This window comes from Erigeron canadensis, chromosome 5 (assembly GCF_010389155.1).
Source record: "Erigeron canadensis isolate Cc75 chromosome 5, C_canadensis_v1, whole genome shotgun sequence".
Taxonomy (NCBI): Eukaryota; Viridiplantae; Streptophyta; class Magnoliopsida; order Asterales; family Asteraceae; genus Erigeron; species Erigeron canadensis.
The window spans coordinates 37,804,401-37,946,649 of record NC_057765.1 but is presented as its reverse complement, the minus strand read 5'-3'; the positions used below and the strand labels follow the sequence as shown (position 1 = coordinate 37,946,649).

The following is a 142,249-nucleotide window of genomic DNA, read 5'->3' as shown; positions in this document are numbered from 1 at the left end:
AACAAATATCTCAATCCAGTCAATTGTTCCATTCACTTACTCAGATGCAAAAAATCTATCCCAAGCACATGTACAGCCAAACCAGAGTCTAAAAATACAGACATATAGAACTCTTGCCCCAAGGAGAATAGAGGCTTAGTTATCTACAGATTAGAAAACCAACTCATTATTGTATATACCCAACAAATCCTCCTCAACATACTGCTAAAGAAAAGTTTATCTACAAACCAAATCCTCGTGCTAGGGTACTTGTACTTCGATTGCCTGCAGCTGGTGCTCTACTGCTGATAAATTCCCCAGTGTGTTTAGTTCAATGTTCTGCTGCTCTACTGCTGATAAATTCTCCACTCTCTCTCTCTCTCTCTCTCTCTCTCTCTCTCTCTCTCTCTCTCTCTCTCTCTCCAGCTGCTGCTCTGCTAATGCTCTGCTTCTGGTTTTGATGCTGTGGTACTTCCAGTATACAAGTGGACCAGAGAAGAGTATACTTCCAATTAGGACTATCCATGGCATAAACCATGCACTCCAAAAGATATGGAAAAGTGTTAGCTCCCATATATGTCTGCATAGAGCATGCTACAGAAACCAGGATAACATACCATTCTTCTTCATTCTAGATGCCATATTAAAACATATACAACCTATCACAACATATGCAACTAAGTGAACACAGATTTGTGTTGCATCTTTGAATATCTTGGCCTTGCTGCCTACCCCAAAGATCCCTAAAGCCATAAACATACAACCGTTTTTGACAACTTCCTCCAAATTCTTATAATAGAAGTCTAGGGTTTCATCATTTAACTCTGTATCAATTTCATCATTTAATGTTGTTTGAGAACCATTGTCAGATGCAACAGGTTGAGAGTCGGCGTTTGTCTCCAAGCTGCTTGAGCTATTCTGCCTTTCAATATCGTCCAACAAAGCTTCCTCGACATTCACTAAAAAAAGGTATAAACATAGTCAATTTTCAGAATATGCTTGTTCCCAAATTATGCTTTCTATCTTCAAAAATATGCTTGCTACTTCAAGTATAAATTAAAAAATATATAATAATTCTATTGTTGGGCACGAATCTAGTGCACTGGATCTGCCAATGATGGCATTCAAACAAATAATGCAATTTTCATTTAGTTGAATATACATCATAAAAGCCAGTTAGCCTCCCTATATATTTATGTTTAAGCATAAAGATATGCTTAGGTACGGGAGAGTAGGTGCCTGCTCATGTTGCAAAAAAAGTCCTTTAATAACTTATTTCCTAAATCAATTAAGCTTTTGATTCAATTGACTAAGGAAGTCCAAACTCCCTCTAGGCTCTAGGAGTCCAGGTTCATATATCTTATACATCCTCAAAAACAAATTAAATTTCAGTAGATTCAGGACATAATATACCACTGCAGTTAAATATTTTAATACCCAAAAATTTTGCAAACATATTATACCACCTTCTAACATTTGTATGAATACAGCACGAGAAAACAAGAATACAGCAGCCAAATTGTATGAATGCACGTGAAAATTTAGGCTAGTAAGCAATCAATCAATCACATAGTACTCTAAACACAAGAAATAGTAGGTATGTAGGTGATGAGCTGCATACTACTATCACTGATACCGAAGGTTCTCGCCGGTTCTGAGAATTTGAATGCTCGGGGCTAGATGGTCGAAAATATGCCCGTTGTCAAAAAATTTAATTAAACTAATGCATCTCATGCTTACAACAATCTTATAGTATTTAGACCGATGTATATAGAAGAAATATGTAAAGATGTTACAAACAAGAACATTAGTGCACTAAGTAATAGATATACAACGGACCACGGTTAAAAAAACATGTTCCTCTAACCACGTCTCCTTAAATCAATAATGGCAATTTTTTAGACCTTACGTGATAACATATAGGCAGAATGAAACTTAGTCATATAACATAAACATTTAAAAAAAAAAAGTCACTGCCATAGATATTAGCATAAAAATTACCATCTTCACTATCAAATTTGTTAAAAGATTCTATTTACTCAATCCAATATAAAAGTGACACTTATCTTTTCAATCCAATAAGAAAGTTACACAAATGTTCTCAACTCAATACATCACTCCATTTTCTCAACTCAATATTATATATAGACAATAACAATGCTTAAAGTAGAACAACTACAAAACCTTTCAAACAATATAAAGAGCAGCACCTTGACCACCAACATAGATAATAAGTAGATCATAGTCAAATCGACTAGCAAACTACGTACTCCTATTTACACTAACGCATTATCCGCTGAAAACAACCATTTTACATGTCACAGAATTGTCACAAATGTTTCTTTCAATGTTAACTTCTGGTCTTTCTTACTGATAAAAGAAATGGCACTCATTATTAAACATAATTATCTAAAAAAGAATGCAGTGATGTACCTTTGCTAATGAGGCTATCCACCAAACGGCTTTAAGTTCTTAATGAAATTCTTGATCCAGGTTGGATCTGTGCCCTCTTCTTGAACGCGACCTAGTCGCTCCCACAATAAAACAGAAACAGCTATGAAGAAAGAAACCAGGATCGGTGCATAGAACCCCAATTTGAAGGTTACACGATTGCTCGCCTCACAAATCAAACCCCATCGGGTCATCGTTGAAACAAACAATAGTAAAGTTTGGATCCAGCCGTTCTGAAGTATCTTGGACCACAATGTGGCCAGAAATCCAGCACACGAAAAGATCACCAACATTGTCATTCGTTCGGCCTGTTCTTCTTTAGTTTCGCTGTTATCTCCACCCAATACCCATGCGGCTATGATCATTGGAGTCTTTAGAACATGAAAATCGAAATCAGAACGACAGAGACTGTAAACTGATGATCGAACTTTTGATATCTCCAACGCCATTGTTCTTTTATTTAAGCAGTTAAAGAAATTAGGGTTTCAGTAAACGTTTCGGAGAAATTGAGAAGAATTTGTGGTTAGGGTCGAGAAATAAGATGTGCGGAAGGTAGAGAAAGGTGTTTACAACAGATTTTGTGAAGAAATCTCCGGTGGAGATGGCGGATTCCGGTGGCCGGACGGATTACCATGTGTTTATTTTGGGGAGAATTTTCTCTACTTTCTAATTACATTCAAAATGTATTACATATAGAATATACATACAAGTAACCGCCGTTAACTAATTGCTTTCATTTTTACATAACCGACCCTCTAAGTATATAATTTTACGCTATCATACTACGACAATTTATGTAAAACCATCTTCGTAGCATTTACTTTAAAGACTGCATAGTAACCAGATTCGCTATTACGTTTGCCAAATCTAATTCGCAATTCGAAGACAATAAGTACCAAACTTGTAGACGATGCTGAAATGGGTTCGATAAATTGTGTTTAGGTTCAAAAATTTTTATTTTAAGTAGTAATTAAACATTGCAATTATCAAAATAAATACATGAAATTCATGTATTAAAAATTTTAAGACACGGGGTTGAATAAGGTTAGACTATTTGTTTTATTTTATGTAACTGGTTTTAAATTTCTGAGTTTAAAGTTTGTTTTTTTGAGTATTTAATGTTCAAATCTATTAGATACATTACTAGGTTTGAACACCTGTGCGATGCACGGGAAGAATGCAAGTTATTCGATGCGTGGAAGTTGTGTGTGGATGTTTTTAGGTTTTGACTCATTGTGCATACTAGCTAGCCATTACAAAGAAATAATTTCGATAGTTATCAAAAAAAAAAAGAAGTGTAGTTTGTGTTTTTTTAAAAAAATATTATTCATTGCAGAACAAGAATAAGTGACAATTGATTTTATGGAATATTTGTTCCTTTTTTTCTCTCAAACTTTACAAAAACTAAACTTATACTCTATATGTATATGTGTTTATATTATAATTAGGATGTAAAAACATCGTAAGCATGTAGTTATTGCATGGAGAATTGGAGACGTGCCAAAACCAAATGGCCATGTTTATTGTATTGTAATTAAATGAAGAAAGTTTCTGGATTTATATAGCGGAACAATATTTGAAAAGCATCAAAGTGAAGAAACAATACAATTATTATTTGATCAATTTACTACTAATTGTTTTTGTTGGAGGTCTGCCTATCCCACACCTGTGAGGATATGGGTGCGAGGCGGATATAAGATTTTGTATAAAGGGGGGCACGATGACAAAGGTGATAACATGAATGCGATAAGTTATGGGCAAGTTCGGTCATCAGATTTTTGATGCCAGAACGAAATGTTTTAAAAATGCCCCTCTATTATTGAATTTAGAGAATTGAATATATGCATTAAAAAGGTAAAGGGCAAAACTTATAACTCTAGTTTTAATGGAATAAATAAGGTGGTCAAAGATATTTTCCAAAAGGAAATCACTTTTTAGTCTTACCAAGACAAAATCCCATGTCTACACAAGCAGAAACCTTTGAATCCGAGGGCATTAAAAAAATTAAGTTGGGCCAACCTTAATAACTAGTGGCCTTTGGAGATAAACACACTAGTTTACAAAAGAAAGTTCCAGCCAATAAGGGACTTACCCCCCCCCCCCCCCCCCCCCCCCATTCTACACTACATCCGCCCCTGTATGGGTAGTCACTTTACAGTTCCGTTTCCTCTTAGCTCCTCCAACCCTTCCACCTTATAATGGCGTATGTGTAATCCATTTGGTGATTTCCATGGAAGATATGTCTACAAAAAATAATGGATACTCGAACATCATATGTTTTTCAATATAAAAACAAAAACTCTACAACACCATGAAAAGAAACGACACCGTAGAAATATCAAGGATGGGTTTAGTTACGACAAACTTTTCCTAATTTCCATTTCCATTTCCATTTCTCAAGAAAATAAAGAAGATTCCATTTCAGATTAGTTAGACTGCTGGCAGGAATTAGAAAAGAAAACACAATACTTGTCATAAAGCTTGTCTGGGTAGACTCAAGAAATGCATCAGAAATGAACCCGACCATAATGCGGAACATGTTCTAATGTGAGGCTAATAAGGTATAACTCATTGTTGTACCTGTTGGTCAGGAATGCCCCTGGAATCCAAAATTCATCATCCGCATCAAACTCTAATTCGACAGTCAAATCACCTTTGGTTGAAGGAGTGACCACTATACTCGCCCAGTTCTTCAAGTGTGTCTCTTTTCCCCTCATTCCCTTGGCTTTACATCCTGCTGAAATCAGAACCTGGTGGGACAAACAATGGAAGGGGGAGAAACGAAAGTCATTCCTTTACATACATTATAATACAACTTGAAAATACTACACTACTCTAAGGCAGGACTTTTCCCTAATGCTTTCATTGGGGGACAATAAAACTTACCATAATACTATTAATTACTACTTGGTATCATATTAGCAACGCAGGTGAAAAATATGAGGTGCACAAATATGGCACCCATGATATGTCGAATATGTGCAACTACTGTTCTTAAATGCTAATTCCTATCTGCAGGGGACAGTCTTTTTTAATGTATACAATATTTATGCATGTCTGAATACATTTACCATATAGCAAATTCCTAAAATAAAGTAGCATGATTAAATATTATCATCGAAGGTAGACTATGTACACATAACCAGCTCCAAGGTGGCCAAGTGGACGACATCCTGAAGGTCTCAGAAAGCCGCCAGGTTCAAGTATTTTCTACTTGTTTGACCTCCTATATATAAAAGTTAATGTGAATTGGCCCATTTGAAGTCATGGGTTGATATTGCCACCTTTATCTTACCTGACTATTGAAGAGTTGATAAACTTTTTCTTCAATATACTGTGGTCTGAAATTTTATTCTACTTTTGTGTCGGTATAAACACCTGTGCTTGAAAAGGCATCTAAATCAGTTTGGGAGTTGATTTTAGATAGTAATGGATTGGGGAGAAAAATAAACGAAACAGTTGAGAGAGAGGAGTTTTATAGGCTAAGTGGTAAAGAACCTTCATTGTTTTCTTCCAATGGTGAAATGCAATCAGAAAATGGAGTATAATGCAGAACACCTGTGCTTGAAAAGGCATCTAAATCAGTTTGGGAGTTGATTTTAGACAGTAATGGATTGGGGAGAGAAATAAACAAAACAGTTATGAGAAATTGTTTTGTAGGCCAAGTGGTAGAGAACCTCCATTGTTTTCTTCCAATGGTGAATTGCAAAAAGGAAAAGAGAAAGTGGTTGAAGAAATTATAAGGAAAAAAAAAAGGATAAAGTGGATTTGGGATCAAAGAAAAGGAAGTTGGAGGGGGTATTGAACATTAAAGATTCTGCAGAAGAAATTGCAAACTGATCAACATATGTTCTACAGTTTTACTCACCAAATTATCTGTTAACAAAGAACTTAAGGGGAAGCTTAAACGGTTATTAAAAAGGGTAGGCTTTATCATCCTAAAGTTACGTGATTTGTACTCCTTACACAATTGTCTAACACATAATCTTCGGAAGTCAAAAATATAAGTTTAAGTTCATTCATACCTTCTGTATCCTCCAACATTGCAACATCTTGCCAGGAGTCTCCGTCATTTGCTGAGACAGCAACTTTCAGCATTACTTTGGATATTGTTTTATACACAAACACAACCCGGCCATCACTTATCTTTAAACCATCAATACCTGTTGAGTTGCCATGAATGAAAACCATTACAAAATGAGTGATTTGGAAAAAATACGATTATTTTTTTCAGATGTTGGTCATCTTGATACTTTATATAGTATTTTTATTGGCATTTTTAGAAGAAAAATAGTTTACCTGCAACGAAAAAGGTATTATGGTAATATGGTTTGAAAACCTGAATTTGGGTTGGGTAAATCAGTTGGGACTACAAAATTTTAGGTTTCGCCACCATCAACGGATTGTGACATACAAACTCAACCAATACCTTCAAATGATCATAATAGAACACATGGATATCCTTTTTCATTTTTGTAAGGAACTGGTTGGATAATACTAAGGGATGGTCTTTAAGATAAACTGACCAGTATTTTTCCCACGAACTGCCTGAATCTGCAGTAATCTGTTTTGGGAATTAGAAAGCTATACTAAGTCAACATCTATGTGATTACTATGTGATTATCAAGTTTAACTGTTTAACACACAACCTACACCCAAGCTCCCCATGAGTTCCAACTCTTGACAGATGAATCACATAGTAATTTTCCATTTTCAAAAAAGATGGGCTGCAATGAAAATAAAAAATTTAAAAAAATAAACTACACACCAACATTTCATGGTCTGTGTAATTATGAACCCTTAAATGACACAAAGAGTAAATCAGAAGTGCAACCTTATTCTTGATTGATCCTAAGATGCCAGGAGGAAGTTGTTCCCCTGCTCCAAGTTATAACACCATCATTTGACCTTTTTCACGCAGCCACTCCACCTGGTCAAAAAGAATTCCATCAAGTTAATCTATTTTATTTGAAAGCACGCGGGCTAAACAGCAAAAACATACTTTTGTACTTCCTGGCCGACCTTGTAGAACAGGAGTAGCTCATTGGAGGGAAGCTTAAATAGTACAGGATTCCACATAAGAACATCTTCTCGCTCGTAGGTAATTTTGCCAATGATCCTCCTGTGAAAGTCATGTAGTGTAAAATAACTTTTACAGCTCACGGTCATATTAATAAACTAATTATTAGCTTAATATGCCTAAAACAAACATATCTAGTCGTTTGTAACCAAACTTTGACATCCGGTGCCCCATCATAGGACCCCCCAAAGAATGCAACCAAAAAATAGTCTTCATCAACCTAGATAAACCAAGATCAGTAAATCATGACCAACATTTTGGAATTGCTAACTATTGCCTGAGAACCATCTTAACCATTGTATGTAGGAAGTACTAAATTAACATTTTGGTCTTATACCTCGACTATAGTAGAAGCATGACAACAATTAAATGGGGCTGAGTTTTCTTTAAATGTGGATTCTTCTAAAAATAGCTTCCATGAGGATTAGTCCATATCTGTTTCCAAACTCTTCAGGGATATAAACCCTAGATTTGAAAATCATAAGTATTTGGGGTAAATTACTATATCAGCAAGAAAGGGGGCAGAAAGAAGTAAATAAAACCAGGTGCATTCCATGGCTTCACAATAGCAGCCTCACACTCATGGACACCCACGTCCTTTTCAATGCATTAAGTGCGGCAAAAAACAAAGTGTCCTTCAACTCGATTCCTTTTGGTCGTATGACAGGTGTCATCTACTACAATAGTCAGGGAGCCATCCTTCCAGCCTTGAAAATGCGAATATAAAGAACGTTTTATTTGTATTCTTGATACGGGGAATTACGGTCATCCTGTTAGGAACCAAAGAAACATGAAGCCGCAATTGAAAACTGCAATTATATAAGTATAGTGAGATTCAAATTCCATTCATCTATATAATTATCCTCCAATCTATGTGTCCCTGCATCAATGCCCATAAGACGCATGAAACATAAACATTAAACTTAAATGATTACATTGGTGTCGGTCAAAACTATAATGACAATTAACAAAAAAAATGTTTCGGTTCTATTTTAGTTGGGGGTTTTACACATATATATATACTTATAAAAAGTTTATGCCATGGCAACATTAAATAAACAGAGGCAAATAAGGCGCGACCATCTTTAAATTAAAAGTCATATGAATAACTAACCAAGTTTGATTTTCAGAGTGCTAAACAACAGAAATCATAGATTGAGACCCGCTCATTATACGATGAAGCACCTCTATGCTAATGCGGTTTAACTGTTCGATTATACACAACTCCATATAATGAAGCACCTCTATGATAATGTGGTTTATAACTTACCATTTTGGTTGTTTGGAACTCTGACCAATTTAAATTAAAGCTCAAATGAGTAATTAACCAAGTTTGGTTTTGAGAGTTCCAAACAACAAAAATCGTAAATTTCAACCTACTCATTATATGACAAAGCATCGCAATGCTCATATGGTTTAACAGTTCGATTATACACTACTCATCATATAATGAAGCACCTCTATATTGGGGAAATTCGTGAATAACGAACAGATAACCGGATATAATCAAACTCTGAAAGGCGTGTAATCACTTTCAGATTGAATCAATTTGGCGGTTCACCCAAACTATTCAATCGGATACAATTCAGAGAATTAAGAACGTTCTGTGTGTTTATTATTTGAGAGAAAAGAACCAGAAAGAAGAAAAGAGAATGATCAGAATTCTTATTACGGGTTGTATAAATCCACCAGAAGGCAGTTATTTGCAAGGTTTCGAAATTGCCATTTTTAGTCCCTCAAGTTCCGAAAATTTAATTTTCGGAGGGATTTTTACCATAGCAATTTAATTTTCAACCCCAGCCAGGGGCTCTGCCCCTTGGACCCCGCCAGGGGCTGCCGCCCCTTGGACCCCGCTCCCAGGGGCGCTGCCCCCGGACCCCTGTACCTTAGGGGCGAACCCCTAAGATCATAATAAATTCAAATAGGCGTGCACTCCGCACCACCAATCCTATATGATGTATTATTATGACAATACTGATCAAACAAGTTAACCCAATTACACTAGAATATCCAACACTCTATGCTAAATGTGGTTTATAATCTATCATTTAGGTTGTATGGACATCAACGAAAAAGACCGAATGACAAAGAACCTGATGGAAAGTTGTCTCCAATTATCATTATCATTATCACATTGATTATCATGATTGACAATCACAATTACAACATACAGAAAATCCCAATCTTTCCCGATCTCATTATAAGCCAACAATTTTATCAATATAAATTCAAAAACTAAACCCTTAATATACTAGTATAAAATTCATATATATAGATAGAGATAGAGATACAGATATACAATATGTATGTATATATACCTGAAAGACAGTGAGAGCTACGAATTGTTCGAGCTTCAAAGTGAGCTGATTCCTTAATTTGGTACAAATCAGCAAGGGCCGTATACCACTCAGACAACTCAGGGTAAGTTGTCCTGAATCTAAATATTCAAGTGTTGCCATCAGGAGACTGAATTGATTGAGGGTTCTTGGAAAAAAACAAAAACAAAAAAAAACAGGCGGATGGGCGGATTTGATAATAATAAAGAAGATTATTACATTGATTATCATTATTTACATTTCACAAGGAAATCAATACCCACACTAATCCATATCCACCATGGCCGTTTAACGCCCTTGTAGCATCATAGAACCTACTTTATTACGAGTACAATTTTTATAAGTAACGAGTTAAAATCGATTTATACCAAAATAAATCGATTCGCAGGTGACTCATTTTGTCCGGATTTTAACAAATCTCTGAATGAACTTAAGCCGAGTTACGAGTCTCAACTTATAATTATTGTATATATTATATTTATTTTACTACATTATCTTATGTATTATATATGTAGTTTTGATTTTTTTATTATGAATTTGAAGATAAATTTTAAGTTAATGACTCAAAACTGTTAGATATATAATAATTTGATAAAAATATTAAGGTAATGTACTTACATTTTTCTTTTAACCGAATCACACATATATAATTATACTATTTAATGTAATATTTTAAAAATATCCTGATTCTTACGAGTCGAGTTGTTTTCCGAGTCACGAGTCAAAAAATCATGTTTTTTAGCCGACTCGAAACTATGAGTCGACAATTATGACTGGGAGACATAACACAAACACTCATCAATAATTAACTAATGAATACATAAACTTAATATATGATTAATGTCATAATAACCTATTCTCGTAACATAATTACGGGAGAGGTACCCATACGATGCGTTTGATAATGACCAGTGGTTTTGAAATGTGGTGAAAGTATGTAAGTTAAGAATATGTTGAAAGTTAAGAAGATTTTGGATTTTTCTAAATATAGGAGGTTGAAAAGGAAAGATGTGTGTAGTTTGTTTTAGAGTTAAATGCAAAAATGGTCTAAGTGGTTTGTCAAGTTTTGCAACGACAGTCTCTCCCTTATTTTTTTAGCAATGATGGTCTCTAAAGACATGTTCCAGTTGCATCGGCGGTTCACTTTAATGGACTCATAACCGTTATATGACCCATGTGTGCCTAACATGAGGTTAACATTGATTTTTTTCTCACAACTCCATTCACTCTAGTATTTTTTTTCTTTCTCTTTTATCGTTTCTGTTTTGGTTTTCTTTCATCACCAACATATAAAATTTGTATCATCAAAACTCATCAACATCAAAATACAAAAGGACCAAAATTCATTCATGTCATAGAATTCTAAAAAAAAACGTTTTACACACCTGCAAATCATTATATTTTTCTTCTTTAACCCATATCATATATGACTTTGAAGCTTTAACACTTTGATCTTGAATGTAGATTTTAGCACAATTTTGCCTGAACGATTTTTGGCATCTTGATAATGTATATTTTAACATGAAATTATTTGGAGAATTCCTTTTAAGTGCAAAAGCTTGATTTTATTTAAAACTTCATTTATTGATTTAACTTTTCTTCTAGTTTACGATAATCTTGGAGGGTTTTATCCTTTGATCAGTTTTTCTCTCGCCCCCTTAATCAATCAATCTTTTCAAAACATATCATTAATCCTAAAAGTAATTTGTCATTTTAAGCTCCACCTAAAACTAATAATTATCTCGAAAGCAACTTATCATTTGAGCGAATAATATTTAATTCTTGTTCCACCTAATACAAACAGTTATTTCAGAGCATTTTAGCAATTAAACAATTCATGTTTGTAATTTTCTCCTCACAATTATTTTATGTAGCATTTTCCTTCTTTGGTAACACAATTTATGCATAAGAATGATATGTCTTTCTAACTTCTCCTCGAATTAACAATTTCTTTAAACTTTGGGTGAAATAAGTTCAGCACAATTTATATCTATAAATATATACTCTTTATATAAACAAACTACCTTTCCAAAAATTAAACACTCTACCTTTAAATTATCTTTTTTACCCTTTCAATTAACACTAACACCTAACACTTTATTCTTAAGCCTATGTTCTCAAGTTTATATGTAAAGGAATGGGAAAGAAGAGAAGAGTCAATGGAAGAGAAGGAGTGGATTTTTCTTCTTTCCAAATCATCCCAGATATGGAATGAAAATATCTTAAACAAACTCTATAGAATTATCCTTACAAATCTTTTCTCTTCTTCTCTTAAATAAAACTCAAAAACCCGACTATTTTTAAAATCTTTCACGATCTTTTTCTTTCCCTTTAAAACAAAACTAAAGAACATACGCTAAAATTCCTAAAATACACTTAAATATTTTACCCTTTCAATTAACCTTACTACGAGTGTTATTCTCTGAAATAACTCGAATTTTAAATCATTTACTTGCTTTAACTACTCATGCTATGGATGTGGGAGCATTAACTCCGTTCCTGTGGGCTTTTGAGGAGCGGGAAAAATACGCCCCTTTCCATTGCCTGAATCTGCTCAAATATTCTACCACAAAACACACACATACATCCCCCTTCCATTCCCTGAACCACCGCTTATCCACCGCACCGCAAAACCGCCGCCGTCAAAAACACACATAGCCATGGGTTCGGTGATCCGGTAATCTCTTCTCTTCTTTATTTGTCATTCAAGGTTTCAAATATCGCCACCACAGATCGTACCCCTATCTTCTCCATGTCTTCGATTCCCATACATCTACACCACCAATCATTACTACCATGGCACTCAAAAAATCTATCTTTTTCGTTTTCTTCTGCCACCGCCATCCATCTATTTTATATATTTACTTCTTAATTATTTCATCTGATAGTTTTTTTTTTTACATCGACATACTTCATAATCAACTAATGATATATATTTATGTGATCATTGGATATCCACCAGGTCGTGGCCGGATAAAGAGGTGATCATCCGGATTGAAATCTACAATCCATCAGGGATTGGATTTCTTTTGGGGGGTTTCATCACATGCGAAGTTCATAGCCATTTGTTGACTTAAGAAGGTAACATTGAAAAGTTTTCATTCATATGACTGCATTGGTTTTTTTCAATTTAATAAGGTGTTACAAGGTTCAATTATGTAACTTTTAATTGTGGGTGGCTGCAATTACTTTTTATCGCTTTTTTTTGTGTGTGTGTGTGTGAAAGACGTATTTATTAGAGTGTATAAGATGAGTTGTATGTATACATAATTTCTTTAAGATAGTTAAAATATTGTTCACACTTTTGAAACTTTTGGATCAAGATCCCATTCATGTATTCTTTGCTCAACTTCATTTTTCATGGGTTTGATTTCAATATATGTCTCATGTTTTTTTTTATCTTGTGGTTTCGGTTGTTCCCAGGCGGTGATAGGTAGTTTCCCGCACTGGTAATGATGTTTTTTAGAAGAACGATTTTCTATTGTTAATGGATTGTTTAAACTGTTGAAGTTTATCTTGGTTTTTGTTATTTACTCATTTGGACCTTTTGATTGATTTAAAGTTGCTCTAACAAATCAAAACTTTAATTGTAATGTGTCTAAATTGACCCTATATGCTAGGGCCAAAATCCCATATTGTGTTTATTTACCGGGATCCATTATTGTCTATCATCTCATCCAATGTTTGATGCCTTCATTTTCAATTTCGGTGCAGAAAACACAAAGACCTTTACCTGTAGATGTCCAAGTGTCTTAAAGATCCATTTTTCAAGTTTTAGTGAATGCAGTAAGTCATTTAATATCCCACTTATTTGAACAACAGTCGCTTAGCAGTCATTGATATTAGTGAATGCAGTAAGTCGTTTAACATCTGCATATATTCGTTGTTTTTAGTTAGCGTTTGGACTTCTTTTTTATGTATAGCATTTAGTATGCTATAGGTGAATTTAAAGCTGTTTGATCCATTTCTTTACCATCAATATATAGTTATATAAACACGGTTATACAAGTTATCTCCCTTCCACAACAATGGGTTGGAACTGCTACTTCTCGAACTGAAATGCTATAACTGACTTAGTTCGTTTTGCGCCTTACAGGTTCTGTTGCTAAAGTTCCCTTCGTTGGTTGCCTACTTTTGGGTAAGATTGTTTATCATTCATTCTTTCTATGCAAAATAGTTTTCAACCATTGATTGTTCAATTTGTTAGGATAAGAACATTATATGCAGTTGTAATAACTCATTTTCATGCTCATGTATTTCGTGGTCACAATGTTAAATTTTTGGAATTACTTTACACTTCCTACTAATCGTGTTTATAGGGCTCTGGTAATTGCTTGGCCTCCAGTTAGATATTTCTATAATAAAAAAGTTGTCTAGAAATTTGAAGAATATCGAAGAAGTGGATTGAAAACCTGGTCCTGGTGCTCTATTTGTTAAAGTTAGCATGGGTGGTGCTCCTGGGGAAGGTCGACTTAAGGTGTTACACTAATTATTAAGAACTTTCAATGGCTCTAGAGAAAATGTTTAGATGTTTCATTATTGGTTAGATGTTTTAATTGTAATCTGTTTTTGGCTAGAATAAGAAGTTTCCAAGCTTTTGGCCGGAGTAGAGGTAGCGTGTATTATTGAATTGATCAAATAATCTTACATTTTATACGGGTTTATATAAATCACGCTGTAAATGATCACTAGCAGAAAAATGAGTATTACGACTAGTGGCGGCTTAAGATTTTTAGAGGCCTTAAACGAGATCAATTTTGGAGGCCTAGTTCATTATCATATAAATTAAAGTAGCTTGACTTTTGTTATTTAATTACTAGTAATAAAAAAGATGTAGATGTTTGATTCAAAAACCAAAAAGATGTTACTGTAATGCAAATTATATAATAATACTTAGTCCAAAATCCAAAAATTAAGTCTAATATACAGAATATGGAGGCCATGAAATTTTAAGGGCCTAAAGCGACCGCCTAGTCTCATAGTACTGTTGAGTCACCTCTGATTACGACATAGGGTTTGCTGAAAACCGTGTATTTTTACCATTTAATTACGACAACAAAATTTCCGGAGAAAATGAATACACGTTATATATACTGTCTTTCATGGTATCTCACACGCTGTTAATTATCCCGCAATGTGCGGGCATCCATCTAGTTATAAGTACATAATAACCTAAACAACCATGACACATGTAGCAACTCAACACCAACTCACACTATTTGCGGTATCCAAATTATAAAAGTAAGTCGCAGATGAATGTGTCACGAGCAGTCGAGCACCCATTCAGGTAAACGAAAAAAGAAAAAGTTTCCTACCGTATGTTAGTAAAAAACAAAGACAAAGTAACATCAGCTATTCAAATACAGAGTGTCAGAGTGTATTAAAAGCATAATCTGAAAACTTTTGGGGGCGTGAGGGATTAATCTTAAAGCATTCTGAGGGCGTTTGGGATTGATGTTTTATAAAGATTTTCTAGATTATTACGATTCGTAACCGTAAATAATCAAAAGGGGTGTTTGTGATTGAGTTTTGAGCCGATTATCTAATTATTGCACTTGTATAACGCAAATAATCGAAAAATGTGTTTGGCCACATAAGTGATTATCTGCGTTTAATTAAAGAGAAAACACAGTTTTGAAAAAGTAAGTAGTAACATGCTTTTTCAAAACGCAGTTTTTAAATGCATAATCTATTTTGAAAACATAAACACAAACACCCGTGATTTTGATTATTCAACTCGTATAAATCATTTTCAAAAAGCAATCCCAAACGCCAAATGAATCAATTTAATGCTTGCTTCACTTTACAGTTTACATACTTGATTTAGGATTCTCCCTTTGGTAACAATTTCTTATTGAAATTTTATAAAGGTATAATTTTTCACCCAAAAATATTCGCTTATTAGCTAACTAATGTTGTACCTGCGCTATGCGGCAGCGGTATATTTTACCTCACTTTGTTATATTGTATAGACAAGCCTGACTTTATAATTTCAAGAAAAGAATTATAACTTGCCTAACTTACCTAACGTTTATTAATATCAACTTTTTTTTAATTAAAACTTATAATTTAATAAATTTTAATTATGAAAAATAATAATAATAAATAATAATAAATCCTTCAAGTTTATTGAAACACTAGTGTTCAGGCCCGTCCATTGGACGGGTAGTCTCAAGCTATATAAATCTTATACTAATTATAAAACAAAAAGTGTATGACCAATATCACAACTTAATGAATACGTAAGCTAAAGAATAACTATATGAAAATTAACTCCATATAAATATTGATTCCAGTTTATCTTTTATTTCAACTTTAGTTAAATAAAATGAGAAACAAAAAGTGTATGACCAATATCACAACTTAATCAATACGAAAGCTAAAGAAGAAACATATGAAAATTAACTCCATATATACATTGATTTCAGTTTACTTTTTTTTTCAACTTTAGTTAAATAAAAAGAGAAACAAAAAACCTTTTTGGTAGTCGATCGTAGATTCTTATTTTTGCAGTAGGTTTTTTTAATAATAAAGATTTTTTTTATAAGATTTTTTTTATTAGAGATCTGTCATGTTTTATTAAATATATATTAAAAAAATAGAGGATTAATAAAGATTGAGTATTAGGCTAAAGGAGGGGGATTAGGGGTGCCAAGTGTACCCCAACCCCCTCTTTTAGTTATATTATAGATAGATTATCTTAAACTTTACGCGAATAGGGTGATATCATTTTCGTACACAAGTATTTGGGTTTGAAATTAATGTTGTTATACGACACTTTACACAATTACACGGTGGGTTGTGTCGCCTACAAATCTTGTCTTTCTAACAAATAGTCATCTACGCAATGCATGTGAACACGTTTCACCAAATCCAATTAGCAAAATAAGCTGTTAATCAAATACATTAAGCACATTCTTGGTTTGTTGTTGGTCATTCTAACAATCACAAAAACAATAAATCACACATACCCATATCAAAATCTTTTTCCATCTTTAACAAAATTGGTATTTTTCGATTACCTGATGATTTTGGATGCATCATATTGTATTTTTCTGATTTTTGATATGGGTATGTGTGATTTATTGTTTTTGTGATTGTTCTGATGACCAACAAGAAACAAGAATGTGATACTTTAGCATATTTGATGAATAGTTTGTTTTGCTACTTGGATTTGGTAAACTTGTTGACATGCATTGTGTAGATAGAAATGATACTTGTGTGTTAATATGATGACTTAAATGGTATTTGTGTGTGTAAAATGGTAGGTTAAATGGTATTTATGTGTAAAAATGGTAGGTTACATAGTACATGTGTGTTTAAAAATGAATGTTGTTATAATGAGAAATATGGGATCTTATTTCTAACATTTTACAAACATAATGATTGTTACCGTTTATTTATTTATGTTTTAAGAGAGTAATTAGGAGGATGCAATATTATCATTAATCTCATTTGAGCCAAAACCAACGACCCATATGATACGTCAACCCATATATATTGATCATGTCAACCTGGTCGACCCGGGTCGGATTCAATTTCGGATTTCTAGCCTAAAACTTTTAGTGAGTCGGGTTAAGGTCAGAAATTTTCAACCTGTCAACGAAATTGACAATCCCTATTTAGAACCAAAGTTATGGTGTTTAATTGTAATGATTCATAGTGAAGGGGATGAAATTAAAGTAGAAATGTAAGGTAAATAATGCGAGTATAAATATCAACTCCACTTTTTTATAATTGTAGACCTTTGTAGTTTACTATACATATATACACTTAAGAAAACAATTATAAATATCCTCTTTTCATTGGGCACATTACATTTCAAGGTATGGCCGCCGAATTACCAAAAATACTATGGTCGGTCTATACCATTTCATGTTCTGATTATGGTTGTATGGTTGATTAATGATGAAAGTGAAACAACCAAACAACGATTGAAACCTTTGGCTCTTTGGGGTTCTTAACTACTTTCTGGTCAAAGAGTCTTCATTTGGAGACACAAGAGTATTTTGTTTGTTTTCATTCACGATGATGAAATGGCCTTTTCTTCTAGATGTGAGCGTTCGACTTACTTTAAAATTAGGGATATATTTCCATAATATGTGCCTTTGTTGTTACTATAGCAGTTTTGACGTGAGAGTATATTGGAAGAATCACGGGAATCCCACACAACTATTGACTACATTCCCATGTTTCTATTCATTCCATCTATTTATCAAACTCCCAAAGCAATAAGTTTCTATTCATATTTCATCTAATCTATTCTTAAAATAAAATGCTTATGGCCTAAAAGTTGGGTTCAATATACATGGCTGTCATCTCACTTAAACATTCTCTAAAATAGAAAAGTTACGAATGTAAATATTGCTTTTTGGTTTTCAAAACACAATAGACTAAATGGTCTTCCAATTCTTTTATTATGGTCCAAAAGGCACCTAAAATCCAACCTAAACGGTTCAAAGTGCATATTGTTTAAACAATAACTATAATCGATAATATGATTTTCTAAAAGATCAGATAAATACTGACCTTGGCTTAGAATCCTGCTGGTAAATGACTTGATATTCATGACCAAACTTCTTATTACCTCAAAGGGGTCTTCCTTTATTACAGGGGTGGAGATTAGGCTAGTCAATATGTAAATACTTTTAGATATACATATAGTAGAGTATGTATATGTATGCAGCTATATATATATACAAAAAAGTGTGTATATGCAGCTGTGTATATGGTGTATTGCAGTAGTTTTTTTCTTCCAGTTGGATAGAAAGAGACGAAAGAGGGATCAAATAATAACTTTTTCAGTTCCCAAATCAATTTATTTTATGATTTACATTTTAGACCTAGACTAATTTTATTTTATAAAAAGGGTAAATAAGGTTTTAAAAATTATTAAATGTACTCTCAAACCAATTGTCATTAGAATGTTAGGACAACATCTTTTTTTTTTTAACAACCTATCATTATATTCATATTTTTACATTTCACGAATTTCTAAAATGAAACATAGAATTTTCAAAAAACTCTTTATAAATCCATTCCACCATAATTGTGAGAAGTGAGTCCCAAACCCAGATAGATCCTCATAAAGTCAACAACCTTTCTAATAGACAACCAATCCCAGTGGCAAACAATATTTTTCTTCATCCGGCCCCCATCATCAGGAAATCCTGGCTCTTGCCAGACTGCCCCTGCTTTATTATACCAATATGCTTCCACATTCAAGAAATAACAAATGAAGATACTATAGGGACATAGATACCTACTTTAAAAGCAAGTCTAATGTTAGCCTCTAACAGTATGCTCCACTTTGTCATTGTAACAAAATAAATACTCTTTTTGGAGTAGTTTTGACAAGAAAGTCAGCCAACGCCAAAGATGAACAAATAGCTAAAAGTTTCAAGTCTAGTGGCCTGGGTGATTCAGATTTGTAGGTCACCAACCTCACAACCATTCGCCGTTTACCAACCACATCTGATTTTGATTCCACGTTATAAGCATACCCATTATATTGGCTGTGCGGTTGGTGAACACAAAACCGTAGTCACATAAAACGCGGTACGTTTCGGTACGGGTACGCAATTCGTCCTTTGTGACGAATTTGGTACGTAGGGGTATACTCATTTCGGTACGAAGCGGTACGAATGGTACGGTGTATTATGAATTCGGTGAGTGTACCAAAATTTAAAACCACAAGTAAACAAAAGTTCATAATAAAAAGATAGAACATAACATTAGGAAATACAATAGAAATCAAACACCAACCAAAAACATCAACTAAAATCTAATAGTAGAAGATTGGAATGCTACAATTTCAGTGCAAAGGTTAGTAAGTTAGTATGATATATATAGCCGTTTAGTGCCTAATTTTTTTGTGATTTTGTAATAAATATGAAGATCTTTGTTTGTTAAAAAGATTCTTATTAAGTAAATTGGTTTTGTTTTTAAAGCTAAAGTAAGTTGTTATAGTTAAAATCTTGGAAAATGGAACGTCTTTTGGAGATTTGGAGCTTTGGAAGTCACGGGACATGTTTTTCCTGCTCAAAACGAACTGTAATCAAAGAATACGAATTGAATTCGGCGATATCAAGACGAAATTCGACGATTGGAACTAGACTCAGTTCGTCGTACCCTGCCAACTCGGTTTACAGTACCCTATCGACTCGGTTCGACGTACCCGCATCGTTCGGAACGTTTTCGTATTGCGTTCGGTACGTTTTGTACCAATACGAAATTCGAAGGTTTCTGAGCGAATTCTGCTATTGGAATTCGAAGGTTTTTGTACGAATTCAAAAGTTAATCGGTTTTTGTACGAATTTCATATAAACCATACGAAATTCGAAGGTTTTTGTAACAACTTTATACGAAATTAAGCAAGACGGAATTGAAGCTTTTGACGATGTATTCATCTTTGGGGTTCTTGGCGACTTGCTGGGCAAAAATATTCCAAATAGGGCACTATATATAGTATCTCTTTTGTTCGTGTCTACAGTGACGAGGTGGACTTTGCTACTGGATGCTAGCATACGACTTACTTTCAAAGTAGGTATCCATATGCTATAGTGTCTTCCTTGTGTTATTGCTCATCGAGTTTTGATGTCGGCGCATATTGGTACCCCTCTGATCCTGCTTAAGTTAGAGGTTTGGTCACAGATATAAAGTTGTTGATTGACAAGATTCTTGGCCAAGGTAATATTTTTCGATTTTTTAGGAAATCATAGTATCGATCACTACATTGCTTAATTTAAACAGCGTGCACTTTGAAGTGTTTAGGTTGGATATATATTCAGTTGCTGTTTGGTGGCTTTCAAAAGACACAATAGACTAAATGATCTTCCAATTCCTTTAAAATTGGCCAAAGACACACCTAATATCCAACCTAAACACTAGTACCTTGACGTATTATTTTTAAAAAAAAAATATTTTCTAGTCTCTTAAAAGTCCCCGGTTCGAACATCCCGGGAAGGGCACATAAAAATAACTAATAAGTTAAGAACATGGATACCCGAAAGGCCAGCTCGACTCGGCATAGTCTTAATAGGTGTCCATCATAAAATTGAAAATGTTGATCTTCATTATTAAGAACAAGTTTTGTCCAACATAAACAATTCGATTGGTCTTGCAAAGCCCATGTCAGGGCCATAGTCTAAAATTGGTTTTTATTATTTTTAGGTTTTTATGTATCTTTAAATAATTATCATATATTTAGAGTTTAACTCATACTATACAGATTTTTTATTTATTTGTTTCCTTATTTTTTTCAACACGGGACTATGTAATTTTATGACTCTTATCGTCGCTTTTGTATTTTTAACATTTAATTTGATTATATTCTTCTGTTTTGTTATATGTAATTTCATCATTGTTACATCTTTCATTCGTGAAACAACTTAACCACATTAACTATACCCTGATGATTTTTCTTTCGTTTGTTTGCTTTTCATTTTCATCTTGAAACATGTATAACTTTATGATTTTCCCCATCGCTTTTTTTTTAACATTTGGTTTTAATTATTTTTAACTATTTTCATCATTGTTACGTCTTAAGTTCTTATGACAACTTTCACACATTTAAGGTATACCTTGAGGCTCTTCCTTTCGTTTGTTTACTTTTCATCTTATCCTTGAACTTTGTAACTTTATGACACCTAACCAAGGTTGAAGAACTCGTGACTCGAACTCAACTCGGCGAGGGGAGAGTCGGGAGTTTTTGGAGACTCGGACTCGACTCGGGGAGAACTCGGATTGAAATTTTACATACAAACATAAGTATTTTTGAAATTATATGTAATAGAACTTTAAAAGTATCTTACAAACTTTAAATTTTAACATAATTGTTTAAAAACGGTAAGATAATATATCAAAACTTGAAAATTAAACGTATGATTAGTTGATAGAATCACGTTTCATCATCATTTTGTGGGTATCGAGATAAGAGAACTTGTGACTCGGACTCGTCTCGACAAGGTGGGGAGAAAAGAGTCTATTTTGAGTTCTCGGCCGACTCGGTGGAGTTTTACAACCATGCACCTAACTAACTAACCAATTGTCATAGTAAAAGTTACTTTATAATAATGTTTAAGCTTTAAATATGACTTAAAATTAAGTTCAATCAAATAATACAAAGAATTTACAGAAATTAAAAGTTGGATACAAGAAAAGAAAGGGCAAATTAGGTACAAAAATTTAATACATATAAAACCTTTTTTTATATGAAAATCACATAATACACCTGCAAATATAGTACTACACACTAATAAATTTTCTTTGAGCTATCATACCTAACGTCTCAACCTTAACGCAAAATCCACCATTTTTCTACCATTTTTAAACCTTGAAGTACAAATTAAATCTTAACAGTTGCACATGTACACAAAATATTGTAAACACCATTTTATGTTGCATTTCAAGGATGGTCGATATACGAATACCAAAAGTAAGAATATCGTTATATACTGTTTTTATTAAGATTTTGAATTTCACACAATAACCGCACCAATCATTATTGATGCATGGCTCTTGAGTGGTAATTCTGAAACTCCAACAAAAAAGATCATTTTTGCCTTTTTGGGATTCTTGGCCACTTTCTGGGCCAAGATTTCGCAAATAGGGCTTGTAACTTACATATATTTGTTTGGATCAAAACCGATGAAATGATGTTTGTTATTAGACGTAACCGTTAAAATTACTTTTAAATTTGGAAATATATCCCTATATTGTGTGCCTTTGTTGTTGCTTTTGTAATTTGGTTATCGAAGTATCTTGGAAGAATCACAGAAGACCTTTCTGATCTTTCCTGGATAGAGGGTTTGTGAAGATTATTAAGCCATTCATCAAAAGAAAAATCAAGAATGTAGTGCTAACACCGAAACACATTCAAAGTATTGTCCCAAAAGTATATGTTTTCAAAGATACGATTTTCGAAAACGCACAAACCCTCTGATCATGGCATGATCAGAATGGTCTTCCATGATTCTTCCAAGATACTCCCATAGAAAAACTAGTATCGCAACAACAATGGCACACAATATAGGCATATATTTCCCCAATTTAGAAATAAGTCTGATGGTTGCGACTAATAACAACACCATTTCATGAGTGTTGACCCAAACAAACACATGTAATGTACAAGCTCTCTTGCGAAATCTTAGCCCAGATTGCAGCTAAGAACCCTAAAGAGGCAAAAATGGCTAATAATTTTAACCTTTTTGTTGGGGTTTACAAAATCATCGTTCAATAGCCATGCGACAATAATGATTGGTGCGCTTATTTTGTGGAATTCAAAATCTGAAGTAGAAATGTTATATAATGACACTGTCACTTTCGATGTACGTATGTCGGTTATTCTTGAAATTCAACATAAAAGGGTGTTTATAATTAATTTTAGGGCAAAATACATAAAAGGGGAACCTATTTATCTAAAATTCCTAAAAAGGGAAACCTATTTTGTTTTCGTTTATTTAAAGGATACAATTTTCATAGATTTCCTAAAAAGGGGAATATCATTAGTTTTAGACGACGGATTGCTGTTAACTTCGTTAGTTTGCTTACGTGACATTTAAAAAACAGATTATATATATATATATATATATATATAATTACATTTTCACACTTTCTTTTCACTTTCTCTCTCCCCATTTTTTCCATTTCTTCTTTCCCCCCAAAATTTCCCTCAAATTAAAAACCCTAAAATCAAAATGTTATTAGGGTTGTAAACACATATACCCCAAATTAAAAACCCTAAAAAATCCATTTGGTTACACGTTAAAGTCCCAGTTTTATCAGATAAGATTGTGTCCACCATTCCTAATTCCTCATTCAGATTAGAAGTCCGAGCTTGAGCAGCAGTACCCGTTTCTTCATCATACATGTGAATATCTTGATTTATGAACAATGCCTGTAAAACCTTCACTAGCTCAATAGAAACATAAAGTGAAATTGGTATCAAATACCCCTACAGAATTAGAGCAGTAACCAAATGATAGAACCCAGATTCTGCAGGGTTTCCAGGATCATATAGTCTCCCATCATCTGGAGCCTGCAAGTACCACCAACTTGGCATTTGGTATTTCGTCTTAATAGCAAAACCAGTTGAACTGATTAATGAGATCAAAACCAAAAGAGTAAACAGGACATATATAATTTTGTCCATTTGCTACTCGATTGTGCTTCTTTTGGACGGTGATTTAGTAGCATTTTGCATCACTTTACTATCATGCCCCGAGAATATCACCACCCCGTAGACATGGCCTGTATTTCGAAGTTTCGAGTCTCGAAGCAAAATCTAAGTTGGGTCAAGAGGAAACACCTGGCGTTTATATTCAAGATTCCTAACAAACGTATGAAGATTCGGGTTCGGGTCCTCGCATTTAATCGTTCCTCTAAAATCTTTATAAGTGGAATCATCATCTAAAGTTAGAGTTGTTTCTAAGGATCTTTTAACTTTTAAATTTGTCTCTCCATCAAAATTCATTGTTTCAACATAAGAAATCCCGTCTTCATAACTAGATGATAGTAATAGTAAATCTGCAGGGAAAACTGGTCCTTTGTCACTTTCACAACATCTCCAACCCGTATATTTTGGGGGCAAGAAGAAAGGGGGAAAATGGGGAGAGAAAAAGTGAATAGAAAGTGTGAAAGTGTAATTATATATGTTTTATATATATAATCTGTTTTTTAAATGCCAGGTAAGCAAACTAACGAAGTTAACAGCAGTCTGTTGTCTAAATCTAACGATATTCCCTTTTTTAGCAAATTTATGAAAACTATATCCTCTAAATAAACGAAAACAAAATAGGTTCCTCATTTTAGGAATTTTAGGTAAATAGGTTCCCTTTTTATGTATTTTTCCCTTAATTTTATTGTATATGTGCAATTGTAAGGATTAAATTTGTACTTTAAGGTTTAAAAATGGTGAAAAAATGGTGGATTTTTATGTTAAGGTTGAGACATTGAGAGATGATTGATAAAAGAAATTATAATAGTATGTAATTGCATGTATATTATGTAATTTCTATATAGAAAAAGGATTTATATATACGTATTAATTTGTTGTACAAATTTCTCCTTTCTTTACGCACTTTTTAATTTATGTAAATTCTTTGTATTATTAGATTCAATTTAAACTTAATTAAGTCATATTTAAAGAGCTTAAAATTTATAATAAAGTAACTTTTATAATGACAATTAGTTAGTTAGTTGGGTGATTCAACATTTAAATTAATTTTTTTTAAAAAAATACTTTGTTGTGATTATTTAATATTTAGAAGCGGTTTGCGTAAACATAAATGATTGATGTTTGATTTGTTTATTTGGAAAAATAAACGTATATAATATTAAATGAAAATGACAACATTATATAAAAGGTTAGAATTTTGAAGTTTAAATGAGGAGTATAAAACAAAGGAAAAAAAGGTGTAAAATATAAATTTAAAGTACTTTTATATAATTGATATAGAATTATGTTGACGTGAATAGTCTAACCAAGTTTAGTTAAAAAAGAGGATGAAAATCATAAAGTTGGAGACATGAAAAAAAGTAAATAAAAGGAAGAGCCTTAGGGGTAATACCATATATGTGTGATAGTTGTTATACGAGCTTAAGACGTAACAATGATGAAAATTACGTATAACAAAATGGTTGAAAATAATCAAAACAAAATATTAAAAGAAAGCGATGGGGAAAATCATAAAGTTATATATTTTTCCGGATGAAAATGAAAAGCAAACAAACGAAGGGAAATCCTCAAGGGTAAAAACATAAATGTGTTTAAGTTGTTTCATGAATGTAAGAAATAACAACGATGAAAGTTACATACAACAAAATGGAGGGATATAATCAAAATAAAATGTAAAAAAGAAAAAAACGACAGTGAGAATTGTAAAGTTATGCAGTCCTAGGGTAAAAAAACAAGAAACAAACAAAGGAAAATTTTAAGGGTTAAACGGTAAATGTAGATAGTTATTTAATAGAAATATAAAACCTAAAACTTTGGTTTTAAGAAAATGAAAATAAAAAGATTTGATGTGAAAAAGTAGAAACTGAAAGGGTGAAATTAAAGAAATAAAGTGTAACAATCGTGATTTTTGACTCTTTGACCATACGTACAATTTAACTAATGATTAAGTTAGCCTATATATTTCAAGTGTCAGTTGGAGTTCAAATAAGTGCAATGCGTTCATATAGATCAATTTACCGTTTAATTTGAGACTTAAGTGTTAGTCGAGGTCATTTGATTGTGTTATTCGATCATACGATACAAGATGACATTTGACTTAACTAGAAATAGGAAATGGACTATCCATGGGTTATGCCCAAACCATGACCGAAACCCTTACCCAACCTTATCTACCCTCCCCTTTCTTCCACTCCAATCACCACTCATTCTCTCATCCTCCCCCCTCTCTCTATCTTAAATGCAAGAACAAAAATACTCTTACACTCACTCTCCTTCTAAATTCATATGTCATTTATTGTAAATTAGCCAAGTTTGGTGGTAAATTAAGCATTTATATCATCATTTACTTATCATATCAAGAAATTGGGTCTTCAAGTGCAAAGAATCCTCTCATCTAGCTCAAATTCGGATTTTATCATCTAGTGGAAGTTTAGTAAGTATATTCTAACTCAAATTCATCATTTCAAGTTGTTAAGCATGTCCTTTTATCAAATATAAGCGTTCTTGGTCGAATTCGAGCTCAAAATGGGTTTTAGGTCAAAATTAGGGTGTCACTAGGGCTTGTGTAAGTCTTGCACGATTTGGGCAAACATTAAGTGTTTTGAAGTGAGTTTGAATGTGGGTTTCGTCTATTTATATTCAAGAATGAGTTTAGAAGCTACCTTTTATCGATTTGAAGTTAAAATTTGATTGTTGGTGTTCTTGGGTGTTCATGGCCGAATTTAGGCATGAATTTGGTATTTAAATTCAAATTTGTGGAGTAGGTTATGCTTGTTCATGTTCAAAATGGTTATTTATGCTTCAAATTGTGTTTGTGTAACACCAATCATTTAAAAACATGGATTTCCAAAAACTTTCGCCTAACGGCGTCAAAAGAAAGCGGAAGTAAACTTTAAAAGTCCAAACAGCAAAATATGTTTGGTTGATTCATTAATTGGTGTTACTAGCCATATCGTCAAAACAAGTCTAAATGGAAACCCATCGGTTGCCTAACATTAAACAACCGACTACATTATCAATACAAGTCATTATTATCTAAACGTAAAGCAAATGTCTAAAGCGGGCAACTACTATGGGTAAACTATAGCCAGCTGCAAGATCATCTACCCATGCCTCACGTCTTCTCACATCTACCTGCTCACTAATGTTGGACCTGAGTGCACAACACATTTTAAAAGAGCAAGTGTTAGCTAACGAATTAGCTAAGTAAGATAGCACAAAGTTTATAAAACGTTTGTCCATTTAAAACATTATATAAAAGTCATATTAAATTGTTAAGGCACATATCACATCAATGCATCACATTATCTCCAACATATCATCGCATCAAACATCATCATAATAGGTTGAATCACCCTAGAAGTGCCTAATCATCTTTTACTTCGCATATGTCATATAAGCATCATCGTATAGTGTGACATAAGTCACTTACATTAGGTGTGACATAAGTCACTCATCACATATAAGGTGTAAGTTTGTGTGTAGGCGGTCATAAGACCTAACAGGGAACTTCACACCCGACTAGATGGATAAGCTTTTCAGCGGTCCATCAGTGTCGTTAAGGAATGACAAGCCAATCCAGGAGTAGTCCGGATGTTCAAAGACATTGGTGGGTAATCACTCCACCCGGAGATACTCAAACCACATAATTACGTTGCAAGGAGCCACCCAAGCAACCATATACGCACTCGGCGGGCAAGGGCAAGTACAGGTTAAGCTTAACACTTTCATATCATATACGAGCTCCGTTTACATCACATATAGTTTAGGTGTCCACGTTACCTAAACATCAACACATATCATCTTTTACGTTTGGGCCTTAAACGTGCACGTGTCATGGCAACTTAATAAGTCTAGTGAACTAGATGAACAAGCCATGTAGTCATGCACATTAAACATATCATCAACATATAACACATTTCAATTCATCTCAAGACATTACACAACATTTCGTAACATATCATTACATCGCATACATTGTTACATCACGTACATCATCATATATCATTGCATATCGTATATCATTACAACATTGCATATCATTTATCATCTCAGATCGTACATCATTTCATATCATTTTTCGTATCATAATATACATATATCATTTCGTATCATCTATCATCTCATGTCATATATCGTTGCAAATCATCTATCATATCATATCATATATCATTTCATATCATATCATCCATTAAGCATACATAGTATCTCATATCATTACATATCATTGGGGTTGCATTTCAGGCTTCAATATGCATCTACATAGCCCATACACCTCCCGTATAATCCCGAATACCCATAAGCAAACAAGATACCTTTTGGGGAAGTTATTATATGAAAACTATGTTTTTGTTGAACTCTCAGTGTGTCAAAGTAGTGTATCTTACCTGATGGTGAGCACAACGATCAATAAGCAACTTTAAAATGTCTTGTATGTGTTCCCGACTACCTATAATCATTAAATGATTATTAACAATCTAATCACCTTCTTACTTATGATCATAACCGAGCTCTAAATACTTGACTCATGTCAATGCTTGATTCAACAAAATCCGACCATTAGATTAGAGTTCACTAAACTCGACAAAACTTGACCTTCGCTCACTATATTAACCATCTGAACACTTTTAGGTTTCATTCATCTTTAAAGGATATTACCATTGGAAAATAGACTCTCCCACAATTTCGTGGATAGCTTATTCGTCAAAAACGGAGTTACGGTTCAAAAGTTATAGTCGTTTAAAAATGTTAACAAAAATCAGTCCCTAACCAGAGTTACGAATATTTGTAACGGGAGTTACACGCCTAACGTGAGTTATGAAAATTTGTAACGGGATTTACAGTGGAGGTGTTATCGCAATTACCCAGCTAACGGGAGTTACGACGACCAGTCGTGAAAAACAATCCCAAAACCTAACCAAACACACCCCAAACGACTTTAACACATCTCCAGGTCTTATGAACATCAAATACACTTAAAATAAGACCAAAATCACTCATTGCAAACACCAATTAATCCTTGAATCATTTACCACATATATCAATTATTGAATCACCCGAATAACATGAAATCGGTAACCGTTTAATCAATTAACCCAACCCAAACCCCATGGCCTGGATTGAATACTCATCTATGACTCATAAGATCAGATTTCAAGAAGAATATTACCTATAATACCTGTATAAGACTTAGGGGATTCAAGATCTTAACAAAACTCGATTGAAACGGCACGAAACGGTTGAATCTTCGCTTGGAAAGGGAGGGAGATCGGCTGGGGGTTCTCACACACACATTGCAGCAGCTTTTGTGATAATTAGGGCTTCCTAATTGCTCACTAACCCCTGGCCATCGGCCCATTATGTTACACTTGGGACCCCTCAACTTATAAACTTCACTTTCTTAGCTTACCTTCTACCGGGAGTCTTAACGATCTAACAAGCACTTAATTACTTAACGTCACTTTGATTACTTTCATTAAACTTCACATTTACATATTCATATTAAATACATAAGCATTTAATCATATAATCACATATAACACACATTTACTTAACGAACCTAACGTTAACGAACGGAAGGTCAAATAGTTAAACACGAAAAGTTCGGGATGTTACAGTTTGAAACCTTCATAAATCGATTTGTTTGTCATAAATGGAGTCTTTGTTGAGTTTGGGTCGAATCTGGGAGATATGCGCCACACCTTTTGAGCAATGCGCCGCATAAAATCCCCAATCATCTTCTGAGCAAAATATGCGTCGCATATTTTGGGTTTCTTGACAAGATGCTCCGCATCTCCCTAACATGCGCCGCATATTTTCCCCTGTACAACATAAACTCATCTTTTCGTTTAACGATTGTAACTTTCAAATCGTAATTTCGATTTTAACATATGACCTATCGTTGGAATCGTATGAGAGTCTACTTTCTTATGGTATTATTCTTTTGGGATGAATCTTTCCCCAATTCTAAAAATTTCAGGCTAAATCACTCTTGTTCTTACTCGGGAGAGCTATTAAGGCGTTTGTAGGATCATGGCTTGACCTAAACTAACTAGAACTTATTGTGTAGGGGGTTAGTGTTGACATTGGCCGCATTGTGATATATTTTGATAGGATGTGGAAAAGACTATTGTTGAACGATTTTAAACTTGCTTATAACTCGTTGCCGAGCAAAGTTGAGTTTTCGTAGTTTCTCTTACTCTTTTAAAAGTCGGGCTGAAAAATGTACATACGTGCATGATTACATTGTTGATTGAATGATCGGTCGATTGAATTGTTTGAAGTATGACTATTTGATTGTGATATGGTTATTGTATGTGATTGTGTAAGTGATTATTAGGATAGTTGTGCATACATGGAAGAGACTAATTCTTTTGAAAGGTTGAAGATGTGGTGGGAAGGCTGCGGGTGACCCTATATATAAGCATCTATGATTTCTCAAAAGTAGTATCGTATGAAGTGTATGCACATGGTGTTTTGGTGATGTTGTGGACATTGATGGTCATTGATGAACAATTTGTGATGTGTTGAGAACAATCATGGACATGACAGATATGATGACGATATAAACGGGCACTTTAAGTGGTTGATGACATTATACGCGTACTTGAGTACTTGTTGACATTTATGGATGACATGAGAACAATTGAGGGACATTGTGTATATGTGTGAAGTCATGGAACTTGCTAGATACTTACTGTTATCAAATTTCTCGTTCTTTATACTTGTTTATGTTATGGATGGAATCGTTACGTGTTTTGTCATTTCTTTAATACGAACTCGCCAACATAGTTTTGACATTGTTTAGTACACTTTTTAGGTAACCAAGAGAACCCAAGAGCTTGATGGACATTGCTAGAAGTTGGACTATGACCATGGATCCGTGATTAATTACCCGTTGATGGGACTTGCTTAGGATCATTAGCCATCTTTGGATGTTATTTTGTAAATTTTTGATAGTTGTATACTCCTTATGCTTTCGTGACATTGTATTTTATATGTATATTTATTTTATTACATTCCTGTTAATTGCATGTTTATGATTAGCTTGACAGTGTTAACTTAGCTGTAGCGTTGCCGGATTTTTTCCTTGGTAGTGTTGTCGTCTTTTGTTCTATTAAAACAATAAGTAGCCGGAAAAGTAGTATTATGCGGGTGACGATATCGTTGAACAATTAGGTTGCCGTTGTTACGTGTATGTGGGCGATGATGATACAAAATGTTCATAAAAATGAGACTCGGATGATCCCGGGGGGGGGGGGGGGTATCTTGGCGGGTAAAATCTTTGGGTTGTCAGCCATGGCGTCTTCGACTTCCGAATTCCCGACCCCCAAATTATGAGCCCAAGTATTATATTTTTATTAAAAAAGACGACCACTTTTATATATTTTCCGACAACCTTTTAATTTCCCGGCATTGGCTTTTTGGCAAATTTGACTACTTTTTTTGCACTACACTATAACATTTTGCTAGTTTTTGACAAAGTTTGGCTAATTTTTGGCAAACTGTGCCTATTAGGCTTTTGAAAGTTTTTTTTTTTTGTTTGTTTCGTACAAAGATCAAACGGAAGAAAAATAAAAATTTAAGGTGAAAATAAAACTTGTCCACGTTGATCACTGTTTTAGAAATTATAATTTGACCCTAGTTATACTTATTTAGTTTCTTGTTTGTTTCCATATAATTTATTGACCTTCATGTTATACTTGTAGCCATTTTCCAGTCTTTCAAAAGACGCGCACATAAAAAATTAAAATAAGATAATAAAATAGGATACGAACTTGGTCCTTGGATATACGGTTAGGGCGGTAGGCACCCCAAAATCTCGACTCGGCATAGACTAAATACGTGTCCATCATGAAAATGAAATGTCGATCTTTATCTATATCTATATACTCTATACTATCTATATCTATATCTATACTATATTATAAAGTAGATTCCTTCTAGATTTTCAACATTGAATTGAAATTTTCAATATTGATTTTAAGTACATCCCCAAAATACCCCTCTCATCTATTCTATATTTATCTAAAATAACCATAATACCCTTTCTCTCTCCTCAAATCTCAACCAATCATCTTTTTTCTCTCTCCTCCATAAATCGTTTATTCTTCCAATTCATTCAAAATCTTTTATCTCAAAAATTATACGTCGATAAATTATAAAAATTGTATGGGTGTTCTTAAAATTTCCTGCTCTTTCATTAGAGATGTCATTCGATATACTTTCGACGAATTTTCAAATCCGAGGGCGGAGGCCGTAGGCATTTGACTATCACACCCTCTAACCTAGCTATCACCCTACCATCTCACCGCCGCAACGCGCGGATACTTACTCTCGTATTATATAAAGCAAATTCACTTTTTAATTTTCAACATTCAGTTTTAATAATGTACGAGAGTAAGTACCCGCGCGTTGCGACGGTGAGATGGTGAGGGTGACAGCTAGGCCAGAGAGTGTGATAGTCAAATGCCTACGGCCTCCGGCCTCGAATTTAAAAATTCGTCGAAAGTATATCGAATGACATCTCTAATGAAAGAGCATGAAATTTTATGAACACCCATACAATTTTTGTAATTTATCGACGTATGATTTTTGAGATAAAAGATTTTGAATGAATTGGAAGAATAAATGATTTATGGAGGAGAGAGAAAAAAGATGATTGGTTGAGATTTGAGGAGAGAGAAAGGGTATTATGGTTATTTTAGATAAATATAAAATAGATAAGAGGGGTATTTTGGGGATGTACTTAAAATCAATATTGAAAATTTCAACTCAATGTTGAAAATCTGAAAGGAATCTGTTTTATAATATGGTGTAGATAATATATCTATATCTATAGTATATTATAAAGCAGATCTCCCATGTTTACATTTTAAGTTTCAACATTTACTTTCCCAAAATGTTTATATTTCAATTCTATATTTACCTAACACCTTTTCTCTCTCCTCAAATCTCAACCAATCATTTGTTTTCTCTCTCCTCCATAAATCATTTATTCCTCCAATTCATTTAAAATCTTTTATCTCAAAAACCGTAAATAGATAAATTATAAAAATTATATGGGTGTTCTTAAAATTTTATGCTCTTTCATTAGAGATGTCATTCGATATACTTTCGACGAATTTTTAAATCCGAGGGCGGAGCCCATACGGCTAAGGCATTTGGCTATCACACTCTATGACCTATCACCCCACCATCTCACCGCCGCAACGCGCGGGTACTTGCTCTCGTATATTATAAAACAAATTCACTTTTCACTTTTCAACATTCAATTTCAACAATGTACAAATGATAATGCATGATATACCATACATCAATGCATACAACTTTTTCTCTCTTCCATAAATCATTTTATTCCTCTAATTCTTTCAAAATCTTTTATCTCAAAAACCGTATATCGATAAATTATAAAAATTATATGAGCGTTCTTGAAATTTAATGCTCTTTCATTAGAGATGTCATTCGATATACTTTCGACGAATTTTTAAATCCGTGGATGAAACCCGTACAGCTAAGGCATTTGGCTATGACACTGTATGCCATATCACTTCCTATGACCTATCACACTTTATGACATATCACCCTCATCATTTTACCGCCGCAACGCGCGAGTACTTGCTCTCGTTATTGAGAACAAGTTTTGCCCAAGCTAAACAATTTCCATTGGTCCTGCTTAGTGCAAACCTGTGTCTCGGCCATAGTTCAATATAGGGATTGCAAACATAATAAAGTAACCCGAAAGAATATTAGTCTTCAAGAAACATTCACCCTATTGGGTTTCTGGTTAACTACAATCCAGGATTTCTTCTAAATAAGAATCTCCAAACAACAGTTTCTCAGTTAGTCATGTTATATGTTCATGGCAGGCCTCTTTGTTGGTCGTTTCACGTCTTTCAAGTTTAAGGGAGAAAAAAGAAACAAGGCCAAATAACATATTATGCCAAGTAAAACCAATATACAATGGAAACAAACTCTTGTAAGATTTTTTTCATTACACAGAAGGTTAAAGGGCAGCCCTGAAGCAGCTGACTACACTTTTGTGAAGACAATTCACGACATCAAAGTCATGAAATCAAGTCATCTTTGTGTGAAAATGTAAATGAAAGATGTATAAGAATCACTCTTTATGAAAAGGATAACATGACAACTAAGAAACTAAGATCAACCCAAGCTTGACCTCACCATTTCATAAGCTAAGAAGCAAGCAGCATTAGCCGGTACACTTCTTCCCATTGCAGGTCCAAAACCTTTGTAGAAACCACCAACTCCCTCAGCTTTGAGGATCTTTTTAAAAGCATCAACTGAACCCGAATATTTAGGGTTCTTATAGTCATCAATTTGGATCGCGCTCTTGATTACATCAGTTGGGTAAACAGAAATCCAGAATGCAGCACCAGCCAAACCTCCAGATATGATCATTGATCCGCGGCCTAAACCAGAAGTGTCAGTCCCACCAGCAAAATACTGCTTTAGGGCCTCATAAACACCAAACATGGCTGCATTTCCAGGGACTTCACGACCCATTGTAGGAACCAGTCCTTTAAAGAGACCTCTCACTCCTCCTTCTGACCTCAAGACTTGCTTAGCCACATCCATTGGACCACTATACTTAGCTACAGCAGCTACAATACCCCCTGGACCGGCTACTGCTCCAACTACTGCACTTTGGGCCTGCAATCTACATTTCAAAGTTCTAAATAGAAAATAGGAGGGTTTTGACTAGAGGTGGAAAACTAGCAGGTCGCATGGGCAGGATAATGTGTCAAACAAGTGGATCCAAATGGACGGTTGACTTGCATAACTTTTTTCTCCAGAAAAGGTTGAATCTATACAATTTAGTAAATAACGAGTGTGTCAAATATGATTACTAGAATAATGTTATTTCAATAATCATATAGTTTTTTAAATAACACGATTTATGATGTTTTAAACATGAAATACACAGTATGGATGACGTTAGATACATCCGATCCACTTTCTTTAAGCTGATTTTTTTCAATTTAGCTGTCTGATTGACTTGAGATAAAACATAAGCTGAATCAACCATTCTTTAGTAAATCAGTCAGAGTATCCATCTCACACTTCAAATTCACGAGTGATGTACTTCTAAGTTCTAACAACACTATCCATCATCATAGTTTGTGGCATACTTAATAAAGTTAAACGAGTAGTTCTCAAGATTTTAGGGAAATGAGCTAGCTGAAAGTAATACGCTTGCTTTAGGCTCTTTGACTTCAAAAAGTTAACTGTTTGAAAAGGACTAACCTGCACTTGATCAACTCAGTTGGGGTGGCCAGGATGGAAACGGCAACTCCAGCCCCAGCTCCGGCAACGACCTGCTGGTTCACTGTTAGGGGTACACCAGGTTGAGACCTCAAAAGAGCTTCCATTTGTCCCCTAACGGTAAAGAGGACAGCATTTAAGGCTGCCACAGTGGCAAGAGGGGCTCCCATGCCTTTGTACAAACCCCGTGGACCTTCTGCTGCCAGTGTTTGTTTGACAGCATCTATTGCACCAGAATATCTAGGGAGTTGACCTGGTGGTGGGACCGGTTGACTTTGGAGTTTCACCTTGATAGTATCAAAAGGGTGACCAACTATCAATTGTGCAGCCCCTCCAATTGTTCCGGCAGTCAAGTCCTTTGCTACTTCCGCCATCTGCAGGTTATCAAAATAGAAGGCAAATGAAAAGCATGATGTAATGTCGACTATTGAGTTTTAATTTATTCACAAATCCAGCTTTCTCATTATGTACGCCCTTTATCCCATTAAGTCTACAAGCATTATTCAATGTCTAACAGTTTGACTATTGATCAGTCAACAATGAACACATCTTGTCAACCAAAGCAACTGGCTTCAATAACTTGTAAAGTTGACATGAGCAAGTAAGTAATTTTGGCTTGACAATATTCAAAATAGAAGTAGCAATTTCCCTGGAGCAACCCAAAACGGAAATCTGGGAACTTTTATTGTTTCTAAATCGATAACAGAAAAATGTTGCTGTGATGACGCACATCAAGGGATATAATATCAATCACAATACAAATTTCATCATCAAAAGAAATCTAATTTTTCTTATTACCCTTCATGAAAAATCGAAAATGGGTCGTTTCTGTGATGCGTCAAGGTAAAAATGGTTCAACGATTCACCTTGTAAACAATATATGGCATCCTATTAAGGATCTAGACTAACGAGTAGATATCATTATCAACACTATTTTTTCTGACTTGAAATATTTGCTAGTAGTAAAAAATCCAATGGGTTGATTCAAACTTCATTGAGCTGCAAGCATTTTGGAGTTCGTAACCAAAAGATTTTCGAGACAGAGTTACCAATATATTCAAACAACATCCCAACAAATACTACTACTACATACAAATAACTGATCCTATCGTTCCACTCACATCCAAATGAAAATTTACATCAAACACATAAAATCGGCCATCACATTACACATACTTTGAGTTATTTTTGGTAGGAAGCTTTTAGGAGCTTCAAGCGTTAAGTTTCTAAAAGAAAGCTCCTACAAAATAATTATAATACAATTCAAAAACAGCTACAGAAACTGAAAGATTTACAAAACAAACTAAAATCACACTAAATAATAAAAAGATCTTACCTTTGCAAGATATAAGATAAACCCAACAAAGAATGAACACTTTTTCCACTAACTTCAAAGAATTTAACCTGAAATAGCAACAAAAATGTCAACATTAGATAAAGGAACAAAAATGGTGGGCTCATTCTGGCAGTTTTCACCTAACACTAGATACACAAATGGGCCAAAGCATAGTCAACACATAACAGCCAAAAGAGCAGAAAAGATGTGTCTTTGTCTTATATGCATCATTGCAAAACATAAAAATGAAAGAAAGTTACCTAATTTGTATTGGGTTATCAATAAATTGTTGTTAGGATTAAGTAAATGTAGCTATAAAAGAATGAATATAATGTATTAGGGTTTGGGGAAGTAGGTTTGGGTTGAAATATGAATCTTGGGATGTAAAAAGCTGAAAACTTGAATCTGTTATCAGTCAACTTCCACCAACCCCAAATGGAAGAGGCGGTTAGTTGTGTGTTAGTGATGATCAAGTCAAAATGAGTTGAATAAAATGGGATGTTCACATTTCCTCCATTTGAAAATGGGAATTGATAGAAAAAAATTAGTGGAATTCTCATATTATTATATTAATTTTGTTTTTTATTATATAGTTTAGAAAACTATTTAGGTTAATCTTTAACTTTTTATATTTTAAAATACTTTGGTTAGATACCAAGGTATATACACAATTGATCATAAATCGATTAATCATGTGTTTACATAATTACATGGATTAATAAGATGAAAACTACAATGTTACATGTTTATATCTCATTGAAGATAAGTAGAAAAAATATATCTTGTATTTTATATCTGAAAATAATACTTGACTAATCATGAGTATGTTTTGGATATCAAAATGGTATATAATACATTGAATTTACCTCCAAATATACTATATATACCTTATTTTCGTATAATAATAATAATAATAATAATAATAATAATAATAATATGACAGTGATGATTTAGCTTACCAACTTTCATTACTTGTTGACCGAATGATGTTTTGATATGACAATGATGATTTACCACTAGTATGATTCAACTTTGAATTGTTATTATTATTGTTGTGACTATTAACGTGTACTTGGTTGACCGAAAATGTCGTATATTTAATGGAAAAAAAATGAATATATAGAAAAAGTTTTACATACAAATTTTTTAATTGTTAAATTTGTTAATCTATCAATTTTTGTTATAAGAAGATCTAACGATATTACAAGTTTAGTTCAACTTATAGAAATTTGCACAAGTTCTTATACAAATATGAGTTTTTGTTTAAATAAAATCATTTTTTAAACAATATATATAGAAGTTCAAACAAGGTAATGTTGTGTCATTCATATCAAATGATACACTACATGAAACCCACATTTCATCATTTTGTTTCAAAACCTCAGTTCAACACGTTTGTTATACTAATTTTCATTCTCTTTTTCGGCTTTTTCTTGTGTGAATGACTTGTTAAGTTATGATATATAGACGTTTCAAAATAATTTCCCTAAAAGTTATTTAAATCATAGAGGAAAATCTGGATTTTGATTGTTGGACCAAGTAATGGCCTTAACTGTGGGCAGTTCAATAATTTCATTATCGCCCCTTTCGGCTCTTAACGAAAAGAGTAGGCTATTTTCACGTATTCTTGTTAGATGTGCAGGTTCTGCTGACAATTCGGTAATAGTACCTTCCGAGCTAGTTAAAGTCAAAGTTGGTTCTACTAGCAGGAAAGATAGTGTTGTAGCTTCTTATAACAACGTTGGGAAAAAGGAAAATATTCAAAGCGTTCCAAAAGGGTTGGAACCGTTATGGGATGATGGTTATGGGACTCAGACAATGAAGGATTACACTAAAGTATCTATGAATTTTGTTAATAACAGTGACGGAGGGCCACCTAGATGGTTTTGCCCTGTAATGTGTGGCATACCTGTAAAGGATTCACCGCCTCTTTTGTATTTACCTGGTAATCGGTGTTTAATCTCTTGGAGATGTTTAATGTTTATAGGAGATGTTTTGTTATGTTCTTATTGGGTGTGATATAGGATTCGATGGGACTGGAGCTGGCCTTGCCGTACATGAGAAAGCTCTAGGAAAGTGAGTTGCACTTGATTTCGCATAGAATGATTAAAAACGAATATTTTGAAAACTACATTACAGCACATTCCCCTGACTTTAACCCGTTTCTATATATATGCATCAGTTTACAATGATCCTTTTTGAACTTCAACTGCAGAGTTTTTCATGTTCAATGCTTTCATATTCCATCTTGGGATCGAACACCATTGGAAGGTTATCGTCTTCTCTTGAATTTACATCATGTAAAACTTCAATGATTTTGTCCATCTACTAGCTGTATTTGATACTCTAAGCAGATTACGGTGTAAAGTAGTTTCACATGCAAGCTGATTTGTATGAAGGTTTGATTCGGATTGTAGAAGAAACCATCATGATTGAGCACACTTTGTCCCCTAATAGGCCAATCTATTTGCTTGGAGATTCTTTTGGTGGAGCCTTAGCACTCGCAGTGGCTGCTCGTAATCCTACTATTGACTTAGTACTCATACTAGCCAACCCAGGTCAACCTCTTTTCTTCCTCTGGTAACTTCTTTTATTTTATCATTTACACATCTTTGAAAGTTTCAGTTTCATATTTGTATGTTTCATTCAGTTGGCCTATCGTTACAAACTGGTATTTTTTTCAACTTTCAGGGACTTCCTATGAGAGGTCACAGTACATGCACCCTGTACATGGGCTAGTGAGAGCTTTGCCTGATGAATATTATGTTATCTTTCGTATTGTTATGAGCTGCTTTCTGGGTAGGTTACTATTTGGGTTAACTCATATCCCTTTTTTCCTTAAACATTTTTATCTGCGTAACCAAACCTCATATCAGTTAACCTCAAATTGGGTGTACATCTTCTTGAGTTTGGTTGGTTTTCTGTTTGGTTTACATCCCTTTAACAGGCCGTCGGTTTTTTATTAAACTTCTATCATTTGGTTTTCAGGTAATTATTTTAGAATGGAAATGGTAGAAATGGATGATGTAGATCCTTGGACATATAATCTTCAGTTAATTGCCAAACTCTTGGCAGATGTACCAATTCATTTTGTAAGAACGTACCGTCTGCAATTCATTGTTACTTTCTTTATGCTATGTAGTTACAAGTGTTTAGTTCTTTTCTATCATTGATTATCGAAAATCCAAAAATAATTGGTCTAAGTGGTATATCTTTGAGATTTTTTTGGGCATTCAAGTTATTTTCGCAAGACTGTTGTTAGCCTTTACACTTTACAGGGGCATAGTTTCCACTATCCAGGATATCTGAAAACCAAGGACCGGACCCGATAGGAGCCCAGGGTATCCGAAAACCAAGGACTGGCCCTGATAGGAACATATAATTCTTCAGATAGATACGCAAATTAACTACCCCACCCTTGAATATACTTGACATTTTTATATATTTTTTTGCATGACAGCTCTTAGCAGAAATATTACCAGATGACACCCTCAAATGGAGGACGGCTTTAGTTAAATCAGCTGCTGCGTATGCTAATTCTCGGCTCCATGCAGTTACAGCTCAAGTACTTGTGCTGGCTAGGTTTCTTTCTTCTTTGGCTAGCTAACGCATATCATATATAGTTTACTTATAGTTACATAGTTATATCTCTACGTGGTCTATTAGCTTACAAATTAAGTATGTCTGTATTCATTTCTAATTCCTCTATATAGAATCTTATTTTCTAAGTTTTTCTATATTCCAGTGGCAAGGATTGGCTTGTACCAAGTAAAAGTGAGGCCCAGAGACTTTCGAGATTATTGAAGAACTGCACCATACGTGTGTTTGACGAAAACGGGCACTCAATCCTAATGGTATTGTCAAATAATAAAGAGGTTATGGCAGAATAAAGCGATAAGATCATTCCCTTTTTGTTGGCGCAGGAGAGTGGTGTTAACGTGTTGTCTACTATTAAAACCACTCATATGTATCGCCGTACTTCAAGACATGATATCCTCAATGACTTTTTGCCTCCTAATATTACAGAGTTCAAACAATCACCAATGGAGACTTGGTATCAATTTTCTTTCTTTCTTTCTTTCTTTCCAGACTACCAAACATTACAAAAAAAATATATATATTATGCAATGCAGGTGGTACCGCCTTGTAATGGGTGCAACAATGTTCTCAACGATGGAGGATGGGGAGATAGTGAGAGGTCTTAGTGGGATCCCAGATGAAGGCCCTGTATTACTAGTTGGTAATCACATGCTATGGGGTTTTGAAACTTTACCTTTTGTCTTAGAGTTTTTGCGAGAAAAGAAAGTTGTGCTTCATGTCTTAACCCACCCAGAAACTTTCGCATTCAATGTTGTTAAAGATGAACATTATATGATACCAAGTACCGATATATTGAAGCTATTTGGTGCAATTCCAGCTTCTGCAAGAAACCTTACAAAACTATCAACAACAAAGTCATTCGCTTTATTTTACCCTGGTGGTGCTCGGGAGGCTTTCCATCGCAAGGTCAGTTACTTTTAGTACTTCCTAGTTAAATTTCTGTAATGACCCTGTTTTTCTTTAGCAGGGTGAAACTTACAAGTTATTTTGGCCCGATAAACAAGAATTTGTAAGAATGGCAGTGATGTTAGGGGCAACCATTGTACCATTTGGAGTTGTGGGGCAAGATGACATAGCAGAAGTAAGAACACACTCATTTTACTTACATATTTTCTTGATCTTTAAGTTCAAACAAACTAGTTTTTGATTTGATTTTCCATATAACTTATTTTGCTAGTTTTTGTCGATCTAATTTATTTTCAGCTTATCTTTGATCATGATGAAATGAAGAGAATCCCTTTTGTTAATCATTTGGTGACTAAAATGCATCAAGGGAAAACAAATGTGAGGTAAAATTTTGTTTTTGTTACACTTACCCAAATCCTCAAATGGTGTTTGGGGCATTTGTTTTATATGCAAGTCGTAAATCTTACAATACGTTTATACATGTCCTAACAAATTAAACATGACCAACGGGGCTATCTTTATCAATTCTTTTATTTACTGAAAATGATAAACATATCATTCGTCATATCATTTACCATAATTTATTGAAACGGGTCAAATAATTCCTTTTGGGTAGAGATCCCCTCAAATTATTTCTAACTTGAGGGGTTAAGTTAAGATTTTCCTAACTTGACTAGTCACGTTGGGGAACGAATCCCACCCATTTCTTTTAGCTTAAAAAGAAAAAGTCAAACATGTCAAAACTGAAGTGTACCTTTAGTTCAGACAACCTTCTCTTATTCAAGAATTTATACCATTACTAAAAAAAGAGTTATTATGATCAAATGTAATGCAGATAAGATAGAGTATATATATTTTTGCTCATATATTTTTTTATCTATCATATTCTTGGATGGCAGGAAGGATATGGATGGAGAGATTGGTAAGCAACAAAACCTTAATTTTCCTATCTTTTTGCCAAAGCTACCTGGTCGACTGTACTATATGTTTGGGAAGCCGATAAAGACAAAAGGAAAGGCATATATGTTAAATGACGAAAAGTATCTACAAGAGTTATATCAACAGATAAAATGCGATGTTGAAAATAATATGGCTTATTTGTTAAAGAAACGAGAGGAGGATCCTTGTAGAGGTTTGGTTGAGAGGTTCTTGTGGCTAAAGATCTACGGATATGATATTCCATCGTTCGACCCATTAGCATAGATTCATCTTCCATATGCATCACATTTTATACGGGTGTAAGTTTGAGTCGTAAAAATGTATATTACATAAACAATGATAATAGTATGTCTTGTGTATTTCGAACATTCAATCTAATTCATCTTTAATCAATCATCAATACTTATTACAGTAGTAAAAAAAATTAACATAGTCATTTGGGAAGGTGAAAAATAAATCTTGAATACGGTCAGCATGCTTTAAGACAAGGGTGAATAAGGGGAAGTGATATTTGTACCATTTATTTTGATTGATATACCACAACTGTGCATTAACGGCTTGTACTGTCAGCTATAGTGGTACGAATATCATTTCCCGTGAATAAGACTTCTCGTCTCTAACGGGTCAAACGGGCTTTATTTAATTTATTTTTCTAGCAAGGAAATGGGCAGAGTCGGTTGAAAGTCAACAAAAGTGTATTTAATATGTATTAAAACCTCCAAGTTAGTTTAGATAGTGGAGTCGGCTGAATCGGGTTGTTAAGTCTTGGAGTTTTTTCCTCTGAATACTTGTAACGGCTCATGGTCAACATCTCGTTGTCTAGGGTACGTACAAGGCTTCATCATTATACGGTGAGGTTTCTCTGATGTCTCATACCGACTGAATGTTCGGAAAAAAAAATTTAGATAGTGGATTAGTATTTAAATATTTTCTCAAATAATGTAAATAAATTCTTGTCAGAAATAATAATTTATATTATATTTATTCATTCATTGTTTCATCTTTTGTCAAAGGTAACCCAAATAATGTTTAAGTTTTAAAAGTTGCACTTCTGTTAAAGGTCAAAAGTTTGACCCCTAGGTTGATAATGGTTCGGATTGTCGAAATAGTTTGACTTTTTTTTTTTGTTTAGAAACAGGTCATCTAAAAAGTTTAACTACACAAGAGGGGCAGGGGGTTCGACCCGTTCAAATTTTGAGGGTCTAACTGCAAATTTCGACATAATTTGAGGTCTGGAGTTAAATATCAAAAGTTTTTTTTGTTGTTTTATGTGTAAATTTTTCTCTGTCCTGTTATGGTTGTAGTACGAGTAGTTAAATACAAGTTATAGAAACTTTGAGATGTATAATTTGTACTATTTTTTCAGTTAATGTATATTGCAATAAACCGTTTGTTTGCCAAAAAGCTAACCAGGTCGACTCTACTATATGTTTGGAAGTCCATAAGATCAAAAGGAAATTAACGAAAATACCATTCTTATTTCGCATGCTTTGTTTTATACATGTGGTTATTTTTATTATGCGTTATGTTGTTGTTTAATACAAGAGTAAGTCCAAATGGGCTCTTATATGGTATGTATCCTGTAATTTCTACTATATTATGAATGTAACCGTGTGATATGCGGCCAACACGTATAATTACTTAACTCTTACACTCACATGTCCTTGCTAGTTTGGCCGGAGGTCCTTTTGGAAGCTTTGTACCTCTAAGTATAGGTAAGACTGCCTACATCCCACCTAGCCCATATATATCCGCTTATGCAGGAATTGGGTATTGTGGTTGTTGTTGTATACCTACAAATAGGATGTAATGTCGACAACAATATGGCTTGTTTGTCAAATAAAAATTAAGTTACATTATCTTTTCCTTCTTGATGCTATTATTTGCTTATATACAATATCTTACGTTCGATTTTGGAGTATGTTAGTAATTCTCCGGTTTTGGATTCTTATGGGTACTTTTCGTGGCCTGCATATGTGATATTATTATTATGATCACTATCATTCATATTGAATGACACATGAAACCCATATTTCATTCTGTTTTCAAACTCAGTTACATACGTAACATGTACAGTACCATTTTCGGGTTTCTTGTTAGGGAATTTAAAATGCATAGTTTTGCACAGACATTAAGATTCATTTGATTTATTATGGCATTGAATCTGAGCAATTCCATTGTTGTATCATCACCCATTTTTACTCTAAACCAATACCGTCGGTTCAATTCACATGTTCTTGTCAGGAGTGTACATAGTGATTCTGTAACAGCATCACAGGAATCAGTCAGCATCGGTGGAGCTTCTTCTGTTACCACTAGTGAGCTAACTTCTTATGATGACGGTGGTGAAAAGAGTGGGCAAAATGTTCCTCAAGAGTTGGGAAATTTATGGGATGATGGTTATGGGACTCAAACCATCAAGGACTGCTACGAAATAGGAAAGGATTTGATCAAAAGCGACGGAGGGCCACCAAGGTGGTTTTGCCCTGTCGCATGTGGCAAACCTATAAAAGATTCACCACTTCTTTTGTATTTACCTGGTAATTCGTATTTTGCCTTTTGGTTTCAACATATACCTGCGAAAGTTTAAAAATATGTATGCATATTACCTAGTAATCGGTGTTTTGTATTTACCATCGGTGTATGCAGTTTACTGTCTAATGCTTATATTTGAATGTCTAAGGCTTGTAAAAAAATCATTTCTTTGACTCTATTGGACATGATACTTTTTTTAGGAGTCGATGGGCTTGGATCGGGTCTTTCTGTGCATACGAAAGCTCTTGGAAAGTGAGTTGATATATAACATCTTTTACTGTTTTTATACATAAATGAGTTAAATCGATGGAGAGCAACTATCCTGTATGAAAACATAAAACCATTATATCAACAAGGATATAAGCAAACTGCATCTTGAAAGATTTCTGTTAACTAAGCCAAAATGTGAAAGGTCTGATTATTTCTCTTTAAATGCTGTGATCTTAGAATGATTTTTAAAAAAAATTTGAATCACAGGGTTTTTCATGTTCAATGCTTGCATATTCCTGTCTCGGATCGATCAACTTTGGAAGGTTATCATCCTCTTCTCATGTGTATATGCTGAATTCTTTCTTATAGTGCTTGAAACATCATGGAATTAGTTCCCTCAGAGGAACTTGAGGGGATCTTAATCCTTTGCTAACTTCGTAACAAATGTTAGATTAGACCCTTTTATTGGAGAATTATTCACTTATATTAGAATCAAATGCATACCATTGTATTTGGTATAAATTGACATTTTCAAAGTTATTATATGGATTATCTTCTAGATGATACTTGCTTAGCGATTGTGGTGTAAACTAATCTCATGAACTACTTGATCATGCATGAAGGTTTGATGCAAATCGTGGAAGAAACTGTGTTGACTGAGCACACTTTGCATCCAAATAAGCCAATTTATCTGCTTGGAGATTCTTTTGGAGGAGCGTTGGCACTTGCAGTCGCTACTCGTATCCCTGCAGTTGACTTGATACTCATACTAGCAAATCCAGGTAACCCTTTTTCATGCTTTTCAAAAGTTCTATTTTCCTAGGCACTATCATAGTGTCATATTTGTGCACGCACACACAAACATGCCTGTATGCATATGACATTGTTTTGGAACCATATGTATGCCACACTACTAATTGATATTTTATCCATTTCAGGAACTGCCTATGAAAAGTCAATGCTGCACCCTTTATTGTTGCCTCTTGTGGGTGCTCTGCCCGAGGAATATCATTGGATGTTTCCTTACATTGTTGGCCCTTTAGTTGGTACATTATTGTTTGATTCGATATAACTTAACATTTATGAACAATGTCATACATATAGTTCTGATTTTATGCATAAGATTCCAGTCAAAGTACTTTTTGCCCAGGCCAGTTACCCGTTACAAGTTAAAGTAGCCGACCACTTGAGTATCGCCTAGCAAGTTTGACAACCATTTGAAACCTTTCTGACTAATCATACAGAAAAATCTTATACTTTCTAGGCAAGTTCAGACAAAGAGGTTAAATATTGATAAATAAATGGTAAATGCACCATGTGAACTCATATGGGTAATTCAATAACTTCTTGAAAATTTAAGGTTAGACCTCCCTCCGGGTTTTTTATTTTTTATATTTTTTTTTTTTGGGGGGGGGGAGGGTTGGCCTACGTAGTACGATGGGCCTATGGCGTGTTTTGATCAAATTAAAGTTTTGTATCTATATATACGTTCATGATAGATGTACAACATATTATTATTAATAACTCGATACAATTCTCCTTTATACCTCATCAATATCAATAACATTCATCTCTCAGGTGATTATGTGAAGAGCGCAATGGTTAAAAATAATGATGGGAATTATTTGCACTCCCTTTGGAGATTGCCCGACAATATCAAAAATGAAGTGCCTCATCTTTCTGTAAGTTTGTTAGCGATATGAGACTTGATTTAGTTGCTGTGTATATGCTAAGGTCAGTTCCTATAATGTGTTGTCATTGTTTTAGTTTTTCCTGATAATAGGTGATTGCCGAAATATTACCCAAAGACACTTTTCAATGGAGGTTGAAGCTAACTAAAGCAGCAGCTGCTTATGCTAATTCTCGTCTTCATGTTATTACAGCTCAAGTACTTGTGCTTGCTAGGTTTCTTTCCTCTTTTCATGATACACATAGTATTTTAGCTCACAAATCAAGTATTTGGTGTCCTCATGGAATCTAATCTTGCCAAGATTTTTTCATTTCAGTGGCAAAGATCAGCTGATGCCAAGTAAAGACGAAGCCCACAGGCTTTCAAGATCGTTAAAAAACTGCACCGTACGTGTGTTTAAGGAAAACGGGCACACCATCCTATTGGTATTGACATCTTATAACTTAGTTGGCATGTAAAATGCTGATTGTTTTCTTTGTCTTTTAACAAATACAGAAGACCTTGTAAAGCCTATGATTAAGAGTCAATAATAAATTGATCAGCTAGATAATGTCATCTTCGTTTTGCTGGTGCAGGAGAGTGGCGTTGACGTGTTGGCTGTTATCAAAGCTACCCGGATGTACCGCCGCTTTTCAAAGCATGATATCTTGAAGGACTTTTTGCCAAGTAGTATCCAAGAGGTCAATCACTCAGCGGTAGACACTTGGTAAGTTAATAATTCTGTTTTTGGTGCGCCTTTTTGACTTTTGCTTGTAATAGTTACAATATATTAGAAACCAAATTAAACTGCCGTTGGTGATATTAAGAACTGATTGAAAGCAGGTGGTACCGCCTTTCAATGGGTGCTGCAATGTTCTCGACTATGGAGGATGGAAAGATCGTGAGAGGTCTTGCAGGGATTCCGGATGAAGGCCCTGTGTTAATCGTTGGCAATCACATGCTACTGTCATTTGAGGCTTTTCCTATTGTCATGGAGTTTTTGAGGGAAAAGAAAATCGTGCTTCATGCTTTAACCCACCCAGAAATTTTTAATATTAATGCAGAACATGAATATGTTATGATTCCCATTACCGATATAATGAAGTTGGGAGGCTCAGTTCCGGTTTCTGCAAGAAACCTCTTTAGATTGTTACACAGAAAGTCACATATGTTACTTTACCCTGGTGGCATACGGGAAGCTCTCCATCTTAAGGTGTGTTGGTTTTGAACAATGAGAATTTGGGTTGTGGCTAATAAGTAGGTTATTAATACTCCCTCTGTCTCAGTTAAGTATCCTAGTTTGACTTTATAAGTCTTTTTCTTTCAACTTTGACCATAAATATTTTTTGTTTGTATTATATAGTAATTGATGAAAACTATAACAATGAAAAGTACATTTAAAGCCTATTCTTTCATAATTTATATAATATTTAAAGTGTTACATAACAAAAATAAAAATATTTATGGTCAAAGATGAAAGAAAATGACTCTCAAAAAGTCAAACTAATTAAAACATTTAAAATGGGACGGAAGGTGCAGATAATTTGTTGATCAAATCAGATTGCAAATTTATAGAGAGCTATGAGCTATGAAAAAAACATAAAAAACATGGTGTTCCTAAAAGCCCAATTTCAACAAGGTCGCCTATACATTTTTGTAGCATAATATACATACAATTCTTGTATAATGTGTGTTTACAATGTCCTTCGCAAATTGTGACCCGTTTTCTTTGTGGTTAGCAGGGTGAAAAGGGCAAGTTGTTTTGGCCCGATAAACAAGAATTTGTAAGAATGGCAGTGAAGAGCGGAGCCACCATTATACCATATGGAGGAGTCGGAGAAGATGACTTGTTTGAAGTAAGAACACACTCACTCTCTTTGGCAGATTATTTATTTGACTGAATTTGATCGATCTTAAAAGTCGAATAAACTAGTAGTTAATTACAATTGATTCTCACTTGTTAATTAGTGTTAATAATCTACTTTGTTACCAGCTAATCTTTGATTATAATGATATCAAAAGAAACCCTCTCCCAAATCTGTTATGGAGTGCATATAATCAAGGGAGGAAAAACTTGAGGTGAGTATGCTTCAAAATGCTTATTAAATAATTTTTTTTTCTTGTAATTAATGAGCTTAATTAAGAGCTATCATATGCTAATTATCCTAACGAAGCTCTATGACATGCACACACTTTGCATGATCCGTGCACAGTTCTTGTGGTTTTACAATTACTCAGCTCGAATCGTTTTTTTAGGCATTCATTTTTACCATTCATTGTAGACTGCTTATGAGAAAATATATATACTGACAGGAAAGGGATGAAAGGAGAAATCGGAAAGCAACAATTTCATATGCCCGTCTTTTTGCCCAAGATGCCAGGGCGAGTATACTATCTGTTTGGGAAGCCGATACGAACAAAAGGAAAGGAATATATGTCGAACGACGAAGATTACTTGCAAGAGTTATACATGAAGATACGAAGTGATGTCGAAAATAATATGGATTATTTGTTAAAGAAGCGAGAGGAGGATCCTTATAGAAATGTTGTTGACAGACTAGTTTGGAAACTAAGTTATGGGACATACGATGTTCCATCATTTGAGCCATGAATGATGAAACTTTAGTTTTCATCCATATACATCAATTTTTTTTTTTGAAGGGTATTAGTTTAACTTTGTATTTTACTGTATTTACTGTATTTTATTAAAAGTGCCGTACACTTTTTCAAAGTATGTGTCTCTATCACTTTCACCTTCCGATAGCATGACTAATGCGTAATGATCCGCATATTGTATAATACCGTCAAATGTAAAAATAACTCCCAATGCCGTCTTTCACGGGTTTGGGATTCTAATACCGTCTTTGATGGTGTATGAGGAAGGTTAATATGTAGACAGTCTTACCCAAAAAGAGACTGTTTACATGTTCTTGGAAAAGGCCCTTTCCGTTATATATAATGACTTTTACTCGTTAAATCTAAAAAACATCGTTTACCGTATATTTAATGAAGATTTTCATAAGAAAATCAAATACTTATGGCCAAAATTGTCAAAATATCATATTGGACTAAACTTAGAGAGTTAAAGCTAAAACGTGGAGAAAACAACCCACTAAAAAAACAGATGGAGGAGCGCCACCGTGATGATTCTACCGAGATGCGGCGGCGTTGGGAGGAAAATCATGCGCCACCGTGGTGATGCTACCGAGATGCGGCGACGTTTCCATCGGAACAGCTTGACGCAAATTAAGGTAGTGTATATATTTCTGTATAATATCTTTATCAGTGTCATTATCAAAATCTTTAAGGGCATCTTCAATTGATATTAAGTAGAATATAATGTACTGAAATTTGGTGTAAAATGTCTAAAAGTTTAGTGTTGCATAAAAAGTTACACCAAATTTGTTGCATTATCAAGTAAAAATACATGTTTAATTGCTTATGTTAGTTGTTTGTTTTTTGTCCAAATGTAACATGTAATTTTATAAATTTCAATTAGAAATCATCATCATTTTTTCTTCAAAAACAAAATCTTTTAATGACGCAAACGACTAGACATGAAACTGGCCTAATTACTTGGAAGGAAAAATAATACAAAAGTATGTTGTTATTCCAAGCACTAAATCTTTTATCTTATTATCTGGATATGTTTTTATGTATGTCTTTTTAACAAAATTTCTAGTTTTGGATTACTACGAGTACCTCTTTCCACTTACGTACGTGATTCTTGAATTTTTATTTGTCATTCATATTAAATGATACATACATATTTCATTTTATTTGCAACTTCTCTTGATGAGTACACGTTTTTTCTTTGTATCGTTGTTCACTTAGCATGATAACTTATTTTGACATTCCGATAATTCGTTGAAGCATTGTACAAGGAAAGTCTATCAATTTAATTTATTAATGTAACCAATTTGCTTGTGAAAGCTAAGTAACTCATTATGTCCTTAATTCCAAGTAATTCCGGTTCTGTTCCATTACCGCCCCTTTTTACCTTAAAAGACAACCATAGGATTCGTAAACGTGTTCCTCTTAGGAGTACTGTAGGTGGTGAGAACTCGGGAAAAGAATCATGGGAATCTCCCGTTAGAATCAGTTGTGCTTCTTCTATTGACAGGAAGGGTGTGAATGCAGGTTCTTATGACATTAGAGGAAAAACGAGTGAAAAATATTTTTCTGATCAAATTGAGCTGGAAAATTTGTGGGATGATGGATATGGGACACAAACGCTGAAAGATTACCTTGAAGTTGCCAAGGATTTGATCAAGAGTGACGGAGGGCCACCTAGGTGGTTTTGCTCTGTTTCATGTGGCCAACCCTTAAAAGATTCACCAATTCTTTTGTTTCTACCTGGTAATTGCTTGGAGTAGCAAATTAACTGTATATATGCTCATATTTACTTGTTCAATTCGATTGTTCCTAAAATATATATTTTATTTTATTTTATAGGAGTCGATGGGACTGGAGCCGGCCTTGTTGTACACGAGAAATCTCTTGGAAAGTGAGTTTCATTTGTTTGATAAGATCTGTTATCATTTTGTGAAATCACTATAAGTCTATGATATAGTATTTTAAGAACCTATCCAATTCTGTCGAAGTAGCTAAATAAACTGCGATCTCATGTATCTATACTTATGCAATAGAGCATTTGAGGTTCTGGCTCCAGATTTAAAGTCTTTACAACACGAACCTTAGTATATTTAACACTTAGATTACCCTTATATATAACACTCTAATCAGATATAGTGTACTAATTAAGTTTCTACTATGTAATACAAATTTATTTGGTCAAAGCAAATCCAAATTAGTTAAAGCATAAATTTAAGTTATTACTGTAATATAAATTAGAAAGTCAACATTCAACATGTAAATAATTTCAAATAAAAATATCAACTTTGTAGCATAATATCATTAGATTTCATTATGTGGTAAAGATTGGTGAGTAGAAGAAAGTGTTATCAAGTAAATGTTGTGTGAAAATTTGAAACAAAATGAAAGGAAGAAATTTTACCAGCCGTACCGCCCTCCATTACCCAAAAAATGAGAGGGGGATTAACTAAAAACCAAAAGGCTCTAAGCTGCAAAACTGGAATTATATGTTAAGAATTTAGTTAGCATGCTGCACATATACAACAAGAAACTCGATGCACATGTTTCCTAAAGTAAGTATGTTAAAGAGCTAGACAAAATTGATAACTCTTCAAGTGCAAGTATCATATCTTTTAACTTTAATGGCAGGGCTTTTCATGTTCAATGTTTGCATATTCCTGTTTCTGACCGAACACCATTTGAAGGTATGTAATTATCCTCTTCTCTGCATTTATGCTGAACATTTTTAATATTGCTGAACATTTTTTTTATATGGCTTAATAGTTTAAGGAGCTAGTATTAATATATTACCCTGCTGTTCATAAAAAAAGAAGTAAGGAGCTAGTACTCTTTTTCAACCTGCCAATTAAATTTGCAGCCTTGTGCAACATGGATAGTCTATTATATCGGAGAATTAAATGCATTAAATGTATCTGCCATAGTTCAGGCACTTACAAGCTATATCTGAATAATCTTATGTGCTAGTGGCCACCAGCCGCCACTTCCCAGGGGTATCTTGGGTTCGAGTCTTGCCAGAGGCAAACTTGAGATAATTAGGGGATTATTAAGTGGTTGAGATTCACCTGGGCACTAGCCTGGCTAGGGGATTAATGGGTACTAAATGGTACATGGGTTCAGGGTGTTCCCATCCAATTACCCTTTATTTTTTTTAATTAGGTTTATACACAACTTCATTTATGTGAAGGTTTGATTAAAATTGTGGAAGAAACTGTGATGATCGAGTACACTTTGTCCCCAAATAAACCAATTTATCTGCTCGGAGAGTCTTTTGGAGGCACGTTGGCACTTGTAGTCGCTGCTCGAAATCCTAACATTGACCTAATACTTGTCCTAGCTAACCCAGGTTCGTCCTTTTTTGCTGTTGCTAATTTCTTCTATATTATGTGTGGCTAATGTTGATTTGTATAGCTATATTTGTGTTTAATTCAACTATCTTTAGCAACTTTATGTATGTCAGACAGTAACTTCTAGTCTTCTACTGTGTTTCAGCAACTTCCTTTGATAGGTCAATGATGCACCCTTTTTCATCATTCCTGAGGGCTTTACCTGATGAACACTATTGGATGTTTACTTCTGCCATTAAGCCTATTCTTGGTAGGTCATTGCACTGTTTGAATCAACTCATGATCTGTTTTTTGTTGGATAGTTGTAACTACTTAATTAACCACTGTTTAATGATTTAGTTCTTGGTAGGTCATTGCACTGTTTGAATCAACTCATGATCAGTTTTTTGTTGGATAGTTGTAACTACTTAATTAACCACTGTTTAATGATTTAGTTCTTGGTAGGTCATTGCACTGTTTGAATCAACTCATGATCTGTTTTTTGTTGGATAGTATATGTTTCCGAATTGGTAATATAGTCATTAAAGCGATGCTTCTAATATTTGTTCTTATCTCTAAAATTTAACATAATCCATATTGGGGTGTTTGGAAATGCATTTAAGGTGATTTTTGTAGCTACTTTTTTCTTTTTGAGCGGCAAAGTGATTATTGTGATTTAAAATTGCTATCATTAGTACTAGTATCTCACAAGAAGTGATTGTGATTATCCTTTTCTTAAATTAACTGATTATCTTATTCTATATTTCTCTAGTCACAATACTTGCTTTGATAACGCATATCCAAGCACCCCCTTAGTCATAAGTTGAAAATATCCTCCATTCCTCCTAATATCTTGTAAGTTGTAACAAAAACAAGAACGATACCAATCCCGTCAAGGGCAAGGTATGGGAGAGGTGGGATGTAGACAATCTTACCTTTTAATATCTTGTGTTTATTAGATATCAAAATCTGATTTACTTGCTGGTAGATGTATATGCAATACTAGGACCTTTTTCTTTTATGCATTTTTTCTTGATTATAATTTCATCCATTTGTCTTCAGGTAATTACATAAAGATGGCGATGGTCAAAATCTATGATATAAGTCTTTCGGCTTTTCTTTGGCAATTGCCTGGAAATCTTAGTAAATACCTACCACTTCTTTCTGTAAGAACCATCTCTAGCTCTTGAATCATAACATTCGGGGGTGCTATATTACATGTGTATGAATCAATATTACCATGTGCCAAAAACAATTCTGCTACTAAAAGAATCTCTCTCTCCCATAATTGAGACGAACTAAAAGATGACAAGTTTCCTGTATCCTGAGAAATCGAATCTTGTTGTAGTGAATCAACTTACTGAATTAGTCAACATTTCTCAAATCTCAAAAACTGCCTAGGATTTAGGTGCAGTGGTTGCATGGTTCAAAGCATTTAATGAGAGTTTATTGATTAAGCCGTGAACATTGACGTAATTGTTAAGCTTATTTAGTTATTCTCATCTTCTATGATGCCTTTTTATGTCTTTCTCTTTTTTTCCCCATTTTTCCTGATAGGTCGTGGCCAAAATATATCCTAAAGAAACTCTTACATGGAGGTTGAAGCTAGTTGAATCCGCTGCTGCTTACGCTAATTCTCGTCTTCATGCTATTAGGGCCCAAGTTTTAGTTCTTGCTAGGTCTCTTTCGTCATTGGATTCTGCTATACTTTAGTTCTCATGACTTACATGGCCATTAGTTGGCAAGTTAAGTATTTTAAATTTCATAAGCATTTGTGGAATCTAAGATTGCTTATATATCTGCATTTCAGTGGTAACGACAAGCTCATGCCAAGTAAAAATGAAGCATGGAGGCTTTCCAGATTGTTAAAACGCTGCAATGTCCGTGTGTTTGAAGGAAATGGGCACACAATCTTATTGGTACTGGGATCTTTTAACTTGCATCGTTTTGTGAAAATGTGACAACAATTTACTTTTGGTTTAATAAATGGTAAAGAGGTTATGATAAAGAAGCTACAGTTGAGCAATAATTTCGGTTCATTTTGTTAGTGTAGGAGAGTGGAGTTAACGTGCTTTATTTTATTAAAGCTAATGAGATATACCGTCGTTTTTCGAAGTATGATGTTATTAAGGACTTTTTCCCTGTTAGTATAACAGAGCTCAAAACCTCACTGGTAGAGACTTGGTAATATTTAATTATTTTCTTATTTTGCTTATTTTGTGGGTGATACTAAAAAATGATGAAATGTAGGTGGTACAACCTTTATATAGATGCAGTAATGTTTTCAACAATGGAGGATGGAAAGGTTGTAAGAGGTCTTGCAGGGATTCCAGATGAAGGACCTGTATTGATTGTTGGTAATCACATGCTATTAGCATTTGATATTTGTCCTCTGGTCGCGGAGTTTGTAAGAGAAAAGAAGATCATGCTTCATGGTTTAACACACCCTGATCTTTTTCGGGGTAATGCTGCACTAGAATCTCTTGCAATTCCCTTCACCGATCTTATAAAGATAGCTGGCTCAACTCCAGTTTCTGGAAGAAACCTTTTCAGATTGTTAGCAAAAAAGTCGCATGTGTTACTTTACCCTGGTGGTATACGTGAAGGTCTCCATCGTAAGGTGTATACTTCTGCTCATATTTCACTTGAAAACGCAACTGCTTGGTCACTAACCAGATCTTATGAATGCTTGGCAGATATAACAATCTTTTGAGTCAAGAAGTAGGTCTGTCAGTCTGTCACGATCTGTTGGATCCATTTACATAGCCCCACTCCCCAACGGATGAAATAATGAATCCATTATATTATCGTTCCTTGTGGTGGTGACTGCTGCAGTAGATAACACTTATAAACCGAGATCCAATAGGTTATCCTGTAGCCCAACCCACTTTGGGAATATGGGTCGACCCATAGAAAAGTTAAAATTTAATCTCCTAGGTTGGTTTATATGTATAATCAACCAATGCCGCCACTGCAAGGGACAGGGTGCCTTGATTGAGGAACAACCTCTGGGAATGGGCCCATGATTATAAGGGGCCATGGTGGTGGGGGTGGGTGCTATTTTCTTTTAATTAAAGTTTTCTATAATTGATGGTCCTTGGATCAAATGGAAGGTCCTTATTTTTTAGTTGTCTCAAATGAAGTTGGGTAGGCTTGTAATGTAGATCGATAAAATATAACATAGTTGCATACAATAGAGCATTCCTATTACACAACTTCTCTTGAGACACTGAGTGTTTTTTGTTGTTAAAATGTTTTAATCTCTTTTATTGTTAATAGGGGGAAGCTGGCAAGTTGTTTTGGCCTGAAAAACAAGAATTTGTAAGGATGGCAGTGAAGTTCGGTGCCACCATTATACCATTTGGTGGAGTTGGGGAAGATGACATAGCGGAAGTAAGAACACACCTAGATCCTTTACAGACTTAATATATCTTGATCTTCAAAGTTAAATAAGTTGGTAAGAACAGATCTATGTTGAAACTCACGTGTTGGTGTTGATAATCTACTTTGTTGGCAGCTAATCATTGATTATAATGACATGAAAAGAATTCCTTTTCTCGATCAGAAGGTGAATGAATTAAATCAAGGGAAAAAAAATTTGAGGTAAGTTTACTTCACAATGCTTACGGTCTACAACGAAGTTATAATTATTGTCAAGTTACTCAAAAAATGCTATATGGTATGCACATTGAATGTTTTATGCACACTTGTGGTTTAAAAGGCTTATAGTTTTTGTTAAAACAGTCGCTCAGATTTTGTTTTGTGACACGCATATTATATAGAAGAACTTATTGTTGCTGTACATTGTTTCCGGATATTATGTGATGACAGAGAGGGAATGGGTGGAGAGATCGCGAACCAACCGTTTCATCTACCCATCTTTTTGCCCAAGATACCTGGTCGACTCTACTTTATGTTCGGGAAACCTATATTAACAAAAGGGAAGGAAAAGATGTCGAATGACGAAGATTATTTGCAAGAGTTATACTCCCAGATAAGATATGATGTTGAAAACAATATTGCTTATTTGTTAAAAATGCGAGAACAAGATCCTTATAGAGGCAATGTTGAAAGAATCATCTGGAAAATTTTCCATTATGGGAATTCGCATAAAGTTCCATCTTTCGAGCCATGAATTTGGAAGTCATTTGTAGGCAGATTTTGTATGGGTGTAAAATGTATTCATCAAATGTAATCAACTTTATCAAGGGAAAAATTGTGTCATATGTTCAATAGAAATCAGTTATAAGGTTGTGTTTGGTTGCATAGAATAAGTCATTTCATTACAATGTTAATAATGTGTTTGGTGACCCATTTTTAGAAAAAATTGAGACGGAGAGTCAGTCTAGTTTTTCGATAGGTGTGAAGCGATTTTCTTGAGCTCCAACTAAACTTGATGACCCGCCCCAAGTCTTTCACATTGCTGACTTCTTTTGCTAGATAATACCGAATGGTACGACTAGAGTTCAATCCCTCATAAAGTCGAGGAGCAAGAGATTTGAAAGTACCACATATATAAAATACTATAAGTCATTTTAAATTGTAATGTGGTTCTTTAAACAACCTTCACAAGGGCCATGTTTTTCCCCATTAATTAATTAAAATGAAAAACGGTTGAAAAGCAGTGGGGATATATGGAAGTTAATACGGTTAAAAATCTCCTTAAGTTCTCAACTATAGACTTTGAGAGATAAAGTTGGAAAAACTTTTACCTTTGATTTAAGGGTTAATATTAAAAATGATTATTAAATCTTAAAGTTTTATTTTAATTGAGAGTGTGATTTTTCGACATTTACATCTCAGGTACTACTAACTTGAGAGAATCTTTGTCTAGTTACTATTAAACTATAAAGCAGACAAATAGGTATTCTCCAATAAACAAATATACTACATCTCTGTTTCTTTAGCTTCATTACATTTTAGTATATATCTTAAAAAATTTATTTCAAACTTTTTTTTATATCTTTAAATATGTGTACTTAATATTAGAACCATATATATAGAATATGTTTATGTTGTTTTTTAGAAACATAATATGGTCAAAAATATATTATTGAAGACTAAGTAATAAAATACTAGTAAAAAAATATAGTTGAATCGGACCATTTAACTGGAAAGATATAAAAGCTGGCGGTTTGAATTTTGTAAATAAAATGGGTTGAAATACCGGGGTCTCCTTCGGAACTCCAGGACAGTCGATTCAAGCTAGTTTTTAGAAATTTGGGAGTGGCTTTCTAATTATTTTTTTTAGGAAAATGCAGCTGAAGCCCTTAACGTACATAAAATGATTATACTTTTCCATATAAAAAGTCCACCCCAAAAATTTTATGATAAGTGTATAACTATTTAATACACAATAATGAAAGTTTTTAAGACATCGTTTAGCAACACTATTTTTTGTTCAAGATTATAAAATACCGGACCTAAAATCACAAAACATTAGGGTCCATCAATGAATTTAACATTTGTTGTGGGGAAAACTTGTCAAAATCTTGAAAAGCCGAAAACACACTGACACCGTGAGATAGCAGCCACCGTGAAATCTGGCAGACACCATAGAATATTTCGATGATTACCTCCGGATACGGCAGCGTTGGGTGGCAAATCATCGTTCAAATCGTATCTTTTTAAACACTGCGCAAAAAGGTAGAATACCAGTATTATAATCCATCAGTAATTCAGTATATTATTTTGAGGCTGTCATTGTGTACTTTATGATTATTGGAGCAGTCATTAACAAAACTAAATAAATATATAATATCTGAGGGTAAAGTTGTTATATAGTTTAGGCTCGATAAGGCTCACGAACTTTTTGAGTTGGGTGTACTTGAAATTCTACTCGAGCAGCTCAAGCTCGACTCGACTTGACTATATCCGAGTCGGTTCTGAGTATATCACGAGTAGTTTTATGTAGGCTTGACTCGATTACACCCTACTTGTGCTATATTCCCATTTGCATTTAAGGGGTAAAGAAACATAGCTGATAAGGGTTTATGGCATTAATAACTTGTGATGGATGAAGTTATATTGTAACATTTTACCGAAAAAAAGTTATATTGTAACAAAATGTCATGTATAATTGTATATGATGAAGGGAAATGCTAAATGCAGCCCTTATAAAAAACTTGTACCTTCCATATCAAAATTCCACCCTCTGAAATTTATGGTAAATGTAGAACTATTTAATGCACCTTAACTAAGGGCTGCATTTAGCAAAACCCATGGATGAAATAGACACATTTTGAGGGTGTTTGGGAGAGCACATTTTGAATGAATAAACTTGGGGGTCATGATATTAGCGTGTTTAGGCTCTAATGGAGATACCACACAATTAGACATTTAAAAGTTAAGAGCTTTTACAATTGTATGCTCTCTAATTCATTGTTAAATAAAACAGAGAGGAATTTATCTAGGTTCATTTTAGATACTTAATGCTATTATCGATTTTGTTATGTGGGTTTTGGTGTCTGCTAGCAACTTAGCATATGTCCCGGTTTTTAGCTGTAAGAGTACTTTTTCAGTTTTTCCGACTTATATAGTGTTTTATTTTTAGTTCATTCAATTTGAATGATACATGAAACCCACATGCTACTCTGTTTCCAAGCTCAGTCCAATACGTATCCTGCAGCCTTTTCTTTGTGTTTCTTGTTAGTTAATTACTTATAACAGACAATTTTGCACTTAGCATGGCAGCATATTGATGTTGCTGATAATCTGTTAATCATAAAAGAAAGTATTAATGTTTGATTGTTGGATCAATTTTCCTGAGAAATTTTTCCACAATGGCCTTAACTCTGAGCAATTCCATTGTTCCATTATCCCCTTTTATTACTCGTAACGAATCTCATAGGGTGCATTCACGTGTTCTTGTGAGGGTTGTAGGTAGTGAGGATTCAGGAACGGTATCATGGGAATCAGTCAGGAATAATGGTGCTTCTTCTGTTAATAGGAAAGGTATTGGTGTAGCATCTTATGAAGATATAGGAAGACAGGATGGGGGAAATGTACTTGAAGTGTTGGAACCTTTGTGGGATGATGGCTTTGGGACTTATACCGTGAAGGATTGCATTGATTTAATTACTAGGGATTTGATCAAGAGTGATGGAGGTTCACCTACGTGGTTCTGCCCTGTCAGAATTGGCAAACCATTAAAGGATTCGCCTGTTCTTTTGTATTTACCTGGTAATTATAGTGGTGTTTCTGTGTTTGGTTGTGATGTACATAACATTACCTAAATTTAAGTCTGCATTACATAACAATGCATGGTGTAACTTTCTGCACTTATACTTATTTATCTATTTTTCTAAAAGATCATATGATTTGTCCGCATTGGGTGTGGTACTCTGTTTAGGAATCGATGGAACTGGAGCTGGCCTGACTGCGCATGAGAAATCTCTTGGAAAGTGAGTTAATCATTTTGAAGATAAATCTATTTTGTCAACAAACATTGGAAAGTGAGTTAGCATATCGTTTTGAACATAAATCTATTTTGTCAATAAACAATTTTAAAAAATTGCGTTTTCATGGATTTTTAAAACCTATGCTACAGTGCAGATTTTTGTTGATTAGCTAGGTCTGTACTCATTGAAAAATGAAGAATAATGACTAGAGGGTAAACTATTTTATGGAAAGATTGTGGAAAAGTGGAAATGACATGGTAAAAAAGGGAAGGATGTGAATATTTTTTAAAAAGTTTTAAAATGAAAAGCAGAACTAACCTAAGGACTAAGGAGTCGAAAATATTGTAGGAAGTGTATGCTACGATTTTTGTCACATACATTTCATGAAGAGTCTACTCCATGACATGTCATTGGATTCCCCAAACTGCTTTGGAAAATCGACTACTGTTCTCAAATTGCAGTGATATTACAATGACAATTTTACAATTCAATGCAGGGTTTTTCACATTCAGTGCTTGCATATTCCTGTTTTCGATCGTACACCATTGGAAGGTTATCATCCTCTCTTGCATTTATGTTGTACTATTTCTTACATTTTCAAAAAGTTTGATCAGCCTATCTTCTTGAACCTGCGAATTTATAGCCTTGTGCACCAGATACCATCTGCATCTCTATAGTATGCTGTGGGGCCAAATAATTTCATAAACAACTTGATTTTTATGAAGGTTTAATTCAAATTGTGGAAGAAACTGTGATGATTGAGCATACTTTATCCCCAAAGAAGCCAATTTATTTGCTTGGAGATTCGTTTGGAGGAGCCTTGGCACTCGCAGTCGCTGCTCGCAATCCTACAATTGACTTAATGCTGGTACTAGTAAACCCAGGTCAGCCTTCTTTCATGCTTTTCTTTTCTTTTCTTTTTCCCCCCTTATATTTCTAGGTTATGCCACACTCATAAATCATGTATCTCATATTAAATTTCTGGAATGCTATGTATGTTAGATGGTAACTGTTATTGTGTCCATTTCAGCAACTTCATATGAGAATTCATCATTGCACACTCTATCATACCTTGTGAGGGCTTTTCCTGAGGAATATCATCGGATGTTGTCTTACGCCATGAACCCCCTACTTGGTAGGTTGTCAAACTACCTCAACTATATTTCTTGTAAATGCACTTAAATACACAACAATTGTTAAATGCCATTAGTACTTGTAGTTATATGTATAGTGATATCAAAGTCAACTTGCATTTAATGTATGCTACTGTTTTTTAGAATGCCTCCACTGATAACCGTAAGCTTATGTGTGTGTGTGTGTAAACGATATAATAATATATCTTTGATGTGGTCTATCCACTTCAACTGCTCTTTCATCTCCCAAAGAGCAAAATTGGCAGGTTACAATAGTTGGTTTTCGAGTATTTCTTAAAGGTGATTACGATTTTTTTAAAAGCTGGTGTGCCTATCTTATAATACCAATTCTTCAAGTGACAAATAAGGGCTTGAAAACGCATGCCCCAACACCACTTTGGTCATAACACATCATAATGTTTTCTTAATAAACCTATCGAAGGTGCTTGGTTGTGGGTTTTGAACCAATAAAGGATCGTTTTATTATATTGCATTCCTTTTACCATTCCCTTCAAACCAATTTCAACCAATAATTTTTTTCTAGAGACTTGACTTCTGATTTATAAGTTGTGTTTTCCGATTTTGATATGTAAAGTTGTGAACTTAATCTGCCTTGTATCTTTCTTATAATTGTTCCAAGCATTTACCATGTAGGTGATTATATGAAGACAGAGATGGTTACAATTGACGGTGGACATTATTTGCAATCTGGTTGGCAATTGCCTAGAAATCATAGTAAAGATCTACCACTTCTTTTTGTAAGAATTATCTATAGCTCTTACATCTTTAGCTCAGTGATTGTCAAGCCACTCAAACAAGCTATTAATAACAATATATGGCAAATCAACTAATCTCTTGATGGGTGGGGTCACACGTATATCAAAGTATTTATGTCCAACAACTCTCAATATATGTGAAACTCTAAACGGGTTTTCTCAATCCTTTTTTAACACAATTATATACATTTGAGAAATAGTTACCCACGTTCTTATGTTTGTACCCTTTTCTGATAGGAGGTGGCCAGGATATTACCCAAAGACACTCTTAATTGGAGATTAAAACTAGTTGAATCAGCTGCTGCTTATGTGAATTCTCGTCTGCATGCTGTTACAGCCCAAGTACTAGTGCTTGCTAGGTTTTATTCATCTTTGACTCATGAAATTATGGTTTAATTGTTACATATATATCTACATGTCCCTTTGATTTACAATCTTAGCATACTTCAAATCCACTTATGGAATCTAATATTGCAGTGGCAAGGATAATGTAATGCCTAGCAAAAAGGAAGGCCAAAGGCTTTCAAGATTATTAAAGCACTGTCATATACGTGTGTTTGAGGACAACGGGCACACACTCCTTTCGGTATTGAGATCTTTTAACTAGGTTAGGATGTAGAATGATAGTTAAGAGAAATGCTACCCTTAATGTCAAAAGTTATATTGATATTAATATCTAAACTTTTGTTGCATCATGATACGAACCAAAGTGAATTCGTATCGCTAAATAAGAAAAGCAATAAAAGGTTCTTGCAATTCAAGAAGCAAGGATCTTGTGGAAGTCATAATGACTTGATTCAATTCATCCATAACATGATTACAACTTTAAACTCCTATTCATACTTAAATAACCTAATACTATCTCTTCCAGGACAAGTATCTTTCAAGTAAGTTTATCTATAAATAATAGTTAACTAATAAACCACATTAATCCTCCTAATAATAATATCTTAGTTAATACTAATAAAAGTTACCAAACATGTTATATGAGGTCATATGGGTATTCCGCCCCCAAAATAACACCTTGTCCTCAAGGTATTGCTTTACAATCGTGCCTGGCGTAAAACATGCATAATACCTTTCCAAGGCTGCTCATAATAGACCTGATGCCACCAATTCATAACATGCTCTTCAAACTTCACAAAAAGTTGGTGCAACAATAAGCTCATATGGACGATCAGACTTTGGAACCTTATGTTATATGTTTCTAAGCCTATAAACAGTCACGGATTTCTTGACCATTTTGAACATAGAAAAGGGATCGTTTAATGGACAGAGTTCATGCTGTATAAATGTCTTATGAGCATCAGTTAAGGGACCATCCTTTCCTTTTAGTTATTCATGGTTGATTGTGCCACCAAGAAGACATCTCTTGTTGCCCCTGATCTTCATTGTTGATGGATCGATCAGGACCATTATGTAGTAATGCATCTGAGATCTCATCATGGTTGTCGACTTCATCATCTTTTTCTGTCTTTTTAGATTTAGCATTGTCTAGTGGGTTGCTTCGCGGATCGATTTGTTGTTGCCACCATTATTAATCTGCTTTTCACAATGATTGCATCTTTCTGATCTATTGTGCCAGTCTCTCGCCCACTTCAGTCATATCCTTGGTTGTTGCCTTTAGATTAGAATTTAATTTGTTTCCGGCATGAATTAATATGTGATGAATAGAGATATTTCGGGTGAATAGTGCCAGATGAACAGTGTGTCAGTGTCTGGCGAATAGCATTTTCGGCTTTTTTTTAAAGATTGCCCCAGAAAAGTGCTCTGATACTAATTGATATGTCATATCTATAGATTAGGACTGCAGTAACAAGTTCTTGCAATTTGAGAAGCAAAGGCAACTAAATAATACCAAGGCTACCCCTATATAATATAAATGCTTAATATAGATAATCCTGTGGGATATATGTCATATCACATCAGTTGAGATGAATCCATCAACACTTTATATTATCACATTCACTTATTTGTCTCTTCTCATTTTCACTTGTCACATTGCCTTTATAAGAAATATCTCGTATATGTAGTGATTCTAAGTAAGGTTATGATAAAGAAGCAAAAATAATGAAGCAATGATGTCTGTCCTTTTCTTGTTAGCACAGGAGAATGGTGTTAACGTGCTTTCAGCTATTAAAGCTACTCAGATGTACCGTCGCTTTTCGAAGCATGATATCTTAAAAGACTTTTTGCCTCTTAGTATCTCAGATTTTAAACACTCACCGGTAGAGACTTGGTAATTTAAAAGATAGTTTATGACCTATGTATCTTGTTCTATTAGTAGCTCTCTATTAATTAATTAGATATCTATTGAGATCTAGTTAGGCGTTTGTTGATATTTAGAAATGATGCATTGCAGGTGGTACCGCCTTTTGCTAGGTTCAGCAGTGTTCTCAACAATGGAGGACGGAAAGGTAGTGAGAGGTCTTGCAGGGATTCCAGATGAAGGCCCTGTAATAATCGTTGGTAATCATATGCTATTGGCATTTGATGTTATTCCTGTTGTTTCGGAATATCTGAGACAAAAGAAGATTGTGCTTCATGGTTTAGCCCACCCAGAACTTTTTCATTTCGGTCCTGAACATGAATATTTTATGGTTGCCTTTACTGACATACTGAAGGTAGGTGGGTCAATTCCAGTATCTGGAAAAAACCTTTTCAGATTGTTAGCAAGAAAGTCGCACGTATTACTTTACCCTGGTGGTTTCCGTGAGAGTCTCCATCGTAAGGTGAATCTAGTTCTGCTCATATTCCAGTTGAAAACATTGTCTTAGTATCACTATTTGTTTTGAACACAATTGGTCATAAACTATGAGTTAGGAATAATCAAGCATTTAGGGGGCACTTTTGAAGTTCTATTGAATAATAGTTAATAACATTTTTCATCAAAAGATTCTAGTTTAGTGTTCATTTATTAATGAGTTTAAAATCTGTAAGAATTCTATTGAGTTGGGAAGTAGCCCTCCTTGGGACAATATATGTGTAGAAGTCAATATTAATTTTGTCTTCCAGGCCAATTAAGAGGGCTGCTAAGTAAAGTCTCCACCCATACTAGGAAACACAAACATATCCACAAAGTCCTCTGGTCCCATCCAGAACCAGCTATGCTACACACGTGAAACTATGCATCAAGTCTGCAAAAGTTGAGCATGTTTATCCACCTTAGAAAATCTAAGGGTAGATTTTCTTCTCTTTATATTGTTTATTTTTATCATCTACCGCCACCATCACCATGAGGTGCCGACGGTGGCGATGGTATGGGGTTGCGGTGCTGGTTGGGGAGGATGGGTATTTGATGTATGAAAATACATCACTAAAATGGTTCCATCTAGGATATGATCCAACTACATAGATTAATTAGGTCTTTTGTTGGTGGCGGTATATTAGTTTGAATCATTGGTCAACTGGTCAAATCAGATCATTAGCCGATCCATTGACATGCCCAGTAGGGAATGCTACATAAAGCACACTTGTTTTCTTTTAAAATCGTAAATTACCTTATTTTGTGATTAACAGGGGGAAGCTGGCAAGTTATTTTGGCCTGATAAACCAGAATTTGTAAAAATGGCAGTGAAATTCGGGGCCACTATTGTTCCATTTGGTGGAGTTGGAATAGATGAGATATCGGAAGTAAGAACATATTCATTCTCTCAAAAGTTTTAATTAAGCTAACTTGATCTACAAAGTCAAATAAACTACTGGCTATATGTTGATGCTTACTTCTTGGTGCTGATAATCTGCTTTGTTGCTAGATAATCATCGATTATAACGATATGCAGAGATACCCTTTTCTCGGCCAGAAGGTGAAAGAATTTAATCAAGGGAGAACAAACTTGAGGTGAATTTACTTCAAGACGCTATTTTTTTTTTTAATGAGCTTGTATACTAGGTCAATCACTCAAAAGATGCTGTATGATATTTGTGCACACTTGTGCTAACAAAGGTTCACTTTGTTTATGATTATTATCTGATGACAGGGCGGAGATGGCAGGAGAGGTTTCAAAACAACCAATTCATATACCGATCACTTTCCCCAAGATACCTGGCCGACTCTATTTTATGTTTGGGAAGCCTATACGAATGAAAGGGAAGGAAAATATGTCCAATGACGAAGAGTATTTGCAAGAATTATACTCGCAGTTAAGATGTGATGTCGAATGTATTATAAGTTACTTGTTAAAGAAGCGCGAGGAGGATCCATATAGAGGTATTGTTAAGAGGATCTTGTCGCAATCATATAATACTTCTATAGATCAGATTCCATCATTCGAGCCATGAAGTTATCCAAATATATTGCATATTGTTTCCAGTTTGGTTTAGGCCATCAAATGTATTATTACTTATCAAAGTTATAGCTTCATCTTTTTCTCGTCAATTTATAAGTATGTGAAAGTTTTTGATAAGGCTTCATCTTTTTATGAACTAATTTTTTATATTGTATCTACAAAAATATTACAAATCTCCTAATTACAACAACTATAACAATTCCTAATTAACTATGCCAGGTCATGCTAAAGACCTAATCTATTCTCTAACAAAGTTATATATAAATTAAAAAAAATAAATAAATTAATAACTAAACGTACCATTTAAGTAATTAAGAAACATATATGTATGAAACCAGCAATATCGTGCAAACGTTAGGTACCATTTCAGTAATTAGGAAACGCAATATTACATATTTACCCCTCACGTGTAAGTCACGTGGGGGAAGTTTTAACGGCCAGCTGACGGTGTTAGCCTCCAGTATGGTCCGAGTGGAGATTTGCATACGTTGGGTATGATCAGCGTAATTTCGAAAGAAAAGGTATAAAACCAGTAATATGACGCAAACGTGAGGTACCATTCCAGTAATTAACTCATTAACAAATGACAATATCATTAAAAGTCGTACTATTTACTATCTCCAAGTATGTTCAAATGTACAAGACTACAAATATATATGTACAAATATCTTTCATATCACTCAATTCAAAAATATACATCATATAACTTTTCGATACATACTTTTTGTAATTATGTAGAATTATGTCCAAACTTTACCTTTACAAGGATTCATAGGTTAATACTTTGAACGACATGTCGACATATAGATAGTGAAGAAAACTGATTGTCTTATAAACATATAGCAACCGATGGCGTTGGTAGACCACCATAAAACTAGTATAAATACAAAATGATGTAAATATAAAAAACATATATTTTTCGATTCGGTTTGGTTTTTATCGGTTTTTTGACATATGAAACCGAAACCCGAACCAATCCGTTCGGTTTTAGAAAATGAAAACCAAACTAATCGGTTTCGTTCAGTTTTCGGTCTTTACGGTTCAGTTTCTCGTTTTTCCAGTTTTACGGTTTGGTTTTACCACACCCCTACTTTCTGCTCAAAGTTTACATAGAAAGCAAAACGTGCTTTTTCCTCTGACACTTTCTGATGTCACTAAAGCATCTACTTTTTACCAACATTTTATACATGATATTAGGGGTGATGGAAAAACCGACGAATATTACATGTTTTTTTTTTCTGTATGGCGCTCCCTCTCCTATTTAATCTAACTTATTACTTTTACTTTTTAAATACCCAATAATAATATTCTTGGTAATGATTACACGGTGTTAGGGGTAATAGAAAATCCGACGGATTTTACATATTTTTTCTTTTGTATGGCGTTCCCTCTCCTATTAGAGGCTCCCCAATGGACACCACAAATCCACCTAAGACTAGTCTCTGTCAGCGTCACATCAGCAAAAAACACTCCAAGGACTAATCCCCCCAAAATGCACCTAATGGACTCATCCACCAAAGACTACTCTTGGACCCACCAATTATTTAATTCTACCATTTATTCAAACTTTACACTTTTAACCCTCTAAACTATTAATAAAATACATTTTTAGTCCATTAACACAAATTATTAACAAAACACACAAGTTCATTAGAAATAAAAATACAAATACATTTAGAACATTAAAAAAAAAACAAATTACAATAAATTAAGGCACACAACCTAAAAATGAAAAAAAAAACAAAAAACAAAAAAACACAACAACATTTTTATTTTTTTAAATTAAACCTAAACTAATTGGGACCGAAAAGGAAGTCTTTGTACTCCGCCATGAGTTTCTTCTTGGCTTCCTTGATGTAATTCTTCTCCTCATCATCACATCCTGTTTTGCCCATGAAAGAAAGAGCAGTGTACATGGTGTGCTTCCTTTCTTCCTCACGAACGGCAGCCAAAGACATTTGTTGTTCATCCAACACCGCCTCCTTTTTACACCCAAGTCGGTCGAGTCGGGCGGCTAGGTCGGAAGCTGAAGAACAAGCAGACCCCGCATCGGAAGAAGCAGATGTTCGTGATGCCTTTGACTTAGTAGGGGGCGCGTATAAGTATCTTGACCGAAGAAGTCATTATCACCAAGGTCCACCGACGCGAATTGGGTCCCTTCCTCCTCCTCATCTTCACTATCAACAACATTAAGAACGTTTTTCCTTTTATGCAAGCTTCGGCCCAGAACATCATGACCGGATGGAGCGAAGAACTTTGGCTTATCTTTCACAAGCAACCAACAATCGTACATGGTAAACTGAGTTTTGGTTTGAGTAAAGTACTCTGATCGCGCTTCCTCCATTACTTGGGCATCGTTCTCACCACTGCACCGATGACCATCATAGCCTTTCCAGATTGCGTTGAACTTTGACACATTTGTTCTGATCTTTCTCCACTTGCCACTTATCTGATTGTGGTTTCTTGTGTTGTTGGGGAATCTTGCATTGTACTTATCTATGATTTTCCCCCAAAAAGAATCAACAGATTGGTCTTTGCCGATGTATGGATCTTTTGTAGCATCGATCCAACACTCAGTGAGAACTTTCATCTCAAGCTCGGTCCAATTTGACGAGTTTGCAGCATGTTCTTTTGGTTGTTTGCTTTTCTTGGTGCGTTTGGACATGCTTTTGACCCAACCCTTTTTTGGTTGTGCTTCAGGAATGGATTGGGGGTGGGAACAGATTCCGACGTGGGAGCAGATTCGTGTGTGGGGGTGGGGTTACATGGTGGTGTGGGAAACGAGTGTTGATCGGGTTGTTGAAATTGTGCAGCTGACGACGACCCCCCATGGTAGAAATTAGGGGGTTGTGTAGCGGCAAGTGAAGCATAATAAGCTGCCATGAATTAAGCATAACGGGGGTCATTTGGTGGTGGGATGAAGGGTGTTTGTGGTGGCTGGTTAGAGTACGATTGATTAAAATCGTTCACGGCGTTGTTCCAGGAGTCGTTTTCTTTTTGGTTGTTGAAGTTTGACATGATTTTCTGCTTAAAATGGTTTTGTATGTGTGAATATATCTGAATAATGCAAGTGTGGTGTATTCTAGTGCTTATGAAGGTGTATATATAGGCTTTTTCAAAAACTGCCGTTAAAGGACTAAAAGTGTAAAGTTTTTGAACTGCAGGTGGTCAAAGAAGACGTTACAGGGACCTGTTTTGCCAACTTTTGAAAGTTCAACTTTTTTGTCTTCTTCCTTAATTTAGCCGTTGCATTCAAAAAAAAATAAATTAAACAAGCCGTTGCATTCATCCCTGCAGGAACGAGACACCTGGACTAGTCCCCCGAACGAATCAGGGACGAGTCCCACCCAACGGTGTGGACTCGTCTGAGGATGTCGAACGAGCGAAAGAACGAGTCCATTTGGGAGCCTCTTAAATCTAACTTAGTAACTTATTACTTTTACTTTTTAAATACCCAATAATATTATCTATACTTCTATACTATTATATAAAAATTATAAGCCTCATGTTGAAAGTTTACCAAAATGGGACATGCGAATTGACTAATATACCCTTAATTAATTAAATCACCATCAACCCTTAATATAAAATTATAATATTAGTTCATTATATTATAAAATATATTTACTAACCCCCTTTAAATCAAATATTTTTACCTACACCAATTGATGTTGTCACCATCCGTCGCCGCCACCACCATCGCCGTCATCGCTGGCTCGCCGCCGCATTGCGCGGGTACCATGCTCGTTTTTAATAATGATTACAAACTTCCCCTAGTAAACATTTGTAAAAACAAATTTGTTTTTACCTACATATTCTCTTTATCTGTCATTTATGTCCTTATCTTTTTATTATTCTAATTTTTAGCTGTTTATATTTAGATATAGATTATATTTAACATCTATCATTTCTATTGATAATTATTTTCATCTATATTCTTTTTATCTATATATATATATTAAAAGGTTAAATGCAAATTTCGTCCCTGTGGTTTTTGAAAAACGACTTTTTATTTCTCCGTTAGTTTTTGAGTTTTTTTCATTGTAACATCCCGAACCCTTTTATTCATTTCGTTGACCATGACCGTTAGTCAAAGTTGACATATTGACCTTATATTTTAGGCGAATAATTATGGTGTTAATTATTCTGTGTTTATGTGGATAAATATGGATAGGTGTTCCATTAAATGTGATTAAAAGTGTTGATAAATGTTTACCTATAATGCTTGTCGAGGTGTTATGTATTCCCTAGTAGTGTCTAACAATTATTAGATGTTATTATATGAAGTTACTTGAAGTTGTTATTTATTAGTAAAATTAGAAGGGTGTTAGATGTTAATTTAACAAAATTTTAATATATATATTTTAAAACCCTTAGGTTTGTTGCCGTCGGAAGTGTCGAACAGGAATAGAGAAGAAAAACTTGGTTGGCTAATTTTATCTCCTACAACATCAGGTAAAAAAAAAAAGAAAAGGTCTTATGCATAATGATAATAATATGTTGTTAGTAGTTGCTTTATTGGTTTAATAAACAATAGCAGAATTGAATCGGTGGTTGGATTAACTATCAAGAAAATAATAAAATAGACTAGAGTTTGATTCTTATCCTGTTGTTAGCTGTTCGTTTCTCGTGCCGCAACGAAAAGAGATGATCTTGACTTTTGTCAATTGCTTTATTCAAAAAATAGTAGTATTATAATTGTGTCTTGTAAAAGTCTAAACAGTTTATCCATGTTTTAAAGGGATCAACAGAAAAAGGAGAAAAATAAAAATAAAAGTCTGCAACTATTTTTATTCATTGTACGAAATAATATTAGGAATAAAAGAAGTTGTTGGTTTCCTAATTTTCTGGTGTAGTCACATTCTATAGGTAGTGATGTTGTCAGCAAAATTTGCAGGTTTTAGGGACACTTGCCTCAATATCAAATGATGGGGTAAAATCATTGTTTTGTTTTATTTGGAGGTTTAAATAAAAAGAGAAAAGAATGGAGATGGGTCTTCTTTTCTTGCTCCTGGTCGTGGGGAAAGAAAAAGATTGGACAAATAAATTGTCATTGTTTGTTTGACTATTATAATAATAAAATAGTTTGGTCATTTTCAAGACTAGTTGACACATAATAATTGTATATAATAATAAGGGTCATATATTTATAGTTGGTGACAATTAATTAGGAGATTGTGTATAATTTGCTTGGTCTGACTTGTTGACTTATTTTAACTATTGATATTTATAGGTTATCGGGAATACATAACAAGCTTGGTAAACTATTATTAATTGTGGTTTGTGAAGCGCAAAGGTAAGATAACTTACTTTTGACACATGAGGGACACAACAAAACTTAGTTTTGATAATTAAACTCCATTTTATGTTGCTTAAATTATCTCATGCATATGTTGGGTGTGGGATATATGAGGGAGATTGACTGGGGTATTGTTTATGCATGTTTATGCAGTAATGAGATGTTTATTGCATGATTTACTTATGTAGCTTGTTGTTTGAGTTGTGAATATATTGTGTGGACTTGTTGACATAGAACACTAGACATGATTTAAGTTGTCATGTCACGTGCACGATAAGGGCCCTAGTGTTGATGAGTAGATTTGGTTGCAACCTATTTGTGTAGATAAGTCTCGAGCATTGTGTTGGAAGAGTTAAGCTTAACCCACAGTTAGCCTATTTAGGCTAGTTGTGTTGCGTTGATCATTCGGGGGCACTGTACATGTTTCTCGTTTGACCCAATTAGTGTTGGTAGAGTAATTCTGGGTGAAGTGATTGACCATCAGTGTAGTAACGGGTTACTCATGAATTTGGTTATGCCTATCCATAATGACAATGATGGACCCCGTAAGGTCTACCCATCTAGTCGGGTGTGAGGTTTCCTATTTGGTCATGTGGCCGCCTCATACAACTTATTTGTGCAGATTTTATTTGGCATAACCTTTGCGTTGATTGTGTTGTTTATGCAGTTAAGTAGCTAGTGTTGACATGGAGGATTGCTAGGCACATTATAGGATTTGATATACCTATTACGCAGATTTTGTGTTGATATTGTTGTAGTGCCTTTATGTATGCATGAGTTGTTTTATAATTGATTTAATTGGCAATCCTTTTCATTAAACTAACCTGTTATTTTACTCAGCTTTAATAGCTGACACTTGTTTTTGTGAAAATGTGTTGTGCTCTCAGGTTAGGCAGTAATTGTCGACTTGGTAGCATGCTTGTGAGATGGGTAGCTTTTATTGGAGCTTATGGATGTTGGCTTTAGTTACCCATAGTTGCATTTATTTAAGTAGACCTATTTATTTAGCCGTTTGGCTGTTACTTTGTTGGTTTGATTGTGGGTTTCATTTGGATTATTGCGATGGTACTTGTTGGTAACACCTTTTGAGACATTTATTATGTTTTATTGATTCTGTTAGGAATCAAATGAGATTTGTTTATGTTGCTTCCGCAATTTGTTAACGGTGTTATGTTTAAATTTGAAATTTTTTTGAAATCCACATTTTTATAAAGCAAGGTGTTATAATCCATGTGGTCCGACTTCCGTTAAAATTCATTTATCCCTGTCGTTAAATCCCCCCACGTGAGGGGTAGTTTTGTCTTTTGCCCACCTGAAGCTTTTGTTCATCTTCTCCATATATATTTCTTCAAACTCCAAATTCCTAAACAAAACAAAAACAAAAATAAAAATAAAATAAAATCTAACATTTATCATCATCATACATATATACATATATATACAGCTCGCTAATAGTACATCTCTGGATGGTGCAAAGGTGTTGTTTTAATGAATTCCACAGTGATTCAATTTTTTCTTGTTTTTGATATTTATTTGATAAATAAAACCTATATAAAGATATGCATAGTATCTATCAATCTATGTGTGTATGAATATATATATATATACACACGTAAAAGTTGCCGACACAAACCCTGGATCTAAGAAAATGGAGTAAAATGAAAAGTAAGATCTATCACACTGTCACACCACACCAACTACCGGATCTATCACCACCGTCACACCACCACAGCCAATTTTCGACCGTCGCTGCACCACTTTCAAGTTACAATTTGTGGGGCTTGAAATGAATTGATATTAAAGGGTGTAGATTGGTTGGTTGTTTTATTACTAGTTAAACTCTAAAAGCCTTTATGACTAATGTGCAAGATAAATTAGGAGTATTCAAATTAGTTATAATTATTGGGTTTTTCTATTGTGTGCCCTATAGGCACATAATATGAATTAAATGATTCACCCTAATTTCCATATATACTACACAATTAATAGCTTTTAATCTTTTCTTTTTTCATCTATCTTTATTTTACCCTTGCTTAATTTGAGTCTATATTACACTTAATATTTCATCTATTAGCACAATGTAATATTAACTCTAGCTAAATTTTGGCTAACATAAACTTTTATTTTTCCAAGTAATTTATCCTCTTTTTATACATATCAAACTTTCACAAAAATTTTCCCACTTAAAGATTCCCTCCTTTCTTATTCACGGAATCTATATAACTTGTTTATACATTTTGTGATCAATTAGTATGTTTTTATTTTATACATTTTATTTGCAAAATGATTAAAAATCATTTATTTGATTTACATGATATTCCAACAAAAAAAGTTTTGCAAGTCATGATGAGAATTATGAAGGCACAAAAGAAATTTTGGATAAACCCTTTGTAAGTCAATGTTTTCTTAGTGAAGAAAAAGCGTTTGTTTTGTACCAAAATTTTGCAAAACACAATGGATTTTCGATTAGAAGGGGAAAGTTTGTTAACAAAAATGATGAAAAGAAACGACGAGATTTCTTTTGTCATCATGAAGGACATCCGGAGGCTAAAGCGATAGATCATACAAAAGAACAAAGAAATCAAAATTAAATCCTGTTTTCTTTTTGAAATTTTAATTTGTTAGTTCTTAAAAAGAATTAGAATTTAATTGTTATTTTTTTTAATTTTTATTTTTATCTCTTTTGTAAGTCAATATATGATGTCTAAGTCAAACATATTAAACATTCTGTTTCTGAGTTTCGAGGAAAGAAGTGAACATGTTAATTCATTTTAACAAAATTGAATGGCATAATTAGCTTATTTTAAGAAAGTGCAAAATAGGAACTTGGTGAAAAGCGGAAAGATTATAAGATGTCAATTGTGTAGTATATATGGAAATTATGATGGATCATTTAATTCATATCATGTGCTTATATGGATCATTTAATTCATATTATGAAAAACCCTAATTACAACAACTATAACAATTCCTAATTAACCCATAATTATTAAAAATTGACTAATGTTTGTAAACCTTGCTTGCAGTGCATGTGGAATTTTATTAAAGATCGTAATCAATCTTTGGCTACTAAGGCTGGCAAAATGGATGGGTTGGTTCGGGTTTGGGTAACCGGTCAAAATGGACACATGCCAAAACAAGTAGTGGTCAAACCAGGTTATTTTAGAAAAAAGGGTCTGTTTGGGTAGGAAATTACTTATAAAATAAGAAGCTTGTGAAGTTTGAATCTTATGTGTATAACAAAATAGGAATCGTATGAAGTTTGAATCTTACTGTAACTATGTTAAAAGATATACGGAATATGATACGCTTAGTTTATATTTTTCAGAGAGATACGTTTGGCTGAAGGAATACCGGAGGAAGGGGACTCGTGGCAATTTTCAAAAAGGTTTAAGTTAGGCCTCTTCCTTTATTAGGATAGCATAGAAGATACTATGATTAGTTTTGGGTTATTGCAAGTACATTTCTTTCCGGGCAACACATATAATATCGTTATGTATATATCATTCAGATTGCATGATACCTATGAAACTTACATCAAGTATTGTTTCCAAACTCAGTTGAGTACGTAAACTTGCTCCCTGTTCTTAAGGTTTCTTGTTAGTTAGTTTTGGCTAGGCTATTTTGCAATTTGCATGACAACAAACTGATATCCCTGAGCTGGATTTTTGCTTTTTAAGTTTTTGGTGCACTTTTTTTGTTAATGTATTACAGAATGACCTTGATTTTGAGCAATTCTAGTGCTCTATTATCACCCCATTTGGCTTTAAATGAAAACCGTAGGCTGCATTCACGTGTTCACGTTAGGAGTGTAAATGGACGGGATTCAGTATTAGTACCCCACGAATCAGTTAGGATCAATGGAGGTTCTTTGGTTAAATTGAATAATACCGATGTAGCTTCTTATGATAATGATAGACAGTACATGAGTGAGCAAAATGGTTCTGAAGAGTTGGAACCTTTGTGGGATGATGGTTATGGGACCGAAAGCGTGAAGGATTACATTAATATAGCAGTGGATTTGATTAAAAGTGATGGAGGGCCACCTAGATGGTTTTGCCCCACTGCATGTGGAGAACCTCTAAAAGATTCACCAGTTCTTTTGTATCTACCTGGTAATTGTAACCACACAAAACAATACAGTGCAGTAACTAGTAAAATGTTTATGCTTAACATTGTTACAATACATTTGTTATGTCTTGATTAGGTGTTTTTATCTGTGTAGGACTAGATGGGACTGGAGCCGGCCTTGTTATACATGAGAAAGCTCTTGGAAAGTGAGTTGAACTTGCATACTCTCATTGAAAAACCTTTATTTCATGATCTGCCACATGAAGAGGCCGGAGGTGGGAACTCCGGTCTTTAAAACCTTATTTCATGTACCTGCATACTCTCATTTAACTCCTCATACACACACACAAACATGATTTGGTTGACACGTAGGCTAAACCCAGCGTTGGCTCCGCCGGCCTTTGATAATGTTACAAATGGCCAGTTTTACAAAGTTTCATTTCCGATGACCTCGTCAAATAAAGCAAGCAGTTGTAAGAATATTGATTTCGAGATAAAAACTTACCTGTCCATATCTTGCTTTCACCAATTGATTATCCGATTGTGATTTCCTAAGACCAAATAACCATTTTCAAAAAACACATCCAAAGCTCCCCCAAAATTTGTCCTTTAAAAGAAAACAGTAGGACCATATAATATATACAGTAATGCATTTGTCATACTTTTTTTCTTTAGATGTTGAGATTTTACAATATCTGATTTTTTTTCCAACTTGAATGACAGAGTTTTTTATGTTCAATGTTTGCATATTCCTGTTTGGGATCGGACACCATTGGCAGGTTATCATCACTTATTGCAGCTATATCGTGTAAAACTTAATTAGTTGGATTAGTCCATTGATCTGCTGGCTTTATGACTTTATCAGAGTTGTGAACTGAAATGCACACAGTGTACATATTCAGTTTGATTTAGAAACTTACAATCAAGTTATATCATTAATACATATGATCTTTAGCAAACTGTGCTGTACTCTAACTTCGTGAGCAACCTAAATTGATTAAGGTTTGATTAAAATTGTGGAAGAAAAGTTGATGATTGAGCACACTTTGTCCCCAAATAAGCCAATATATTTGATTGGGGAATCTTTTGGAGGAGCCTTAGCACTTGCAATTTCTGCCCGTAATCCTACACTTGACTTGATACTCGTCATAGGAAACCCAGGTCATCCTCTTTTTTCTTTCTCTGCTAATTCTATACATCTACTTTTATTTCAACATGATTTTGTTAATGACCTGTATGTATGCAATGTGGTATCTGATAGTCGACCCGTTTCAGCAACTTCCTATGAGCAGTCACCAGTACACCCATTAGTAGCAACTCTGAAGACTCTGCCTGACGAATATTATTGGACGTTTCCTTATCTCACGAGCTTTCTTCTATGTAGGTTACTCTTTAAAGTTACTAAAAGACAAGTAAATTCAAATTCATCTCAATAATCACTTTTGCTACAATAACTTACCTGCTTCTCCAGCTTTATCTATTTAATTCCTTCTCTAAATAATCGGAGAATCAGTATCATAATCACACATTGCAAATAATGAGTTCATACATTCCAAATTTTACCTAAATCTGCACTTGGTCCATTTTTCTATTTTGATAATTAATATATAATGCAAGGACCATTTTCTGTAATGCATTCTCTTTATTATTTATTCTAATGTTCTGTTGTCAGGTGACGTTGTAAAGATGGCATCGGTTAAATTCGATGGTACAAATGATTCACCACCTCCTTTTGAACTGCTGAGCAATATAATCAAAGATCTGCCACTTTTTTCTGTAACGAACACCTTCTATGCTTAATATTCCATATAGTTTTTGGTTAATATGTCTATGTATCTATCATTTGTCCTGGTTTTCTTCTTTGGTAGCGATATTGAATAAAGATATAACACACATATCTATATATATATATATGTATATCTATCTGTTATCATTTTAAGGGATTGTTAGAGTCTTTTATGTAATCTGTTAATATATATATGCTTGGTTCGTATCATCTACATATAGCCTCAATTTTATACTTTTTTCTTGTAGGTTCTGACGAAAATATTACCAAAAGACACTCTTGACTGGAAAATCAATTTAGTTAAATCGGTTGCTGAGTATGCTAATTCTCGTCTCCAAGAAATTACAGCTGAAGTATTGGTGCTTGCTAGGTTTTTTTTCTTCTTTGGCTTATATGTAGATCACAGTTTAAATCTTGTTACGTACCTACCCATGGCTAACACTTGAACTTTAGCTATGCAGTTTAAAGCACTAATTTAGATACTTCTGAACTACTATGCAATTTTAGAATCTAATATCACTATGATATATGTAATTTAGTGGCAAAGATAACCTCCTACCAAGTAAAAGTGAGGCACGGAGGCTTTCAGGATTATTAAAGCACTGCAACGTACGTGTGTTTGAAGAAAACGGACACACAATTCTAATGGTAGATAATCTTCTATTTTCGTACTAGTTAGCAGATCCAAAAACTTTCTCCTACTGCTCCTTTTATTACAGTTACTGATCTACTTATGAATATGAATATTCAATCACTATTACACTTTGAAAAGCCACATCCAAACATCCCCTAAATAGGTTATGATAAAGTAACTTTTTATATTATTCCTTTCATGGGTGTAGGAGAGTGGTGTTAACGTGTTGTCTGCTATTAAAGCTACCCAGATGTACAGGCGTTCTTCAAAGTATGATATCTTCAAGGACTTTTTGCCTCCCAGTATCACAGAGTTCAAAACCGTACCATATGAGGCTTGGTAATTCAAAACATTGACTTTTGTATCTTCTTTGAGATTTAATTATATCTCTTGTAATCATGTCAAATCTGTTTATTCTCACTTTGAGATTTAGAACTCGATATTAGTCAGAATAATAGATACAAGTACAAAATCTTGTTTATCTTTTTCATTAACCACATTTATCATTGCAGGTGGTACCGCCTTGCAATGGGAGCGGCAATGTTCTCCACTATGGATAATGGAAAGATAGTGAGGGGTCTTGCAGGGATTCCAAACGAAGGCCCTGTATTATTAGTTGGTAATCATATGTTATGGGGATGTGAAGCTTTTCCTTTTGTCTTACAGTTTTTGAGAGAAAAGAAAGTTGTTCTTCATGCTTTAATCCACCCCGAAACTTTTTCATTTGATGCTAAAGATGAATACTTTATGATTCCTTATACCGATATCATGAAGCTATTTGGTGCAATTCCTGTTTCTGCAAGAAATTTCTTTAAACTGTTATCGAGAAATTCATACACCTTGCTTTATCCTGGAGGTGCACGGGAGTCTTTTCATCGTAAGGTATGTTGTGCTCATATTTTACTAAAAAGAGAACTTTATAGTTAAACATGTTACATATGAATACCCTTTCTTTTGTGGCTCAAAGGGTGAAGCTTGCAAGTTGTTTTGGCCTGAAAAACCAGAATTTGTAAGAATGGCTGTGAAGCTCGGGGCAACCATCATACCATTTGGAGTTGTTGGGGAAGATGACATATCAGAAGTAAGAATACACACAAGCACATAAATGCACGCGCACACAGACACACACATTACGCAGACGCACACTTACTTTAGATATTTATGATGTTTGAAGGCAAACAAAATAGTTTGTGACATCAATTCAATGCAATTTATTTCACTAGTTTCTAAATCTACTTGATTGCCAGCTACTCATTGATTATGATGAAATGAAGACAAATCCTTTCCTTAGTCAGATGGTGACTGAACTCAATCAAGGGAGAAAAAGCGTGAGGTGAATTTACTTACAACACCTAAACATTTTTCGTTCAGAAGTCGTGCTAATGGTGTTTATAAAGTAGGCATTCTAACAGTGTGGCAATTTTGACCTACAAAAAGTACTGTATATGTGGGTCAAACTTATCCAACCCATTTCAACAACAATAATGTTAGATGTCTGGACCAACAGTCATTAGGGTGCTTCTTATTACATAGGCATTGCTCACTCTCAGTGACATTCTTTGATTACAGAAAGGGAATGGGAGGAGAGATAGCTGAGCAACCACTTCATTTTCCTATCTTTATGCCAAAGCTACCGGGTCGGCTCTACTATATGTTCGGGAAGCCCATACAAACCAAAGGGAAGGAGAGTATGGTAGATGACAAAGATTATTTGAGAGAATTATATTCACAGATACGATGTGATGTCGAAAAGAATGTCTCATATTTGTTAAAAAAGCGAGAGGATGATCCATATAGAGGTTTGCTCAAGAGGTTCGTGTGGTTGAAGACTCATGGATCTTTAGATCATATTCCATCATTCGAGCCATAAACTTTTCAATCATCCATATATATCACATTTTGTTTAAAGGTGTAATTAAGTTAAAGTTGTCAAGTGTATGATACTTGATCAAATATTTTGTCACACTTTTTATAAGTTCAACCTAATTCAACACTTATTTAAATGTGATACTTTTGGTTTTACTGGTAAGAGACTAATCAAGATAAGAAAATTCATTTGTCCAAACGAAAATGAGTCACTTATAGATAAATCAATCTTGATTATCATAATGATATACCCTTTTAATGCCCCATGTCTTTTAGCCAAATGTTGGTCACGGGTTCAACACCTATGAAATGCATATTGGGAAGTCCTTGCCAATGAGGTGGGGCATGGGGGTTTTCTCTAGCATTTAGCCGGTTTCCTCCAGAACGGTAGTGGGACTTCCACCGCCAATCATGACCTCGGATTGACTGTGCTGGTGACATGGTCGCTCTCTACCGGACCATGAAGAGTCAATGCTGCTGAGTCCAATCACCACTGTTGTTCAAAAAAAAAAAATATATATGATACATTTTATAGTTTGAAGGAAGTTATCATTTCTAACATATCCTTCTGCAAAAATGTAATTCCCTTCAAATGAAAAACTGCAACATGCATGTGGTTTTAGAGTTTATCTCACTAAATGTAGTATAATGTGTGCAGCATAAGTTAGACAAACCTTAGATAAACTATATGGTTGCTCTATATAAGTAGGGGTGGGTCAAGCATCTCACAGGCTTAAAGGAAAATTTAACTTGGGGCTTCTTATTTATATTTTAAGCATGTTAAAATTAATTTTTGTAGCTATTTTTAGTTGCAAGATCCTTGAATTATCAGTTGACTTTGACCATTTCAACCAGGAATTCCCTTATATTGTGATCATATATTGTATATGTCCACTGATTTGGATGTTTTAAAGTAAAATTAGTCAATTCATCAAACTGTTGTTTCTCAACAGATCAGTGCTAATATACATTCCAGGTTGGATTTTTATGACTACTTTTTTTCGCCTACATATCATCATAACAAACGACACATGAAAGCCACATTTTATCTTGTTTCAAAGCTCACTAGAATACGTAACTTGCACCACTCTTTTTGGTTTCTTGTTAGCTAGTCACTTTAGGATAGGCACTTTTTGGCTGAAGTTCTTTAAAATCATAACTTTTTGGCTAAAGTTAACTTTCAATCACAAAAGAGATTCTTAATTTTGATTTCTAATGTAATTTGGTTGTGGAAGTATTTCATAAATCATAATGGCATTAATTATGAACTATTCCGGTGTTCCATTGTTTCCCCTTTTGACTCTAAAAAATACCCATAGCCTACGGTCACTTGTTTTTGTTAAGAGCATAGGTGGTAAAACTTCAGTTTTATTGTCACCAGAATCATTTAGGATCAACGAAGGATCTTATGCTGACAGGAAGAATATCGATGTTGCTACTTATGATGATAAATGCGTATTTCAGAGTCCACAAAATGTTCCTGAAGAGTTGGAACCTTTGTGGGATGATGGTTATGGGACTCAAACCATTAAGGATTTTGCTGAAATTTCCATGGATTTGATCAAGAACGACAGAGGGCCACCTAGGTGGTTTTGCCCTGCCACGTGTGGCTTTCCTTTAAAAGAGTCGCCAACTCTTTTGTATTTACCTGGTAATTGATGTTGACTCGTGGTCCATCTATTTAGATTAGTTGGTCATGGTTGAGATCAAAATATCATATTGTGATTCAAGGTTCACACTAGAACATTAGCCGAAGTGATGCTTTAAGAGGCTCACTATTTGTTCTTATAATATAATGATCCTAAAGATATCGTTTCTCATGTTCTAATTTGGAGTAATAATATTTGTGTAGGGATTGATGGAACCGGAGCTGGGCTTGTTGTACATGAGAAAGGTCTAGGAAAGTGAGTAACAGTAACTGTATAAACTGGTTTGAAGAAACAGATAACTGTCATATAATTGCAGCTTTCAACTCCAATGGCAGGCTTTTTCATGTTCAATGCTTGCATATTCCTGTTTCGGATAGAACAGCATTGGAAGGTTATTATCTCCTGCATTTTTTTATATGTTATGTACATTTTCATATAATGATCCATCTACTAGCTCTGAAGTAGTTTCAAACGCGATCGCCCTGATTTCTTCGTGAAGGTTTGATTAGTATTGTGGAAGAAACTGTGTTGATTGAGCATTATTCATCGCCAAATAAGCCAATATACTTGCTAGGAGATTCTTTAGGAGGAAGCTTGGCACTTGCAGTGGCTGCTCGTAATCCTACAATTGACTTAATGCTCATACTAGCAAACCCAGGTCAGCCTTGTATTTCTTTCTCCAATTGCTTCTATTTTCGTAAGGCTATCACTTCAAAGATAAGGAACTCTATGTATGTCAGAAGTAAGTGCTCGTATTTTCATTTCAGCAACTTCCTACGAGAGGTCGTCAGAACACCCTTTAATACCGCTTGTGAGGGATTTACCTATGAGCCCTCTTCTAAGTAGGTTACCGTTTTTATTAATGAGTTCAGATTGAGACCTTTTTTTGAAATTTATAGTCTTTCTTGTATATATTTCCATATTATGTAAGCAGGTGACTTTGTAAAGATGACAACGGTTGGAATCAATGGTACAAACCATTCACCATTTCTTTGGCAACTTTTTGGCAAATTTTTGGAAGATGTACCCCTTCAATCTGTATGATCAACCTCTACCTTGTTTATTAGTTATTCAAAAATCTTAATATATCTCTGTCCAGTTTTGATCATTTACACTGTCAAACTTATGGTTTTTCCTTTTTTTTCACAACGACACTCTTGATAGGTGATGGCCAAAATACTACCCAACGACACTCTTGAATGGAGGTTGAAGCTGATTCAATCAGCTGCCGCCTATGTTAATTCTCGTTTCCATGCTATTACAGCTCAAGTACTTGTGCTTGCTAGGTTCCTTTCCTGAATGCAAATTACAGTTTTAACTTTACTACTTGTATAAGTATACTTTTACTTGTTCGTGCGCCCTTTTGCAATCTAATATTTCCAAGTACTTGCATTCCAGTGGAAAGGATAACTTCATACCAAGTAAAACTGAGGCCCAAAGGCTAAAAAGATTGTTGAAGAACTGCCATGTACGTGTGTTTGAAGAAAACGGGCACACAATCCTATTGGAAAGTAATGTTAACTTGTTGTCTGTTATTAAGACTAATCAGATCTACCGTCGCTCTTTAAAGCATGACATCTTCAAGGACTTTTATCCTGCCAGTATGACAGAGTTTAAAAGCTCACCCATGGAAAAATGGTAATATCATAAAGTTTGACAATTTTCTTATAAGCTTTATATCGTGGACTATGCTATATATCATTAACAAATGACACAATGCAGGTGGTTCCGCCTCTATACAGGCACAACACTGTTCTCAACAATGGAGGATGGAAAGATAGTGAGAGGTCTTGCAGGGATTCCTGATGATGGACCTGTATTAGTTGTCGGTAATCACATGTTATGGGGATTTGATGCTTTTTCTCTTGTGCCGGAGTTTTTGAGAGAAAAGAAAATCACACTTCATGGTTTAGCCCATCCAGAAAGTTATCAAATTCGTGAAGAAGATGAATATCTTATGATTCCTTTAACAGATATACATAAGATATTTGGCACAATTCCTGTTTCTGCCAGAAACCTCTTTAAATTGTTATCAAGAAATTCGTTCGCCTTGCTTTACCCTGGTGGTGCACGTGAGTCTCTCCATCGTAAGGTATGCTAATTTAGCTCATGTTTTACTTGCAGTAAAAAGAAATGACTCAAAAAAGTGTCGTTTTTAAATTTGTGAATCACTTAATTTCATGGTTTACAGGGCGAAAGTTGTAAGTTGTTCTGGCCTGATAAACAAGAATTTGTAAGAATGGCAGTGAAGCTTGGTGCCACAATTATACCATATGGAGCCGTTGGAGAAGATGATCTAACAGAAGTAATTAACAATGCAAATTTCTTCAACATTTACTTCATTCATGGTTAACACAAATATTTGACTTCTTGTTGATACTCATTATAAGATGCCGTTTATCTACTTTATTTGCAGCTACTGATTGATTTGGAAGACATGAAACGAATCCCATTCCTCGATCAAAAGGTGAAAGAATTCAATCAAGGGAGAAAAAACTTGAGGTGATTTTACTTTGAGACTTTTTGCTTATATCCATTTTGCCAGCAAACCGGTACCACTTTTTAAGTGTATGGTAATTGTATTCATCCGAATTGTGTTTCAAAATGTATATTAAAAAATATGTCAACGAATCATCGATCAATTTAAGTGATTTTCTTTGTTAACAGAGCGGGGCATGGAGGAGAGATTGCTAAGCAACCACTTCACATACCTATATTTTTGCCCAAGTTGCCAGGACGACTCTACTTTATGTTCGGGAAGCCCATACAAACAAAAGGAAAAGAACATATGTTAAACGACAAAGATTACTTGCGAGAGTTATACTTGCAAATAAAATGTGATGTTGAAAAGAATATAGCTTATTTGTTAACAAAGCGTGAGAAGGATCCTTACAGAGGCATCTTCGATAGGCTAATGTGGGTTTCGAATCACGGGTCTTTAGACAATATTCCATCATTTGAGCCATGAACATTAAGTTATCCCATATGTGTTGTATGTTGCTATGCATCACTGTGTTTGCAAGTCTATTTTGTCCAATGTATTTTACATGATTAAGTGTAACATTTTGGCAAGCATAAGATATTAAGATTCCAATTTACTTTTGTGATGTTGAGTTATTGACCACTTTAGGTTTCAACAAAATGTTAACATAGATTGTTGGTAAGAAAAATTACAAGGTAAATAATCTTTGGAGTAAAACCAGAATTATAATATTTTATAAATATTTTAAAGAGGTAAGGTCTGTTTACATCTTAACCTCCCCATATACTGTCGAGTTATTGGGGCTCACTGTTGAGTTTTTTTCTTTTTATACAAATTAAAATAAATAAAATTACCAGTTATGTTACTTGGGAAAAACAAATATATAGGTTATCTAATCCGGATATTCTCAAATCCAGTTTTGAACCCTTTCTTTAGCCACGTTCAATATGTTTACTTCGTGAGGTTCGGTTTTGAGACGTCGTATCAAGACATTTCAGCCATTAATTAATCACCTCATTTACGATTTAGTTTAGCTAAAAAGGGGTCTTAACAAAATTAAACACTTTTTAAGTTCCAAATGTCAAAATCTTAAACAATTAGGGATCAAATTACCAATAATGTAAACATCTTTTACCGAGGTAAATACAACCACACAGTCATAACACTACAAATAACACTCACACTGCCCACAGTGAAAATTGACTGAAATCAACAAGAAAAATAAATATAAAATGAAGAATATTCCGGTGATACTTCTGGGTTGCGGCGGCGTAGGGCGGCAACTGCTTCACCACATCGTTTCTTGCCGATCACTTCACGCAAGCAAGGTTGTACATACACTTATTTTATCTCTATAATTTTAGCTTTATTGATTTATGTTTATTATATAATACGTATTTACATTTTGTATGATTGAAGTAAAGTTATTGGAAAGATTGTGCACTTTGACTTTTTGAGGTCAAATGGGTTTACTTTTTTGACTTTTGAGGATAAATAGGTTGCTTTTTTGAATGTTTGAAAATCAGACCGGACATTAACCTAGTATTCTCTCGGTTGGACCGGTTAGACGAGTTGAGCTGGAAACCAAAAGAATTGCAGTATATATTTTGGTATTTTAGTACAATGAATTCTAACTTAAAATTTACATAAGTTTAATAATATTAAGTTTTAGCATGAAGTTCTAGCCCAATAATCCATAAGCTAAGAATGTTCTTACAGAAATTCAATAGTTAAACAGATTCAGATATTACCCATTTGGCCATTTAGTTAAGCGTTTCGAGAACAATCAACATTGATCACGTTTAACCCATGTAACCTGATTACCACCCGCATAAAAATTTCTAAATGGTTCAAACAGTTGGAATGGGTTATATTGGTTGTAAGCGGTTGATAAGGGTTAGTTGTTTGACCCAATGCTAAGCTGTTTATTTTCGTGTCAGATATGACATATACTAATTATAGTGTTATGTACACGTGTGGATATTATAAGTTTGGTATTTAAAGTACATTCACTGTCCTATGGCCGCGCTTTTATTGTCTTATATGTACAATTGATCTGTGAAATGGTTAAAATGCAACGAGTTTCTAGTAAAAGTGAAGGAACTTATATGCCGATAGGTACCTGAGTAAAGCATGTGTGTTTGACAGGGAATTTGCTTGCGAGTTGTGGGCGTATGCGATAGCAAATCATTTATTGTGTCATCAGATGTGTTATCTACAGAGTTTGATGATGCTTTTTTGCTGCATATTTGCCAGACCAAGGCAGATAGGTTGTCCCTGGAAACGTGTATCGAATCTGGTAATTCCAATTATATTTCGGATAATTATGAGATATGTATGTAGTTTATATGGTGTCCTTTCTTTATCACATAATGGTAATATTGTTTTTAGCATGCGTTTTCTAATATACAGCAAGTTTTTTTTATTCAAATATATATTTATTCTTTATCTCTCATTTATGTTATTGGTACTTATCCTAACATGCTTTCGTTTATTTCCTCCTTTTTAAAAACTTCTTTAGGTAAATGTGAAGGTTTTGCATTTTCTGATTCTGTGAGAAAACTTACCGACATTGCTACTCGTCTAGGTAAATTTTTCTTTCAGTGGGTTATCTGTTCTCTGATATTTTATAAGTAGGAACTTTTAGCATATGATCATGGTAAATAAATAGAACATCTATATTAGTGTTTCTTACCCATATTACCTTTCAGGCTTTGTAATTGTTGATTGCTCTGCAAGTTCAGAGACCGTTGGGGTTATTAGCCAGGTGGTAAATTTAGGATGCTGTGCTGTACTAGCCAATAAGAAGCCTCTTACTTGTTCGATGGTAAATAATCTATTAATATTCTGCTCTCACTTTAAGGATTTCTTCTTTTGTCAATTTTTGGTTGTTATGGGGACAATGCTGCTTGTATTGACTCTGGCCTTCCTGTCTAACATTAGAACCGACCATTAAATTTGGCCTTTTGCAGGAAGAATTTGACAAATTGTTCTTACATCCACGTCGTATTAGGCATGAATCAACTGTAAGTAGTGATATCTTTAATATAGTTGGCACTTTTGAGTTTCAACCCGGTTACTCATGAATGAGCCGATTTGGATTGTGTTTCATCTCAAAATGGGTGAAATCAATATTTTTATCCAAAAGGGCCAAATGGGTCAAATATGTTGAGAATTAAAACAGAGTATAATGTTATAGCATACGGTCTCCTATTTGAGTCCATATCTATGTTAATTTTGCTAAAATGTTTCTTTTATAATCATAAATACCATGTTAGTTTCATTTCAACTCATAAGAAAGGCGACCTGTATCAACTTGAATGCAGTTTGACCAATTCCCAACCAGCCAACCCTGATAGTTTCAGGCCCCTTTGTATGCTTTCTGGTTTTGTGCTTTATGTATATAAAGTAAAATTTACACGGAGAAAATTGTGACTCAAAGGATATTACATTCATTTTAGGATAGTGGGTACATATATAGGCATGTAAACTACAACTACCCAACAAAGTACTCCCATGTTCTCCTAATTTACAGCAACACTCACCACGTACTTGAACTTCTATTCTAAATAAACTAACTCCTAATAACTTGCAAATAACCATACTTGACTAGTTGACTAAATAAGACTCTAACCTGGACACATGCTAAAACAGGACACTTTCTTGTAACACTAACATGAAACTAAATTTCATAACATAATATACTAGACTAATACTTATAAAACGAAATAAACATGACCCATACTTTTGACCCGAAATCAAGATTAACCCAACATTCACCCCCTTAATCTTGATATGGGTGTTGCGTGATTCTCCTTTTTCCACCATCGATCGATCTTTCTTGTTAAACTTCTACTTGTTTTGGTTCGAACCCTCATTCTCGCTTACACCAATTCTCTTGCTTTCTAACTTGCTACATACCGGTATCTTGCTACTCTTGCTCTGCTATGACACGTCTCTTGCTACACGAACACATGCTCGGTCTTCCATGGCTTCTGTCTTTACGGTCTCTGCTGTACTTATCTCCAACTTACCATAATCAACTCAAACTTCCAAAAATATACCTCTTTGCTTTCATGTACTTCAATTGGTTCAGTAGCAAATCAATTTTCTTCGGCCAAAGAAACTATTTTCTTTCAATGTTGAACCTCCTTTTATTATTTCATAAAGGAGTAAAACTTTACTAATACTAATAATAATTTTAATTCTATCAACATCACAGAAAACCTAAAGCCATTAACCTTATATTGTTGCTACCATTTCCTGTCCCATTTGACACCATACCCATGTGAATAGCCTGATTGCCTTGACAATTGTACTATCCATCACTTTTTTTTTAAGTACAAAAGTTTCTCACATTCTATCTTTGTTTCAAACGGCAAAAATGCTTCATCTTCTTTCTTCATGTTGGTCACCACCGGCTATCCTTTGTCTCCACACAGAACCTGTTTTGCACACAACACTTCTGTGAATCGACCATAATTCTACTGATCAAGGAAACAAATCCACCCACTTTTATTGTTTCCTTTCATCCGCCGAAAGAAACGAATTTAAAGCCGTCTGCCTTGACATATCATTTCTTTTCTGGTGACTTACATGCAACTTTTCTTCGTTGAATACTTCTAATAGCCATGAGACACCTTGCTTCTTTCTTGCTTGTGTTCGTTCTTGACTTCTTGCTAAACATGCTTCAACATGCTTCTTACTAACCGTTTCTTTTCTTTGTTCTTTCTTACTGTTAGTCACAGAATTGTGACTCCCTGCTGCCATCTTTCACTTTCCAGCCCGCAGCCATGGGGCTGCTATCTTTCTGGTCACCGCCACCGACTCTCAAACCTGCGTCTAGGCTCTGATACCAAGTGATAGTTTCAGGCCCCTTTGTATGCTTTCTGGTTTTGTGCTTTATGTATATAAAGTATATAAAGTAAAATTTACACGGAGAAAATTGTGACTCAAAGGATATTACATTCATTTTAGGATAGTGGCTACATATATAGGCATGTAAACTACAACTACCCAACAAAGTACTCCCATGTTCTCCTAATTTACAGCAACACTCACCACGTACTTGAACTTCTATTCTAAATAAACTAACTCCTAATGACTTGCAAATAACCATACTTGACTAGTTGACTAAATAAGACTCTAACCTGGACACATGCTAAAACAGGACACTTTCTTGTAACACTAACACGAAACTCAATTTCATAACATAATATACTAGACTAATACTTATAAAACGAAATAAACGTGACCCATACTTTTGACCCGAAATCAAGATTAACCCAACAAACCCTGCCCAGCCACCTATAGTTATTACAATTATTTAGATTGCTCCTTGTATGCCAAATGTGGGAAGCATCACTTGGATTATCTTCTATTTTTCTTGAGTTTTTTTACCTTCCTTTCCCTTATTGGTAATTAGGTTGGTGCTGGCCTCCCCATTATAACATCATTAAATCGTATTATTTCTTCTGGAGACACTGTCAGACTCATAATTGGGAGCTTGAGTGGTAATGAAATCTGAAAAATAATTACTTACATTAGTTAGCAATGCTCTAATTGTGCTTACTTCGATTACCAACAGAACTAATTAATATTAGAGCATCTCTTTGTGGAACCAAATATAGGTACCTTGGGCTACGTAATGAGCGAGATAGAAAAGGGAAAAGCATTCAGCGAAGTTGTTAAAGCTGCTAAAGATCTTGGCTATACTGAACCAGGTCAAGATTTATTTACAATGCATGGCATTAAAATTGAGTTTATCTTCTCAAAAACCTTGAAGCTACTAAATTTTTTGTATGAGGCTCTACTATATACTAATGAATATATTGTTGAAGCATATTTTTGATAAGCAGGTGAAGCCATAATTAATACCAATGAAAAAATAAATTAACATATGATTGCTTCAAGTTTGACAAGAAAGTTGTGCTTTAGAGAAATGAATGTGCAACGATTATTAGTCAAAAGGATCGTAATCTGATTGTTTTAGAAAGTTGTGCTCTCAGAGCCAATTTTGGTCAATGTGGCATGAATTAAATTTCCATTTATCTTGAATTTCTGTTGCTCAGATCCTCGTGATGATCTAAGCGGGATGGATGTTGCAAGAAAGGTAGTTCTTGTCTCTACTTCTGCCTAAATTTAGTGAAGTTTGTTATCTTATGTTCTTGTTCTGGAACAACTTTTGGAATGAGTTTAGATTACTGCACTGCATAAATGCTTGGTTTCTTTTACTCTGCTAAAAGAAGATTCCATGATAATATCATCATGTCTTGTGTTTGGTTTGTTCATTTGTTTGTTTTACCTTCAACAGGGCCTGATCCTTGCACGACTCCTTGGCCAACGTATAGACATGAAAACCGTCAAGGTAATGCTTGTGTGAACTTTTTAGGTTTTGTGCGATGTATTATTGTTCATCATTGTGACATTTGTATTTTTGTAAAGATCCAAAGCTTGTACCCTGATAATATGGGGCCTGACATGATATCTGTGGAAGACTTTTTAGTGAATGGCTTACCGTTGCTGGATAAGGGTTTTGAAGAAAGAATCAAGAAAGCTTCTTCAAATGGGAAAGTTCTGCGCTATGTTTGTATCCTACAGAACTCACGGTATCTTTCTAGAACTGGCAAGATAGGCTAGTGGGGCGGGTTGGTAATGGGTCGTTACAGGCTCTTTTTTAGTGTGTGGCAAAAGAGGCTGACATGAAAACTCCTATTTGTCCATGTTTTTAGCTTTCTTCAACAACTATACCCATTCCCGCGAGGGGTGGGTATGAAGAGCTTGTCTAAATCGATTTTTTTAATTTATCAAGTACGATTACGCTAACAATATTGTTACGATAGTAATCTAAATCTTTGTGTAAACTGATCTAGGAGGATTTATACAGTAAACAACTAAAAATGCACTTAGTAGCTTTCAACTTGTCCTGTTTGAGATTTGAAGTAACCCAAAACGACCCATTCATAAGTAAATGACTTAAATTGCCACCCCCGTATCTTTCCATTCATATATTTGGTTATTAATAATCAATGCTGGATTGCTGGGTAATTTCTCTTTAACCTTCTGAATAGATGCGATGTCAAAATTCATGAAGTCGAGAAACAATCTGCATTGGGCCAATTAAAAGGAAGCGACAATGTGGTAAGCTCTAAAGTTGGTTTATGTTACCGTCTTCAGTCATTAAATTTACAACACTTTAACTTCACAAATCCCATGAAAGTTGCTATATTTCCTTTTTTGAAAGTAAAATACCCATCTCTGCTACTTACATCCTTACAAGTAAATTCAATGTCCCCTTTGATCAAAAAGATTCTTTTGCCTTAATTTATAAAACCATGTGCTATAGGAATATTTTACTGTTTTATTAAGGGGGTTACGATGGTTGAATGTGGCAAAGTACAATCTTGTTTTCTTTGTCTGCCCTGTTTATATGGTTATAAAATGGAAAAACGTGAAAAGAAAATACTAGCAGTTAACTTTAACGTTCGACGTTTACCTTCTGTAACTGGCTGACCTCGTGACATATTAAACCCAAAGTTTCTGATTACCTAAATGGACGATTCACTAAAATTTCTATTTTGTGACATATTCTATTTTTCCCTTTTCATATTATAAAAATATGGCCGCTTGTCTAAATCAAGGAGATAAAGGACCTCAAAAATGGCCTGTTACGTGTCTGATCCTTGTATTAGTGAACACATTAAATTCTTCTTTCTATGCCTCCATGAAACTCATTTAAGTGATATAAATGTAATTCTAGGTGGAGATATACAGTCGCTGTTATGACCTACCATTGGTGATTCAAGGTGCTGGAGCAGGCAACGATACTACAGCAGCTGGTGTTCTTGCTGACATTCTTGATCTTCAGGATCTATATCCATAGAGAAACATGGAGCAATAATTTGGAATTGATTAGGTAGATTATGTTATCCTTGTGATCTTGATCCCAGTTGATGTTGATATACTTCAGGTCGAAGATAATTTTGCAATGCACTTTAGTTCTATAATAGATACATTGCCCAGAAAGACTTAACTCATAGTGAAATGAGATTTATCATGACATAATATGAGAAGGGTTTAAAATTTTAAACATCTATATTTATATAATTAAATATTTGCTTGAAGGATAATAAAGTTTTACAAGTTTAGTGACTAGTAGGGGAAGTTGAACAAGCTTACAACTTTGTCAGATCAAGTCACCATTAGGTATCACTGACTTGTATAATTTGATAATTTGATGTAAACGTTTTACATTGCGGTAAAAAGAATCAATTGTGGTAAGTATATCACCTCTCAGTATATTTTTATATTTTTTTTTAACAACGATTTAGTAGTTAGTAGTTACCATTTGAGACACCATAGTGATAGTCAATGTGGAGCTAATACCACTAGATGAATATAAGTCAATAAACTATAACAATGTTTTGTGATTTAGTTTTATGTTCCCATAAAAATCTGCTTAACTATGTGTTGTAATCAACTAGTCTAAATAGGTTTTGATGTTTATCTACATACCAAAAATATGCGAATTTAGAACATTGTTCACACACATCCGATATTATCTAAATGATACTTTCCGTCTCATTAAATTTGTCCACTTTTGAGTTTTTAAAGTCAAACTTTACGAACTTTGACCATAAATATTTTTGTTTTTCTTGTATAATATTTGATTAAAGTTATATGAATTGATTGTATTTTAGATGTGTGTTTGATTGTTATAACTTTTCATCAACTATGATAGTAACATAGATAAAAATATTTATGGTTAAAGTTGGTAAAGTTTGATTTTGAAATTCTAAAAATGAACAAGTTTAATGGGACGGGAGAGTATTATCTTTAAAAAAAATGTTGATTAATCAACTCACCAAATTAGATAAGTTTCGCCCGTTATCTTTAAGCCTAAAAATGTATGATCATTGGCGACATGGTAGACACATCCGTGATCCATCAAACTATCTTCCTTTGAATGCATCTAAACCAAACTTTTATATATTTCCATATAGAGAAAATGCTTTATTGTTGGCTAATCAGCTAATCAAAATTGACTAAATAGGTTTTGTCGTTTGTCTTAACACAAAACTGTGTGCTTATTAGTGATTAGTTGTCGGTTGATCAACACGTCAAAGTAGGCGTTGTCATTTATCGTCATACAAATCATTTGTGATTTTTTGTAAGATGGTTCATATACATCCGTGAAGTATCCTCCTCCTCCTGTATCGACAAGAAAGTTACAACAATCTATCTACAGTCGCTTTTGAATTCAAACAACTGAAACAAGTAATTTCAATAGTATGAAGTTATAACGCTATACCTCTCTAAACAATGTGAAATTCTATTATCTATGGTAACCTTACAAATGGTGGCAACCATATTTCACTAAACCCTCTCCTTAATTACAAATAAGTCCTTTACTAATTACAATACAAACCCTTCCATTCTTAATTAAAAGGACTAATCTATTAGAAATTTACAAAACATGCACTAACTATTTATTAGTTCTAACAACCTCCACCGAAGGTTTTCGGCCTTGTTTCCGGTCATTATCGAGCAGATGTGGGGGGCCTTGAGTTCACTTGCTATGAACTCGGGACACTGGGTAGGTCCAGGATAATCTTATCAGTGATTTAGATTCTCATATACATATAATGGATAGGAAATTTATGTTTCATCTTAATATCTTCTCACTTTAGTTTTAAAAAATAGGACTAGTTGTTACCTAATGATACACGAACGCTTGATCTACTTGACAAGACAATTGTAGGCTTAGTATTATAAAGTTTTCGAAGATAAAATCATAAAAACTTAATGAAAATGGTACGTCAAGGTTTTGTTGATGGAAAACTTTTCTTTTTAGACGAACATAATCACAATGAAAGCATTACAATTTTGCCCCTCGTGCACTTTCGTCAGCCCATCAAAATCGATTTTTTTTTCTTTTTATTTTCACCAAAGCTTGGGATGACCAAGCTACAATGACTATATGTGATTATAGTTTTTGATAGAGTCTGAATTTTATTACTCCAAACTGAAAGCCAAAAACTATACGTCTATACGTGAACGCTAGAATACAAAATTTCATGATACAAACATGCAATTGTTAATACTGTTCCAAACCACAATGAGGAACATAATTACAATTACTACTGAAGGCTTGATTTCTTGGTTGAGCAAAGAAAATTAGATAAATTGGGTCGAGTCCACAAACATGTAAATAAAAGTCAAAGCACAACGTTTGACACGGTTTAAAGATAGTTGTAGTACGTTATTTGCTTTGATAAACTTCAGTTGCTAGCTACTTGCTACATTATATTTGGAGACTTGTAAAGGTTACAATGTCACGGACAAATTTTAAAAATTTGAAGCTGTTTTAATGGTTTACCAAAACTATTACTGTACGATGCTCGAACTTTTGCTTTTATTTAGAGTTTAAATTATACAAATATCAAAAACCAATAAATAATACAAACATACAAGTTTTATCAAATTATAAATATAATTATATATGTTAATTAAAAGGCTTAAAATAATGCCAATAATTTTTTTGAAAGAATGATTATATCCAAAAGTTCAATATATAGGAATTTAGATGCTAGAATGATAAACAAAATACAAATAAATTTTATAAATTCACCAACCACCAACGAAAATGAGGAAGAGAGAAAAAAAAAAAAAGAAGAAGATAACACATTTTATATAATTGTTCCAAATCATATGTGATGTCACTTTGTAATATTATGTTTATAAATAGTTTGTAAAAATATCATTTATCATAAATTATATATTTATATATAAGAAAAATGGGTGGAAACGTTTTATCCTTATGTACCATTTTAGTACCCAGATGACATACTCCATAGAAGTTATCTCCGGTAAGCCAATATCCTCGCATATAGATCACACAATATAGGTTTTTTTTTTTAAGTTACACGATATAGTTAATACACTTTCCTTTGGCCATTTTGAACTTGTGATCTGCACCTTTCATCTGTGATCTCATATGATCACATGATGGAGGTACAATGGTGGATATTGAGGGAAGTACAGAAGAGACCGAAAGTCATGAGAACAAAAAATAATACTAAAAAAAAAATAATTTCAAACGAAGTATGAATAAAGTAGCCGTACGTAGCCAAGAAAAACGGAAGGGGTCAAGACCTCCACGGATCCTTAATAAGATTCGCTCATGGGTACGACTCCATGCGAGCTTATATGGTCATATAATAATGGTATCGCTCCATCTATTGATCAATTGGATTAATAAATATAGGGGAAATAAGTTATACCAATAAGGTATTTAGTTATCCATCTATTAAAGTTTTAAAAGTCTAAAAGAAAAATGATGATAAAAAGTTACAAACAAATGTTTCATGATAAGGTATCTAGTGACTTCAATAATGAAGAGATTATGGGTTTAAGTCTCACATGTTACAAAAAAAAAAAAAGTAAGGTTTTAAAGTTGAGCTAGAGATTTGTCTTTCACTTATGGTTGCCTTCCTTTACGAGTGGTCTTTGGTCCTATACTTAAGAATGAAGATAATCAGGGTATATTTAGCTTATCAATGATTTCTACTTTAAAAAGATATATAAGCCTCCAACTTTGATAATTTTGGTCTAGTTTGACAAACATAACATTATCTCTTAACTTATTGAGGTGTTAACCCAGTGGTCAGGGATTTTCTATAATATGGTTTTCGACGTGGTTTCCTAGTTTGACATTAGTAACGTCATACTTATCTAACACATTGGAAGCAAACTCTTTAGGTAGTTGCTAGAAATCAAACCGGCATAAACGCATTCGCATGGGAGATGTTAGTCATTTATCCGTTATTATCTTTTAAAAAAAACATTATCTCTTAACTTTGCGAAATTAAGGGAATATTAAAATTGTCTAAAAACCAAAAATTGAGATTACGATATAACATTATCTTCAAACACAACTTCTCATTGGCCATTTCGATTTCTTCATAATATCTTTCCTCAATCAAAAAGGTAGGACCCACGTATACATACAACTCTTACTCACCACCGTCCATTTATACATACATATCTTCATCGTATATATATTAAATTCTTGACAGATTTTGTGGATCAAACAAGTCCCCGGCGACGCTTGTCAACTTAACCACTGAAACATAAACAAGTACAAGAAAAAAAACACCCAAGTACTATTATTATGTTAAATCCTGCTGGGTCTGATTCAAAGTACTGAAAAACTACGTCGTTCTATGGACTTTCCGATGATATTCAGGCCACCGGCGACAAACCCACCTCAGACAACTTCCGGTTACTGTTGTACTAGTAAAGTTTTTGTGGGGTTACCGGAAAGATTCAAGAAACGTGGAAATGTTACCGGAAAAAGGGTGTTTAGAGTGAGAGCAACGATGGAGAGAGATGGGTTGGATGCCGGAGAACGGACAACTGCCGGCGCCGGTGCCGGAAGTGGGTATACAGGGTCTTCAGCTATGGAAGTGACTACATTTAATCAAGGGTTTAGTTCAGAAACAGAGTTTCCTGTTTGGGATAAAATTGGTGCTGTTGTTAGACTTAGCTATGGAATTGGTTAGTCCTTTAATTTTTTCCTTTAATTTCTTTTTTCTTTTAATAAAAGTTTTGATATGAGTATAAATATATATTTATTTGTAATATGAATAGAAAACAAGTTGGATTTATGTGATTAATATGAACATATGCAAATTAAGGACAGACATGAGTTTGATTGGGTTGGAATTTGACAACATTTTTACTATTTTAGGGTGAAAGCGAAACTGTATTTACAAAATCTATTAGCAATTGCCAAATTTCACTAAAAAAGTTTTGTCATTTAACTTTCTAATCATTTTTTTTTTTGGTCATGAGTGTATCTTTCTTTCTAGATTATAGTAAAAGAAAGAAGGAATATATCTTTGTTTGGGATTCCGTTTTCAAAGTTGATTTTGCGTTTTGAAAAAAAATGTTCCGACCTTTGTGTTTTCTCTCCGCAAACACAGAAAATCAATTCTCTGCCAGACACTTTCTTAAAAATATTTGCGTTTTCTAAACACAATATCCAAAAGACCAAAACGCAATTCTAAACACCCGTAGCTTTTTAGCTTATGTTGTGTCTTAACACATTTGGCTTATTATTTATCAGTTTATTAGTGTTATAGATTGAAAACTCAGGTAAGAAGCTAAAAAGTTAGTTAGCCAGCCCACCATAGCTTATCAAAAAGAGCTTATCGCCTTATCTAGCTGTTGAAAAGGTAATAGGCTTGAGCTGTTTGGGTGAAAAAAAGCATGGAAAGCAGTTGATTACAATAAGCTAATAAAGCTAACCTAAACACCCTCTAAGACAAACAAGTACTGACTAGTTGTAACTAACTGATTGAAGTACTAGATATTTAGGTAATTTAGGCTTACCTTCAAAAATAGGTTGCATTTTGCATTTTTGGTACCTCTTTTACCTACTCCTTCAAGTAGTTTAGTTGTTTCCCAAAATATCCAATACATCCGAATGCCCCATAAGGCCATAGAAGATGCACATGTTGATTACTTTTATTGTTGCATAGTCCGACATCTTTTTTTTGAGTTTGAATATGTTTTTGGTGAATAACTTATTCAACCGGAGAATTAGGCCTTCTGCTATTAGATATACCATTGTTCTGGTGCCTAGTGGAAACACCAACAAACACTCCAGTTGCAGGAGTAAACAAATTTTGACAAACCATAAATACAAGTGTAAAAGAGCATCATTTGTGACTTTTTATCCAATTTTGTGTAGTTCTACAACGTGCAGTGCTATCCAAATTTAGACTTGTGTGTTTTGGTGCTTTCTAGCTTTTGCAGTTGACTTTCTTGTTACACATTACATTATAAGAGGTGGTACTCTTTTTATATATGCTTGGTTTTGAGCGTTGTATTGTTTGATATATTTGCTTTTGTATGGTACTATGGTTTAAATCCCAAACAAGCTATATTAGTTCAAGCAATCATCTTTCTAAGCCATTGGCTCTATATTTTGAGAGTTTGAAATTGTATATTAGAAGTTCGACTAAATTGATTATGATTATATATTTTCTTTTGTCTGTTTCAAGATACACTTGTATTCTATGTTTAGGAGTAATGTATAGTAGTTGATTCTGTCCAAATCAACTTTCAACAATTAACTTCATAGAAAGTAAGGAGAATGCCAAACTATAGTCTATAGATTTGATACGTATCGCTTGATGTGCAAGTTGAAAATTCCATTTTCACACGTTTAAATGATCTTTGTTACAGCAACAACTTGCTTCTTAAAATCAAATTCTTTTAGCAGGATATGATTATAATTTGCATATGGCTTGCAGTTTGTACATTATAACAAGCTTCTAGTTGTATGCTCTTATATCAATTTTTTTTTTTTTTTGAAATCCTTTTCACATGCTCCTGAGACTCATATCAAAAACTAGAGTATTAAAGTTTGCAATATCTAATCTTTTCTCTCTAAATACAGGAATATATGGCGCGATGGCATTTGCAGGGAACTTCATATGCTCAACAACAGGAATTGATAGCACGGGAGGTTACTCCCCATCATTAGACGCCATTGTTCAAGGACTCGGATATGCTGCTCCTCCAATTATGGCCCTTCTCTTTATACTAGACGTATGATAAAATTTCAAAATTTTACCTCACTCGTCTGACCCCTAGATGTGTAAAGTTATTATCGATGGCTAAAAAAGTGTGATTCATCTAGTGCAGGATGAAGTTGTGAAACTGTCTCCTCATGCTCGTGCGATACGGGATGTAGAAGATGAGGAATTACGAAGCTTTTTCTATGGAATGTCACCATGGCAGGTAATGTGTTATGAAATTGATTATATGATTATTGCAACATAATTATGTATATGGTGTTTGTACAAAGTGATTCTGTTTATAGTTATTGGACAATAGAGAGGTCAAATAATTACTTTCGTACATGCTGAAACAGAACTGATTACACTAAAACTAATAATCTGATTATTACAAATGCAAAGAGATGAAGTGCATCCAAAATTTTTCTCCTGCAACATATATTACAATGGATGATTGTAACTATTCAGTATCGCATAATCAGTTCCAAAATGCTAATTCAAAGATCCCCTTCGACCTTATTGTGTTCTGTTTGATCATGTTCATATTCTCGTGAAACTTTTTTGCAGTTCATAATGATCGTTGCCGCAAGTTCTGTTGGTGAGGAGCTATTTTACCGAGCTGCTGTTCAGGTGAGTTAATTGCTTATCAGCGGGGGACCGAGGATCGGTTATCCTTTTTCTTCTCCATTAAATGTTGAAACATAAGAAACTTTACAAATTGTGATTCCATCTATTAATCCTCATTTGAAACTATTTAGGGTGCATTAGCAGATGTCTTTTTAAGGGGAAATGATCTAGTGGCAAACGCAAATGGAATGGCTGCACTGGTACGATGACTACATCTTTTTCCCTTATACTTTTCAGTCTGCAAATTGATAATGAGAACTAAAGCATTATGTCTTTTTCACTTTTAGACGGGCGTGCTGCCTCCATTTGTGCCATTTGCCGAAGCATTTGCAGCAGTTATCACAGCTGCTCTTACGGGTTCACTTTATTATGTAGCTGCATCTCCAAAAGGTATTATATTCATGTATGCCAAGCTGTTATTTATTTGTTTTATAACACGCGTTGCTACTTGTTGCTGCAGATCCAACTTATGTTGTAGCACCAGTTTTGAGTTCTCGTTCTGGTCGTCAAGAAATGAAGAAGCTTTTTGCAGGTACAACCTTTAACCCATATAAACACACCATGAGATTACTTTTTCTTGTCAGCAACTTTCAACCTACAGAACTGGTCTCTTTAGTTCCCCAGGGTTGCATTGCGAAGTTATCTTCGCTTTGTATTACCTTGCCTCTTTTTGACCAATAGGTTCAAGTAACTGAAACAATTTCCTGGGTAAATTGTAAAATAACCCACTAATATTACTCACCAGTGATCTAATAGTCATTAGTTCAAAGACTGAAAATACATGAATACGGTGTGTACAGTTTAAGACCTTCAGTAATGTCATATTTATGAATACGGTGTGTACAGTTTAAGACCTGAAGGTTGGCATTTCTCGTGATAGAAATGGTCCGTAGCTGCATTTGTGTCACCAAAGTTTCCATTTTGCCACCCCTTTATTTGTTATTTCCCTAACTTGCCTATGTACTTTTACAGCCTGGTATGAAAGAAGACAAATGAAGAAGATATATTCTCCATTACTTGAAGGACTTCTAGCTCTTTACCTTGGATTTGAATGGAATCAGGTAACTAACTTCCGAAAAATTAAATTTGTTCCTCTATTTCCGCAGTTTCCATTTTTTTAAATGATGATTTAATCCTCCATGTGTTTATGATACAATTTGGCAGACAAACAACATCTTAGCACCCATCATCACGCACGGGATTTACTCTGCAACAATTCTGGGACATGGGCTTTGGAAGATACATGATCATAGAAGAAGACTACGCCAGCGAGTCCAGCAGCTTAATCTCGAGGAAAAGAGTTCAAGAAATTTCTGATTTAGCCTATAGTCTTAATGGTAATAGAAATCATCTTTTTTGGCAACAACATGATTGTATATATAAAAACAACTATACTATGCTATATCATATACAAAGAGACCATCTTCGCGACTGTCTCTATGATGTTAGACATTTATGACCCCAAAGGTTTAAAACCGGTGGTCATTAGTCATTATTATGTTACTATAGAAGCTTCCATTTACCGGTTTCTTTTGTTATGTATGTTCGGTCTAATACATAGTTACGAGAAGATTATACAGCTTTGTTTATATTAAACTTTCTCAAGTAAAGATAGAACAGGGAAATTTTTGACTTTGTATGTGCGAATAAATAACGTCATTTCGTCTAATGTTAAAATGCACGAGGTAAAATGGCAATAAGTTTCAGGCTCTTGTTGTTTTCTACAGCAACCACAAAATGCATCATATGCCAACGCTATTCGAGATCCTAAAATCCAAATTATTTTTCATAAGTTTACTAAATCTATATAAAATTAATTGTAGTCAATAATATTATCATTGAGCTTTCTAATTGCTACCATATTGATAATTCATTAAACCTCTCCGGTGATGACGTTCTCAGACTACAAGCGTCACTTTTTGAAATACTAGTTTCTTTCGAGATACTCTATGTGAGATTTGCTGAAAGCTAAATTTCTTTTTTAATCCTTAATTTTCAGTTTGGGCTTAAGTGGTATTTCGAGATAATTTTGAGTTTTTCTTAGCTTATTAATTTATCATTTCCTATTATTATTATTACAATATCGATGCATTTTAATTGCATCGATATATAAAAAGAAAAACAAATATCGGTGCATTTTAATTGCATACTTAGTAGTTTTACAATATATAAAAATTGTTAACATATTCTATATTTAACACCAAATCAAACGACATATAAGACTAAACAACCGACAAGATCAAAAAGAAAATCCGAATGACAATTAATCATTAAAAACAAAAAAAAATTGTGTTATTAATCATTTCCCTTACAAAAGTACATTATTACTTGAATATACGAAAGAAAAAACAAGAGTTATATATGTATTTAATTACCCATAACATTGCAAGGACATTAACACCAGAAAAAGATTATAGATTAATCCAACCTTTTCATCATACATATGTTATTATATAATAATATAAAGTTATACTCGTAATATATAATGTTAAGTAATTAATTAGTTAGAAATCTTGAGCATAGAAATCAATAATTTCCTTGAGATTAAGGTTGAACAATGAAGATGAATCATTATGCATCAACCATAACATATGCTCAAACAAGATAGCATCCACATCTACATACAACACTCTTTTCTTCTTTTGTATATGATCAACATGATTATTTCTTGATGATGAGGATTGTTTCTTCTTGTTCTTCACTAAATCAATCAAGACCCTAAACGGGTTTTCATCTAACACAAAAGGGTCCACTAAAAACTCTTTCTTTTCCTTGCCTACCACCACCGTGATTGGATCATTATTATTTGATCCCACAAAGAAATCTTCGTTGGCTAGTTGTCGATAACCATGACGCTGACCGCCGTAACAACAACCACGGCTAATGAGTGATGAGACTGGTACAACCAAGCAGTCCATTTAATTTGTGAATTAATGATGATATAAGGCTATGTGATAAGTGAATTTGTATTGTGTATAAAAATGAAAGAGCTAGAGCTAGATAGTGTATATGAATTAATGTAATGTACGTGTTTATATATAATGTTATTGATAGTGGATGAAGTCAAAGTTTATTTGGTGTTTTGAAATACTCGTATATAAATAAAAGAGGTGAGATATGAAAGGTGGAATTTGTATGGTAGTGGTTGAAGATGAACAAATAACATGTATGTATGTAGGAAATGTATGTAGGCCAACCAAACGGCTAATAGTTAATGATGGGGAGATATAAACAACACGTTCATGAAGCTGGCAATAATGTTGGTTTCCTAGTAATTAAGATATTAATTAAGCTAGAATATATAGCCGTTGGACTATTTCTATATATACTAGAGCGGTGTCCGCGCGTTGCAACGGTAATGGTCTATAACGCTTTAGATATCGTAATGGTTTATAGTATTCAGTTTACTTTCATGAAATGCGTCAATGCATGATCTAACCATATATATCATTCTAAAAATAAGTCGCGTATTAGGTGCAAGTTATAATGAAGTGCAAACACTAACCATGAAAATAACCACTTACAATTGTAGGGGAGGAGACCAAAACAATTAAAAAAAAACAATTGTAGGGGAGGAGACCAAAACAATTAAAAAAAATAAATAGTCAAAGATTAAAATTTAATACGAATATACAAAAGACAAAATTGGTTCGTAATTTCGTGATTTATAAAAAGGTAATTATTGTTTAAACATTTTGTAATATAATTTATGACAATTAAGATGTTTTTTCTTATCCGTAGCAATACCTTCAGCAATAATTTTAGAGTTAATGGGGATTTTATAACAATAGGAGTTTTAGGTAATTGTGGGGGTTTTTTTATTAAGGTAATTTCGGAATTTCAGGGACAAGGTGTGTGAAAGTAGTTTAAATGCAGAAGTATGTAAAAGTAGTTTAAATGCAAAGGGTATATTAGGTAATTCAAAGGTTGAGAGTTAAATAAGGGAAGGGATAGTTTGTTTATATAAGTATTATAGATTTAGTTGATTTAAAAAATAAAAAGGAAGAAAATAGAAAGGGGAAAAAAAAGTAGGAAGCGGTAAAGGAAAAATAACTTTTTTGAGAAAAAGTTAAACAAAAGCTAATGAATTAATTTTATATTTTCATTTCATCGATCAATAGAGAGAAAAAAAATTTAATGGTTATAGAGGTTCGTTTGATCTGATTCCGAGTTCAAAAACAAATTAATATTTTGAACTAGTCTACTTAAAAAATGATTAAAACATCCAAAAGTTATAAAACACATACACATACAAAAAGACTTGTTTTAAAATCCTTTACACATTTTTTTGATTTCATAGAAAAAAACTTAAACATAATATAGAAAGTGCAAACTAAGACAAAAGTCATAGTTAAATATAACACATAATTTTTAAACATAAAGTCAGAAAAATGTTTAATGCAGCTTGTTGAAGTTTTATTCCAACTATTTTCATAAAGTTCAATTTATATTTCAATAAATCAAAAAAAAAATTATCTTTTTAAGTTGTGCCTATATAACAAACTTTCTATAAATATAGACAAAGACAATTCATAATAGGCATCAATAAAATTCAAAATTTTACCTTACAAAAAAAAAAAAAAAAATTATAAAAGAAGGCTAATAATGGATTGAGGGCACATTTAGCAAAATCAATGAACTAAGGGTTTTTTTTTTTTTTTTATTAAGTGCTGAGTGTATTAAATGAGTGAATGAATGTTTGTTTATACTAATATTAAGTTAAATATATGTAATTAACAGTTATTTTGTGTATTAAGTCAATAAAAACACATAAAATTTTATTGAATTATTAAGTTGTTAACTATTAAATTTATTAAATAAAAAATCAAAGAAAGCCTAACTTATTCGCATTTGAATAAACAAATGACTCTTTATAGGAAATAAGGGAGTTCGTATTGCATTGGTGCTTTCGAATGTGGGGAAGAGCGTTGGGAGCGTGTGGGCCTTTATTTTCTCCATCGACTTTCACAAGAAAAGATTTATCTTATGTAAATAGTTTATTTAAACATATTTTATTAAGACTATAATTAATCCTCTTAAATATTACTCGTACCTTAAAAATCCTTCTAATACTATATAATTATGACATATGGATTTCACTAGTTCTCATTAGGATAAGTGCACGAAAATGTAATAAACTAAGGCCAAAAAGTTATTGTGTGCATGAACTTACAGAACGTTTATTGTATGCATGAACAAAATCAAAAACGTTATCGAATACACGATTGACCTGCTATTCCCTTAGCCGGTAACTTTTTTGAATTTTTAGCTACCTGCTGGCGTCATGACGTCAGCAATTTTGTCTTATTCTTATTTTGTCATTTTCTGCAATTTTTTTTATTATTTTAATTTTTTTTTTTACTATTGTATATTTTATAGTTTCTTATTTTTATCACTTAACTTTTAGGTTTTATCACTTTAGTCTAACTTTTTATATATAAGTATAATTTACTTTTAAAGTTTTTAATTTTTATCAATTAACTTTGGATTTTAACATTAATCATCATTTTTTAAAAAAAAAAATTTTCTACTTTCTATCTTTTATTTTAACGCTTTTAACTTGTTTAATTTGTACCACTTAACTTATTAGTTTTTTTTTACTTTAGTCTAACTTTTTTTATAAAAACTTAATTATAGTTTAGTTTATAGTTTTTAATTTTTATCAAATAACTTTGAGTTTCTAACTATAATCATCAAATCTTTTTTTTTTCTTTACTTTTTATCTCTTATTTTAAGATTTCTAACTAAACTATAGTAAATTTTAAGTGTCCAAACTTTTATGTAATGTTGTATGTATAAATGCTTGCATGACGCAGTGTCGATCTCAGGCAACGTCCCTCCGGGGTCAAAAAACTAGTTCTAACTACACACATTCATCAAAATCTAGAACCATAAGAATTTAAAAAAAGATCGGATCTTATATCTTGATGATGATGATGTCAAATAAATAAATAACACAATCAATTGATGAAAAACGATGTCAAACCACCACACATATTCCTTTTTCTGTATTTCATCATGAAACCGATAGACAAGTAATTCCATTTACACCCCGCCGCCAAAAAATGTTGTGGGAAATGTTGGTCGTCCACTTTTACTGTCTTTTGTTTTTTCTTCTTCTCTTTGATTTTATTTATTTTATCTATATGTGGGAGATAAAAAAAAGTTGAAATTGTAAAAATCTTGATACAATAAATATTGATTGTAAGATCATGCACACAATAACTTTTTGAACATAGTTTATTACATTTTCATGCACTTAACCGGCCCACATCAAGCCTTTAGCCAGTTTCGGTATACAATAGAAAATTAGCAGGGTTCATGTATACAATAAACCTTTTGTAAGTTCATGTACATAATAACTTTTCGGCCTTAGTTGATCACATTTCCGTGCACTTAACCCTTCTCTTTATTAATCTCACCCCCTTATTTTCTACATGTCACCATCCTGTGAATTAGAAGAATTTTTAGGCTAATAAGTTATGAGCATTGATCAATCCCATTTTATTAATACAAAAAAGAAAAAAAAAATGAATATGAGACTGTTATGCACCTAATTTGGATGAAAACTCTCTCATATATTAATATTTTAATATTGTGAATAAATATTTGGGCCTTTTTTATGGTATAAAAAATGACATGTGAAGGGTTTTTCACCCAACTTAAATGCCTAACAGCCTCATATTCTCTCCCCCACAACAAATAAAAATGTCATGACATGTATGGTGAATCGTGTTTATGTTAATTTAACATTTACAGTATCATTAATTTTTCCTTAGAAATTAATTTAAAATGAGTTACTTCCAACTTTTTTTTTAAAAAACAACATTATATTAAATAAAATGTCACTAACGAAACACTAGAGAACCCAAGATGTACAAGTAAATAACAAATACCAGAATAATACCAAAACATACAATATCTCGATCAACAATACTCGACAAATCATAAACACCTAGACAACAAGGAGAGGACAATTAACCCATTCCATCCAAGCGATCCGATTCTTTTAATTATTTGTTTTTTTATGTTATACAAGTAGTACGTTACCCAGGCAAAACGGCAGCAAGCCAGCGACTGGTGGTGATACCGGTGACTGGTAATAGTGGTGGCGAATGTTGGTTTTAAAAGTAATTGATGTAAATGGTTAGTAAAAATGTTTTAGAAAATAAGATACTGATGGTGTTATTCAACCTTTAAATCTATATTGGTAAATTTTCTTATTTAAAAAAAGTAGCTTCTCAACCATGTAATTTTTATAAGATAGTATAAAATAATCATACAAGAGCTTTTTTAAAAGAATTCAGAATGATTTAAGTAGTGCAACATTTATTTCATTTTGTAGTATAATCCAAAAAGTACCTTTAGAATAAAATCTCCAGATCGGTAGCTGCATTAGGTAAACTAATACCATATGATATCCCAGCATATCCAAGTTTACAACGTGAGTAAATAAATAAATATAAAGAAAAAATTAAGATTTTTTTAATGATAAAAGTTGTATCAACGTGCGTAAAAAATTGATATCTTCATGTCAGAAATATAACGTCTCAATTTTATAACAAATATACAAATAATTTATGTTGCATTACATCTATATTTCTTTATCAAACAAACTATTCATCCCTCCCTTTTCAATTTTTAATCTATAAAAAACTTAAAATATCTTTAATTTTCAATACATTCTCAACACACACGCTATATTTACCAAGATACTTCTAAAATATTTTCCAACTCTATTTATTCAAATTATCACTCTCATGTATTTATTACAAAAATACTCTTTTTCTTAATTTACTATTTTTAATTATCTTCATCTAATAACCCTATAATACTCTTAATAAAATAATTTACAGTATAGATCATTCAACACTTAAAATAACTACAATACCACCTTTAACATCAATTATTTTTACATTTACCATCATCATCGCCCTCATCACCATCCCCACTGCCGCCCCTACCACCGTCACCACCACCACCTCCGTCATCACTACTCCCTGCTGTATTGGGTGAGCATAAGTCTAGTAAATGCATATAGTAAACCTTATATGTTTATTAACAAAATAAAGTTACTTAATTAAATTATATAAGTGACTAATAAAATGTAATATAATTTTCATAGGATACAAATGAAATGGAGAAAATGACCAAAAGGGGTAAACTATAATAAAGTGGGCCTATAAGTGTGGATCCCCATATGTCGAGCACCCCAAAGAGTCCCAATCCAACTTTGTTAGCGCGTATGCTTCCGGTTGTAGTTGGGATGCAGACCCACCCCCAAAGTGTGTAAATCCAGCTGTGCTGTTCGGGTGGGTCATGACCGGTTGCACCCATTACCTATTTTAACAGCTCCACACGGTTGAAAAGTCACCTACTATTTGAAAACCGAGTCATCTAACTCAGATATGGAGACACTCCAATGTTAGTTAATGTTAATGCTATCCATTCTCGTCATAAGTAAAGTTCTAGAGAACCTGAGTGTAACATCCTAGAAATTTTAGGCAAATGAAATTTAACATTATTATAGTTTTGGCTTTAAAATAATTTACTAGTATTTTATTTTTAAATACGGGATTAAATTAGTTGGAACTATGGGCGTGACACTCTTAGTGCCAGCCAAATTCTTCTCATGACTCATCTCCTCTCCAGCAAATTTCTTTTACAAGTTCTTCATAATTCTTTTATTAACAAACATTAATTCTAATTTTTAATTCAATCTAAGAATCCTTCATCAAGAGAAATAATAATAATCTTCCTTTATCTCATAAAATTGAAAAGTAGAGGTTTAATTATGGTGGTGCTGACCGAAATTAGGAAGAATAAAGGAGAAAAAATTATGAAATTGAAACCCTAAACTCATGTCTTCCATTATTTGAGGTATTGATGCTTTAACTTAATTTTAAATCTTGCTAAATTAACATGTAAAATTAGGGTTCATGTAACTAATTCTTATTTGGAAATTGGCGATTTTATTTAAATTAAGTTAATTGCTATAATACAATGTAGGGTTCTTGAAATTTAATCAAACTAGGGGTTTCTAGTTGGCTAGCATGAAAGTTTTGATGATTGTTAGTGAAAACGAAATGTCACAAATTTGGTTACTAATCTTGTCGTGGGTAAAACTCCACTGTAAAAGATGTTTCACTTGTTGGGTTCTAAAAAGAAAATGTAGGTGTATGTTTTAGCTCGAAGTGGACACTGGAATGAGTTTAAAAGGTGGAGTAAAACTCGAATTATGAATTTTTGAAGTCAGTGTGGTCATTCTGAATTTTCAGCAAAATCGATTCTGTGTCAGTTTTTGAAATGAGTAAAACACATTTATATGGGTCAAATCTTGTATTGGTCACTGAAGATAAAATGTAGCTATATATGTTAGATTGAAGTGGCCACTGGAATAAGGTAAAAATATTGTGTTGAAGTTATGATCATTTGAAATCAGTAATGTCAAAGCTGTTTTGTTAATGACAACACAACAGTATTGGTTTTTGAAACGACCAGAAGTCACATTTGAAGGACAATTCACATGTTGGTCACTAAAGATAAAATGTATCTATATATGTTAGATTGAAGTGGCCACTGGAATGAAGTAAAAAGAGTGAGTAGAAGTTAAGTTATGCTTGTTTGAAGTCAGCTTAGTCAAATATGAAAATGGTAATTTTGTTATGAAAGTGAGTTTAACATTATGATAAGAGATTCATGTTTTGCAAATCAAACCAACAGCCAGGATACCCTTTGGGTATCTTTGCGAGAGGGGATGTTGGCTTGGAAGTCATGGGATCGAATCTTGTATCCCCCATTGACCTCGGGCATTTACCTCTTTAGCGTAAAATTGGCTCCCTTTGGGGGTACCAGCGGTGTAAGGTGACTCGAACCCTGAGCATACTAACCGTTTGGATGTCACTGCTCAGCTCGATGGAACGACCTTCCCACCCATCGTTCAAAAAAATAAAAAATAAAAAAAATATATGAGGTTATAAAAGATGGGTTTGGTGCTAAGATGCTATTGATTGTGGCTAAGTGACCTTGTATGTGATTGATGATATTCAATGTATTTGTGAATCATTGCTAGGTTGAAGCATACTTGTGGTTTTGTTGATTGTTGATTTGTGGTCATGAAGGAGGTGAGTATGCTTGCATACCTTTATATATGCGTCGGGTCGATTACCATATGATGGTGGTTTCCGTGTGTGGTGATCGATTTAGCGTTAAGCCCAATTTGGGGCATTGTGATTATGAGGCCTAAGAATATCTTGATATGAGATATACGAAGCCTAAGAACCTCTTGTGAATGAGGCCTAAGAACCTCTTGTGAATGGGTCCTAAGAATCCCAAGATTGTTGATATTGATTGAGTTGATATTGCTTATATGGATCCATGTAATGCGTTAAAGTACAAAGGTGAGCATGTAGATATGGTACGGCGGTGCCATAGGCTACATGTAAGAGTCCTTTGTGTGTTGCCCTCTGATGAGCGTCCATTTTGTGATAAAAACCCTAATGAAAGGCTCAATTTCTATGCTTAAATGAGTCAATATTCCGAAACTATCGGTACTTAATGAATCGTATGATTATGCAGGTTCACGGAAGATGTGAAAGAGGGTAAATAAAATCAAGAGACTCAAGAAGGAAGCCTATGAAGTTACAAGACACAAGGAAGTGATTCGGGAGCTAAACGAATAAGCGAAAGCTGTAGCAGGAGCCACCAGCGCCGCTGGCCATCAAGAACCAACGTCGCTCCTCTATCACCAGCGCCGCTAGCCCATTCAAGCCCATGACCAGCGTCGCTGGTAAGCCCACCAGCGCTGCTGGTCAGCCCAGTCCAGCAACCGACTTTCTCCTCTATTTAAGCCGAATTAACCCTGAAAACCCGAAGAGAGGGTCAATTCAGAAGCCCTAGCCGCCCAACAACAACCCTAGATCGACTTTGTAGATTCCAAGGAGGTTTCGGAGCTTCCAACACCTTCCGATCTTCATTCTTGGTCTAGATCTTTTATCTTCTATTTACTTTTGCTATCAAACAATGTCTTTTATCTTTACACACTTTGTTATTCCTTTAATAATGTTAGGCTAGTAGATTGAATACTTGTTTGGATCGATGTGATCATGTAGACGTTTATTGTTTTACTGTGTTTGTTTAGATTCTGTTGGAATGTGTTTTACTGTTTATCGTAGATCCATGTTTATTAGTAATTCATGTTGCTATTGGTTTTATATCTGAACATATTCGTTTAACTCTGATGGTTGTCTATGATCATAAATTAAGACTAATATGCTAGGACAGATACAACTAGTCGGTCTATAACTAGAAGTAAAAAGTGATTCACTTGTAACCGAGGGATCCAGAACCATAGTAACTAGAATGAATTGAACATGAAGCTTAATAATGTCAGACGCGATCCTTTGACTTGTAACCGAGCACTATGGTCACCGGAAAGAATTACATCTAGCCATGGCTTAACGGTTGGGTAATTAAAAGATGAACTAATAACACAAACTTTAGGTCATTAATGCTTAAATAATGAATCTAGCGAAAATTTGTTTATAGGGTAGCGTGAGTCTAGCGACAACACTATTAATTAGGCAAAGTGAATCTAACGAGAATTTGAACCGCGATGAAGTTTCCAGTAGACTAACAAACCAGTAGGATAGTATTTGGTCGTACCATGAGATCGGAGATACCAAACAAGTATTTTAATTTTATTACTGCTATTTGCCTTTCCTCATTTTAATCTGATTTACGTTGTGTCTTCCGACACGGCCTGCCCCAGTAACACCGGATAGATATTGTTAGGTAATAGTTTATTAGGAGTCAGTGACAAACCTTCGAAACAACTAGAATTACACGTACTACTAGGTTAAGTAAAGCAACGCGTCCCTGCGAACGATCATGTAGCTTATCACTAGACTATACTGCATAGACCGGATTCTCTGCTCATTAAGTGTGGTTTGTTTTAAGATAGTTACTTGTACAACATTATAAATTTAAAGACCGGAAAAAACATACACCCTCCTTCGTGTGTATAAACGTATGCAAGATTATTCACTAAGCTTTGCTTACTTTTTTGTTGTTTACCCTTTTTATAGGTTGTCCCGGTTCCGGAAACAAAGCTAAGTAATATAAAGATTGAAGTTGAATTTGTAAAGCTTGAATCATATCATAAATGCGGAAAATGGTAACGTTGATAAGACTCGTAGAGACCCCTTTGAACTATTGGCTCATGATATATTGATTGTTTTGGTATTAATTATGGGCCGCTCTTTCATTAGAGATGTCATTCGATATATTTTCGACGAATTTTTAAATCCGGGGAGGGGCCCGTACTGTTTAAGCATTTGGCTATCATATTCTATAACTTGATCTATCACCCCACAATCTTACCGCCGCAGGCACTGTCTCTCGTTAGTTTAAATAAAGTTAAGCAGTAGAAAAGTACTGAAAATGGATGAGTTTAAAAATAGTAACATGTATAGATTAGGCTATAAGTTTTTGTCAGATACGAATCATAACCGGTAGAACATTATTAGTCATAAAAATTTCAAATCTATAAATATGTCATCAATTTTAAAATCTGCTAGCCATTCAAGTTGACCTTATAAACTAATAAAGTTTATAACGTTTTAACTACTTGTTAAGGTGACCTAATAGTTAGATGTCATGTTTCCCTCACAAGGGGTTTCAGTTTCAAAAACTAAATATTTTGGGTTGTGCCAACAAAAAAATATATGAAAATAATCAATGAGGTGGCCGTGTATATATGAGTAAAAAAAAAAACTTGCCATCCCGAATCATCCAGGCATAGGAAGAAAAAAAAGAAAAAACCTCACCCCGTTTATTTATATATTGTATAACGTTTTGAAGTCATAAAATTTAGCCAAGATGTACAACAAAATGAATCATATCTATATAATAACAGTATAATAAAATCAACCGACTGAAGTAAGAGGGGAGCTGCTGTCATTAAAGTCACTGATGGATGAAGGTTGCTTACCGTAGCCGGTGCTGTGATGGATACTTTTGATTAGTTTTGGATGTTCCACATAATAATATAATAATATGAATATGTGAAGCACTGTTTTCTTAGGTGTCTTCTTCAATAGTTTGGTTAAATGGTTTAACGTCATCAATATCGCGCAAGGCCGAGCTACATTTAGCCATTTAACTGATAAATTCTCATAGCCCAATGAATTGACATCATGCATTCCTTCTTACGTCTTACCATATTGACATTTTCAAATGGAACTTCAACTCGTTTAAGTTTAGTATTAAAAAAGAAAGTGCAACTACTACATTTGTAAATTGTAATACAAAAAAATTTATGATTCATATATGTGTTTTGCTTGAAACTTGAACCCACAAGCTGATTGATTTACACTAATATAATACGTATTACCCATAGTCAAATTTGGTCAAACTGAATGGTCCTGGTTTGGAAGAATAGTTATAAGCAATTTTGAGTCGACATGTTCCTTCATGAACCAAATACACCCGTAATTTCAATACAAAAAAAAAAAAAAGATACAACTCAGATACATATTAGAACATGCGCATCAAGATTAGTCCTAAATGGTTACTCTACGACTACAAATACATCCAATCTGATTCCTAAATTATTTCTACAAATCGTCGAAAGCATCATACAAAGATCAAGAACCTAAATTACTCCAACCCAACAAATTCCACATAATTAGCCAACAAAGTCATCAATTGCGGAGCATGTTCATGGTGTTGTTTGGCCAGCCCATATTGGAATACATAGGCATCTGTGGTGGGGGCTGTTGGTTAGCATTGTTGTAGGAAGCTGAGGGCCGGTGAAGTGGGCTACTACCACTGTCATCGGATGACTCACTTGATGGGCCGTCAGATGGTGGACTAGCACCCGGAACGGATCCACCACCAAAATTTAACATGTTTGCAGGTGGTGCAGACGTTGGACCGCTACTAGATTTTGGTTTTTTGACATCGGTAATGAAGCTACCAACAACCACCTGATAGAGATTACAATCACAATTTAAAACCTTGATTGCTAAACATGTTTAGAGAGAGGGGATGGGAGAGAGAAAACAGACCTGTATAGGCGTTGCTGCAACTAGCGAACCAGCTACTCCACCGCCTAAAACACGTCCATCGGAACCTGCAAGAGAGATGCTCAATCCACTCGATCTGTTGCTGGGGTTACCATTACTGTCTGCGAGCATATAGGAACCCGACAAAGATATTATCTCAAAACGACCCTGAAAAACACAATGAGAGCCTATTAAGGTTTAACAATTCAAGTTTAGCGTGGCAGAATGGGTAGGTCAGGAATCTTAAGCAACGGGTCAACTAGTCCAAGAATAAGTGTGAATATCTATGATTAAAAAAACATATGATTATACTGGGAAATTTTAAGTAGATTGATTTAGGTTGGTGTATGCTTTTAAGTACTCCTTGTTCAACTTGTTCAGAGAACTTGACCCATTCCCTTCTAGCTATGTTTTCTTTTAGATTTGTTAGAGATCCAAAAAGTAAAATCAAGGACACAAATCAGCCAATTCGCAAGTAAATGATTGAAATCGTCGCCCCTAAAGAATCTTCGAAGAGTTGCCAGATGTAAAGAAGCTTGTATGCTAAAAACAATTTGAAATTAACTTATATGAAGACATGAGCCAACGCCACAAATAATAATTTGTAGAGAAATCAAGTAGCCTTTGGCCTCTGAGTCCGTTAGTTGAATGTCTTCAGAATATGTATGCTTTTCAAACTACGATAACTATATAAAAGGGCAGAAACATTCAAGATACAGAGAACCAAAACAGAAAGAAGGTTTATAGAAGGTGCAAACCTCATATGTAACAGTGCCACTGGACATTGCCGGCTGACGAAGAGTTACGTTGCTGATAGCACCATTTGCAGACAGAATACAAACTGTACGAGGACCTTGCTGTGAGAACGCTGTGATTTTCGAGGCTATATCCTGTAATCCCCAAAGTAACCATTTAGGTATATATTTTAACATTCCAAAAGTCACTCAAAACGCATGGTAATCTTCGCGAATATCTTGAAACCAATGTCAAGCATAGAAACCATAGATATATTTAAATTGTATAACTTTTATCATAGATAAATATCTAATAGCTTTACATATAAGTATATTAACATTGAGCACCATGAAGCTGTAAACTATCATAACTAATATAGTCCAAGAATACCAGGGACTAAAATGCAATACTAAGAGAATGCTGATTAAAATCAAGCAAACCACACATCCATGATACATACTCATAGTCAAATACTAAAAACATAATACAAAAGACAGACGGTACATCTAAATGCTACTCAATTTGGCTTTGTACTGACATCAGTGTTGTAAAAATTGGCTAAATCGACCGATTACTTGGCCACAAAACGTGACTCGGAGGCCTGGGAATCAAGTTAGGACGACTCAGACTGCAAAATCAGGCAACGGGTCAAACTTGGAATACTTGGTCAACTTGGGTCAAGATGCCAATTGCTAGTGACTCGGACCCCAGCCGAGCCGAGTCTGAATTGCAAGTTTCCCAACCTTGACTAATATAACCCAAGGATGTAATGGTCGGTAAAAAGAAACATGGACACCATTCACCACTGTTCACAATCAAGTTCAATATATACATTATCTATGTTTAGTATGGCACAACCTAAGACATACAACAAGGAAGTAACAGAATATAGAGTACCTGGCACAAAAAGGATAAGAAAACAGCACACTAACATCGAAAAAGAGATTACTCTATCGCACCTCAACTCTCGATTACCTTGACTTGATAACTAAACTGTTGCGTTTGAATGTTAACCCTCATCCATAACGTTTCATCTCGAGAAAATTTAATTTAGCAAATTCAAAAGATACCAACCAACCTTTCCTTTACTATAGTTTCCATCTATGTATCTATCAATTGAAGAATATAATCGGTTGAAAACCCCTTGCATAACACACCCAATCCGATTTTAAGCATAAAGCATAAGCTTATAAAGAAAAGGTTCTAATAAGATTACAACATCCCAAAAAATATACTTTTTTGCTGGTTTCATGTGACCATGGCACAAAATGTAAAAATTCTCTCCCACAATAGAGGGCAAAAAAATTTTGGGGAAGCTAATGGCATCCACCTAAAAGACATGTTACCCATACCAATATCTATTATTTTCCAAATTTGAACATATATTCCGTATTGTTTTGGCATCAATTAAACAAAGGACTCTCTTGCATGCATTTTTCATTCTATCGACAAGAAATTTATAAGTTTAATTCCATAATGGTGCGCATTTCTAACCATTCACTTGGTGGAACATCCTAAAACATCAATGAAAATACATTCTTATGTGTATGTAAAGTTTAAATACATTTACATAGTACAGATAAAAGAGCAGTTGTATACAAATACAACCATTATTCATATAAGAACATTCATTGATATAAAATGTAAATTGACTAGTACTAACATAAAAAAGTTATCAAATTCACATGCTTTTATCAAATTATATTTAAGGTTATAAATCAGAAAGAGAGAAAAAAAAACAAATTCAATAGTATATCCATTTTTCCATATCATATTCGAAAAATGGGATCATTACCTCTCCTGCTTTAACTGTAATGACATGAGGCGTAAAACCAACACCAGCCGCACCTGTCAGAAAGCAACAAGCTTCAATAACTATGACTAAAGATCACACCTTTTATCCAAAATTAACAACTTGACAACTATTAAAAAAGTAAAATCACTAGAACAAAGGCATAATTTTTATAAACACCAATCCCTAGTTTCAACTATTAAAAGGTAAAGATCCTATTCTTATGCTCTTCAAAACTCAACTTTTTTACTTTTATAAAACGCACTTAAAAGTTATAACCAATAATAGTCATTTAAAATTTTAAATACTCCCATGAACTCACTAAAAACCAAAAATGTGTAGTCACTAATCACCAATTTTTAATTCTTACCATAAATAATAAAAGACTACATTTTTCACACTAATACAGCTTAAAATCTACATTAGCACTCAAAATCTACAATAAGTCCACAACAATATATAATTCTTACCAAATTTGACTAAGTTTGGATTTTTTTCAAATGTACTTTGTTATGATTAATAGTCAATTAGATACATGTAATCCCTACACTTACTATATAATCTCATAACAAAAAATACCAAAAATGTGTAATCACTAAACACTCACTTTTAATTCTTACCATTAATGACAAAAGATTAGATTTTTCACACTAATACTTAAATTCTACATATACCAAAAAAAAAAAAATTCAAAATTTTCACCTAAAGCGTCCATCTGTTTCTTCCCGGAACCCGGAGGCCTTCCTCGGTGTTTCTTCGCACCCGAATCCGTATTCGGAGTATTGCCACCCGCACCACCACCATCATTCAAACTCTCCAAATTCCCACCACCACTAGCTCCGGCGGACACCACCGCCGGCGCCGGAGCTAAACCAAGAGCAATGTTACCATCCGGCGACGGAGAATACTTTCTGGGGCGTCCTCTTTTCTTCCTAGCTGGTTCCATGTTAAACCCACTTCCCCTAAACCCACCCGGATCCGACCCGTCACCATACTGATCCGACCCATCAAAATTAAACCTCTGTTGTTGCAATGAATCTTGATGACTCACTGTACTATTATTATTATTATTATTATTGCTACTACTATTCACCATAGCTCCTCCTTGTAAGTGATGGTGGTGGTTTGAGTATGTATGTGGTGGCATCATCATCCCAGGCGGCAGCTGGTGGTGGCGTTGGAGCACCGCCGGCGATGTCGACGGCGGTTGTTGGGCTAAAGATTCACGTGAATCCATACTTAAAAAACAAACCCCACCAAAATTAAATTATGGGTTTTGTTGATCTTGTAATGTAGGTGGATCTTGCAAGAAAAAGTTCAGATTTTTATGAAGAAATAAAAAAAAAGTTGAAATTTTTACTTGTATCTTTCACTTTAGGGTTTTGAATTTAAAGAATGGATTTTTATTGCTTTTTTAGATTGTGCCGCCGTATAAGTATGAAACGGTGATTACATGTTTTAGTAGAAAAGTTGGGTAATGGTTGTAAAAGTGTGTATGTGTGTTGACACCTGGTTATGTGATGATGGTCAATTTTGCTTACCACATTTTCGTCGGCAATTTTGAATCTTCATTTAAATCGATGTATACTTTTTGACTTTTGTATTACTTCACTAATCACAAGTTCACAACAAAGTGTTTTTTACTTCACTAAAAAGAAAAAGTCTAAAATACTTCACAATTTCACATAACATTATTCGTCTTTGCAAGTCGTGTGTAAATCTATCTTTTTTGTTAGGTTTTGTTTTCCAATTAAAATGAACTCTTTTTTTTTTTATCAGTTTAACATATCTAATAGATATTATGATATTGTTAACCAAAACGACTTTAGTGGTTAAAGTTTGATCATTTAAGGATAAAAGTTTGATTTTAAGTTTAATTTATATATGAACAAAAAAATTATATTTCTTGCGACCACAAAGGTTCACTCGTGATAACTTTAAGTTACCCACAAAACAAGTAATCATCCTAAAATTGACTAACTCGTAAAGTGGGATTGGATACGTAAATGACAAAGTTTCAAACACAAAATCACCATATGCATTACTATGACACATGTGTTTGTACACCAAACAGGTCTCCTAGGATAATGAGGATGTATGGTTTTAGGTTGTATATTGGTAATTCTTTTCTGGTAAGGCTAAGGCTTTTCTAGGCAAAGAATGTAAGTATGTGTGTGGATGTGTTCTTTTAGTATCAAACCCTCATTTTATAAAGGGTATCTTGATAAACAAGTAGGTTTTTCCTTTTCCTTTATCATGTGCAAAAATCATTTTTTGATTCTTTCATATATCTTAAGTTTTGTTCTTATCTCGTAATACTGGATTATCATATTTGGAGATATATGCGGATTCGCTATTAAAGAAAGTGTTTATCTTTTCCATATTTATCGACTTCAGTTAGGTTGCTATGTGAAAGATGGGTGCATACGCCATCAACATGTATGGTTCATGTTGTATAAATTTAAAAGAATGATCAACTAGATCGCATAGAGTATAAGGATATTCGCTAAAAAGAAACGACTATCAAGCTATCTTAGTTATAGAGCTATCATTTTTTAAAAGAACGATTATTGAGCTATTAACTTTTAAGCATTATCACCATATGCATAATGAATATATAAACGTTTTATGATTCAAGCATGATCAGCTTAATGTGTTATAATACGTAAATAGCATAGGGTTCTCTCATTTTGTAAACATATTTGCCTTCTGTGGTCAAAATATCATGCCATAATTTGTTTGCATATGTTAATGTGGGTTATCTTATTTTATAACGATTTTTTGGGGTTTATGTTCAATAATTAATCCGAGATATTTGTATATTAAGGGTTATTAGAAAGTAATGTATGTATTAAAAAAATAAATTCCTTTATACATTGTAATTGTAATTGTAATTGTTATAATTTTTTTTATATGAACAACAGTAGTGATTGAACTCAGCGGAATTACCTCTTCATTGTTCGGTAGAGATCAACCACGTCACTAGTATAATCAATTTGAGGGCATGACTGGCGGTGGAAGTCTCACTACCGTTCTGAAGTAAACCAGCTAAATGCTAGGGAAACCCCATGCCCCACCTCATTGGCAGGGAATTTCCAAAATGCATTTCATAGGCGTTGAACTCGTGACCAACATTTGACTGAAAGACATAAGAGACATCAAACATTTAATGTTTTTACTATATATGGGTATATTTTAAGAGTTTTGTTAAACAAAGCCCATGGGCTTTTGTAAAGATGCACTAAAAATTTATACGTAATATTTAAGGGTAGACTTTTTATATGGAAATATACAATTTTTTTATACACATTAAGTAAACCCCTACACTGTATTATTTAGTTTTTTTAAGGATGGAAAAGAAAAGAGAGGAGAGAGGAAAATTATAAAATAGATTATTAAGATTTTTTTAAGTGTGAAAAGGGAAGGAGTGGAAAGGATTAGAAGGAGAAGTTTAGTTGTTTTTTTTTTCAAAAGTTTTTCTCTTATTTTTTAGCTGATTAGGAAGAAAAAATGATCTTCTCTCCTTTCCTTTCTTTTCATAAGTTAACTAAACAATACAATGCTAATTACTTTCATTTAGCATTTTTTTTAATTCAAACAACATATATTATTTTTTCCAAAATAAAATTTGAATGAATAATGATGTATAAGACATATGTATTTAATGAAAAAAGGAAAAACCTTAATAACTATACTAACTTATGAGCCATCAAATCTCTCTTGTTGAATAGACAAACAGACCCCAACTCCTCACCCAACCGACTTTTTCCACCCCCAATTCTCCATCAAGGGTTCTTCAACAACATAATCTCCAACCAAGATTCACTCTTTGCTACATATACTGTAACAAATGAGGTTCATCAAGCGCTTGGCTGGAATCCTAGGATTCGGAAATCCCGAAGTCAACAAAGATTCTCAAGATGATGATGATGATGGTGAAACTGATGTTAACAATAATCCAAACTCAGCAGAACACATACATAATTATATCAATACTAATACTAGTAATCTTCCTAGAAAAGGATTCAGTGTTTCTGTTCAAGTTCCTGTTGATAGAGCCCATCAAATCGGGCCCATTTTAGTCCCTTGCCCTGCTGGCGATGGTGGTGTTCAGGTGATTTTTTTTGTATCTATATATCTATAGTTGTGTATATATTGATCCATTTTTGCTATAAAGTTAAATAAATAAATAAAGATTAGGTGTTCCCAATTCAGGTGACCATGAGTCTTTTAACTAGTATGTATGTGACCTTTTCCGAACCCTTGCTAGGGGTAAAATAGTCAATAAATGGTTATACTTTTCATCTGGGTAAAGATGAAATGTTATTAAATTTGTGATATTGTAGATTGGTTTTTTGAGTAATTTTGTTAGTTAAGTAGGAATTGTTATTGGGTTCATACCATTATTAAAGTGGTTGAATGTTGATGGAGTTATATGTTGGTTACCTACCGATGGAACGTTTAGCCAGTTAAGATCTTGATACATTGATAGTTGTTAGCTTTAAGGAGAAGTATTGTTGGACATAATGTCACCAACCTTTAGATGGCTTGTCCATTTGCTTGGACTATTGTTTGGCTGTTATAGGACTAAGATGGGATAATCCTTAAAAGTCTAGTAGGAAAGTTGAGAACTTTATCGTATAGGGAAGGAATTCGCTCGACAACATTCAGAAATTTTGTTTCTAGGACTCGTTTTATGTATTAGTGTTTGTTTTGTGTCTATTAAGCATTTTAGATGTTGGTTCAAATGATGCTCGGATCAATATGTAAACTTTACGGTGAACTAAAACAGGTCCCAACCCCTTAGTAGTTAGTATAATGTATGGTAATAATCTTCAATTTTTTCCATTAGTACTTAAAAAGTTATAAACACACGATATCATGGTAGGTTCCATTTTAGAGGGTGTTTGGGAATTAGGAGTGCATATTATCTTTTGTGTGTAGCTTAAAATCGTGTTTAGAATAAGCAACATTCGCCTAACTTAAAGTAAGTGCCTTTTTCCCTTCGAATAAGCTAAGACACTCATAAATGCAGAACACTTAAAACCGCGCTTCAACTTTTAAAAAAAGTTACGTACTCTCAAACACCAAAATTAACCTTTATTTTGCAGTTAAATGGATCGGAAATTCGAAGTTACAGCCCTTTTTCAATAGTAATGTGTAAATAGCCAGGACTTCATACATATTAGTCATGACTTAAAGTTTTATGTGGCAAGTGCTGTACATATGTCGCTATGTTGTCCATTAAAGTCATCAACTTTGTTGATGTTCTAATCTATATAGCTCATTGGCAATTGGCTCAATATTTCTGCCTTTACACTCTATAGCTTTGGATATTCCTGTATGACACAATAGGATTTTCAATACTTAAGTTACATATGAAGTTAGGCATTTCTACTTAAAAATGATGTCCATAGCTGAAGTATTGACATGAACAGTAACAAGTTAGACGAGTGTTACAGTTTCCCTTCCTTTTTAGTAAGTTTTTACTGCGGTACTTATATTATGCATTTCACATTTTCAATAAGTCTTGTAAGAAAGTTGAGAACTCTATCGTATAGGAAAGAAATTCGATTGACAACATTCAGAAAATTTGTTTTTAGGACTCGTTGATTTATGTATAAGTGTTTGTTTTATGTCTATTAAGCATGTTAGATGTTGGTTCAAATGATGCTCGGATCAAAATGTAAAACTCTAAGGTGAATTAAAAGTTTAAAATAGGTCCAGACCCCTTAGTAGTTAGTATAAATGTACGGTATTAAAGTTTTATTTTTTCCATTTGTATTTGACAGCTATAAACACACGATATCATGGCCTGTTTCCGTTTGGAGGGTGTTTGGGAATGCATATTTTCCATTGTGTGAAGCTAAAAGTTGTGTTCAAATTAAGCAGCATTTGCCTAACTTAAAAGTAAGTGTGTTTTCAAATAAGCTAAAACACCCTTAATAGCTAACACTTAAACCTACGCTTCGACTTTTGAAAAACGTAATAAGCCACTCCCAAACACCAAAATTAATCTTTATATCTCAAATAAATGAATCAAAATTACAGCCCTTTTTTAGTAGTAATGTGTAAATAGCCAGGACTTCATATTAAGATTGTCATTACCCAAGTTTCATGTGACAAATGCTATACACATGTCGCTATGTTATACGTTTAAGGCATCAACTTTGTTGATATCCTAGTTTGTATAGCTTATTGGCGATTCACCCTATACTTTCCGTCTTTACACTCTATAGCTTTGGATATTTCAGTATACCACAATAGAGTGTCCAGTGCTTATGTTACCTATGAAGTCAGACATTCTAGGTTAAAAATGATGCCCATAGCTGAGCGTTGACATGAAGAGTAACGGGTTAATGCCTGTGTCACTGTTTCCCTTACTTTTCTAGTAAGTTTTTACTGGCTTACTTTATGCATTTTAATAATGTCAAAAGGTGGCTTAAAGCCTAAAATCATTTAGGTTGCAGAAATTACATAAACAAAGCCAAGATATTATTTGTGGTTATTAATGGACAGTGTGTTCATCATGTATGTTTTTGTTACTCTGACTAAAATGTAGAGGCGTAGATGAATGGATGATAGATAAAAATATGGTCATATTTTGTACCACTGTGTTTTCATGATCACTGCAACCTTTTATCTTGTCTAATATCTTCAGGGTCTAAAATGGTATACACAACGTCTGAAGATAGACGAAGATGGAGATGTTGCAGATGAGTTCCTAGAAGAGGTGTTTTCTGAAACAGTATCAGATACAGATACACAAGAACTACACCAAAGCACATCGTCCAAATTACAAGTCAAGTTAAGCGCTAAACCTGCAAAAGCAAGGAACCCGTGTTTGTCAAAAGAAGGAACGGTGCAGCACTACGTCAAATACCAAGGACGGATGCAACTTACTGGATGAAGCCATGAAGGTAATGATTAACGGGTTTGTTTTGACATAGAATTGTACATCATTTGATTATTGGAACACATGTGAACTTGATTTAGTTGCAACTTCACCCAATCTTGATGTCAAGTTTTCTGTAATTATTGGAATGTATACTCGGTTCTAAATTTTAAGACCTTTATGAACTTCTTCTTACTGCTTACCACAAATACCAAACTTACGAAAACAAAATCGGTGCAGAGATGTTTGTTACTCCGTGGATAGGTTGGAGCAGTGGTTCCAGAATCAATTGTGCTGGTGTTTACATCGGAACCACTGCTCCAAGAAGAGGTAGATAAAACTGTAGCATGTTTGGTTCTCTCTCTTTTTGATAATATTTATGGTTGGTGGACCTGTATGTTGTTTACCTACCAATGGTGCACTTGACCAATTTATGAGTTTTTGCACCGTTATCATATCAGAATTAGTGGGTCTAGATTGTGACATTAGAATGGTATGTCACTCGTTAGCACACAAAGATCATCCCAAACATCGAAAGAGATCACACCATTATTTAATTTAGATATATATCATTATAAAATACATGTACATAAGCAAATCAACTTACAACAGCAGACGTTTCTAATTTACTCTCATTGAAATTTTCGTTATATATAAAGGATGATGTGGTTAGGAAGAAAAAGGAAGTCAATAATAGCTTATTCTGATAGCACATGCCTAAAAACAGGAAACCATACACAATACCACAAAACACTAAAATAACTAAAGTACACTAAACTAAAGGTGTTTCCCAGGTCCATGAAGGTGTCCTCCGAGAGGGTAAGTTGGAACGGTGGTCCCGGTAACAGGGTTCACCGCTCCAAGAGGCTGTTGGTGGGGATGCACGGTCCCAGGAACCGCCGTTGTCCCCGCACCAACAGTCGTTTGTCCACCATAAACATCATGGCCAAGAACATGATGTTTCCCATGTAGCTTCTCAGCAGCATGTTCGGCTTTTTCAACGTGCAAGTTCATCTTGGCCTCGGCTTCCTTGGCTTTCCTCCTTTGATGTGCTATCTCTTTTTCTTCCTCTGTTCTTGCTGTTGCTTTCTCTGCCTGCAAAATGATTATAAAATTTCAACAACCTCCAAATGAAAATGATCAACTCATAGCATCTATTCAATATTAAAAAATTAAAAAAATGATGTTAGGAAGTACCTTTTCTTCCATCTTGGCTTTGTAAGATTCAACATGGGCTTTGGCAGCACTTGCTGCATTGCTAACTTTCTCTTTGACTGAATGCATACTATTATTTTATTTTGTTATTCTCTAGCTTGTGTGTGTGAGAGAGTGTGATAATTTGTGATACAAATAAGAGTTTTGAAGGTCGGTGATTCGCTGCAACGTTTATCCGGAAGATGACACGGCTCTTCCACGTGTGCTCCATAGAACAGATGATACCTTATATGAGCGCCACCTGTCACTCTGTCAAAGTTGTTCTTTGTGTTTCTCCATTGCAAAAGGTTATTTTGTTGGGTTTGTTATATTGAAAGCCCATGACATTGAAAAGCCCAGAATTATCATCTATATCTATATCTTATCTATACTATATTATAAAGCAGATTTTTTCTAGATTTTCAATATTGATTTTAAGTATTTCCCTAAATGTCCCTCCTATATATTCTATATTTATCTAAAATAACTATAATACCCTTTCTCTCTCTTCAAATCTCAATCAATCATCTTTTTTCTTTCTCCTCCATAAATCATTTATTCTTCCAATTTATTCAAAATCTTTTATCTCAAAAACCGATATCGATAAATTATAAAAATTGTATGGGTGTTCTTAAAATTTCATGCTCTTTCATTAAAGATGTCATTCGATATACTTTCGACAAATTTTTAAATCCTCGTACGGCTAAGACATTTGACTATCATACTCTATGACATATCAACTCCTATAACCTATCATACTCTATAACCTAGGTATCACCCCACCATCTCACCGCTGCAACGTGTGGATACTTGCTCCCGTGGGCCATAATACAGCAATCAAGCCATTAAAAAAGTCAACCCAAACTCTTATTCGGCGAGGATTATAAATTTACAAGACATGTGAATTTTTGATACTCCAAATTACTCAAAATCCGATATATTGATAACATTAAACATAAACCTAAATTCGATCATCATAAGTGTTGATAATCAATGAAGAAGCCAGGATATTAAGGGACTATTTGACAAGAGGTTTTTAAGGGCTTAAAAGCCCCTAGCTTTTAAAAATAAGCTCATTTGAAAATTATAGCCTTATTTGGTAATACATAAGAAATCAAAAGCCCCAACCCCGAAAAACTCCCAAAAGATCTTAAAAATAAAAGCTCGTAGGAAGAGAGTTGAAAAAAAAAGCCCCAGCCCCTAGCCCCAACGTCAAGTTCCAGCCCCAAGCCCTTAATTACAGCCTCAGCTTCAAGCTTTTGTGTAAAACATACCCTAAGTTTAAAGGCCGAACGGTTTACACTTTATGTATATTTTGCTGATATCGATTAATTTCAAACTAAAAAATTACTCTAAGTTGATACATAAAATAAAAAAGATAGTCTACATTTTATGTGGTTTACTTTATGGGATGTGATAAATCTCAATACTTTTTATCCATTTATAACAATATTTGCATTATATGATTATATTGTACAATTGTTTGAAGTTGATATCGTTATAGATGGATAAAAAGAAAAATGATTTATCTTCCTAACAAATTAGCCTAAAAATCCTCTTAATAGCTTTAGATGGTGACATGTTGATACCATTAATTCTCTTTCCTAATCTCACTCTTGATTTTCCACATGTCACAATCCTATTAATTAAGAAGATTTTTAGGCTAATAACTTAGGAGGATTGATCATTACCCGAATTAAAAATGTGGTTCAAGCTTTGCATACTGTTTAATATTATGTCACTATGATTAACTATTACTCAGTAAATCGCAATTAAAAAAAAGGAAAATGATTAGTAAAGAAGTTAAAATTTTATGAGAGTTAAATAAGTTTTGTATTATTTAATTAAATTAATAATTGATTGGAAACAAAAATAACGTCCAAAACGAAGCGAGTAGATAAGAGCATAAAAAACCACCACTCAACGCACCGGAGCTTCAGACAAAATTGTATTAAAATTTTAAAAATCCGATGGACCTTCAGACACCGTGCAACATATTCTACAACCGGAACCCATTACTTACCCTGCGAACCTTTCCATCCAAAAACACATTAAAATGCCGCAGCAATACGGCGTCGTCGGAGCTCCAAGCTTCACCGGAAGTACCTCGCTTTTCCGTCGCTTCGTCTGCCCCTTCCCATAAAGTCACCGTTCATGATAGACAACGTGACGTTGTTCACGAATTCTATGTTCCTGAGGTATCATTATATATTTAATTATTATCCAATTAATTGTTACAGCATATATTATGAATTTTCATTTTTTCGACAAATTATGGAAATCTGCATGTATCCATCCATTTTAAGTGTTGTTATTTTCAAGTGTTATTACTAGAATGCCACCTTATATATATATATAGACTCTAGTTGTGTAGTTATTCGTGTTGAAAAGATGAACCTAACCAACCTTTTTAATAAACGTGTTAGTTGGGTCGATATGTTTACGGGCCATATTGAATCTAAAGTGACACAATAAGTATTGTGAGGGTTTGGCCTAGCTTTTTAGATGAGTTTAATAGTAACAGGTTACCTGTTTAGATAAAGCTAAGTCATTTTTGATCTATGTATTTATATTTGTAGTTCTAAACAGGTTTGTGGGTTGATCCAAACCGACCCACGTGTTAGTCGTGTTCAACTGCTTACACACTCTACAATCCATATTCGTTTATCTTCGTGTCAAACGGCATTTCTGAATGATTATTCCTAGGTTGATAAGTCATAGCAAGTCTTACTCTTACACATAAAATAACAAGAGTTGAAAGTTTGCTTCATATAATAGCACGTTGGAAAGTAGGAACGTAGGATACATATAATAGATTTTTTTAGGACATTAAAAAACATTTCACTCGTATCTTCTTTATTTTATTTAGCTTGAGCTTGTTGCCGATTGCAAATAATCGTTGTAGAACATGTTGATTAATTACGCAGGATCAATATATATTACATACAGCTGAAGCACAAGACATATCACTGCCATTTGCTTGCAGGCACGGTAGTGTTCTATAATTCATGTTATTTCTGTTGCATCTAAAATAATCACGGATTAATACTGTAAAATAGTACCTTGTGTGCATGTAACGTTCTTTATCCTAATCTTTGCTAATTGGGTAAATGGGTGGGAACACCCTGGTCCCGTGTACCATCTTGGTACCCAGAGTGCACACCTTATAGCACCATCCTCACACATGGAGCACGAGATATATTTCTCCACTTGCCTTTGGCAAGATATGAACCTGTGATCTTGCAGTCTTTCATCTTGTGGGCCCATATGATCACATGATGGCGGTACCAGTTGACATATGATCAATTGGTAATCTTTGCCGATTGAGCAACATCATACGATAACTAGAATCATAAAGATTGGTTTTTTAACTTGAAATGTGCAATTGTATATAACATATGCTTCGTGGCAGGTTGTTGTACTAGTTGTGCTGTCCGGATAAAGTCTGGACAACTTAGACAGCCAGAAGCATTAGGGATATCCGCAGAGTTGAAAGCTAAGGCATGTTGTTTGTATTCCATAATTAATTTCAAAACTTGACCTGTTTGTATCTTCTTATGATTCAATGTAGTTCCGTTGAATAGAACGTTTATAAACTTTAGTCATATTTGTAGGGTTATGCTCTCCTTTGTGTTGGTTTCCCGACTTCTGATATTGAAGTTGAAACACAAGATGAGGATGAGGTAAATTACTCTTTTCCCAACCTACTAAGATACAACTGGATATTAGTATAGAGTTATAGACTATAGAGGTGATTACTTAGTGCTGGTACTATCTTTAACTTTACTCAGTATGATGTTTCTGTGAATTAAAACAGGAAGTGTGTAGTCTAGTAAAAGTTCTTGTTAGCAGACCGTTAATATATTTTTCGAAGTCCTGAAATATATACCTTATTTCCAGGAAAAAACATGGCATTGTATTAGTTTATGTACTATTCCTTATCCTAAACAAGTCCCATGTGTTACAAAATCTTCTCAAGTTGACCTGTGTTGTTGATTGAGAGCTAATATTAGCTCTGTTTGAAGGCCTGTTAATGAATTCGTGTCACATATATGCAATTTAATTAGTTGCTGCTTAGTGTTTTAAACTCCAAAGTTCATTTTCAACTGTTTAATTTTGATAAATGTAGTGCAGTAGAAGAGTGTTGATTAGGATACATCAAGTGCTAGCAATAATAATTATAGTGGTAGTGTTGTGGACTTGTGGTGTGGTTGAATACTTGAATGCTTATGACAGTCTTGAGAATGAGCACACTGACCTACGTGCGATTGGTGTCACTTTGACTGCATAAGCACGTCAGTCGATGGTGAAGGACACGGTGGTTGTGATAAAGAGAAAATAAGTTGCAACAATCCGACTCACATTGATAGAGTGAGCAGATAGAGCGCCTTATAAGCCTTAAGTACGGGGTGAGTCGATGGGTATCCAGTTGTAGTACCGGGGCTAGGGTTCCCTCTATTACCCCTTTACTAACAACTTATATCATGATCTTAAGTTTAACCTGAGGTTGTTTGGCTAGTGTTCTACCTTGGTAGTGATTGAGAATCATTAATAAGCTTTTAGATTGTGGCTAGCAATAATTTCCATTGTGGTTTAAGATGGTCGAGAGTTTATTGGGCTAAGTATACTACTTTGGGCTTGAAGTGTTACTAGGCAACCATCTTATACGACAAGACACAAGGTAATATGTTGGTGTTTAGGTTTCTAGCCCAGGTTTTGAAGAGTAATTTTTATTTAATAATGGAAGCATCTTAAATACATTTGAATAGTTACCATAGGTGAATATCCATCAAACATCGAATTTCCATGAAACAACTTTTTTTCTCTATCTACGTCATTAACCTCTGTTTCTTCGCCTAACCAAATATATGATCTGTACAGGTATACTGGCTTCAATTTGGACGATATTTTGCTCGAGGACCTATTGTAAGTTTTTTATACATAATTTCTGGATATTCGTCCCACCCTCATAATATATAGTATATTAGGTCTAATTCAGTGGTTGGGATTCTGAGGAGTACCTTACATTTTTCGTCAACAACTGTTGCAGGAAAGGGATGACTATGCGCTGGAACTAGCCATGGGTGACGAGTAAACCTCTAGTCAAATTGTAAATTATAAGGAAACCAATCATTAAATCGATATTAGTATGTTACATTCGTGCTGTTAGAAAACATATGAGAAGCTCCTCGTACTTTTGACATGTTGTTTCGGTGTTTCCTTTCAAAAAGTTAATACATATATAGCCCCCTTAAATCTTGATTTTGCATATTATCACCAGTAGAAAACAATAGAAATTTGCATATGTAATTAAAAATCACGAGACTTTTCTAACATGTAGGATTGGATAATGTTACTGTATTACTTTATGCATTTTGTCACCAAGTGTAAACCTGAACTTCATTCTAAAAAAGGAAAGATCACATGATTCTTGATTCACTTTCTCCTGTATGCTTATCCAACTTTGTCTCATTGGTCATTTTCTACTTTATCTCTAACATGGTCCCTTTATAGGTTAAAATGTGAAGCAAACTCAAATTGGTCTTCGTTTTGGTAACGTAAGACTTTATAAAAAATGAGATTGGTGGTACATTGGTAAGGTTTTTATTTTGAAGGATCTACCTGGGTTCGAGACCCACTTCCCACATTTGTAGGAGATTAATAGGGATTTTTCGAGAGTTCTGGGTTTCATCTCAGGCATGCATGTAATTTAGGAGTAGGAGCAGATGCGGAACATTAGAAGGACCAAAGGGGGTTCATATCCCCAAAAAAAAAAAAAATTTAAGCGTTTTTACCCCTCTATAGCTATATCCTATATCTATAATCCGTATAAAAGTTTTTGTTTACCCCCTTGTAATATCATTCAAGTTCCGCCACTGAGTAGGAGTATATTACAATAGAAGTAAAATAGTTCTCAATGTCGTCTTTCACGGGTTTTGTGTCCCAAATACTGTCTTCACCCCTACCAAGTAGAGAGGCTACTTCCATGTTCTACCAAAAGTAGAATAGAACCTCCAGTCTTGCTGAGCATGAGGATCGAACTCATGACCTCTGTCTCCAGAGGCAAGGGCTCCAATCACTGATCCAACCCAGTTGGTTTAGGAGTAGATTAGAATGTCGTTCTTAAAATATATATATATATATATATATATATATATATATATATACTCCTATATAAAGATTATCACCCCTTCCATTTTTAGAAATAGTTACTCAAATGTCACAGGGGAATTTACCAAATTGCCCCTTAATAAAAACCCACTATGGAAAGTGTTTTATAAATTACCAACTTTGCCCTTAATTAATTAATTTACACCATAAACCCTTATTTTAATACTTAACACTTTAAACCCTTATCTTCTAAAACTTTTCACTATCACAATTACATCAACCTACACCACTTGACACCGCCGCCACCACCAACAGTACCATCACCGCCACCACTAGACCGTCTTCTACACCGCCGCCGCCGCATTGCGCGGGTACCATGCTCATATATTATATATATATATATATACTAATAACTAATGCATAAAAGTGATGAAAAAAGCACAAGTCTTTGTTATTTAGGTTTGAAGATTATCAAATGAAAAAAAAAATGTTTACCAGGTTTTATAGTTTTTGTTTTTGGAATGCTTAAGACATAAGCAGTCGTCATGATACATTGGATCCTTCTTAGAAATGTCAATGGAGAAGCGAAAGAATTCAAGTAGAAGCCGGTCCTAAGTATAGTTTTTGACATGTGTATGGGGTGAACTGTGAAGTACAATGAAGGTGATATATTGATGTCGTCTTTGTTGTTTGGATGGTGACTTACGGTATATGATATGTGATGGACTGATGGATTAGATTGACGACGATTTATGTCTGCTCTGTTTCGTGCATGGCATCAGTTTGGTGAAATAATTGTCAAATATGTTGTGAAAACTCGAATAGAAAAGTTGAAGTGACTTCTTGTGTCTCAAAGAAATGACAGGATATGAGGAAAACAGATTGAATTGCTTTTTATTTGACCATTCACAATGGTCCGCGTGAATGGCTTGTTCTTGACTCGTAGAAACCACAACTACGAGCCCACACCATGGCTCGTTAGTGTATTAAACTGTTATCAACCAAGTAACTAGGGAAAAAGTTTGCACATAAGTTGCAGAGAAAATTGTTTTTTTTTTTTGGTTCTATTACCAACAGATATTTTTTACTGTTCATTAGAAGATATAAAATGATCACAAAGAGAAATATGAAATCATCAAAGCGAAAACATCTTATTCTATTTATTATTGTACCAAATCAACATACATTTGGTTATATATACAAAATCACCACTTAAAATAGGTCAGCAATAATCATGACAATAGTAGTAATACAGTATTAACAATCTCTCATAAGAGAAATTGTTTTGGTAACTCTATAGATGTCGGCAAGTTGAGACGTCACTATGAAGCTCTTAAGCGACAAGCTTTTGTTCTATGTTGCTTGGCGTCGCCTGCAACAATAAGAGAGATTGATCATTATCTTTTTGTATATATCTTTGCCGCAATGACTACAATTCCATCTGTGTTACCACTCAAAGTTGCAAACTTAAGTATACTTTCCAGTTAAGAAGAAGGAAAGTTAGGTTTGGTACTGACCCCAATAGACGTGATGAATTGGCACACGGCACATTTCACAGATCGTGCACCATAAGGGTACATCAATAGCATCCTACAATTTCCGCAATTCACATGTGCTACTTGATTTCCTACAAAGAAAATTTTGGCACATTATACTTATCTCCCGATCAATGATGAGATGTTTTAGTAGAGGGGTAGGAATCGGTACCCTCTAAGGCCAAATTTATGGTATGACAACACGAGCATTGTACACTTGCGGCCCCACGAATGTACATTAGTAAAGTGTGGCAACCTCCACACACCAATTGTGCCATTTCAGTACCTAACAAACATGTATCCATGAATTTGACCAAACATTGACTATCGTTAAGCACGACTCTAATTGTAATACATTATACAGATTCCATCATCACAATATCTTATAAATTATCTATCTTGTGTTATTCATGTGAATAAACTTGTTTTTAAGGATTTTGACATAGCTGGAATACTTTTTTGAAATATAAAAGATGATTTAAGATATACTAAAGACTATACCCATACCAGGAGGAGGAACACCTGTGACAGTATTGCAAACAGCACAGCAAACCGAGGTTGCTCCGATCGGATAAAGCAGAAGATTTCGACATCCTGAACACACTAGTTGGCTTTCTGTACCTGGTGTAAGAAAAAAAAAATCACAACAGATTACTCTGCTTACTACTTGACTTTTAAGCGTCAACCTAGATGGTTTTCAAAGTTGCCAAGAATCCTTTGTGACTAATGATTATAAAAAAAAAGAACCCATATTAGTTATTTCAATAAATGATAAATTTTTTTCTTTTACTGCAAATCTCTTTCAACATTACTCCCAAATAATTCTAAATACGTCTGTGCTAATGATTGATCCCTGGTCTTACCCCTCAAGAAGCACAAGAGCCTCTACGAAGTGGGCTAACCCCACATTGTCGTATTATAGAAAAATTAAATTTAGATATCCATGCACATCCACACATATTTAAGATGGGTCCATCATGACACTAAAAATTCGACCGGTTTTTTCATGTGTCATCTTAGATGCTGCTAGGCCAAAGAACCTGCAGCCCTAACATAAACTTTGAACTTGAAAATTTCTGAGCTTGATAGTTGAATCTACTTCCATTCTATTAAAAATTATCATAAAAATCATCTGGGTTTTGCTATACATTTTTTTTTTTTTTTTTTGTTGGTTTTTACTAAAAACAAAACAAAAACACTTATCATAAAAAGTCTCAGACATTAGCCTTTAATGAATTACTGGTCAACTGTCAAAGTCAACATAGACAGATTAGAAAAAATAATGGGAAAAGTTACCCAAAGTTGGGTAAATCTTGACTTTTAATTTAAAATCAAGGGTTAAAATTAAAAGAGGATTATTTAATCTTAACCCTTGATTTATCAAGGGTCAAGGTTAGTCCTCCTATCAAGTTATTAGTAACTTTAGGGAATTTCTTCCCAAAAAAAATAATAATAACAAAACCAAAATGTACCAGCTGCAGGGGGTGTAAATGGTATTGGAGGACTTGGATATGGAGCTAAAGGAACTGGCATTGTTAATCTAGAAATTAAGTCAAAAAATTACTACTGTCAAAAGTTGGAGTACAAACTTTTGACTTCTACTCTCATCATACACCTGCCAAAAAAAAATTTTAAAAAAAAAATCAAGAAACATAACACTTTCTATAAATAACAAAAAATATAGAATTTGGAAAGTGCCATAAAGTAACTAAGTGAAATTTTAAATACCCACATGAAATTTTGCTACTAAGAAGACATAGGTGTTACAAATTTATAAAGAGGATGACACATTAGGCAAGCTTTTATATTAGTGGCATATTTTCATGTTATGAAAAAATGAGTTCAATTATTAATGGAGTGGGGCAAGCATATACCTTTGAAGATGAGGGAGAGGTGAAGAGTGGTGGGGTGTGGAAGATGTTGCATTAAAACAAGTTTGGATTTGACACAAAGAAAAAATTGGGGGCCATCATCAACTTGGATGTCCATGTGTCAAATGCAAATGTGATTTTGCTATCTTTTGTTAAGTTGATTCAAGTTTTTTTTTTAAGTACAAGTCTTACTAAAAATAGTAATCTAAATTTAGTATTGAACGAGATATTTGACCCGGGTGACATTACATTTGTGCGAAAGTGAAAGTAGTTCGCATAAAAATTTAGTGCTAAAGGTGAAAGCAGTTCGCATAAAAGTTTAGTGCTAAAAGTGTAAGAGGCTTAGATATTGTCGTGAAAATAAAAAAAAATCAAAAAGTATAGAAATTTAGTGCTGAAAGTGTAAGGGTTAAAATGATGTGGTGAAAACAAAAAGAATAAAAAGATTACTCTTCCTTGCACTTCACCGTTAAAAAACTAATAGTAAAAGTTTTATATGAAAGTAAAAGTAGTTTGCATAAAAGTTTAGTGTTAAAAGTGTAAGAGGTTAAAATAATCTAGTGAAAATAAATGAAAATAAAAAAGTATCAAAGTTTAGTGCTAAAAGTGTAAGAAGTAAAATGTTGTTGTGAAAATAAAGAGAATAAAAACGGTACTATTCATTGTACGTGACATTTAAAAAACAAACAGTAAAACTTTTGTTTGAAAAAAAGTAGTTCGCATAATAGTTTAGTGCTAAAAGTATAAGAAAAGAAAAATACTATTCTTAACACGTTTTCCTGTATTTAAGATAAAAGAAAAATCAAAAAGTATGAAAGTTTAGTGCTAAAGTGTAAATAGTTCAAATATTATGGTGAAAAAATAAAAAGTTTACTAAAAAGTATTATAGTTTAGTGCTAAAAGTGTAAAAATTAAAACTTTTGTACTTAAAGAATAAAAAATATTATATTCTTTACTAAAAAGTATTATAGTTTAGTGCGTAAAGTGTAAAGATGAAAACTTATGTTGTTAAAATAAAAAAAATGAAAAGTATACTATTTTTTACACGGATCCCCGTAACTTTACTTTTAATATATATATTAATTCAGGTTAGCTGGGTGTCTTTTGAAATATGTTTATCAGCTTATGAAGTTATTCTCATTATCTCATAGTCTCATGTTTATTTCATTTTTACTTATGGTAGGTGTGGATAATAGCGATTTCTCATAGAGTATTAAGATTGGGGTTTTATTTTGTAAATTTTTTTATTTAATATAAACCAGGTTAAAATAACACATGTTATACATTCCGAAATTTAAAAAAAAAAAATAAAAAATTGCAAATCAATATTTTATTTTTAACCAGAAAATGAGAAATATAAAACTACTGAATGTCGGAGAAGTCATAAGCCACACATTCTTTTCCCATCCCACATTTAGTGACTAGTATTTATCCACGTAAGCATGCAATGCAATTTGAGATAAAAAAAAAAAAAATACAAGTAACTAAATAACTTCATTATAAATTGCAAAAACTGCTCTAGAAATGACAAAATACCCCAAAATGGTAGCATGAATTTATATCACTTCCAAGTTCGAACTTCCAAGTTATTTATATGACAAAATAGTGAAATAAAATACACACATCAATCTTCATGATTTCAATCGTAGTGACACAAGCAAATGCATAAACCATTCATCCATTCTAGGGAAGAGCAGAATTTCTTGAGTCCCGGCTCTACCATCTTAATTTTGACATCTAAAAGTGGTATTGAATTTGAATGAAAAATGAGATTGAAAACGTAAACTTTTTTTTTTAGTGGGATAGGGGATCACGGTACCCCAAAATAGTACTAGGAAGTGATACCAAATAACAAATAGGACCGATACCAATATTAGAGCACCCCTTAGGGTGGAGGGAGAGCTTCCCCACTCCTCTCCTTCCCTCCCTGATTTTTCTTCTCCTCCCCTCCCCTCCCCTTTTGCTAGGAGTACCTCGCCACCCCTTCCCTCCTCTCCCCACCCTTTTCTATTTAATTTCATTTCTATTTATTTTTAAAACTAAAACAATTTTATTTAATAATTTAAAACTAAAACAATATTAAAAATAAAACAAACAACAAAATAAAACAACAAATCCAAACATCAAAGTACAATATTAAACGAAACGACAACACAATACATAAATAAACTAGCGATCGATGCCCGGGATGAATGTGCGATGAATATGGTCAATGAGATCCATCTTAAGATCCTCGTGAACGTTTGGGTTCTGTATCTCAAACAGTCGTTCATCCGATGGCTGTGGCGCAACAGGGGGATCTGGAATGTAATCAGGACTTATAGCGTGATCCTCATCTTTTAAAATCATGTTATGAAGAATACAACACGCATACATGATCTTACGGATGGGGGTTTCTTCCATTTGTCGTGCCGGTTCTCTAAGTATTTTCCACTTTTTTTTAATAATACCAAAAGCTCGCTCCACGTCCTTCCTTGCAGCCTCCTGTGCCTTAGCATACCGAATCCTTTTCTCACCGGTTGGATGCTGTATCGTTTTCACAAACATCGCATATAATGGGTAGATCCCATTCACTAGATAATACGGGTACCGATATTCGGTTCCATTTACAGTGAAAGGAACCAACGGTGTTGTGCCGTCTTCAAAAGGGTTGAACAAAGGAGATTGGTTCAACACATTAATGTCGTTGTTTGAACCGGCAACACCAAAGTATGTGTGCCAAATCCAACAATCCTGTGAAGCAACTGCTTCAAGCGATATCGTCGGCCCGTGATGGTCACCTCGCGTGTACTGACCACGCCAAGCTACTAGACAATTATCCCAAGCCCAGTTTATACAATCAAGACTCCCTATAAACATTTATACATTATTAACTAAACTACATAATATATATATATATACATTTATACATTATTAACTAAACTACGTAATATATATATATATATATACTTTTATACATTATTAACTAAACTACGTAAAATATATATATATATATATATATATATATATACATTTATACATTATTAACTAAAAAATATATATATTAAGTTAAGATATACCTAACATGCCGGGGAAACCATGGTAAGACGCATGATGATCAAGAATGCGTTGCGTATCAGTACGCGTTGGCCTACGCAAGTATTCATGCCGATATAACTTAATGACTCCATCACAAAAAGCATTAAGGGTTTCACGTGACGATCTTTCTGACATATTTAGGTAATCATCTAAACTATCGGGATTACTATCATAGCCTAACTGGCGAACTGCAGATGTGCATCTCTGTAAAGCCAAAAACCCCCATCTACCACGCGCGTCGATCTTCCTCTTAAAAAAACTAAAATTGTTTTCCAAATCTGAAACTATCTTCACAAACAACCGTCTACTCATACGAAACCGTTTTCTAAAAAAAGTCTCATTAAATTTCGGTTCCTCGGCAAAGTAATCTCGAAAAAGACGGTTGTGAGACTCACCACGATCGTCCCGTCTTGTATACGTTCTTGAAGAGAAGGCAGTATAGCAAACATCTTGTTGAATCGCATAATGCGCCATTGTGAATAGATTAATATAACGGTCTGTCTCGTCGGATGAACTCGAATCCGATTGGAAATTTGGGGGTGTTGGGTCGTGATTATCAAGAAATAAATGATTGTTGAAGAAAGGGTTCATGATTACGAAAATATAGATATATGTATGTGTTATTTGTGTGTGTGTTTTGTGAGTTCAAAGAGAAAAAAAAGGAGGATCAAATCGGCAGAAAGAAAAGAAAGAAGAAAGAGAGAGAGGAGAAAGAAACGTTGCAGGTGGGTCCCTTTGCTTTTTTTTTTTTTTTTTTTTAAGGCTGCAACGGTCAAAACAATAGGCACCCAAACCGGCACCGTGGTGCCCAAAGTGCTCCCCTCCCTACCGGTACCGGTAGGTCGGGGTGGTGTTCACACCGGTACCGGTCCCATGCCTAACCACTCCGTCCTCCCTTATGTGCTAGTATTGGGGACGTATTCAACGTTGAATACGGTACACACCATTGGGTGTGTACCGTATTGGTCGTGTATTGGGCTCCGTATTGGAGCATTCGTGGCGGTGAATACGGATGGTTTTGTTGATTTGTTTTTTTTTTCCTTTGTTAACAGCTAGTTTGCATAAAAAAATTTTTTTTTTTGAATTTAATATTTTTTTATTCAAATAACCTTTTAAACAAACACATTACTTTATTAAAACAAACACATTACATATTAAAAAAACACAATTAAAACACGAAATATTACATTTATTAATCACGTAACATTACATTACTTAACACAAACACATCACACGAAATTAAAACATTACTTAACACAAATACATTAAATAAAAATTAAACACTAGAAGAGAGTGACGGATAACGCCAGCCATAAAGGGAATCGGTCGATGAAATGTCACTGTAACCGTCATTACGGCGCTGGTATTCGTAGTGATAATCTTCCTCTTCCGATTGAAAATCGTTGACGTACTCTTTACCAGGATTAGTCTCGTATCCTTCAGGTCTCCCGTCATCGTGAATTCGGTTCTGCCCTGGAGCACATGGCCTAAGTTGTCCACTTTCGATTTGAGCCATGGTAGAATCCCATACCTCGTTCAATTCTTCATCAGTGAAGTCGTCTGTTGATTGCAGGTTTACACGGGTTGAAAATTCCGCCGTCATGATGAGATCCAGACGACGAGGATGCAGTCCTCCATGTTGAACTCGTGGTTGAATAGGTGGTAGAATGGGTGAGTGAACAGGGGTACGAGTTGGTCCGCCTCGTGCTCTGCCTCGTGTGAGTTGCCCTCGTGCTCTTCCTCGTGCTCTGCCTCGGGTGGGTTGCGGTTGTCTGATAGGACGGGTTGGTTCATTTCGTGCTCTCCCTCGCCCAAAGTTCATGGTTATAGTGTGTGGTTTGTGGATTTTGATGAAATTTTGAGTTGTGTGGTTATAGTGTGTGGTTTGTGGAATGAGAGAGTGAAGGTATTTATAGGTGAAAAATTAAAAATTTGAAAACTAGCCGTTACTGTTCAATGTACTCGTTTTTATTAATAAAATGGTATTTTGAATTATTTAGCCGTTGAGGGACTAAAAGTGATAATATATAATATTTGTGTTTATTTTATAAATTATTTTTGTGGTTTTATTTATATGTTGGAGTGTATTGGTTAGTATTGGATGTATTGGGTATTGGGTGTGAATTGAGGAAAATGTATTGAAAAGAGGTTTTGCTGATGTGACACTGTATTGGGTAGTATTGAAGAGGACCATTGGGGGTGCTCTTATGCATTGGAAATTTTCTACCGTGAGTATCAAGACTAATACAAGGCGGAAATAACTTATATGAAAACACAATAAATAATTTTTTAATTTTTATAAATTTTTTATTTAAAAAGTGATTCACAACATTTAATAAAAATGGTTAGATAGTGTATTTTCTATGTAGCCCGAATTAAAGATATAGTCATATAGGATTATTTACAAGTTACAAAGCGTGGAAATTGGAATTACATAGATTAAAATGAACTAAAAATAAGTAAATACCTTAAAGGGGGTAATACAAAAAAAATACTAATGTTAGGGGTAAAACAGTAAAGCTATAAAAAAGGTTGAAATAGTTTTTTTGGAAGATGATAACATAACACGATGACATTTGGAAAATCTTTTTAATAATAAAACTAGATTATTACAACATATATAATTAATAACCAAAAAGTTGAATAACGGATACATCATCAATTAGATATCTCGCTAAGTAAGGTTTTCGTTTATTTGGATGTCTTTCATTCCTCCAACTATGTTTGTATTGTCATTATATTTGTGTTTTAAAGTTTTGCTCGAATAATTTAATTATAAACTAAAATTACTAAGCAATTTAATTATCAATTTATATATCGCATGTTGTGTTAATCTAAGTTAAAATTATCCGGGATGGTTTTCAAAACATTGATTTAATATATATTATTAAAATTCTATATAAAAATCCTTATAACCAAATTTTGTTTGTTATATGATAAAAATTCTATAAAATATATAATTTAATAAAAAAACGTATTACATTAAAAAAATAAAATTTTATTGTAAAAAAATTAAAAATTTAATTTTAAAGATAAAAATATGTGAAATATAAAAATATTAGTTTCCATAATTATATCATTAAAAATATTAATTGTTAATGTGTACAAACTTAAATAAGAAGGTAATAATAATTTAAATTTATTAAAATAAAATTAAACCTAAAAAATTAAATAAGGTATATGATATCATCATTTGATCTAATGGTTCTAATTAAAAGTTAAACTTCATCTGAGGGTCCATACTTCTCCAATTATGAATTAAGGTTTCTCTTTTGTATATATTTAGAGACGATGAAATTTGGAAAATTCTTTTAATATAGTTTTAGGATGATTTTTGAAATAAGATGATTAATATATTTTTTTTATAGGTGATATTCAATGTCCATGCCAATTCGTGAAGTTTCTTACAATAAATTAATTTCTGATCATTTTTCTTTTTTACCAGAGTTTCCTTTACTTCAATAAATATATTTCTCATATTTATTTGTTTTATTTTTCATATTTCTATGATATATAAAATAAAAATGCTAAACGAACCTTAGAGATTCACTTATCAAGTATACAAAATTATTTTTTTCCTATCAAAAGTTCATTCTTAAGATAAGTGTACAACTATTAAATGTATTTTAACAAAACACCTTAAGGTTTCGTTTAACAAAACCTTATATAAGATAATTCATAAGTTTATACACACGCTCAAACAAATTTTATACATTATAAGTGCGAAGAAACAAATCAATCATATATGCTTTTCATAATTAATTACAAGTATATATAAATAGGGAAAATGATCCGTACTGCAGACTTTACCTAAGTTTAGGTACTGTCACATTAAAAAAAGTTACATATTAAACCTTTGAATTTGATAAACATACATACCCTTGAATTTTACATAAACCCTTCCTGAATTTTACACAATCCCTCATCCTTTACCCAACCTTTCCCCATATAAATATATAAAATACATATAATGTTTACATAAAGAAGTATGAAAATAAGTTCGCTACACCAATTTTGTCTACATTTAACATAGTTTCTTCATGTATATGGAATTTTAAAAAATAAAGTACGTGTTATAATACTTTTCTTACAATATAGTTGTTGTGTTTTTTTGTTTTACATTAAAAAAAATTAATAATATTATGATAGTGTTGTGAATCATTCAATGTTTTAATACTTGTACATAACATTTTATTCATTTTTTCAATTTTCACTATTTTTAATTACATGAAAAAGTACATGTGAATAAGGAATGTTTTTCTTATAATGTTATTTCTATTATCAAATCAATTGATTTTGGCATCTATCATATTGTTCTATACCGGAAAAAAGATGGGGATAAGAATTGAGAAAGCGAGCTTAGAAGGCATATGCTTAATCTTTTTTGAGGCAAGGTTTGTTTTTCTTTAAATTGTCTTTACTAATTAATTAAACACATCCAAATGAATCGAGGTACGTAGTGAACTTAATCTCATTCATCATAAAAACGATAGATAGATAAATACACGATCACGATAACAAAACGATCAAATACATTTTGGATTATATTAAGTTAGCTTAAAAAATACTCGTAACTTTGTAATTGTAGGTCAATATATATTTACATTAAAGATAACCATGATAGAACAAAGTACATTAATCTTGGGGCCAAACACCATGTGAAGTTGTGAATCAAGCTTCCTCTCTATTGGGAGGACATGAATAAATCAACATCGATCATTTTGCATAGATACAAAGACTTTTTGTTTAAGGTGATACAAAGACAATACCATTTTTATGTCGACATCTGCCTCCATTAAGTCATTAATCGTATCCAATCGAGTATCTTGAACCTATTTAATATGTCTTGAGAACATATCTAACTAAACTATAGTATAAACTAAAATGATCTTGAAACAAGAAGTCAAGAATATAATACTTACTATCTTAAGCAACACATATTATTCTTTCAGGCTTTCAACACCTCTTAATCTTTTCGTTCATATCTAGTAGAGTGCCTGCACCATGCGGTGACGGCGGCAGACGGTGATGGTGGACCAGTGGTGGTGTGGTGGCTAAAATCTTTCAAAGTGACCATTTTATTTATATTTATTTTATTTATTTTTTTTTGTAAAAATATTGACTTTCACAAAGTAACCAAACAAATCGTTATGATTTGATAGTTTATTTTTGTGAAAATTTGAAATTTTTTGGTTTAGAATATTAATATTTTTCAATTACAATGCAAATAACATGTATATTTCTCTAAACTAAAACATGCATAACGCAAAATATACATTTAATACTCCGTATTCAACATATAGATGCGGAAAATCTCATGGATGTGACCACATTCAATAAACACAATGTAATGGGCTTATCAAGTCAATTTTAATATTTGGCATATATACTTGCCATTATTTTAATTTAGAAAATTGAACTTTTGTCATTATCATTGTCTAAAAATTATTTTTCGAACGATATATTTCACGTTATAACTTGCTTCACATACATTTATCTCTTTCGAGACTAAGCACACTTTTTGAATAGTAGCTAGCTCGATACCACTGGTGTAGAGATGTAGTTGATTCTTTTGATATTTATCCATAATTTTTATGAATTTGTTGTGACTATCTATTATTAAACATTTTTGGGAGAAACAATATTTCCCCGAGGTGCTATCAAATTTCAAGTGAGACCATAATCAATATTCATTTGATACTTGTTCATATGGGATGTCTAGATTGACATAACTATTTACTTAATCATAACCGCATAGATAGATTGATCGGTGTGGCTTTCTGATGATGACATGATGGTATATTACCGTCAAAAATAGATCTCAAGGAGATAGTGGTGGATCGGATATATCATATGGGATGCATTGTTAATTTGTACACTTTGTATAAAAGTTATACAACTTGATAAATAAATCAAGAGTTGTAATACAT

At 33.9% G+C, this 142,249-nt stretch overlaps 16 protein-coding genes, 1 long non-coding RNA gene and 1 pseudogene across 23 annotated transcripts; 11 read left to right on the top strand and 7 right to left on the bottom strand.

Annotated features, from left to right (window-relative positions):
• Positions 1-6,601: 6,601 nt before the first annotated feature.
• Positions 6,602-7,841, bottom strand: LOC122600441 (annotated as a pseudogene).
• Positions 7,842-12,445: 4,604 nt separating this feature from the next.
• LOC122601234 lies at positions 12,446-14,516 on the top strand. Of its 2 annotated transcripts, XR_006324121.1 has the most exons (5): positions 12,446-12,523; positions 12,809-12,927; positions 13,561-13,632; positions 13,943-13,984; positions 14,166-14,516. It is a non-coding gene; the product is annotated as an uncharacterized LOC122601234 (long non-coding RNA). The 2 variants fall into 2 exon arrangements; XR_006324120.1 differs by lacking the exon at positions 12,446-12,523 and having other exon boundaries at positions 12,591-12,927.
• Positions 14,517-33,981: 19,465 nt separating this feature from the next.
• LOC122600482 (mitochondrial carnitine/acylcarnitine carrier-like protein) lies at positions 33,982-37,122 on the bottom strand. Of its 3 annotated transcripts, XM_043773202.1 has the most exons (5): positions 36,905-37,122; positions 36,645-36,712; positions 36,485-36,548; positions 35,291-35,682; positions 33,982-34,703 (listed from the first exon to the last, which is right to left on the bottom strand). In XM_043773202.1, exons 4-5 carry the CDS (start codon positions 35,680-35,682, stop codon positions 34,187-34,189), a joined length of 909 nt encoding a protein of 302 aa, XP_043629137.1. In that variant the 5' UTR covers positions 36,485-36,548; positions 36,645-36,712; positions 36,905-37,122; the 3' UTR covers positions 33,982-34,186. The 3 variants fall into 3 exon arrangements, with proteins under 3 accessions (XP_043629137.1, XP_043629135.1, XP_043629136.1); XM_043773200.1 differs by lacking the exon at positions 36,485-36,548; XM_043773201.1 differs by lacking the exons at positions 36,485-36,548; positions 36,905-37,122 and adding an exon at positions 36,831-36,849.
• Positions 37,123-38,186: 1,064 nt separating this feature from the next.
• Positions 38,187-42,397, top strand: LOC122601741 (acyltransferase-like protein At1g54570, chloroplastic). The gene is made up of 13 exons (XM_043774481.1): positions 38,187-38,589; positions 38,669-38,720; positions 38,860-38,915; positions 39,044-39,202; positions 39,336-39,443; positions 39,633-39,736; positions 40,105-40,226; positions 40,390-40,498; positions 40,568-40,698; positions 40,778-41,150; positions 41,212-41,325; positions 41,448-41,533; positions 42,050-42,397. Exons 1-13 carry the CDS (start codon positions 38,187-38,189, stop codon positions 42,351-42,353), a joined length of 2,121 nt encoding a protein of 706 aa, XP_043630416.1. The 3' UTR covers positions 42,354-42,397.
• A 1,844-nt stretch (positions 42,398-44,241) lies between these two features.
• Positions 44,242-49,115, top strand: LOC122602263 (acyltransferase-like protein At1g54570, chloroplastic). The gene is made up of 13 exons (XM_043774971.1): positions 44,242-44,629; positions 44,825-44,876; positions 45,102-45,157; positions 45,458-45,616; positions 45,773-45,880; positions 46,413-46,516; positions 46,618-46,739; positions 46,841-46,949; positions 47,100-47,230; positions 47,347-47,716; positions 48,246-48,359; positions 48,497-48,582; positions 48,817-49,115. The coding sequence occupies exons 1-13, from the start codon at positions 44,242-44,244 to the stop codon at positions 49,112-49,114; spliced, it is 2,097 nt and encodes a 698-aa protein (XP_043630906.1). The 3' UTR covers position 49,115.
• A 1,335-nt stretch (positions 49,116-50,450) lies between these two features.
• On the top strand, positions 50,451-56,708 carry LOC122599958 (acyltransferase-like protein At1g54570, chloroplastic). Its single transcript, XM_043772580.1, has 13 exons — positions 50,451-50,862; positions 50,959-51,010; positions 51,748-51,803; positions 52,304-52,462; positions 52,609-52,713; positions 53,505-53,608; positions 54,000-54,121; positions 54,253-54,361; positions 54,496-54,626; positions 54,693-55,062; positions 55,722-55,835; positions 55,960-56,045; positions 56,274-56,708. Exons 1-13 carry the CDS (start codon positions 50,451-50,453, stop codon positions 56,575-56,577), a joined length of 2,124 nt encoding a protein of 707 aa, XP_043628515.1. The 3' UTR covers positions 56,578-56,708.
• A 2,375-nt stretch (positions 56,709-59,083) lies between these two features.
• Positions 59,084-66,157, top strand: LOC122599008 (acyltransferase-like protein At1g54570, chloroplastic). Its single transcript, XM_043771455.1, has 13 exons — positions 59,084-59,624; positions 59,794-59,845; positions 60,339-60,394; positions 60,568-60,726; positions 60,873-60,977; positions 61,630-61,733; positions 61,989-62,110; positions 62,229-62,337; positions 63,860-63,990; positions 64,114-64,483; positions 65,271-65,384; positions 65,507-65,592; positions 65,732-66,157. Exons 1-13 carry the CDS (start codon positions 59,225-59,227, stop codon positions 66,030-66,032), a joined length of 2,109 nt encoding a protein of 702 aa, XP_043627390.1. The 5' UTR covers positions 59,084-59,224; the 3' UTR covers positions 66,033-66,157.
• Positions 66,158-75,054: 8,897 nt separating this feature from the next.
• LOC122600834 (acyltransferase-like protein At1g54570, chloroplastic) lies at positions 75,055-79,854 on the top strand. The gene is made up of 13 exons (XM_043773609.1): positions 75,055-75,454; positions 75,565-75,616; positions 76,134-76,189; positions 76,413-76,571; positions 76,686-76,790; positions 77,083-77,186; positions 77,445-77,566; positions 77,736-77,844; positions 78,039-78,169; positions 78,343-78,712; positions 78,798-78,911; positions 79,078-79,163; positions 79,400-79,854. The coding sequence occupies exons 1-13, from the start codon at positions 75,055-75,057 to the stop codon at positions 79,698-79,700; spliced, it is 2,109 nt and encodes a 702-aa protein (XP_043629544.1). The 3' UTR covers positions 79,701-79,854.
• A 1,093-nt stretch (positions 79,855-80,947) lies between these two features.
• Positions 80,948-84,321, top strand: LOC122602325 (acyltransferase-like protein At1g54570, chloroplastic). Its single transcript, XM_043775021.1, has 12 exons — positions 80,948-81,347; positions 81,549-81,600; positions 81,681-81,736; positions 81,845-82,003; positions 82,113-82,187; positions 82,280-82,383; positions 82,510-82,631; positions 82,744-82,983; positions 83,068-83,437; positions 83,537-83,650; positions 83,762-83,847; positions 84,013-84,321. Exons 1-12 carry the CDS (start codon positions 80,948-80,950, stop codon positions 84,311-84,313), a joined length of 2,079 nt encoding a protein of 692 aa, XP_043630956.1. The 3' UTR covers positions 84,314-84,321.
• A 483-nt stretch (positions 84,322-84,804) lies between these two features.
• Positions 84,805-91,914, top strand: LOC122602339 (bifunctional aspartokinase/homoserine dehydrogenase 1). Of its 2 annotated transcripts, XM_043775035.1 has the most exons (12): positions 84,805-85,155; positions 85,976-86,126; positions 86,349-86,414; positions 86,539-86,654; positions 86,800-86,853; positions 89,253-89,340; positions 89,458-89,550; positions 89,899-89,939; positions 90,141-90,194; positions 90,272-90,435; positions 90,898-90,967; positions 91,587-91,914. In XM_043775035.1, exons 1-12 carry the CDS (start codon positions 85,060-85,062, stop codon positions 91,707-91,709), a joined length of 1,116 nt encoding a protein of 371 aa, XP_043630970.1. In that variant the 5' UTR covers positions 84,805-85,059; the 3' UTR covers positions 91,710-91,914. The 2 variants fall into 2 exon arrangements, with proteins under 2 accessions (XP_043630970.1, XP_043630971.1); XM_043775036.1 differs by lacking the exon at positions 86,800-86,853 and having other exon boundaries at positions 84,807-85,155.
• A 3,985-nt stretch (positions 91,915-95,899) lies between these two features.
• LOC122599593 lies at positions 95,900-100,584 on the top strand. Its single transcript, XM_043772124.1, has 9 exons — positions 95,900-96,385; positions 98,295-98,446; positions 98,543-98,638; positions 98,983-99,045; positions 99,174-99,242; positions 99,330-99,432; positions 99,503-99,574; positions 100,015-100,103; positions 100,207-100,584. The coding sequence occupies exons 1-9, from the start codon at positions 96,052-96,054 to the stop codon at positions 100,357-100,359; spliced, it is 1,131 nt and encodes a 376-aa protein (XP_043628059.1). The 5' UTR covers positions 95,900-96,051; the 3' UTR covers positions 100,360-100,584.
• An 852-nt stretch (positions 100,585-101,436) lies between these two features.
• LOC122601946 lies at positions 101,437-102,119 on the bottom strand. The gene has a single exon (XM_043774674.1). It carries the CDS (start codon positions 101,958-101,960, stop codon positions 101,547-101,549), a length of 414 nt encoding a protein of 137 aa, XP_043630609.1. The 5' UTR covers positions 101,961-102,119; the 3' UTR covers positions 101,437-101,546.
• A 10,367-nt stretch (positions 102,120-112,486) lies between these two features.
• LOC122599673 (AT-hook motif nuclear-localized protein 8-like) lies at positions 112,487-117,164 on the bottom strand. The gene is made up of 5 exons (XM_043772218.1): positions 116,338-117,164; positions 115,639-115,691; positions 113,867-113,998; positions 113,112-113,276; positions 112,487-113,030 (listed from the first exon to the last, which is right to left on the bottom strand). Exons 1-5 carry the CDS (start codon positions 116,870-116,872, stop codon positions 112,746-112,748), a joined length of 1,170 nt encoding a protein of 389 aa, XP_043628153.1. The 5' UTR covers positions 116,873-117,164; the 3' UTR covers positions 112,487-112,745.
• Positions 117,165-119,330: 2,166 nt separating this feature from the next.
• On the top strand, positions 119,331-122,739 carry LOC122600279. Its single transcript, XM_043772982.1, has 2 exons — positions 119,331-119,749; positions 122,297-122,739. The coding sequence occupies exons 1-2, from the start codon at positions 119,486-119,488 to the stop codon at positions 122,543-122,545; spliced, it is 513 nt and encodes a 170-aa protein (XP_043628917.1). The 5' UTR covers positions 119,331-119,485; the 3' UTR covers positions 122,546-122,739.
• Positions 122,740-123,148: 409 nt separating this feature from the next.
• On the bottom strand, positions 123,149-123,855 carry LOC122602153 (late embryogenesis abundant protein 18). Its single transcript, XM_043774876.1, has 2 exons — positions 123,728-123,855; positions 123,149-123,625 (listed from the first exon to the last, which is right to left on the bottom strand). The coding sequence occupies exons 1-2, from the start codon at positions 123,812-123,814 to the stop codon at positions 123,308-123,310; spliced, it is 405 nt and encodes a 134-aa protein (XP_043630811.1). The 5' UTR covers positions 123,815-123,855; the 3' UTR covers positions 123,149-123,307.
• Positions 123,856-125,607: 1,752 nt separating this feature from the next.
• LOC122599576 (ferredoxin C 2, chloroplastic) lies at positions 125,608-128,986 on the top strand. The gene is made up of 6 exons (XM_043772102.1): positions 125,608-125,922; positions 126,652-126,715; positions 127,137-127,225; positions 127,339-127,407; positions 128,606-128,650; positions 128,775-128,986. The coding sequence occupies exons 1-6, from the start codon at positions 125,695-125,697 to the stop codon at positions 128,817-128,819; spliced, it is 540 nt and encodes a 179-aa protein (XP_043628037.1). The 5' UTR covers positions 125,608-125,694; the 3' UTR covers positions 128,820-128,986.
• A 1,976-nt stretch (positions 128,987-130,962) lies between these two features.
• Positions 130,963-133,261, bottom strand: LOC122599266 (protein LSD1-like). 3 transcript variants are annotated; one of them, XM_043771748.1, is made up of 6 exons: positions 133,245-133,261; positions 132,843-132,985; positions 131,878-131,991; positions 131,543-131,656; positions 131,353-131,462; positions 130,963-131,207 (listed from the first exon to the last, which is right to left on the bottom strand). In XM_043771748.1, exons 2-6 carry the CDS (start codon positions 132,901-132,903, stop codon positions 131,169-131,171), a joined length of 438 nt encoding a protein of 145 aa, XP_043627683.1. In that variant the 5' UTR covers positions 132,904-132,985; positions 133,245-133,261; the 3' UTR covers positions 130,963-131,168. The 3 variants fall into 3 exon arrangements, with proteins under 3 accessions (XP_043627683.1, XP_043627682.1, XP_043627684.1); XM_043771747.1 differs by lacking the exon at positions 133,245-133,261 and adding an exon at positions 133,103-133,201; XM_043771749.1 differs by lacking the exon at positions 133,245-133,261 and adding an exon at positions 133,103-133,201 and having other exon boundaries at positions 131,893-131,991.
• Positions 132,923-136,793, bottom strand: LOC122601740. Its single transcript, XM_043774480.1, has 4 exons — positions 136,301-136,793; positions 135,692-136,090; positions 135,483-135,577; positions 132,923-132,985 (listed from the first exon to the last, which is right to left on the bottom strand). The coding sequence occupies exons 1-4, from the start codon at positions 136,791-136,793 to the stop codon at positions 132,923-132,925; spliced, it is 1,050 nt and encodes a 349-aa protein (XP_043630415.1).
• Positions 136,794-142,249: the final 5,456 nt, after the last annotated feature.

Coding starts and splice junctions, on each gene's coding strand:
- LOC122602263 (XM_043774971.1), top strand. CDS start 44,242: ATGGCATTGAATCTGAGCAATTCCATTGTTGTATCATCACCCATTTTT. Junction 45,617..45,772: donor ACTCATACTAGCAAATCCAG/GTAACCCTTTTT, acceptor TATCCATTTCAG/GAACTGCCTATGAAAAGTCA. Junction 48,583..48,816: donor CAAGGGAGGAAAAACTTGAG/GTGAGTATGCTT, acceptor ATATACTGACAG/GAAAGGGATGAAAGGAGAAA.
- LOC122602339 (XM_043775035.1), top strand. CDS start 85,060: ATGAAGAATATTCCGGTGATACTTCTGGGTTGCGGCGGCGTAGGGCGG. Junction 86,655..86,799: donor AGCCTCTTACTTGTTCGATG/GTAAATAATCTA, acceptor GGCCTTTTGCAG/GAAGAATTTGACAAATTGTT. Junction 89,341..89,457: donor CATAATTGGGAGCTTGAGTG/GTAATGAAATCT, acceptor AACCAAATATAG/GTACCTTGGGCTACGTAATG.
- LOC122600834 (XM_043773609.1), top strand. CDS start 75,055: ATGACCTTGATTTTGAGCAATTCTAGTGCTCTATTATCACCCCATTTG. Junction 75,455..75,564: donor AGTTCTTTTGTATCTACCTG/GTAATTGTAACC, acceptor TTATCTGTGTAG/GACTAGATGGGACTGGAGCC. Junction 77,567..77,735: donor GAAGTATTGGTGCTTGCTAG/GTTTTTTTTCTT, acceptor TATGTAATTTAG/TGGCAAAGATAACCTCCTAC.
- LOC122601741 (XM_043774481.1), top strand. CDS start 38,187: ATGGCCTTAACTGTGGGCAGTTCAATAATTTCATTATCGCCCCTTTCG. Junction 39,203..39,335: donor ACTCATACTAGCCAACCCAG/GTCAACCTCTTT, acceptor TTCAACTTTCAG/GGACTTCCTATGAGAGGTCA. Junction 41,151..41,211: donor GGGAGGCTTTCCATCGCAAG/GTCAGTTACTTT, acceptor TTTCTTTAGCAG/GGTGAAACTTACAAGTTATT.
- LOC122599958 (XM_043772580.1), top strand. CDS start 50,451: ATGTCCTTAATTCCAAGTAATTCCGGTTCTGTTCCATTACCGCCCCTT. Junction 54,362..54,495: donor ATGGGCACACAATCTTATTG/GTACTGGGATCT, acceptor TTGTTAGTGTAG/GAGAGTGGAGTTAACGTGCT. Junction 55,063..55,721: donor GTGAAGGTCTCCATCGTAAG/GTGTATACTTCT, acceptor TATTGTTAATAG/GGGGAAGCTGGCAAGTTGTT.
- LOC122599576 (XM_043772102.1), top strand. CDS start 125,695: ATGGACCTTCAGACACCGTGCAACATATTCTACAACCGGAACCCATTA. Junction 126,716..127,136: donor GCCATTTGCTTGCAGGCACG/GTAGTGTTCTAT, acceptor GCTTCGTGGCAG/GTTGTTGTACTAGTTGTGCT. Junction 127,408..128,605: donor AAACACAAGATGAGGATGAG/GTAAATTACTCT, acceptor TGATCTGTACAG/GTATACTGGCTTCAATTTGG.
- LOC122599266 (XM_043771748.1), bottom strand. CDS start 132,903: ATGCCAGTTCCTTTAGCTCCATATCCAAGTCCTCCAATACCATTTACA. Junction 131,463..131,542: donor CATAAATTTGGCCTTAGAGG/GTACCGATTCCT, acceptor TTTTCTTTGTAG/GAAATCAAGTAGCACATGTG. Junction 131,208..131,352: donor AATTCATCACGTCTATTGGG/GTCAGTACCAAA, acceptor TTATTGTTGCAG/GCGACGCCAAGCAACATAGA.
- LOC122600279 (XM_043772982.1), top strand. CDS start 119,486: ATGAGGTTCATCAAGCGCTTGGCTGGAATCCTAGGATTCGGAAATCCC. Junction 119,750..122,296: donor CTGGCGATGGTGGTGTTCAG/GTGATTTTTTTT, acceptor TAATATCTTCAG/GGTCTAAAATGGTATACACA.
- LOC122601740 (XM_043774480.1), bottom strand. CDS start 136,793: ATGGCGCATTATGCGATTCAACAAGATGTTTGCTATACTGCCTTCTCT. Junction 136,091..136,300: donor TGGTTTCCCCGGCATGTTAG/GTATATCTTAAC, acceptor AAATGTTTATAG/GGAGTCTTGATTGTATAAAC. Junction 132,986..135,482: donor TTGAGATACAGAACCCAAAC/GTTCACGAGGAT, acceptor TTTTTTTGGCAG/GTGTATGATGAGAGTAGAAG.
- LOC122599008 (XM_043771455.1), top strand. CDS start 59,225: ATGGCCTTAACTCTGAGCAATTCCATTGTTCCATTATCCCCTTTTATT. Junction 60,727..60,872: donor GCTGGTACTAGTAAACCCAG/GTCAGCCTTCTT, acceptor TGTCCATTTCAG/CAACTTCATATGAGAATTCA. Junction 65,385..65,506: donor GAATAGATGAGATATCGGAA/GTAAGAACATAT, acceptor CTTTGTTGCTAG/ATAATCATCGATTATAACGA.
- LOC122602153 (XM_043774876.1), bottom strand. CDS start 123,814: ATGCATTCAGTCAAAGAGAAAGTTAGCAATGCAGCAAGTGCTGCCAAA. Junction 123,626..123,727: donor AAGCCAAGATGGAAGAAAAG/GTACTTCCTAAC, acceptor ATCATTTTGCAG/GCAGAGAAAGCAACAGCAAG.
- LOC122599593 (XM_043772124.1), top strand. CDS start 96,052: ATGGACTTTCCGATGATATTCAGGCCACCGGCGACAAACCCACCTCAG. Junction 99,243..99,329: donor CAAATGGAATGGCTGCACTG/GTACGATGACTA, acceptor TTTCACTTTTAG/ACGGGCGTGCTGCCTCCATT. Junction 99,575..100,014: donor AATGAAGAAGCTTTTTGCAG/GTACAACCTTTA, acceptor GTACTTTTACAG/CCTGGTATGAAAGAAGACAA.
- LOC122602325 (XM_043775021.1), top strand. CDS start 80,948: ATGGCATTAATTATGAACTATTCCGGTGTTCCATTGTTTCCCCTTTTG. Junction 81,348..81,548: donor AACTCTTTTGTATTTACCTG/GTAATTGATGTT, acceptor ATATTTGTGTAG/GGATTGATGGAACCGGAGCT. Junction 82,984..83,067: donor AGCTCACCCATGGAAAAATG/GTAATATCATAA, acceptor GACACAATGCAG/GTGGTTCCGCCTCTATACAG.
- LOC122600482 (XM_043773202.1), bottom strand. CDS start 35,682: ATGGCGGAAGTAGCAAAGGACTTGACTGCCGGAACAATTGGAGGGGCT. Junction 34,704..35,290: donor ACTGAGTTGATCAAGTGCAG/GTTAGTCCTTTT, acceptor TTTGAAATGTAG/ATTGCAGGCCCAAAGTGCAG.
- LOC122599673 (XM_043772218.1), bottom strand. CDS start 116,872: ATGGATTCACGTGAATCTTTAGCCCAACAACCGCCGTCGACATCGCCG. Junction 113,999..115,638: donor TTACAGTTAAAGCAGGAGAG/GTAATGATCCCA, acceptor TGGGGATTACAG/GATATAGCCTCGAAAATCAC. Junction 113,277..113,866: donor GTGGCACTGTTACATATGAG/GTTTGCACCTTC, acceptor TGTGTTTTTCAG/GGTCGTTTTGAGATAATATC.
- LOC122601946 (XM_043774674.1), bottom strand. CDS start 101,960: ATGGACTGCTTGGTTGTACCAGTCTCATCACTCATTAGCCGTGGTTGT.